Raw genomic sequence first — 115,092 nt, forward strand, 5'->3', positions numbered from 1 at the left:
ATTTGCAACCACAATATAAGTTGGTCACAGGGACAGTAGTACAGCATGAAGAATATAGTCAATGATTCTGTAACATCTTTCTACATTGGTAGATAATAACCACACTAGAGGGGTTGAGGAATTAATCACGTGGGTAACTGCTGAACCACTCTATTGTACATTTGGAACCAACATAAGTTTGTTTATCAATGATACTTAAATTTTAAAAAGGTATCTTTCTCTTATGATTTCTTATATATATTTGAAGATGTAGAATTTACTTCATAAAGATCATATAGAAACATTCATTTTTAATATTTATTTTGTAATAGATGACTTTATTAAAGTCCCCTAGTCACCCTAATAATTCTGTAGTGGATTTTTCCTGGATTTTCTATGTGAATGATCTTTTCATCTCAAGTAATGGTAATTTTATTTATCACCTGTAAGCTAGAACTTGGAGCCAATCAGAGGTAGCAGCAGGCATCCTTATCTTGTTTAATGCAAATGCCTATAGTACTGTTGAGAATAATATTGGCATTTGATAAGATATATCTTTTTTAATAAGTTGATAAAAACTATCTCATTTGACAATTTTTTAAAAATTGGCAGTGGCTGTTGAATTTTATCAAGTGCCTTTTTGCTATCAGCCTTAGTGAACGTAGGCTAACTGCCTCAAAATCTTCATAGTTTAAGAAACTGTTACTCATGTGACCGTTAGGGGCCGATGCCCTTGAGGTGGCCTTCCCACTGATGACTCAAGGACCCACCACTTTCATCTTGTGACACTGCCATCCATCCATAAGGGCTTCAGATTCTTTTGCAGGATTCTCTGCACCCTGCCAGCAGGTGAAGGGAAAGAGTAAACAATTGCACAAGAAAAATGTTATGGATCAGAGTGGGAAATGGCACACCTCATTTCCAGCTACATTCCATTAGCCAGAACTTCAGCACAGATCCATACCTAACTACAAGGGAGGCTGGGAAATGCAATGTAGGTGTAAGGGAGAAGAAAAAGGCTTAGTGAGAAGTCGGCCAGCAAAATTTCAATCTACAAATGTGATGTAGTGAATATATTTCCTGATATAATGCCATTCTTTCATTCTATGAATAAGCCACTTAAGATAAAATTTTGCATCTATATCCACCTGTATTCTTAATGTGTCTCAACCACAAGCATATTTGTAATCAGTAAGATTGAATTTTTATTCACGTTTACTAGCAAACTTCAAAACCATCATCTAATCAGTAAGAAAACAGCAGTTTCTCTTTTTCGTGGAACCAGTTTTGCTGCAAAAAGAGCCTGCTGTTTCAGAGGTGGTGATATTAATTTTTATAAAAATTACATAGCATTTTTTTAACCAAGGAAGTTGACCCAAACTACGTAATATATTTACATCTACAATAACAAGGTTGACATGAGCAACGTGCAGCTAAACTCAACAGCAGTAAAGATGTGATTAAAGCAGCATTTGGCTTTGAAAATCAGCCATAAACCCTCAACAGAGTTTTATGGAATGCTTGTCTTTCAGAAAGACTTAGTACACCCATTGGGATCCAGCTGCTAGGCTATCCATGAAGGACTCTTCCCTAGACTTTCCTTGAAAAACTAGACCAAAAACAGCTTGGAATTGCCATCCGTCATCAAAATCGCAATTTCAGGGCTTCCTTCCTTCTCAGAAATGCACCACTGGTGAGCATTTCCAGTTACTACTGCTGGAAAGTTTTAACATTGCCAAGGCAGACACTGGCACTCTCAGGAAATGAAAGATACAATTTTTTAAAACCACGAAAAGTAACCTGCTGTTACTTTTCTGCATTGAAAGCATAATCTTTATTACCTCATTGCCCACAGCACAAGTCACAAGACTTCAAATCCCAGATGCTGAGAGTTTTAACAGTAGCTCCTGGATCTGTCATATGCAGAAATCAAACCTTCATTAACTCACAGTGGCAGTGAGTCAACAGAGAGAACAGAGAAGAAAAGATTTAAAGGCTAATGCAAATTATCCACAGACACTGGCACCTGGAGCTAAACAGTAGTGGAAAGTTGCACAGTGAGGTTTACAGTGGACATTGCTGAAGGAGAGGCAACACAGAAGCAATATTAAAAGGAGTATGATAGAAGGAAAAGATGCAAGGACTGGCAGGGGTGGATACTATTTAGAAATAAAAATAAGTGCAAACGTGATTGCAAAAATAAATACCTTTTAGTTTCCAAATCTGAGGTTTATATTTTCCACTCCAGAAGGAAAAAGAGGTAAGCCAGGGAAAGATAGCTTAGTATCTCTCCATCTTATTTTCCAGAATGCTAACTAAATTAAAACTGTCTAGCTTGTGGGTTTATTTCCCTGGGGGCCTATTCTAGAATCTAACTCATTGCCCTGTCAGGAAGACATAAATCTGAATATATAGACTCCGAGATTTATCTGGAAAAATTCACCCGCAAATTTTAAGCTCGCCTAGTGGTTTTTTCAGTTCCTGTGAATGACCAGTGGCCTCCATGAAAACCTTCATAAAACAGAACCCTCCAGAGCCTGTAAACTAAGCTGACCACCAGCAAGACCCTTGCTGGCATTTCAGCCTCTTCACTGCCACCTCTGTTAGTGAAGGCTCCAAGTGCAGAACGGCGCACTGTGTTGCTAGAGCTGGCCCTGTTGGCAGGCTGTGGGCAAATAAAAAGTACAGTAAGACAAAACAGGAGGACTGTGTTTCCTCGACTGACAGTCATCACTGCCTCTTTGTCCCTCGTCCTCAGATTCCAGCAGGGCCTTCCAGGCTTACCCAACAGATGCTGAGAGGTCCAAATGTTTTATGAAAGCAAAGATGAAGAAAGGGTGTACAACACGGCCAGCACCAAGGGGAGGTTGCCCCGGGGACTTTGGAGGCAGGGCAGAGTCTGGCTACCTAGACACCCTGAAGAGACTAAGAACAGTATAAAAACCTGTTCTCTCCATTCAGCAAGTATACAGAGTGATTAAGGAGACTGAATCCACACAGGCAAGAGAAAAAGCATTCATAAAAAGGAATGAAATAGATTATATAATTAGGAGTATCCAAGTGCTCCATGACATAACAAATGATATGTCAGGTACTGTCCCAGGTGTTAAGGATATAAAGGGGGAACAAGGGACAAGACCTCTGCTTTCACAGAGCTTATATTCCAGGGTTGAATAAGACAATAAGCAAGTAACTGAATATACAAACAAGATAAATTCAGACAAGGATTAGGATTATGCCAGAATAATATTCAGTGATATTAATTGAAGCATCATTTATAACAGAAACTTGTGTCTGCAAACATGCAACTGGTTATATAATTTATTCCATTATTAGAAATCACGGTATCATACATGTGCACAGTAATCCTATTTGATTCATACTCCAATACTATTGTGTATGTATGTTTGAGGACTAGAAACACATGTACCAAACTATAGACAAGAGCTCTTTTAGAGGAGTGAGATTATGGTGAGGGTTAGGAGCAGGGAAACCTTTCATTTTCCACCTTTGTGCCTTCTATATTGATTGATTTCACAATGAGCATATGCTATTCCCCATTCACCTCCAAAACTGGGAGTTGGTGCTCAAAATGGTAGAAAAAGTAGCCTGTTTTGCAAGCTTTTATTACTTGTTTAATTTGACATTTCAGGTAAATGAAGGCTTACTGCAGTTCAAGATATACAGCAACATGAAGGTAAGCAGCTTTTAGAATTTTATTATCTTCACTCTTATTCTAGAATTTTAAAAATTATCACTCACCAGATAAATATTTCCTTTTTTTCAATTTTGTGAAAGACACAATATGCTTGTTCCTACATGCATAAAATTTCATTCATCCCATGTATCTATTAATGTATGAAATACATAGATGTTTTTACTTCCTACTGTAACTTGGTTTGGAACTTAACTTTGATGAATGATCTGTGCCTTTGGATAGCAATCTTAGAGATATTTGACACGTCTTAGTCCCATGCTAAATTCTAAGTTAAATATTTCAAGATAACTTTGGTCAGCCAAGCATGACTGCAGGCATGCAGACATGAGCAAATCACTAAGGAAAACAATTAAAACCCTTACTTTGGGTATGCAGCTTGGAAACCAGCGGATCTGCTGAACTTATTAACAATGACTCATAACCACATGAGTTAAATATACTGAGGAATTAAATGTTTAGCTCATAGTTTTGGATGTGCTGAGGTCTAGGATGACTGTAACTCCAACATAAAACTGGAACTGAATTACGTATACTGGACTTCATTCCTAACTTCAAGGCCAAAAGTTTGCTAATAATGCACTCTGTTGGGTGCAGGCAGAGGGGAGCCTCCCTGTCTCCCTCTGCCTTCAGTTTTCCAGGACTCTGTCAGACAGGAGGGGAAAATATCTTTGCAGCTGCCTGTGGTGTAACTTGAATTTTTGCTTCTGATGTGAAATCCAAGAATGGAAGAACAAAAGGAGTGCTGGTGACAAGTTATAAGGGGAGCAAAGTCTGTACTTCCTCACCTTCTTATGAACTCCTAAGAAACCCCCAGGCCGATCCTACTTGAACCTGGACTCCCTCCACCAGTGGAAGCAACAAAGGGACACTCGCTGGCACACTGTCATCTTCTCTCAGCACATTCCTGGCCTTGGGGTTCATCCCTCTGCAGTGGGAGTACCCCATGGCCACAGGGTCCTTGCAGCCAGACCCTGTTCTCTAGAAAGGAGCTAATACACTTGCTCAGTCTAAACTATAAATGCTGATGGAGTGTAATCTTCTCAGATAAATGGACAAACCATGGAATTTTCCTCAGTGATAAAAAGAAGCTAACTCCCAAGAGCTGCACTAATGGATGGCTCTCAAAAGGAATGCTCAGTGAAAAAAACCAGATGTGAACACGAAGAGTACCTAGTCTAGAAGTGGGTGAGTGATGAGGCTAGACCTATTAAGGGGTCTGTAGGTTTGCTCAGGCATGTCTAGAGTCTCTCCATAAAATGTGTGGGTCTGTCATCTACTTGGGAGCATTCAAAGTTCTGAGGAAAAAGGATGGTCATCTTTAATATCTGGTGATACGTAACTGTGTCCTCAACCAGAAGCTGTTGGTTCCCACTCAGCACTTGTTCCCCCACCCTTTTTCATTACAGAACCCACTCAAGTAACAATTCTCTTCTACATGGAGTTTCCTCTTGATTTGCCTAAGTCTCTTGTGGCTATCTCCTTTCTCTCCTTAAGGATTATTTTACGGTTGGGTATGTGACCCCTTTCTGGCCAGTGAGATGTAAAAGGGCAGGGGGCTACCAGGAAAGATTCTCTCCCTCTTACCAAAGAGATGCCACAAAAGCTGGTTCTCTTCTTTTCTCAACATTGTTGCACCCAATAGGAGCACCTCGACTGACTGTCTCTTCAGGAGGGATTATGACATGAGGGCAAAGCCAAAACCCTAAGAGTGGCAGAACATAAAGACAGAAAAAAAGAAAAATCTGAATCCTTGATGATGTGGTTGAGCCACTGAATTATCCAACTCTGGAGCAGCCCTCCCTCTGAATTTCATATTAAGAGAGAAGATAAATTTCCTTATTGTTTAAGTCACACTGAGTTGAATTTTCTGTTACTTGCTGTTGAAAATACCTTAGCTGATATAATAATCAGCTCCTTGGGAGTGATGCATTGCTCCAAATACAGTGTCTGCCACATAAAAGATACTTGTTCAGTGTTTGTTGAATTATTATAGGAATGTATATATCAGACCCTCTGATGACCTCAACCAGAGCCTCATTATTCCGTCCAAGGAAGCCTGAATTTGAGCTTGTATACACTGCAAAATAAAAGGACATGGTAGGATTTATGTGGAGTGAGCGCACTTGGGAATCACTGCTGGTTAAGCGTCTGCAGGGTAGCAACAGTAACTATCTGGCTGGAGAAATGTGATTTATGCCTGCAGGGACTCCAAGCTTCAGTACAAAACCCTTGAAAATTCTGCTGTAAAAATTGAGGAATGATGGCAGAGCAAGATAATAAGTGAGAGCTGAAAGACTTTACCAGCCTGAGTTCTGGTGAAGACAAGTGAAACAGTTACTTAGCCTCTAGAACAAAAGGTATAATGCTTTTGTTTTGCCCTGAGTTTCTGTATTCTTTTGTATTCAGAGAAATGCCATTCCATCCAGATTTGCTTTGCATATTGCCACAGAGTGAATTTTGCAGTGAGGGAAATGGCAGTTTCTTTGTTCACACAACCGCCCAGAGCCATGACTTTATGGTCAACACTGAACTATTTCACTCGATCATACCCAATTTTTTTAAAGCAGACTTTATTTTTTAGAGCAGTTTTAAGTTCACAGCAAAACTGAATGGAAATCACAGTGATTTCCCATATACCTCCTCCCACACACATGCACAGCCTCCCCAATGATCACCATGGGGTACATTTGTTATAACTGATGAGCCTACACTGACATATCATTGTTATCTAATGCCAACACTTTGCATTAGGGTTCACTCTTGGTGTTGCACATTCTTTGCATTGACAAATGTATAATGACATGTATCCACCATTACAGTTTCATGCCGAATAGTTTCACTGCCCTATAAACACTACATTCTGTGCTTTTTAAAATTCATCCCTCCTCCACCATTGTTGGCAACCATCGATCTTTCCACTGTCTCCGTAGTTTTGCCTTTTCCAGAATGTGATATAGTTGGAATCATAGTATAATATGTAACTTTTTCAGATTGGCTTCTTCCAGTTAGTAATATGCATTTAAGAGTCCTTCATGTCTTTTCATGGCTTAATAGCTCATTTCTTTTTAGCGCTAAATAATATTCCAATGTCTGGATGTACCACAGTTCATTTACCTATCTACCTACTGAAGGACCTCTTGGTTGCTTCCAAATTTTGGCAATTATAAATAAAGCTGCTATAAACTAAAAAAAAAAGTGTGTTTTTTTGTGTGTCAACATAAGTATTCAGCTGATTTAACTCATGTTAATGCCAAGGAGCATAATTGCTGGATCATATGGCAAGAATATGCTTAGTTTTGCAACAAACTGCCAACATGTCTTCCAAAGTGGCCACACCATTTGCATTCCCACCAGCCATGAATGAGAGTTCCTGTTGCTACACATTCTCATCAGTGTTTGGTGTCAGTGTTCTGTGGCCATTCTAATAGGAATGCCATAGCATCGCACTGTTTTTTAATTTGCAATTCCCTCATGACATGTGATGCAGAGCACCTTTCCATGTGCATATTTGCCATCCATACATCTTTGCTGAGGTATCTGTTCAGGTCTTTGGCCCATTTTTTTAATTGGGTTGTTTTCTTATTGTTGAGCCAAATTTTCAACTTCATTTTGGCGATAGATTTCAGAAAAGATGGATCCTCTTCCCAACCTGGTTCTATCCATCTGTTCCAGATGCTCTAAAATGCATATGAAGCCAAGTCTAGAATTTCAGTTCAATTCAATGCACATTATTTAATATCTATTATGTGACCAACATATATATTGCTTTAAGTATTGTGGAAGATAGAAAAAAAAAGTCAGATACAGTCCCTGCAATCTTGGCAATGGGATAAATGAGATTACAGTAAAGAACATAAAAGTTTACTGCCAAATCTGTGGTATCTCCTCTAAGTACTTGCTATGAAATTCTCTTTAATTATAACTCAAATTTTCCATAATATGTGTGTATTTTAAACTTTCAAATATAAAAAGTTATTTTATGAAAGCTGATGATCAACTGGGAAGGTAGTTTACTGAGAACTTAATCTATAACCTTATAAACTGCACATACATTGTATTTTTGCTGGTGCACTAAACTATAGCAGACAGAATAGAAGAGGGACTGGAACGATGATCCTACACTTCTCTCAAATAGGTAAATTGGTGGAGAAAGTTTGTCACAAGGGCTCATACTTTCTTCTTGGGAGTGGGAAATAAAACCCACATCAGTGGAAATAAAGACCTGTATGGAAACAACCAGCTAGGAAGCTAATGTGTAATAACAGTCATCATAATAGAGCTCTGGCAGCAATCATTAAGAACAATTTGGAGATAAATGAGTAATAATGGAGTATCTGCCAGCGGGCCAGTCCTTCAGGACCCTGACTACTGTAACGAGTCTTGGAAAGGACATAGCATTATGAGAGAGCCTAAGTTTCGTCTGAGGAATTACTAAGCGATAACAAAATGCCTGTGGAATCCTCACCAGAAAATCCAGCTTCTCAGTGACATTTCCCAGACTCACACGAGGCTCCTCAGTAAGTGGGGGCTACAAGTGATGACCCCAGGAGGGAACACAGCACATTCCACTGAGATTAGAATCCCTGGGGAGGCAGGAAGCAAAAATTACAATCAAGACACTGAGGAAGCAGAGAAATCTGTGCAAGCTCCCTGTACTCTTCACAACACACTCATGAAAATGGATCTTCTCAGGAACATTCCATTGCAACCACACTGAGTTGGGGCTACTTCCCTAAAAATAGAGCTGGGTTCTCTGATTAGCCTTTGTGTACTAGAGAGACTACTGGGTACAGGAAGAGAGTATGTGTCATGGGTTAATATGTATGCATGGAACCTTGTGACACATCCTTTGAGCATATGGGTTTACTTCCCCTGGTGCTTTATCCAAAGCCTGGATATCCAGAACGGAAATAACTGAAGGCAGATGGGGTGAACAAATCTAGGGCTTTCCTGTGGTTGGCATGAATGGAGAAATGGTAAGATTATCACTAGGAGGAAGACTGTATTCTGTGGTAGGCACTCCATTGTCTACCCAATGCCCGCCACTTTCCCTTCATCCTGGCTGATAGAACCCACATGTTCACGGTCCTCCAAGCAGCTGTGTCCTTCTGTGAAGACAGTCTCTTTCTAGCCTCATGGGGATAATGTCTCTTGCCAAGTGATTTGTTTTAGGCAACAGGCATTGCAACAATCCTGGCCAATGAGACAGGAAGGAAGGGAGCCAGGAGGCCCCTGGAAGGCATTTTCTTGTTCCTGAAAGGGGACACGTGATAGGTCACTTCATGTTTCTGCCTCTGGAAGAATGCTCATCTATATTAATTTACTCATTTACTAAAATTTACTCTTCAGCATGTGTCCTGAAATCCAAAGTCTACCTGTTGTGAACCAGAAAAGAATGCTTTAGAAATATCGGTGAGCTCAAAAGCACATTCCAATAAAGTTCTAGTCTTTCAAGACGGTGCAGAAATGCAAGGGAAATGGACCAGAAGAAGTAAGGGCTGGGCCTCTAGCTGAATGCTCTGAAGGCGTAGGTCGATGGAGAATCGAGGCGAGGAAACGCATGCTGTGGACCAAGGCTAACGGCAAGGAGATGGGAAGGAGAAGAACAGTGCCAGGGAAAATCAACGAACTGCAAAGCCCAGGAAATCACCAACAATCCAGAGAGGATGTAGTGCCAAAGTCCTGAGCTGAGGCGCAGAACTAACAATCCAAGAAGCAGAAAGACCGATGCGTTCTTGAACAGGGTGGGGTTTCTAATCTTCTACTGCGGACGTTTGCGCTCTGTGGTGATTTCAGCTTCCTCACTGCCCAGGCCTGTGTGCGCATCCGCGAGCATTTGGTCGGAGAGACGCTGAATCCCATCGGCCGGCTGCATCCTGATTGCAGCACAGGCCAGTCTTCTTCCCCGGTTATCGGGCCTCTCCTGGACTTCCTCCTCCTTTTCCCGCCTCTTTCCCAGGGCTCCTTCCCTCTTCTGCCCCGCCTATAAATAATCTGTTTTCAAACTGGTCCAGGCACTTTCAGGGAAAATGTGACATTAAAACTATTATCATAATAAAAATAAGATGTCATTGGGCCTTTTCACTATCATTCTCTCACATTCAGTGATGTCCAGAAGCTACATGATGTATGATTTGGCAACAGATGAATATAGAATAAAATATGAGAATCCAACTGCAAAAAGATTAGCAAAAAGGCAAACTAATGCCATTCTCCTTTTTAATTTGTTTTAGAAAATATAGCTGCTTTTCATGAAAATATGTTACTTATTCTAACATAAAATGGTGCTAGTAATTGCTATTTCTAAATGAATGCATAAGAAATATTTTTTTAAATTTCTCAGTTTCATTTTCTAATGTCTGGTGCCTGTGGTCAGTCCCCCACCAACCCCTTGCCACTCTAATGCTTTAAGACTGTTTCAAGAGAAGGTATCCAATTTCAGATCCCGAGACATGAACCACCTATTAAGCTTAGTTTCAGAGTTTTAGACAATATCAACTCACATCCTATTTCTGGAATGCAATCTGTGCCTTCCAGAATCAACCGCAATTGCCCAATGCAGACTGCCTCCAAGAGGAGGCCTGACGGGACACCACTGCACATTTGACAGTGTGTGCTCCTGCCTGCTCCCTGCCCGGGCGACTGGACTATCATTACGATGCAAACATCTTCCTCAGTGATTGCTTCCATGCAGCAGTTCCTGGAATGCAGCAGATAACTCAGGAAAGTTTATGCCATCCTCTTGAGTACAACAGACCAAGGCTTCTCCCTCCCTTTGGTGACAGCCGTCAGATCTTTGTATCTTGTCTCCTCTTAGCCATCCTGCTCCAATTTTTTAACTGTTCCTTCCTAAGATGATTTCTAAACTCCCTTACCATCATGCGCACTCTACTTAGAAAATTTCCTGTGTTGTATTTGCCAAAATGCCTCTTACAACACGTTGCCTGGATTGAACACTGTACACCAGCAGTGTTCTTAGCCAGGCAAGACAGGTTATGTCTGTCAACTCATTTATTTCTTACTGTTGTTATGATGTCACTAAGATTACCTTGGTTTTAGTCACCATATCATCCTGGCCTTGATAATTGTGAAATGTGGAGCAATACAATGATAATCAGAGAGGAAACGCAGGACTTTGCCTTTGCATATGTGCATGAATATAGGCTAAGGAGGTGTGGTGACTGGGAGATAGTCCTGGAATGTAATATTCTAACCATGACCTTGACATGTCATCAGATACTTAATAAAGGGTTACCAAGAAGCAGAAGTTCCTGAAGACATATTAGATGCTGAGCCTGTGACCTGGCTTTTAGAAGAATTATACTTTAGTGAGAGGGATAGAAAAGACTAGGACATGGGTACAAATCTCCTACCATGCCCAAGGGAACAATCACCTTAAACACTGGGCAAGGGGGTCAAAAGGTAAAACTTCCAGTCATAAAATAAGTAAGTCCTGGGATGAAATGTATAGCATGGTGACTATAGTTAAAAATACCGTATTTTATATTTGACATTTGCTAAGAGAGTAGATCCTCAAAGTTTTTATTACAAGAAAAAAAATTGTCAGTCTTCATGGTGGATGTTAGCTAGAGTTACTGTGTTGATCATTTCATTGTACATTGTACATACATTGTACACCTGCAACTAAGATAAAGTTATGTCAATTACATCTCAACAAAAACAAATGAATAAAAGGCCCATCACAGGACTCTGGTTACCTGATAGAGAGATTTCACAATGAAACCACATGCTCCAGGCATCTCTTACCATGCTGGGTATGGGAGTCAGGTACAACTAGCCACAGCATTTAACCAGTGAATTTAAGATCCAAAAGAAAGTTTGTAAATAGTTGGTTTCAGTAGATGTTTATATCTGTTTAATGGATAAGTGAGAATTTTAATTATTTCCCATTATTCAATTTTAGGTGACTTTCTTCTGTACAACAATTCTTTGGTTTTCATTTAGCAAGTGGCTAATTCAATCCCACCCACTAAACCTATCCACCCTGATCTTTTTCTCAGAAACTACTGCCAAGCAGATCTTTTCCATTTGGCTTTGATGCAAGCAGCTTGAGCTACCTCTTTCAGGTTTGGGTCATCTATCTATTGCAAATCATGCTTCCTATAGAATCCATAAGTAAATTAGGGGGTCAACAGTGTCCACAAAGATAGGAATCATTAGCCAAGAGTTGGGCAGAAAAGGTCACAAAGGGATGTTTCTGATAATACTGTAATACTGATGATTCTGATAACACTGCCAAAGGATCTGATAGTATTGTCAAAGGGTTATTTTCAAGTCATGGTAAAGAACACAGGAAGGGAATTTGCCTAGAATTAATTTAAATTTTCTACATGGTGATTAGCAAGTCTTATAACTGGTAATTTCTATGCCATAACTAACGATGAATTATTCCACTAACTCTTGTTTTTTTCCTTTGGACAGTTCCCCATTTCTTGTTTTGTAAACAGATCTCTTGCCTTCTTTCTCCTTCCTGCCACCAGTCACTTCCCATTTTGTCACTATTTAGTGAAACTGCATTCAGCTTGCTTTGTCATTTGCTATCAACTCTAATCGGTGAGGGAAGAGATTAATATTATTGGTTTGTTTCCATTTCCATTCCAATGACCTGACTTTCTATCAACAAAGCGATCACTTCTATCACTTTCAGAAGGAGCTGGGAGGGAAATAACCAGAAATCATGGCTTAGCTGATTGGGTTGGAGATCTGGAGGGAGACCTGGATACATTTTGTAAACCTAAATGTTTTAAGATGTATGCCAAATATCCTGCTTACTTTGGCTTTCTTTGATCATAAAACAGACAGTTCTTTGTGCCTTGAAAGAGACACACAGGCTGCAAAGAGTCATCCGAACTGCCCAGAAATGTCTTTAATCTTGACCATTTTTCAAACACAGATCTCCATGGTGAACAATTTTCTGAAGAATTCTTACAATGCAGAGTCTGTTCAGAGGATGCTGATTTCAAAAGCTCTGTACACAGAGCATAATGAAGAGAGGAAGAAAGTGCACAGCTTTCAGTAACTTAAGAAAAAGGGAGAAAATTCAATGGGAAATGAAAGACTACCCAATTTGAAGTATGCAGCATGTTAGGATTCAGAAGGGATGACATGTAACTCTTCCAGGTCTAACACAGACCAGCGCTCGCCCTCAAGCACTGCAAAGGATGCCAGCTTCCAGCTGTATAAATTAGCACAAATAAAAAAAGATGCATGAAGAATGTACTTACCATGATTGTAGGAAATGGATTTTCACTCATCTTTCATCAATGATTTAGGGTCTATAATTTCCCATCAACTTTTATTCGCTTAGAACTGTAACAGTTCCGATCATTCATGAAGAGGTAAAGGTGCTGTATACTTAATGTTTATCGTTCAGGATGTGGATAGATTAACCATTTAATACTGATCTGAACAGTCTGGTAATCTAGGTATTTAGGAATGTACATGAAGCCACTGTGTTGTTGAATTTTAGAGCTTACTGTGTGCGCACCTGTGAAGATGAGCCAGCAAAGGAAGGAATTCAGTCCCGGCTGTCAGGACTGATCAGTACTGTTTGCCCTTAAATCCATTCTTCGTGCTTGTCCTGTTCTGCTCTGTATCACAAGGGGCTGACTTCTGCAGGTTGTTTCACAGGCTCTGTTTCAGGCACCCCTAGCATTGTTTGACCAATCAGAGACTGGAAGGTGGAAAGAAGGGGGAAACCGGGGTATTGCCCATTTTCCTTCTCTGGCAGTGGCTTAATCTCTTTCATGGCCCCAGTTCCCAATGGATACACACAATGTGATTCCAGCTTTGGTCACTTCACATTACTCCAGTTTAAGGGTGGTAGCAGCTTTATAGCTTTGGCCAATTTGGGGTTGTTTCACTCTTGCAGTGTCCCGGGTTGGGGTTCTAGCTTTTGTAGTCAATTTCCTAGACCGAATTCATTCTGTTTTAAATACTCAGAATGGTTTCTGTTTCCTAATTGGATCCTGAATGATATAACTGATGTATAAGTTTCACTTGTTGAATCATGGCTTCCTTTAATTTATGGAATCCACTACTTTTTAATAAAAAAATAATAGCTAATATATATACAACACTTTATCAGTACCAGGTAAAAGTACTTAGCAAGTCACTTAAGCAGAAGATAGCTACAGCATTAACCTCTGTTTTCTCTTGGCAGCAGCTGTGCTACATACTCTCAGATATACCCTTAACTAATCCACAATGTTTAACTGGAACTAAATTAATCTGTAATGGCAGAGGGCCTAAGTTTTAGGCCAAGAAAACTCAAGTGCACTCAGGCAGTAAATTCCAGAGGTGGTAGGATAAATGACTTTGCAAGCCCACAGAGGTATACAGGTAAGCATAGTTACTGAAGTGACTCAGACCCATAGTGGGAGTACTTTTGTGATAGTTTCAGGACCTGGGAGACAGGTAATGTGACAGCCCTCTGTATGCTGTAGAGAGCACTTATACATTATCGATTATTTTTGTAATATAGATAATGATATCTGGTTTACTTATCTTACAGTGTAATTTGATTAATTATGTGACTGTGTAGTTGAAAAAAAGGATGATTGTTAATACAGGTTCGCTCTTTGCTGAAAACCCGATATGGACCCCAAATTCACAAAAGAGAGGGACTACCTGAACTCCCTGTCTGACGGCAGCTGCAACTGAGGTAGAAATTGCTATTGGACAGAAGACAGAGTGTCTGTGTCCCTGCTCTCCTCTCCAGCCTCGAGACTGCTGCCACCACAGAGGTCTGGCTCCAGAAAGGGCATTATCTGGGCCCTTGCTCAGCCTTACAGAGAGGCAGTTTCATCTGTGTGGCTGCACTTAGAAGGGTCCCATGCTTGCTGTTTAGCTCAGTTGACACTGTCTTGAAATTCTTCATAATTTTTTAACAAAGAACCCCACATCTTTATTTGCTCTGGCCCAGCAAATTATGTAGCCAGTCCTGGTGTTAGGACCCATTTGGAGTTTTGCTTCTTCTGACAAAAAGGAAATGAAGTTTACCTGTATCAGGCACTGGCCCAGGAGTGCGCATTCCTGCAATTGCCCTGACCTGTTCCCGTGCCAGATGGATCCTTTTCTTTAATATTCATCAGTTGGGCCACTGTAACTTCCTGGGAACTGGTTGGGTCTCTAAAGAGAACCCCGCTGAGTTGAATTTGACCTCAACAGCACTACCGTTCTGCCAGCATCGTCCATGTTGTCCCAGGTGTGGCAAGACTTCAGTCCTGACAGATTCCAGCCAGTGGTGTATAAAGGACCCTACCTGTGGTGGCCTGGCCCCTGAGGATGTTTTCTTACAGAATGTATGAAGGAGAACAGATGAAAGGACAGAGGGGGTTAGAAAAAGACAGTATCAGTGGGAGGCCAAGAATGAGTACTCAAAATGACTTCTACATCTGAATGGTGCTTAACTTCCCTGGGCCTCAGTTTCCTAATCTGTGAATGGGGCAAGTAGAGAAGGTATCAGCCCCCACAGGATTGTCAAGAGGACAAAGAAATTTGTGTAAAAGACTTTGTGTGGTTCCTGGCGCCTAGTGAGTGTTAGCATTTCTTATGAACCATCAGTACTGTCATTTGGGTCACTGGCCTCTGGGAGAATGGGATGACAGCTATGGTTCCTTCCAACTGCCCGCCCAAATTCACCTCCCCCAAAAGAGCTCGCTGACAAAACAATGGTTCCACAACCCTTGAAGGCAGTTCCTGGACCCAGGGAAGACCCGTGCCTCTACAGTGTTCACTTAGGGGGTGCTATCTCCACTCCCGTCCTCCATGCTTCCACCTGTGGCTCCCGGACAACCAGCACCCGGCCTGACCCTGCAGGCGGCCTCTCCTCGCGGTGCGCACGGCCGCGGGAGGGGGCGGGTCCGGCCCACGGCCCGCCCCACGTCGGGCTTGGGGCGGGGGCTCCAGCCTATTAGCGGACGGAAACTCCGGGGTCCGGGGGAGCGGGAGGGAGGCGTGCGGGCGAAAGGCGCGTTGCTGCAGCCTGCGGCGGCCTCGGAGCGCGGCGGGGCTCGGCTCTGATCCCGTCCGCGCCTGGTCTCCTCCTCCTCCCGCGACTCCGCGCGCCATGCGCCCCCAGAGCCCCGCCGCCTGCCCGCCGCGGCTCCTCGGCCTCCTGCTGTGTCTGCTGCTGCAGCTGCGGGCGCCGTCCAGCGCCTCCGAGCTTCCCAAGGGGAAGCAAAAGGCGCTGCTCCGGCAGAGGGAGGTGGTGGACCTGGTGAGCCCGGTGGAGGGGACAAACCGCGGGCGGCACGGGGAGGGCGTTAGTCCGGCTGTTGGGGGAAGGTCTGTACAGCCCCGTGTGTGCGTCTTGCGCGCGCCGGGGTGTCCTGCTTTGTCTGAAGCGACGCGTAAGGAAGGACCTGGGCTATGTGTGTAGTGTAGTTCTGGAACTCACCGGGGTGACCAAAATGATAGGGCCATCGTGCATGGAGATGCGACGTGGGTTGGGTGGGACGCCCCAAAGTACAGGGAGTCGCCCAATAATTTCTTGTCTCTGAGGGAGACCCCGGAAGGATGGAGAAGGTTAGGGCGGCAATAAGAGTAGAATGAGGAGCTTGGGTAGGTTAGACTGTAGGCCTGGGTGCTGTCTGGGAGACGCTGGACTCGCTGACCCCCTGGGTGGGCTTGGACCAAGGCCCTGTAACGTGTCATTTCTTGGGGCGGCTGGTGGCCACGTCTGCTTGCAGGAGAAAACAACCCTCACAAAGCATCCGTCCAGCTCTTTGTAACTTGAAGACTATGAGTCATGTTGGGTCATCTTCCTAGGAAGTACGGGCTGCAATTTACTTTGTTGGACAACCACAGCTGGGTTCAGTGGGTTTAAGGCCAGAAAGGGAAAATGAAGGGGCTCGGGCACTACCCCTCCAAGGACCCGTTTTACTGTGCTCTTTAGACAGATGGGGCAGTGAGTCCTTCCAGACACCTGGGGTCCTCAGCCTGTGGCCACCAGGTAGGAGCATCAGGTCGAGCTAAGGGAGAAGACAGTTTCTAGGAGAGCAAATACATCGTCCAAGTGCTTCTGAAGGGCGAATCTATGGAAAGGTCTGTTTGCTTAAACCTCTTTCCCTCTAAAAGTCAACACATCGAGTGGAAGGCAGAGCAGTTCTCTGTCCTGTGGCAAGAGTGAGCCTTTCACAGCTACCATATTTCTTGGCACATAATAAACTTCAATCCTCATGCCAATCTTATTTGGAGACATTGCAGGACATAAATGGGGGGGTGGGGGTGAGGAATTTTTTAATAAAAAACTCTTAAATTTGTTAATCTGACATTGTAAACTGGTTAATAAACAAAGCTCTCTGGCAGCTAATTCTATGCCAGTTTCAGAAGCCCTGGAAAAAAATTATTGCCATTTCACACTGTACTTTTTTGGTGATGTGCTGTGTAATTTTGTTTCACAAGGCAGAGGATGTGTTCAGAGATACGGTTCTATTTTAAGTGTCTAAATTGTTAAAAACTGTACCAAATTACTTGGATTATGTGCAGTTTGCATTTTATGAATTTGTAATTATGATGCATAGAATGCCCCTTTTCCCTATAAAGCTAGCAATTTTTTTTTCTTGTTCTCCAGGGATTTACGTACCTGTGGTTTCCCACAACTCTAGCCCAACTTGCAAACCTTAGTGTGCAGCCAGGCTCAGGTGCATCCTGCAGATTGGATTTGGTTTGGGTCTGGAGGGGAAAAAAAATTAAGAAGGTTTCAACAGATTCCATAAAGCAACTTCTTTGTACAGGATCTTTCAAAGCGCTCCTTTCAAGCTTCCAGCAAGCTCTGCCCCCTAGTGGCTAATAGAAGAAACAAGGGTTCCTTCCACAGGCGGTTGGTTATTCAACCCCTACCTGGCCTTAGCTAAGCCATGTGCAGGATTCCCATTTTAAAGTGAAAAAAAAGATAAAATAATTGTGGAACTGAATTCAATAAAATTATGTGGCCTCTGAGATGAAGCTTTTAGATAAAAAGCTGAATAAAAATTCTCAACCTTTGCACTATTGACATTTTGGGCTAGGTAATTCTTTGCAGTGGGGACTGTACATCATCGAGTATTTAGCAACATAACATCCTTGGCCTCTGCCTACTAGATGTCAAAACAGTCTCCCCTTCCAACTTGTGACAACCAAAAATGTCTCCAGACATTTGCCAAGTGTCCCCTGCGGGACAAAGTTGTCCCTAATTGAGAACTACTGACATATAGAAAAATAAATTTTTTTATAGCATCTTGCCCTGAGGGGAATAATAGTGAAAAAAGTTAAAGAATACCAGAAGAAGTCTTATTGCTTTTCCCTTACCACTTGAAACCTGTGTCCAAACATTGCATATTTCTGCTGGTGAAAGTCTGAAACAAACCTAAGTTTTTAAAAATATTTTATATGTTAGTGTGTCTTCAAATAGTTTTGCAATTTTGTTAAATACTTTTCTTACTATTTCTCTGGCAATAAATAAAAAAATTAATTTTTTCTTTTTACAACAGGAAAATAGCAGTGTGGAAAGTCATGACAAAAATCATTTATCAAAACAAAGATCAAATTGGGGATGTGAGAAGCAAATTGTTTGGCAGGTATTGGATACATAAAGATCCTTTCTAGGTAGTGTCATTCCTTGACTTTATAATATGACCATGTCTAATCGCAGATGGTGAAGTTAAAAGATAAGCTTTGAAGTTATTTCAGTATATACAAAGAACTTTTTTTTTGGTTCTCAGTGGACAGTATCATACAGAATAATAGTTTAAGTGGATTATATTTGGGGTTTGGAGGGTCCTAATAAATGGACTGATTTAGGGATGGACACAGGAATTAGATAGATGGAGATCAAAATATCACCATTATCACTTATCCAACTACACTGGTGTTTGTGACTTAGGTGTGTTATCTGGCCGGTTTACTAATGCTCTCATCTCCAGGCCTAGACCCTGGTAAGGTCTCAAGGGACTAAGCACACTTGCCCAGGGTCACTGCCTCACATGGGCTTGGGGAAATAATAAGAATGATCATGGCTGACATATGCTGTGCTTACTGTATGCCAGGCATGTTCTAAGTACATTATTATTAAGGTATCAATGATACACAATCTTATGAAGGTTTTACATGAGCAACATTGTGTTTCAACATTCACCATATTATCAAGTCCCCTCACAACCCCATTGCAATCACTGTCCATCAGCGTAGTAAGATACGATAGAGTCATTACTTGTCATGTCTGCTAAGCACATTATTATATATTATCTCACTTAAATCTCATAAATAACAGATCCCACAAGTTAAGAATCTTTATTATACTCCCCGTTTTATAGATGAGGAGACAGGCACTGAAATGTTGAGTAGCTTGCCCTATGTAGTGATGGAGCCAGGATTACAATCCAGAGAATCTGGCTCTAGAATCCATGCTCTTAACTTCTACCTGATACTGCTGATGTTCCTAACCCTAACCCCCATCACCACCTCCCAGAAAAACAGAGAATCCTAGTGAGTAAGAGGTTGGCAGATTACTGCCGCTCTACTGAAGACCAGTAGTCACCTGCAACCAGGTCATATACTCCTTCTCGAGGAGGAGGAGTGAGGTTGGAGACCAGAGGTGTCACCCGCATGATACTTCCTATATAAAAATAGGACAGAGAAGCAGGAGATGTGCATATCGACTTAGAGCTATTACCAGTTTAAGGTAACTGTTAGCTGTTAAGAATATATTTTATAATTATATCTCTACGAATTTAGGGAAGTAATTCAAAAAAAGAAAAAAGCAATGGATGAAAAATTTCATTACAATTATCTTGATAGAAAAAATAAAAATAACCTATGTATTCTAAAATAGTGTCATGTTTACATAAAATGGTAAAAGTGTCATCCTGAAATCCAAATCCCTTTATAACAGGTAAGGTTAAAAGAAAAAAGCCTCATATCAAATCACATTCTGTACAATAAAAATCTGTGCAGCAAAAAGAATAGGAAAGAAATCTCAATTATTTTTGAAATAACTTTAAAAATCAGTTCTTTATACTGACTCATCTAGAACATAGCAAGTGGCATGAAGGGCTCAAAATAAATGGAGTTCTAATCAGATTGAGTCTTTGAATATTAAATGGTGAGATATTTTCCTCCTTTTCCTTTTTCTGCTGTAGTATAATGGAATGTGCTTACAAGGGCCCGTGGGGGTGCCAGGACGAGATGGCAGTCCTGGGGCCAATGGCATTCCTGGTACCCCTGGAATCCCAGGTCGGGATGGATTCAAAGGAGAAAAGGGGGAATGCCTGAGGGAGACCTTTGAAGAGTCCTGGACACCTAATTACAAGCAGTGTTCATGGAGTTCACTGAATTATGGCATCGATCTTGGGAAAATTGCAGTAAGTAATGTCGAAGTTATTTTAAGCAAAATTTAAAGGTTTTCATAGTTGAGTGTTAATTTTAGGTGAGATTTTATTTTATTTTTACTAAAAGACTCCTAAAAATTAAGGAATAGGCACCATGTGACTTTTTAAATTAATGAAAACAATTGATAACCTCTCTAAGTTAATTTTACAAAGGTATTTCTAAGATAAATCACTAAATTATTTTAACCCTAATAATATCTAAAATAACTTACTCTTTTTTTAAAAAAATACAAACAAAAAAAAGTTGTGTCTGTGTTGTATAGTAAGCAACCTTCCAATCTTGTCCTAAAGTGAATTTAAATTTAAATTAGTCAAAGCATTCTGCTGTGGTTCCAGACACAAAGCTGGGATGAAATTTCCAAGAAATTATCACATGATAGGAATATCTAGAAGTGGGAAACCCACTGGTATTTGTCCTTATTCTGGGTGGTAGGCCCAGCTTAAAATTGCTATGCTTAAGAGAAGTGGAATGGACCAGAGATGAACTACAGTAACCATTTAAAATTCTTCTACCAACTATTAGGGGGAAAATTCTCAAAATAGCTTGTCTGGCAGTGCATTTTGATGAATGACTGAGTAATGTTTGCTTCAAAAGTAACTGGTAAATCCACTGGGATGGCATAGAGTTGAAGAAGTTGGTGGTATTTCTAAGTCACTTTCTTCTTTTGTTGACGCACTGTGTGTGTGGTCCTATGCCTACAATATATTATTCCTTGATATTAACCACTACTACCACTAAGCAAATAGAAGAGATTTTATTTTCATAAAACTCTAAAGTTTTAAGAAGCAATCTGTATATTATCCCTGCACCTCATCTCAGCTCTTAAATGTCTACTCTTTGATCTATAAAAATGTTTGAGGCTATCTTAATTTGATTTTCATATGATAGGATTTCCATATAGCTTCCAACTGTAAGCTTTATTACTTTCATATGTGACTTCTTAGAAAGCATTTTGTTAAAATGTTGTCTGTTTTAAATATCTGACATTGATAGATTGGTTACTTATTTATAGTTCATCAAAAGTTGCTGATTCTCTTTAAAAGCTAACCTTTGAATTATTAATATGTTTTTAAGTTCCTTTTAGTAGTGGTCAGAAGAGGTTTGGGAGCCTTCTGCAAATAAAAGTAGTAAGACCAATAGACAGACAATTATTGCAGAGATGAATTAGAAAAAAAACAGGCCCTTATAATTGTGTGTCCTGTAGGTAAAGACTAAAACCTGTACCTGTGCTTTACCCCTGACACTGTTGCTCAAAAAGAAACAGGTCAAGAGAAAAAACACATGGACAGTGCTAGCCTAGAATGTAAGTTCCATGAGGGCAGAGATTCTGTTTTGTTTACTGCTCTATCTGTAGCATCCAGTGCATAGGACGCAGGAAATATTTTTGGAATGAAAAAAAAAAGGGAATATATAGCTTGGTTTGGTCTCAAACACTGAAGACTGTTTTTGGTAAAACTGAAAGATACCTTCAATGGGGTGAATAACTCTAAGAATGTTATAATTTGATTTTCTTCGAGTTCCTAATATCAGAGTCCTTCTTAGATCTAGCAGAGAATCTCTCTCCCTCTATAAAAGTGAAGCTTTTTGAATGTGGTTTGGGAGAAAGGATAGTTAAATAAAATTCACAATACAATTTGAAAGCATCTTCTTCATTTAAACTGCAAATGCTAATTAAACCCTATTTCTGTGTTTGTGATAGGAGTGTACATTTACAAAGATGCGTTCGAACAGCGCTCTAAGAGTTTTGTTTAGTGGCTCACTTCGGTTAAAATGCAGAAATGCGTGCTGTCAGCGTTGGTATTTCACATTCAATGGAGCTGAATGTTCAGGACCTCTTCCCATTGAAGCCATAATTTATTTGGACCAAGGAAGCCCTGAACTGAATTCAACAATTAATATTCATCGCACTTCTTCTGGTATGTAGAAAAGTGGCTTTGCAGAATGTACCTACCTCACATCTTTAGAGACCAGTCATGAGTTTTGAGTCCCCTAGCACATCAGGTCACTAGCCTGTAATAAGGAAACCTGTAGCAAGTTTTCAGTGCATAATTCTCCATCCTGAAATTTCCATTTTAGAATTTCCTGAAATGGATCTTTAGAAAATATACGTGGATGCTTGGGTCCCATCTCTGACCAGCTGAATCAGAACCTGTGGGGGTAAGACTGATACCACCACTATCAACATGTGGCTGCTGGCCATTTTGGGTTTCGTGAGTCATGGCTGGCATCCCATGACAGCATATGCTGGGGAAATCACAAGATGTATATATATCACTAGCTTTGTTTCCCTGATTTCTTGAAGGGATTTCTCACTAATCTTGTATTGAAAAATGGCAGAGGGAAGGGAAGTGATCCCCCCACTGTTAAACAGATGAAACTATATTTCAGCCTTCTTTGGGGACCCGTCAGATACTGAATTCAGCAACTATGATAGCACTCTTATCCCTAAGAAATCAAGGGCATCCCTTCTACATTTTTCCTCAAATTCCCTCAATATCCTCGAGATATAAAGAAGATATTCTTATGCCCAGAGAAGGCCCAGGGAACTCAAGTGTCTTACCCAGGGCAGTAAGAGCAGGTTTAGTGGAGCAGAAAGCAGATCCCTGCCCTCTTGTCTCCCCAGCCCTCTCTTTGATCAGATTAAGCAGCCTCATCACTAAATCCTTAGATATATGTGCTGAAAAGGAAGATGTGCTTTCCATCTAAGCAGCAGTCTCTAATAAGAAAAATCTACATATAAAATTAAAATTTGTTTAGAGAAAGTTATATGTTGATATAAGCAACTTGATTTATATTGTCTTTAAGGTGTATGTGTATTAATATCTTGCTATCATGTAAGCTCTCAGGTGCAGAAACTGACCTATGCATGCATATATTTTATAAATTATTTAACATAGCATTATGCAGCTGTGGTGTGGAAATTTATTTGGTGTGATCAGTTGAGTGGAATGTCAGAAGAAATGTATTATTCATAACAGTTTCTGTATTAAGATGAATTGAAGGTTACCTATATAATCACTTTCCTTTGCACACTGATATTCTTTCTTGAGGGAAAGGAAAGGGGGTGCACTTATAGTTAGCGTATCAGAGGATGAATTACAGCCTTGAATATGCCCTTGGGAATTTGAAAAACATTCGAATGTTTTGTTACTTGAGTCTAGGAGGAAAACAGGTTGAAAGGCCCTAGTGCAACACATTTTAGGTGCTTAATAAGCTGCAGTAACACATCACCACAACAAAAATATTCATTCATTCAAAAAACATTACTTCATTTGTTAAAGACCAGTAAGTGACTATTTGTCGCTGTGTGAGAGTGATACCAGACCTAAGCTTGTCTCATGTCCTATAGGGTGAAGTGAACAAGTTTTAGGCCACAGATGTGAAGACCTCAGGAAAACTGTGCACATTTCTGGACATTCCCACCTGCCATGGTGCTGGGAATACTAGGTTAAGTAGAACCACAGCCATCCTGCTTACTTCTCACAACTTTGAAAGGAGCCTGAACCAGAGTCAGGTCCCTGGGTTTTGAGGGATTTGCCTTAGTTTCATTGATGTGACAGCTAATGGAAGCAGATTGCTTCAGACCTACATCTCTGAGGCTCAGCTGGAATGTACTAACCTACCAAATGGGAAACCTGACCAGTCACATGACATCACCCTGACATTCCTTATATGTCAGGAGTCATTTTCTTACTCTGCCAGCCTCTGGTTCCTTTCCACCCTTACCCAGACATTAAGGAGCTTTTTGCTGTTAAAATGACCACTGAGGGAAACTTTTTTTAATGTAGAAGAACCTTGGTAAGATGGAATGCAAGTTGTATATGAGTATGTGAAAGTTCAGAGAGCTTGAGAGAAGGTGTATTGATAAAGCATAAGAACACAGAGGGAAAGCAGGGGGTTTTGTTTGCTTTTTCACTGTGAGGAAATTTTGTATAAAATGGTATTCCCAGATTGAAGAGCTGGTATAATAATCATGGTAGAGTCTCTTTTAATGTTATAAAAATTCTTCCTTCTACTTGAATACCATCAAGTGTACAAGTAAGTATTGGGAAAGGCGGTCCTTAAAAAATACTTGAATATCAAATCAAAGTCTTGGCTTTTAAAAGTATAGGCCTCCTTTATTTAGTCAAATAAATGGCTGTTTTGTTTTAAGTCATCTCTACCTAAAAAGATTCTGATTTTATGATTGAAGCCTGTAAGAAAACTGTCTGTTAAGCTTATAGCACAAAATGGATAGGTATACATGTTTAACAAATATTTACGTGCTAAGAAAAAGGACTTACCTTTATGAAACCTTTATCAAGTATTAAAATTTTTAATTCAGTGTACATTAAGTAGATTTGTTATCTAGCTTGCTAACATCATAAAATTTAGCTAAAGATTTTTGCTTTTTGTTTGAAAAAAGATGTAACTTTCACCTTTGTTTTGCAGTTGAAGGGCTTTGTGAAGGAATTGGTGCTGGATTAGTGGATATTGCCATCTGGGTTGGTACTTGCTCAGATTACCCAAAAGGAGATGCCTCTACTGGATGGAATTCAGTGTCTCGAATCATCATTGAAGAACTACCAAAATAAACTCTTTAATTTTCATTCCCTACCTCTTTTTTATTTTACCTTTGAATGGTTCATTTTAGTGGCATTTTATATAATTATGTATACATCAGAAAGAAAAACAAAGCTAAATGTGTTTGCTGACCAAAGTGTGATTTCACACAGTTTTTAAATCTAATATTACTTTTACTCACTTTCTTTCAACCAAAAATGGTTTTAGGACTTTGTAACTGATTAGAATATTTTCTTCATGTTACCATTCCCTGAACCTATAACTTGGAATATCCTTGTGGTCTGTATTTTTCCTCTTCTCTTAGTATAGCACGTTTGAAAACGTAAGAGCTGCCAGTCTTTATACAAGTTGTAAATGTCCAGAATTGTTTTATATCTGTGAAATAAAACTTATTTCAAACAACTTTATCTTCAACCCAACTGACACTAAAATTAGAATGTCTAGTACTTTTTAGGTTTATATCTAGTATAAACCTAATTTTATATTTTATTCATTTAATAATTATATATTAAATTTTAGTACATGAACAGTACTATTCCATATTTTGCTGAATACAAAGACAAAGGGATATTTATTTGCTAGGAACTACACTAATACTTTAGGAATTTCATCTTTATTTAACAAAGAGTAAGATGTGAAATCTGGTCCCATTTGCTTACCATTTGGTAGGGAGGATAAGATACTAAAAAAATAATAAAGTTTAATATGTTGATCACCATAAAAGTTGTTGAAGGGGATGGTATAATTCAAAGGAAGATGTATCACTCTGGTTGAGGGGATCAGAAATAATTCACGGTGAAGGAAGTATAGGTGTGACATTGGTGAAGTTAGGTAAATTCTGTCCTGGAACTGCAAGTATCAGTGTGAATTCATAAAGTACTTTATCCTAAAGCTATGAAACAATAACAATGAAATTCCCATCTTTGTTCACTGAAAAGGTCAGAAACTATGACCAGTAATGCCCAGATTGTGATGTTTACAGACCATTTCCTCCTGAAAGGAATAAGGTTCCTTGAGGAAATGGGTAATTTCAGTTCTGGGGCAGAAAATGTACACTACCCCAGGACATCTTGGCAAACCAGAAAACAAGGCAATCAGGAAAGACAAAGGATCCAAGGGCCAACTTGAATTGGTTCCCACTGGCAATGATAGAATTTAAGTATCAAAGATAATAATGGTGACGATTTGAAAGATCAAACATGTTTAAATGCATGAGTTGGTAACATAAAATCTATCAGTCAGCTTAGAAGATGTCAGCAAAGCAACTTACTATGAAATTTGGTGACTAGAAAAAAATAATTTATTCTTTATGTGAACTGTATTTCTGAGTAATCAAGTTGTTGATGAGGGGAAATTTCTTTTTATAGAAGTGTGTTTTGGGGGGCTGTATTTTACAGTAATATATATTGTATAACAAATGAAGAAAGAGTGATGATCCTCTTTCAACCCCTCGTGAATTAAGGGTTCTGGCAATAATCAATGACTGATAATCCAAAAAGAGACAGATCAGACTATGTGCCTCCTAATGGAGTACATACATCACTCAAGAAGTAGTTTTGCCAGGAAACAATCAAAATCTAGATCTGATTTAGCCTCCAGATATAATCATTAAATTTTGGGAAATACAGGGGATAGAAGAACATGTTAATTGACGTAGAGTGGTGATCAGCAAATCCAGACTGGGGGAACTCAAAAGACAACTTGGTTTCTTCAACAAATAAATTGCAAGGAAATAGAAGAAGACAAAAAAAAATAATTAAAGAGACTGAAGGTAATATCAACCCATTACCATGTTTGGACTTTTTTGGATGTGGTGGCAAGGATGGAGGCTATGTACGGATTCAACAGCATGGAATTTCCCTTACCTAAGTTGGCTTGGCTAGAGCTATTGGTGAGTACAGACCAACACTGAGTCCCTAATACGACTCCATTCCCAGGAGGGATGAGCCAGCCACCTAGTTGCAGGCTGACTACATTGGACCTCTTCTATCATGGAGGGGCAGAGATTCCTTCTCATGAAAATAGATATATATCCTGGGTACAGATTTGCCTTCCCTGCCCATATATGCTTCTTGACAGCACTACCATCTTTGCATTCAGAGAATGCCTTATCCACTGTCTTGGCATTTTACACAGCATTGGTTCTGATCAAGAAACTTGATTTCACAGCAAAGAAGTGCAGGCTCATCCCATGGAATTAACTGTTCTTACCACATAGCCATCACCTGGAAGTGGCTGGCCTAAATGAAAGATTAATGGCTTATTGAGGTTTCATTATGGTACCAGTTGAATGACAATATCCTGTAAAAAATAGGGTTCTGTCTTACAGGGTGCAGTATATGCTTTGGATCAAAAAGTGTTAGGTGGTGGCATTCTCTCCTATAGCCAGAATACAAATGGTAGAAGCAGGAGTGGCTTCTCTCACTCTTACACCTAATAACCCATTTGCAGACTTTTTACTTCCTTTCCTGGCACCTTTGAGCTCTGCTGGTTTGGAGATCTTAGTATCCAGGTGGGGAATGCTTCTACCAGGGAACACAATAATGGTTCCATGGAACTGGAAGATGAGACTGTGTATTAATTTTCTATTGGCTGAATAACAAATATGGTGACTTAAAACAACACAAATTTATTTATCTTATGGTTTCTGTGGGTCAAGGGTCTAGGTACAGATTAGCTGAGTTCTCTGCTCAGGTGTCACCAGACTGTAATCAAAGAGTTGGCTGGAGCTGTGAATCTCATCCAAGACTCAGAATCCTCTCAGCTAATGTGGTTGTTAACAGAATTCAATTCCTTTCAGCTCTGTGATTGAAGTCCCTGTTTTCTTGCTGTCAGCTGAGGACTGGTTCTCAGCTCTTAGAGATCACTCTCAGTCCTTGCCACCTGGGCCCTCTTCTCACAATATGGCTGTTTTTCTTCTAGACCAGCAAGAGAACTCTTATGCTTTTAAAAGATTTGCCTCATTAGGTAGGTTGGACCCACTCAGGATAATCTCATTCTGGAGTATAGTCAACTGATTAGGGAACCCTAATCACATCTGCAAAATTCCTTTTGCCATATAGCATGATTTTGGAGGTGAATATCCAATTTTGTTCTTAGGTCCCAACAATGCTCAAGGGGATATTATACAAGGTGTTTATACCAGGGGGCAGGTCTTTCTTAGACTTCTGCCTTCCACCGACTGTCACCTGACCATTTTGCCCTTCTTGTACCAACTGAACCAACAGGTGAAATCTTTTTTACTGTAGTGATTGATCCCAATTACCAAGGGAAATTGTTTGCTGCTATGGTGGAAGCAAGGAAGACTGTGGCTGGAACCCAGGAGAGTTTCTGAGTTTCCTCTTAGTACTTCCATGCCAACAGCAAAGACCAGTGGAAAACTGTAGGAACCAGAAAGAGGCAGAATGATTCAGGATTCACCTTTCAGGAAGGAAGATTTGGATCACTCCACCAGGTAAGGAACCCAGAGCTGTGGGTAAGGAAAATATGCAATGTATAGTTGAAGATAGAAGCTGGAGATAGCAACTATGACCTGTGAACAATTACAGAAACCAGGACTATAACAACTTCATATATTTTCTCTTTGTTATAGGCATGTATTATTTATATATGCCAACCCCTTTCTTCTTTTCTCTCCTTCCCAATTTTACTTTATCTAAAAGTTAGTGGAGGTCAACGTTGCGATGTCATCTTTAATTAAGAGAATATTCAGTGTGACCATGACTGAAGCTGAGGAGTTTAATATAGCCAGCAATGGATTCAATGACTGTAGGGGGTTTTGTCTTCTCATTATGGGAAAAAGTCAAGAAGTTCACTTATCAGGATAGCTGTATCTTGCTAGGCTAAAATACAGTTAGTTGCTTTGTTGTTGTGAGGGAATAGAAATCTGTGTAGAAGGGTGCAGATGGAAGTTGAGTAGTCAAAGGGGTTGACTAAAGGTAGTTAGTTACCAGTTGTGGATAAAATGAAAGTTCCTGTGGCCAGGATTCTCACCTGGCCCTGGTTGGCTAGCTCACTGCACAGGTGTGGGCAATACATTGTTATTGACTCTATATAAAGAGCCCTGCCCAGGGCTGTGGGTGACACGGTGGTATGTCTGCAAGGTTGCAGGAGAGTAGAGAAGAGGCTGGAGTAGTGGCAGCATGGAGGACAGAGACTGGGATGGTTGTGCGGGCAGAGAGGCCCAGAGGCAGAGACTGGCTTGCTGCATGCAGACCCGCTCTGAGTGAATGAGATTTTAGTGATTGACCTGCCACTGTGGAAACAAAGTTGGGTATAACCCTTCTACCCCAAAGACATTCTACTATCATTTTTTTGGTCACACTGAATCCATAGTGAACTTGCCTGGGTTGAAACCCATTGGCAAGACACCAGTTTATTGCTTATCAGCTCCAAATTCATCCTTCAGTACCCACTCTGTACTAAGGGACTGGACTATAAGCATTTCTTCATTAGAATGAGCATATTGAGTAAAGGATACTGGAAGGACATTACAGGAGGAAAGAAGCTTGTCTTTCTGGTTTCAGTGTGCTGGAGTTTGCTTTTTCTTGTTCCTGATGCATGATCTGGCAATGCTGTGTGTGTGCAGACATCTGGTGGTGCTTTGCTTCAGTTGCACACCTGGAATTCATAGTCCAACTACCTTGCAGCTTAGCCCAGGAGGCCTAATCACCTTGCTGCAGACATCTTGAGAGGGACATGTGGTCCTGGCCTCATGCTTTAGCAGTGCCCTAAATTCCCCAAACATGCCCACCCACCAGTCTCAGCTTGCCTGCCTCCTACTGGATTGTTCTTGAGGCCTTTCCAATGTGGAAAAAGCCTGCTTCTGGCTTTGTACCTGGAGAAACATTTCAACTAATTCCCTCTGCAACCTACTCACCAGCCTGGTTGGCCTCTGTCCTACAGCATGATTTTCCTGTGTATCATCACTTGATTCTAAACCAGCTCTGTCCCAGGCAACCCAGCAAACTTTCTCACCATCCAGTGGTCTGCAACCACACCTTCTCCAAAGAGGTCTGGATGTTAGAAGTGGCCCCTCTTCCAGGCTTGTCCTTCCTCTCCCTTAGCCATTGTACTGTTTAGAGTTCTCTTAATGTACTTATTTTACTCTATCATAGCCTGACAATTCTTTAAGCTTCTCCTGGTTAATTTATCATGTGCTTTGTCTCCTGGTTAGACCTTCATTGATAGCGCTATTAGCTGATTGGAGTTTCGGATAAGGAAGTGAGTGTTAGTAGCACTTTCTCTCTTTCTTCTCTTTGGGAATAAACTGCTCACAGAAACCATGCATCCAGCCCCATTTCTCCTTGACTTAAGTTTTGCAAGGGCAGGCTGTAGAACAGTCTTGTTTTGGTGCTGCCTGGGGTGGATGGCTATGGCAGTATGACTCTGAGGCTTGGTATAAGGGAGACTTCTTTTACACAGCTATAAGCCTCTGCCTTATCAGCCTGACTACTAATGAAGACAACATTCCATACTCCACTTACCTCTTGTCTATTTGAATTAGTTTAGAACCTGGGTGGGGAAGAGGTTAATGTGAATCACTTAACAAAAGCAGCTTGTTGCTATTTCTTTTGACTTGAGTGTGAATTGGTTTTATCATTTTCGAGTCTTAAGTAGAATAAGACTTGTAATTAACATATACTGAAATTTAATAACACAATCCTGTAAAATTTAAGTCAGAAAACAGACTAGGACAACTTTCAAATCATCCAACTTCTGTACAGTTAGTCTTTCTACCATAAGCAGATTTTATTTATTTTTTTACTGGTCAGTCTTGTTTTATGTTTTTCATGGTGAGTCCTTCCTCTCCCTTTAATTTTTTGAGTATGAAGGAATAATCTCTTTAATTTTTATGAGTATTAAATAACATAGTGTTTTCCTGTTTAAGATTTTTTAATGTTCTGTAAAACATAATCTATACAACATATGTAAAGGGCCCAAAGTGCTCACTTTTCATATAGGTGATTTTGATTTCCATAGAAACAAGGTTTCACCAACACCATGACAGCTGATGAGAAAGTGACATATAGACCTTAGTGTGCATATCAGATTCTGTATCATTAGGCAACTCTCAGTTCAACAAGAAAACCTAATGAAGGATGGCTTAAAAAATAATTTATTGGTTCACTCAATTGAAAATTACAGAGGTACATGTTGCTAGAGGTGAGAATTGATTAAAAAATCTCATACTATGTGACTTAGGACCTAGTTTCTTTCCTTCAATTTTTAATTGTCATTTCCTCACTGTTGACTCCATTTTGGACAAACTCAGCCCAAGTTATGATCCTAAACTGGCTTTGAGCTCTGAGAATAATGTGAATACTAATTTGTGAAAGAGCAAAGAGAAAATCTATGTCAGTCTATGCAGAAAAAAATGTCTTTAAGAATCACTCTGATTGCCAGCTTAGGTAACTGTGCCAATTCAAACCATTCATTATGAACAGCAATGGCACACTCAGACTGGCTCTGCTAATCAGGGCCTCCTCTGAGGCAGGTGAGGACCATTCCTTTGAAATCAGAGGTGCGAATGGAGGGGGTAGTTTCTGAAAAGAAATTGAGCTACTTCTCCAAGAAGGAAGAAAAATAGATGCTGGGCAGCCAGTAACAGGTATTCCTCACAGGTACTTCCAGGGACTATTTCCTGTTTACTCATTTAAAATGAAATTTAAGACTTTAACCCAAAACTACACATATTTCCTGCATGTTATCTAACACACTTTCATAAAACAGACATGAAGAATAAATAATTTCACAGTATTTTATTTCTAGGAGTACTTTAATAACCACTAGAGATGTTGCTATGAAAGTGGTAATAATACTTTATCTGGTGGATTTTATATTCAGTACAGTGTCCACATTTAAAAAATCCTCTCTGATGACTCATGAACTTAAACATACTTTCAGTTGTTATCCCTTTTTTAGTATGTTTAAAAAACATGGCCTTCTAAAATTGCCAGACCACAAAGCACGTATTGAAACGTAATAGTCTTCTTTTCACAAGGCACGGCATCCACCATTGTCTTGGATCATACTCTACCATATGTTTGATCTGTGGAGCTGAGCTCCAACAAGCTTTTACTTTTTGGGAGTTAGAGGGACCTGTATCTTAATTCTTCAAGAGTTCTGGCTGACAACAATCATAATTTGGTTTTCCCTTTGCCAATTTCCCCAATTCCACCCCTTGACTCCCAGTACTTTTTGCAAGCAAAATTTCTCTACTTTTACCTGCTGAAATCCGAGAGCGAGCCTATAATGAAATGGATACTTAGTTTGCCCCATCTGCTTAGCTGCTTGCAATCTGTCTTCAGTCTCTATGATTTGAATCTGCTTAAAGTTATCATGGCATTAATCTTCATTCTACTGAAATATTTACTTGGTTGATAACCCCTTTTTGAGTTTGTGCTTCTTATCTGATTGGTCTTCCTGTCATCCAAAGATGTAGCCATGTCTATTAGTGACTGTACTTCTCTTTTATCCATCAAATAAAATCGAAACACATTCAGTAAGGCTCTCAGAGTTCTCATCCATTGTTCAGCTCTTTCATTTCTTCCTCTCATTATCACACTGATTGACAGCTCACTGCTTAAGACATGTCACCTGTGCTTTCTTTTGTCTATGGTTCCCTGAAGGTCCCCTTGAAATATCTTCCTTTGAGGCCCAGCTTAAACATATTCCCTCCATGAACCCTGCCAGACAGTCCTGTTCAAGCTGCACTTTTTCCGACCACACTGGTTAATGGCCACTTCTCCAACCTCCTTCTTCCTGGCCACTCCATCCTTGCTCATCCCCTCTAGCCAACTGAATTCCTGCCTTAGGACCTTTGTACTTCCTGTTTTCTCGGCCTCAAATGTGCTTCCTCATTATGGCTTGCTTCCTTCCTTCTGTCAAAATATTTCAAATATCTCTCTTCAGAGAGATCTTTCCTGACACTAACCATCCTTTGTAAGATAGCAACACTATTCCCAACTCTGCTGTCCTTTTATTTGTAGCATTTAGTACCTGAAATTGTATAATGTATGTATTTGTATGTTTTTTGTCACACACTAAAATGAAAAATCCTGAGGGCAGAATTATTATCCAGCTTATTTCCTGTTATACCCTTAATGCTTGGTACCATACCTGGTACATAGCAGGAACTCACTATTTGTTCTTGAATGAGAGGAATGAGTTTTTTGTCTCAGAACTCTTACAGGACTTCGCAGAAATCATCCTACACGTTCTCACTCAAGAACTGCAGTTATTTCATGCTTATTTATTTATTCTGCAAGCTTGTATGCTCTTAGAGGATTTATGTTTTATTAGCTTGGGGGTACCCAGGAAGCACTCAGATACTGGCACTATCTCTAATACTCCAAATATCAACTACAGCTTGTCTTTTCATAAGGGACTATCAGGATTTCATATGAATTAGAGTATAATCCAGAATTTTGAAAAAAGACATCACATTTAATTTACAAAGCATTCCTGTGCATGTTATAAGAGATTATAGTAAATACAATTATGTACTTCTTGTTTCATCTTTATTTTTAAAACAATGCCATTTTCAAAATATAAAAAATAGACCTATTTTCAAAGAACCATTTAAATATGGCTTTGAAACCCACAATATTTTATTTACAGAAGTAGATGAAAGTGCAAAAGCATTCATAGATGTTTATGATAAATAAAAATATTAGTATTATTCAGGCATCCTTTTGCAGCAGGCCTTAATGGATATTTACATCTCATAAAAGTAAAATCAATAAGGGCTATTAATGTAATTTGTATTTAAAACTAAGTATGAGCAACCAATGTAGATTAATCATTTATTTGGGATCTAGACTCATATATCTGAAAACTGAAGTAGGAAGTTAAAGTTTTTAATTTCCATATAGTTTGTCAACAAACATATCCCAGTCATTCCAGTATCTGTATGAAGTGATCTATTAGCAAACTCAGTAAGTGATTCAGAGCCAAATATACTAAATAAGGGCTGACAAAGCTGGATCCTGGTTCAGAATTTATGAATTTAAAAGACATTAAGTACCTATACAAAAACAAAACAACTGGATCCAGGATTACATTTTAAATTATCAAGGAGCCTCTGATAAAAAATTAATGATGGAATGACCACAGATGCCAGGTATTTCCCAAATTAAGAAAAGCACATAACATCTCAAATTTCCAGAGTTAGTGCATTCCAACTGAATTAAGACTAAAGCATAATTACAGTGGATTTTTTCTTAGCAAAATGTCCTGATTCTAAAATGGTCCAAATTGGGGCAACGCCTTTTCTATGAATTCTTAAAGTTTAATCTACCCTTGGAACAGTGATGACATTCTTTTAAGAGGCCATTTTCTTGCTATTGCACAGAGATCAAGTTTAAAGCCAATCCAGGCAAATGTATTCAGAAAAAAAGCATATTTGACTAATCCATTTAGCAAATGTTGCAAATCAACCTCTATTTGAACAAAGAAATGGAGAAATTTGTGAATCTCTCCACTTGATGTCAGTTTTACCACTGTGCTGACGGCAGCCATTTCAGGCAGAGGTAGCCAAGTCCCATACATATGGGGAAGGCAGAAAGCAGAAAAATATTGCAAAGACTGAGCAGTTCTTTGACCTCTAATGATTATTGACCAATTTGAGTTATGAACCATGTTTTTGCGCAGTATTCTTCTGAGTTTTGTATCTCAAATCTAAATAAGTATGTTGCTGCCTTGGGCAGATGTATTGGAATTATTTTCTTCTGGTTTACTTTTTCTTTTCTTGAAGGTCAAGTAGAAAATGTGAGACATTTTCATACACCACAAAGGTAATACAGCAGGCTGGAGTCACTCTAATCAAATTGGGGGCGATTCCTTTGTAAAATCCACCGATGCCTTCTTTCCTTTATAGAGGGAAAAATAGATAATACACTTAATTTCCTATGTAGCTTGCTTGAAGACACAGAAGTTTAACTGACAGAGGGTATGGAGCCAGCAGTCAAACCTCACTGTGATTGAAGTCCATGTTTTCAGTGTCCTGAAGTAATGTGGTTTATGAGCCATTTGCAGGGGCTCACATTTCCTTTGTGGACTGATTGAGGAAAAGAGGGCAGGGACACCTCAAAGCTAAACTGAAAAGTGCTTAGTGATAACCATCTTTCAAATGACCTTCAATGTATGAACATGCAGGAGTATTAACTCATCTAATGCAGGCATTAAAAATCTCAGAGCTTATATAAATGCTAGACAACACTAAATATAGCACACACAAAAATAAAACTTTATTTCTTTAATACCTAGAATACAAATATGGCCTTGGAACTTGTTACTTAGGTTCTCAGTATTTACTGAATTGAACTGTACTTAAACATTCTAAATATTCTTTCCTGGCCTTTTAGAAATAAGGAGAAATATGGGAATGTTTACCTGTAACAGTCCATTCCCATGTTGAGAACAAGCATCTTTCCATACATGGAGACAAGTATTTGCAAAAGTAATGGTGCCAATAGCAGGTGTGGGTTGTTCTTAATTGTATTAAACTAGGTTTTTTTATGACTTATTTTTTTGACTTCTTATATTCAGTGCCATTCAAATATTTTACATCTAAAAAAATTTGTTAATTTGTCAAAGCACTTTCACAGATCTCTTTTGATTTTTATAACCACCTTGTCAGCCTAGATATTCAAATTCTACAAATGAAGAAATCAAGCCTCAGAGAGATTAAGTCCATGGTCCATATGTAGGAAATGGGAAAGCAGGGCCACCAGCCATGTTTTCACCACAGCACACTGGCCTTTGCTATAAGAAATGTCAACTGGCCATAGAAGGAAAAGATGGTGGAAAAAGAGGAGGAAAAGAGAAGTGAGGCAGAAACCTCCTCCCCAAATCACATAAAACAAAAAAACAGAGCAAATACAGCTAATTCTAAAAAGGTGACCTGAAGACTGGAGAACAGACTGCCTACATCCAAGGAAAAGGAGAAGACCTCACAGAAAAGGATAAAGTAGAAAAGCCACAATCCGGTGCAATCTAAGCCCTCCCCACAGCCCAGCCCATAGGCAGGAGGAAGAGAAATGGGGAGGGGAGGGAGTAGAAACCCAGGGCTGCTGAACACCCAGCCCTGGAGATCTGCTGGGAGCATGAACCCACATTACATGGTGTTTTGCAGATAAGTGGGGATGGAAAGCAAAGATGGGCGGAATACTCGGAGAGACTGAGATTCCAGCTGCTTATGGAGAACAGGTATGCACAACCGGATCCCTGGGACAAAAGAAGGGCAGGCAGTTTGAGGACTTCCCAGGAGCAAGAGGGACACTAAAGGGGCAAAGATTACACAGAGCCTGCTGCTCCGGAGAAAGGGCAGGTGAACAAAAACTTCCTGGCATGCTCAGCACAACAGGTTGGGAAATCTCAAGAGCTTCAGACACTCCATCTTCCTGGCTGGCAACGCACCCCCGAGGCCCTGCACTGAGGTATACAGCCTGCCACTCCTTCCTCCTGGCAGGCGCCAGTCCCACACACCTGTAGCCCCTACCATCATGCCAGGCCAGCTGGAGGGTGGCCCCGCCAAGGGAGGTACAGGGGCAGACTACAGAGACTCATCCCTGTGCACATGGCCCACTGCAGCTGGCAGTGGAGGCAGGTGTTACAGCTGGAAAGGCAGGAAAAACCTCCCAGACGAGCTCTTTCCTCCCAGTAGGTGCTGGTTCCAATCGCCTGTGACCCCCGCCATTGCTGCAGGCACATGCAGCTCTAGAGAGTAGAGCTTCTGAGCACTGGAGGGCGTCGCCTATACAAAGTTATTATTCCATAGGAAACTAAAAAAATGAAGCAGCAAAGGATTTGGTCCAAACAAGATTACAAGAAAAAAATGCCAGGAAGAGGGCTTAGTGAAACTGAAATCAACAATCTTCTTAATTAAGATTTCAAAATAACAGTCATAAACATACTCATGGAGCTACAGAAAAATACTCAAGATCTCAAGGAGGACCTCAACAAAGAGATAGAAACTTTAAAAAATACAGTATCTAAAATGAAACATACAATTGAGGGATTTAAAAGTAGATTAGATGAGGTAGAAAAGATGGTAAATGAAATAGAAATTAGAGAACAAGAATACAAAGAAGCTGAGGCACAGAAAGAAGAAAGGATCTCTAGGAATGAAAGAATTTGAGAGAACTGCATGACCAATCCAAACAGAACAATATTTGCATTATAGGGGTACCAACAGAAGAGAGAGAAAAAGGGACAGAAAGTGTCTTTGAGGAGGTAACTGCTGAAAACTTCCCCAATCTGAGGAAGGAGATAGTCTCTCAGGCCATGGAGGTACACAGATCTCCCAACACAAGGGACCCAAGGAAGACAACATCAACACATATACTAATTAAAGTAGCAAAGATCAAGGATAAGGACAGATTATTAAAGCAGCCAGAGAGTGAAAAAAGATCACATACAAAGGAAAACCCATCAGGCTACCATCAGACTTCTCAGCAGAAACTCTACAGGCCAGAAGGGAGTGGCATGATGTACTTAATGTGATGAAATAGAAGGGCCTCCAACCAAGAATGCTCTATTCAGTAAGATTATCATTTAAATTTGAAGGGATTAAACAATTTCCAGATAAGCAAAAGTTGAGAGAATTCACCACCACCAAACCAGCTCTACAGTATTTTGGAGGGACTGCTACAGATGGAAGTGTTCCTAAGGCTAAATAGCTGTCACCAGAGAAAATAAAACCACAATAAAGAAAGTAGACCAATTAATTACTAATCAAACACAAAATTAAATCATCTAACCACAAAGTCAGTCAAGAGATACACAAAGAGTACAGAATATGACACCTAATATATAAAGAGTGAAGGAGGAAGAAAAAGAAGGGAGGGGGAAAAAAAAGATTGTGTTTGAAATAGCATACTAAGTGAGCTAAGCTAGACTGTTAGATAGTAAAGAAGCTACCTGTGAACCTTTTATAACCACAAATCTAAAGCCTGCAATGGCAATAAGTACATATCTACCAATAATCACTTTAAATGTAAATGGACTGAATGCACCAATCAAAAGCCATAGAGTTACAGAATGGATAAAAAAACAAGATCCATCTATGCTGCCTACAAGAGACTCACTTCAAACCCAAAGACAAACACACACTCAAAGTGAAGGGATGGAAAAAGATATTTCATGCAACTAATAGGGAGAAAAAAGCAGGAGTAGCAGTACTTGTATCAGACAAAATAAACTTTAAAACAAAGAAAGTCACAAGAGACAAAGAAGGACATTACATAATGATAAAGGGCTCAGTCCAACAAGAGGATATAACCATTATAAATATCTATGTAACCCAACATAGGAGCAATGACATATGTGAAACAAATACTAACAGAATTAAAGGGAGAAATAAGATGCAATGCATTCATTTGAGCAGACTTCAACACACCACTCACGCCAAAGGACAGATCCACCAGACAGAAAATAAGGAGACAGAGGCACTGAACAACACATAAGAACAGATGGACCTAACAGACATCTACAGAACACTCCACCCAAAAGCAGCAGTATACATATTCTTCTCAAGTGCACTTGTAACGTTTTTCAGAATAGATCACTTACTGGGCCATAAAAAGAACCTCAATAAATTCAAAGATTAAAATTATGTCAACCAGATTCTCAGACTACAAGGTATGAAACTAGAAACAAATTATGCAAAGAAAACAAAAAAGGCCACAAACACATGGAGGCCTAACAATATGCTCCTGAATAATCAATGGATCAATGATCAAATTAAAACAGAGATCAAGCAATGTATGGCGACAAATGAAAACAACTCAACATCCCCAAACCTATGGGATACAGTGAAGGCAGTTCTAAGAGGAAAGTATAGCAATACAGGCTTACCTCAAGAAAGAAGAACAATCCCAAATGAACAGTCTAAACTCACAATTAATGAAACTAGAAAAAGGAAGAATAAATGAGGCCCAAAGTCAGTAGAATGAGGGACATAATAAAGATCAGAATAAAACAATATGAAGAATTAATGAAAGCAGGAGCTGGTTCTTTGAGAAAATAAACAAAATAGATAAATCTCTAGCCAGACTTACCATGAAAAAAAGAGAGTGCATGCACATAAACAGAATCAGAAATGAGAAAGGAAAACTCAAAGAAATATACAGAATTATTAGAGAATACTATGAAAAATCATATGTTAACAAACTGGATAACCTAGAAGGAGACAACTTTCTAGAAAAATACAATCTTCCAAGACTGACCCAGGAAGAAACAGAAAGTCTGAACAGACCAATTATCAGCAAAGAAATTGAATTGGTAATCAAAAGACTACCTAAGAACAAAACTCCTGACCTAGATGGCTTCACTGCTGAATTTTAACAAATATTTAAAGAGCTAATACTAATCCTCCTTAATGTTTTCCAAAGAGTAGAAGAGGAGGGAATACTTCCAAACTCATTCTATGAGGCCAGCATCACTCTATACCAAAACCAGGCCAAGACACCACAAAAAAGAAAATTAGACACCAATATCCCTGATGGACATAGATGCAAAAATCCTCAACAAAATATTAGCAAACTGAATTAAAAAATACATCATGAAGATCATTGTGATCAAATGGGATTTACTCCAGAGATGCAAGGATGGTACAATATTAAAAAATCAATCAACATCATATACCACAAGAAAATGACAACACATGATCATCTCCATAGATGCTGAAAAAGCATTTGACAGAATTCAACATCCATTCACGATAAAAACTCTCAACAAAATGAATGGGTATAGAGGTAAGTACCTCAACATAATAAAGGCCATATATGATAAACCAACAGCCAACATCATATTTAACAGCAAAAAGCTGCAAGCTTTTCCTCTAATATTGGGAATAAGACAAGGATGCCCACACTCCCCACTTTTATTCAACATAGTAATGGAGGTTCTACCATGGCAATCAGATAACACAAAGAAATAAAAGGCATCCAGATTGGTAAGGCAGAGGGGTTAAACTGTCACTGTTTGCAGATGACAAGATATTATACATAGAAAACCCTACAGAATCCATCCCAAAACTATTAGAACTGATAACTGAATTCAGCAAAGTTGCAGGATACAAAATTAATACACAGAAATCTGAGGCATTTCTATATACTAACAGTGAACTAGCAGAAAGAGAAATCAGGACAACTCCATTTACAATTGCATCAAAAAGAATAAAATACCTAGGAATAAACTGAAACAAGAAGGTGATAGACCTATATTCTGAAGACTATAAGACACTGATGAGAGAAATTAAAGAAAAAGCCAATAAATGGAAACACATCCTGTGCTCATAGATAGGAAGAATTAATATTGTCAAAATGGCCATTCTGCCTAAAACAATCTATGAATTCAGTGCAATCCCTATCAAAACACCAATGGCATTCTTCAACGAAGTAGAACATATAGTTCTAAAATTCATATGGAACCACAAAAGACCCCAAATAGCCAAAATAATCCTGAGAAGGAAGAATAATGCTGGGGGGATTATGCTCCCGGACTTCAAGCTCTACTCAAAGCCACAGTAATCAAAACAATTTGGTTCTGGCACAAGAACAGACCCACAGATCAATGGAACAGAACAGAGGGTCCAGATATAAACCACACATATATGGCCAATTAGTAGATGATAAAGGAGCCATAGATATACAATGGGGAAATGATTGACACCCTCTTCAACAGCTGGTGTTGGCAAAACTGGACAGCTACACGTAAGATAATGAAACTGGATTACTGTCCAATTCCATACACAAAAGTAAATTCAAAATGGATCAAAGACCTGAATGTAAGTCATGAAACCATAAAACTCGCAGAAGAAAACATAGGTAAAAATCTCTTGAACATGAGCAACTTTTTCCTGAACACATCTCCTCAGGCAAGGGAAAAGCAAAAATGAACAAATGGGTCTACATCAAACTAAAAAGCTTCTGTACAGCAAAGGACACTATCAGCAGAACAAAAAGTCATCCTACCATATGGGAGAATATATTCATAAATGACTTATCTGACAAGGGGTTATCATCCAAAATATATAAAGAACTCACATGCTCAACACCTAAAAAACAAGTAACCCAATTAAAAATCCGGTAGAGGATCTGGAACAGATACTTCTCCAAAGAAGAAATTCAGATGGCCAACAGACACATGAAAAGATGCTCCACATCGCTAATCATCAGGGAAATGTAAATTAAAACCACAATGATGTATCACCTCACACCAGTTAGGATGGCCAACATCCAAGAGACAAGAAACAACAAATGCTGCTGAGGATGCGGAGAAAGGGGAACCCTCCTACACAATTGGCGGGAATATAAATTAGTTCAACCATTGTGGAAAGCAATATGGAGGTTCCTCAAAAAAACTAAAAATAGAAATACCACTTAACCCAGGAATTTCACTCCTAGGAATTTTCCAGAAAACAAGATTCCTGATTCAAAAAGATACATGCACCCTTGTGTTTATTGCAGCTCTATTGACAATAGCCAAGATATGGAAGCAACCTAAGCATCCATCAGTAGATGAATGGATAAAGAAGATGTGGTACATATATACAATGGAGTAATATTCAGCCATAAGAAGAAAATAAATCCTGTCATTTGTAAGAACATGGATGGAGCTAGAGGGTATTATGTCAGTGAAATATGCCGGGCAGAGAAAGACAAGTATCAGATGTTTTCACTTATTTGTGGAGTATAACAACAAAACAAAACTGAAGGAACAAAACAGCAGCAGACTCACAGACTTGAAGAAGGGACTAGCAGTTACCAAAGGGAAGGATTGGAAAGGTGGGTGGGGAGGGAGGGAGAAGGGAATGACGGGGCACTATAATTAGCACTCACAATGTAGGTAGGTCTCAAGAAAGCAGCACAGCATGGAGAAGACAAGTAATGACTCTGTAGCATCTTACTATGCTGATGGACAGTGACTGCAGTAGCAGGGGTGAGGACTTGACAATAGAGTGAATGTAGAAACCACTATGTTGTTCATGTGAAACCTTCATAAGATTGTTTATCAATGATACTTTAATTAAAAAAAAAACAATGTCAACTGGACAGTTTATGATTTGCCATTTTGGCAAATATGCTCTCACCTCCATGTCTTTGTGATTACATCCAATACACCATTGTAGGACATGTGTTGATCCTGAAGACGAGCTCTCACAACTTGATATGGGTACGTTGCTGCTACAGCAAATATTTTGGATAGTGCTGCAACAGATATATATTCTACTGTGCTCTAAAATGACAATGCAAAACATTTGTTTCTTTAGACAGGATTCCTTTAAAAATATTAAAGTAAAAATTATATAGGAAAACAAACATTTTAGTGGATTTGTAAGTGAAAAATATTGTATCCTTCCTTAACACAAGCTCTGTGCAAATAAGGGGTTCCATTTTTTAACATGTGTGTCATTAGCCTACAAAATATTTAAGTATATATTTAAAAAGTGGCAGACACAGTAATCATCATGATAGAACTACCCACCAAAGTAAATGTGACAAAACTTCTATTAACTTCCCGTAAAAGTAAATGATATCATTAAAAAAAAAAAATCTCCTTACCAACTGGGCTTCTGGTAATCTATTGGTATGCTGGTTGTATTTCAACTTCAACAATTCATATGCCATAAACTGAAGGGCACCATGTGATGTTCCAAGCAGCCCAGGAATGAATCCCTGAAAGGGAGCAATGTAAAAAAAGAAAGAGCTAAACTAAGTAAGTACCCAAGAGAGCACATCTTCCAGGGAGGGGAGTAAGGACTGGGTGACCTCAACGTAAGACTTAATGAAACGGTTACTCAACCAAGTTTTAGACAGTCCTCACACACACCAGTGTCATGATGATACATCTTATGGGAATGAAGATAATCAGCTTAAAGTACAATTTCAATATTGTAAACTAGATTTCAATTTTCATCAAACTATTTTGTGCCTTCATTTGGCTTATTTTTATGACTGATGACAGGTCATTCAGACAGTAGAGCCAAGGGAAATTACAATGGTCAGTAATTCAAAATACACTGATAATAATTCATTACCTTATATAATCCACGTACACCTTCATACTTATATATTTTCACAAGTGTATCAAACATTCCTTTATATTGTCGCTGTGGGGGGTTAACAACACCATCATACTGTAACATAAGGCGAGTTTTTGTTACCCATAATGGATTTGTAATGCAGAGGGTCATGGCTCCTAAAATCAGATTTAAATAAGATTACTCAGTGTACAGGTACTTTCTCACTTATGACAATCCAAATTAAGAACAGTCCATTTATAAAAAGAATGGGGTTTCCCACGGCCTATCCCTCCAACAGTGAGATGTGATCTTAGGTTAAAGGGCAGACATAGTTTGATGTCCTAAAAAGATCTTCAGGGTGATTAGTGAGAGGTAAATTAAATGGGTGATGGAAGTGTGAAACACTTGACCTTTTGGATGGGAAGATAGCAAATATCTGCTGGCCCATAAACTATGGGAATCAGTGTAGAGACCAGAGAGAAATCCTGGGAGGCCACCTCCTGTAAGGAGCTAGAGATGTTGAGGTGTAGGGCAAAGCCTAACCCAGAGGGGCTGAAGATGAGGGGGAAAGGACCAGGAATCCAACATCTTGATCATCAATGCACAGGCATACATATCTCCATCCCAACTTGGCCGTAATCTTCCTCAAATCCATTCAAACTAGCTACTACACTTCAAAAATTAAAGAACTAAGCAATATAACATTATATTCATTATAGAAGGTAATAACTTTGTAAAAAAAAGTTCATCTAGTTAAGTTTCTCACTTGCTGAGTTTCCTAACAATCTTTTATTCAACAATACTCAGTCCTATTCTGATTCAGGTCTCTGCTTAGTGGCTAGGGATTCAAAAATGAGTAAGATTGTTTTTTTAAGGCAAGAACTATCAGTAAACAAGGTATCAAAGGATGAGTTATAAAGACTTATGGGTTCTACTTTGTTTTTCCCTTCTGAATATTATACATACATGAGAAAATTAAGAATACTAAATTGTCTAACTTGAAAACTGAAATTTACTTTAATTGAATAAACACTATACCAAATCATCTTCAACTTAGGGATTCATAACTTTTCCAAATTTTACTTCTCCTTCTGATAAATAAAATTATTGAAATCTATCCAGAGTAATTAATTGGAGTATCTGCTTTCTAAGAAATTTCATGGGATAACTGATTAGTATAGTTAGATGAGCATATTTAAACTCTGGTGTTCAAAGGCAAAAAGACAAAATAAAAAAGTGAAAATCAGATTGGAAGTTGACATGTTACATTTCATACACTGCCTTACCAGCTTCAGCAGCTGAAACAAGGTATTCCATTGCCTCTAAACGTTCAGCTCTTCCTTCTGTCTTATATGATTTGATGCCATTATAACTAAAAGAATTAAACATGAATAATTTAATAAATATTTGAATAGGTGTCATAAAGCAGTAAAGTCTGTTTTAAAATGTGTAACTTAATATAACAGTACCCAAAAGTAAAAGTCAGTGCATAATGTAACTACAAAATTAGAGCTTTTTCAAGAATGGATTTGCTGGAAATGGTTTATTGTAAGATTATGCTGCTCTCCCCACCTAGTGCTAGCAATTACATATGTAAAATATTGTAATCACACACTAGTCAATTATTAAAAACAAGAGACAGGAAAACTGGGAGAGGGAGGTTGTAATGGTGGTATGACTGGGCAGACGAGGCAAAAGAAACAAAAAAAGACACCTAACTAATATGTGCTGAACACCTATGTTCAGGTTCTATGGTTGGCAACTCTGATAGATAAAACACTCAAAGGCTCCTTCCTAACAGACTAACAAGGACCGTAAGCAGCACATGATCATAATAAACACAGGACAGTATTGTAAGAGACTGAGACACTATCACAGAAATCACAGAAGGCTTTGTGTAGGAGGGGACATTGAGCTGGGTATGGAGAGACAGGTACACCTTCAATAAGGAAACATGAGCGTGAGCAAAAGTTAAAATAGCAAGGGTGGATGAGAAGACAAGGAAAACCAAGCCACATTTGAGTGGTAGTCTGATATTTGGGCTTTATCTGGCAGAAAGTAGTGGGCCAGTAAATGTTCCTCAGCAGGGTAGTCATACCAGCTTCTTTCTTCTAACTGCAATTTTTACTTTTCTCTTAGAAGACTTCAACTAAAGAAATCCTTCCAAACTTTATTAATGCCACTGAAACATGAAACAAGTACACTGTTTTATTGTAAGAGTCTCATCACATGGAACTTATATTCTGATGTGTTGTCTTACAGACTCTTCCTTGGAGAACCTACACAACTCTGAAATTCATAATGGGATGGATTTTATGCATACAGTTTCACCCATCTAAGTATATTTTAGAACTGAAAATAAGAAAACATATATCTGAACAATACTAAGGCTGAATTTTATTTTACTTCCACTTAAAAAACACTTTAAGACTGGTTTGGATGCTGCCATAAAACTGTGAGAAACAAAGTAAAATATAGGACACAAAAGAGAAAAAAGCTAATATATCAGGTATTGATGTTTTCCTTAAGGTGCCATCTATCAAAACAAAGAAAGCTCTCTCCACTCATGGATTCAGTTTAAAACATTAGAGGCATGCTCAGGGCAGTACATGTTCCTCCACTGCAGTACAAGGATCTTTGTTCCCAAGCTCTTTTAATAGTCAGCTGAATGTGCCTGCCACTGGCTCTTCCTGGCTTCTTCAGCAAGCACGCAAAAACATCCAATGACACTGGATAGATGACAAGAGAAGGAAATGAATGAGCTCGGAAGGTGATGGAGCAGGTCAAATAAGAGGTAAGAAGGAATGTGCCTCAAACTCTTTCAGCCATGCAATGGCTTTTACTTTACTTTCTGTGCTCAAGAGGGATCTCCTGTGGGATATGTGCTTATGAAGGCCCCAAGATCTGTCCTTTTCTGCTTTTCCAACTTTATTATGTATCAATTATATTTTGGTAAGGCATCTTCCTTAATTCATCTCACAGAAATGGCTTCTGTAAGAGTGTTTTTCCATCTCATCCTTTCACTTTCTTCCTATTAAGAACTTTCTTAAAGACTACTTGCCTTTAATAGCTGACAGAATGGAACAAATAAGCTATTTTGCTCTTTCTGACCCTTCCAATTCAGAGAAACTGATTAAATTACTCATCCTGCCTCATCAACTGATATGTAAAGATCACTAAAAACAAAAATTCCTTTTATTTAATATCATCAACTCTCTTAGATCTACTCACAAGAAAAAGTAGAGTCCCCAGGATAAACCTGCACCCCACACATTTGGGGTTACTCCTTGGTAAAGTCCCCGTAGTCCATCAAGTTTCCAAATGGTAGTCAGGCAATGCAAAATTCCTTTATATTTTGGTCTCAGCTCCAATCCATCATTCACTACAGTAAAGGATACACAAAGTTAGGTGAGAACAAAGTTCTAGCTTTGAGTCAAAATATAAACAGAGATGTCACACACAGTCATATTAAAGAGATATGTAGGCTTTCAACATATATTTGTTCAATTACTGTATCCTGAATATCTTGTTGCCTTTGCAGATACACTGTGCATGTATACATCTCTACCATGTTCTGTCCCAGAAGCCTGACCTTGCCATCTAGCCTCCAGTTTACAGGGGCTGGTGGGAGCCCCTGGCAGGAGATCAGAGGGATGGAAGAACTCATTCAGCTCCCTCCCTACGGGGTTGCTTTGGGTTGATTGCTTTGGGCAAGCTGTGTTCCTGGACTGAAGGTCACAGATCCACTCAAGGTGGCCCTCTCTTAATGACTCTCTCCCCTTATCCTCTGGCCCTTCAGGTGGCAACAGTTCAGACTATTTCTAGACTCAGAATACAACAGTATTCCTTGTGGTTTTCCTCTAAACTATTCCTATCTTTGTAAACAGTCCTTTTAAGCACCCCTCACCCTCCAGAATAATCCTATTTTGAATGTGCCTTCTGTTTCCTACAGGGAAATGGAATGAAAGAGAATGCCAGGTTATAATCTAGATTACATTTTTATGAAATTGGTATTTTACTATATATAGTTTTGTATACTGCTTTTTCCCTCACTCAAGACTATACTGTGAGCATTTCTCCTTGTTAAAAAAAGATTTTGAAAAATGACATGATATTCCATCACCTACAATCATTTCCCTAGTTGACATGTGAATTGTTTCTCTTTTTTTTTTGGCTAATATTAAAAGGTCTCTGGAGAATATTCTGTACAATTTGTACACATTCTTATGTCCTTAAAATTAGTTATTAGAAGGGAAACTAATATGGGTCAAAGGGTATAAATTTAAGGTTACAAATACATACTGAAAATGCCCCCTCAAGAAAGTTTATACAAATGACAGCCCACTAGCCATATACCAGCCTGTCCAGTTCACTATTCCCTTGTCCACTGTACATAATGGAGCCTGGCAAAGAAGAATCACTGTTCACCGTTGCCAAGCAAAGGGGGAAAAGTCAATGTGTTTCATCACTAACTAACTTGACAATGTTACACCATGAAATGAGATTAAAGTACACTAGGCTTTGACAGAAGTTCTGTGTATGTTATCTAACTTCCCTAACCAGCTATAGGATCTTATTCTTCCTGAGCTTCAGCACCTTCATTTATAAAATGGGATATGTATCACCTACCTTACATATTGTTAAGAAGTTTATATAAGTTTAAAAGCAAGGAACAGAGTGACTGGCTTTCAAGAGATGCTTTGCTGTGTACTTCATAATCTTGCTGATACTACTTCCCTTGGATTTTATGTCTCTTAAATTTCTTCAAAGAAACTTTTCATTTTCCTTTCAATAATCAGCTCACAATACAATCTCTCTTTTGAGGCAAAAAACAAAGCAAACCACAAAATACCATCCTTGCTTTTCATAGGCATGACCCAATGATTTTATTGTTTTAAGAAGTTACTTAATCATTGGAATATTAAGGATCTCAGTGATAGGCGCCAATAACCTCTCCTCTATACTTCCTTAATACTATCATCTTACCTACCTTATCATCTAGTTAGAGTCAAATCTTTAATTTTGAAAGATAGTCATTTATACACAGATATTATTTAAAAAAAGAAAAAACACAAGAAAGCTATTTACTGACTCCTTAAAATTGCCAGGCAAAGGGGGAGTATAAACCTAAGTAGGACACAAGACCTGACCCTGATCTTGAGGAAGACATAATCTCAAGGCAAAACAGACCAGCAATCACATTACAAAGCTGTGAGAACTGTGGGAAATGAAGTGCTACTGGAATCTGGAGGCAGTATGAGAAATGCCCTGTGTAGAAGTAACTGGGGAGATACAGTAGGGCGACAGGGAAAGTGAGAGTGAAGACTGATCAGAAATTTGTCTTTGGGAAAAAAGAAGGGTTTATCTCTAGACAAGTGGGACAGCTGTTGTGCATACATGGGAGCACCATAGTGCCTGGCACTGTTTGGGAGAACTTGGAGGATTTGATACAGCTGAAGTGTGTAGCTGGTGGAGGGAAGGGCTGGAAGGAAATTAGGCTAGAAAGAAGGGTAAGGCCTATTATGGACTGAATTGTGGGTCCCCCAGCCCCCAAATTCGTATCTTGAAGCCCTAACTAGCATCTCCCTATTAGTTAAGCAGCCAGAAGAGGTAACTACAATCCCAGCAGCAACTTTCTCACCTTCATTGCTTCTTAATCCATTGTAATCTGATCTGGGCCTCCATGCATTACTGCAAATGCATTAGTTAAAGATGTCCAAATGCACTTGGGGAGTCCTCTCTTTCTTACTAACCCTTTCACAGCCTAACATTGTTTGCCTTCTAACACACTCTTCCTTGGGCTAGTTCCACACTACAGTCTCCTGATTCAAATACAATTTCTTTGGCCATTAAATTTCCTTTGCAGTCTCCTTCTTTTTGGCCCATCCTTTATGTGTTGATTTTTATAGGCAATTTTTCCACATAACAGGGGTCATCTTTCAGTCACTAAGTAGGTTCATTCACCATTCCTTGTGCTATGGTCTCTGCATTTCTAGTACTGATCTCATTCCTAACATTTAGACCCGGCTTCTGTTTTTACATGGCATAAAAGATGTGTTGGTCTGGCTTGAGCTATACTAAGTTACTGGCTTATGGTTTTAAACTAGCAGCATAAGCTGTGGACTCAAACTTCCTGAGTTTGAATCCCAATTCCAACACTTAACTGTATGACCCTGAGTCAGTTACTTGTTTACTCTGTGCCTGAGTTTTCTCATCCATAAAATTGGAAAAATAATAGAACCTAACTATAAAAATTTCAAAGGGTTACATGAGTTGGTACATATAAAGCCCTTAAAATCACACAGCAAGCATTCAGTAACTATTAGTTTTTTTATGCTACTGGGTCTGTTAATACTATATACATACACATTTATTGTGTTATTGATAATTGTATTTTTGATTATTGATAATAAATGTATGATATTCTTGCTACTGGACTCTACATTTTGGTTCCCTGGTTAATTTACAGATTACTACGCTTTCAGGTTATTTAGAAAATTACTATTTTCACACCTCATTCACCACCTTCTTTGTTGGGGTGCTCTCTTTCTGTCACTATCCTTGGTGATTTAAAATTGTATCTTAAAGTTATAAAGGGCCTTAACAATCACCTCATCCAACCTATTCACCCAATATAGGAATATCCTCCAACCTTTACTATCTGACCGCTGAACCACTTCCAGTCATCACCAGTTTCATTTCTGAACACCACCACTTTGCCAGGCAAAATCTGCTTCTCTGTAATTTCCACCCAACCTCTGTCCATCCTTTAGATCAACCCACAGTAGACAGCTCCCTTTCCAACAGGGCAGTTCTCTACCAGGTACTTAAGTTCCTCCATGCCAAGCTAAGCTAGTTCCTCCAGTTATTTTTCACATGAAATGATTTCTAATCTTTCTACTGCTCTGGACACCTTTGAGTTCCAATTAGTACCTGAACCTATTGAAATATTCCAGGTTTGGTTTAATGGTACATTCAAGACTAAGACCATCTATTACTAGTATTATAATTTAAGGTCTTAAATTTTATGAAAGCATAAAAACTGCAGCACTAATACTGATGGCCAATCAGCTATTCTGATTTCAGTTATTCATCTTCCTAAACTTTCCTCCTTTCCACCACTATTTCACAGCCACACTTTATTATTTATTATTACACACCGTATTATTACAAAGTCCTGCTTCAACTCCTAGATCTTTACTTTTGTCCTCCCATACAATCTCAGTCACCTTATCTGTCACCTCATCCCCACTGGTCTCCTACTGCTCTCCCCATCTCATCCAGATTAGCAATCTCCTTAGGTACCAAGAATTCTCTTTCTTCAGGAATGGTCTGCTTCACAGCAGTGTCTTAAGCTCTGCTAGTAAACCACACTATTCCTCAAAACTTGATTTTTCAACTGTCACCTCTTCTGCTCCTAGACAAAACACGGGAGTCACCAAGTCATGAAGACCTGTACCTGCAGCCAAGTCCCAAATTCTTTCCTTCATGTTCAGGCTACTGTGGAATTACACTAGGGATTCCTAGAGGTAGTATGGTAAGTGGCTAAGAGCCAGAGAGTTCAAAAGTTGGACTGCCGGGATTCAAATCTCAAACTTGTGACTTGAGCAAATCAACTTCTATTATCCTTACCTATAGAATAGGGATAATAAATTCACAGGGTTGTTCACAGAAGTATTTAAGATAATGCATGTAAAGCTCTTAGTTCATTGCCTTGCTCCTAGTAAATTCTCAGGGGATGTTACTTATCATAATTTTTATTTGTGCTTTCCTCATAAACTCCATGGAAATGATATGCTTTTGTGAGTTTTCTTCTAGGGAATAATTTTCACAGTTACTCATTCATAAAATGGCTTCTTGCCTCCTCTCTAGCTGTCAAAATATTAGTCCTTTTATGGGGAAACCTCAAGATGTAATAACTTGTACGGATACAGATAGCTATGACAATCAGCAATCTGTAATTTTGTTGATACTTTACTCATATTTTGACATTTGAATTTACTATATTTTGGCCTTGATTTTATGTTGTCCAGAATTATCTTTTATATGACTAAGTATCAAGCCTACAATTAGACGGTAAGTTCCCTGAGGGCAAGAACTTTTTCTTTAGGTTCTTCTGTATTCCATACAGCAGTCTACAAATATTAAGAGAACAATATACTATCAAGTGAAGAGAATTAATCTGATTCCTTAAGAAAACCACGTATACAGATCTAATTTTCAAGGCAGAACCTGTAGTAAGAAAACTGAAATACTGGAAAATAGCTCCTAAGTAGAATTATCAAAGGCCTTCTTTGAAACTACCTTTTCCAGAAGTTAGTGCTGAGCTTAACTCTAAAGTATATTATTAATTTCAATATACTTAATTCACTGAACTCAACGTACTTGGTTCAATAAACCTAAATAAAAAGCAAAATCATATTTGGATTCTAGCTATTCTTTCACAGGACCTTGTACCACACGAAAAACGCCAAAAAAGAAAAACCTTCACGAGAATCCTACCCCAAATCCATTCTCAGCCACTTGAAGATTACGCCCAACCCGAAGCTTTTCCTTGCATCTTCCTCTCAGCCGCTGCCAAACACATGGACAAACCACAATGTCAAAGCATTTCTAAGTGTGAATGATGTAACAACCCCCTTTTTATTTTGCAAATCAGGCTTTGAGCCCCACATTCTACATCAATGAGAACTTTTCTCATACTTTTCTATCCATTCTCTCCATCTCAGTCTTGGGAAACGGGGAGACGGCGGCCAAACCGGTTCACTCAAAGCCAGTTCTAGGTGAGCTCGGGCAGAGAGCATCTTCAACGCTCGCTTGGCAGTACGGAACAAGCAAGGGAGACCACGGCCTCCTTTTCCCTCTTCACCACACATTCTGGGGTGACAAGAAGAAGAAGGAGCCCAGGATCTAAGCGGGCTCTTACCGGCGAAGCGGATCTTCACGAGATCGAGCGGATGCAGCGCGAGGTTGGACAGGACCCCGCCGCTCACGCCTGCTACCAGGGTCTCGTACCGGACGTGGCGGAATATCGTGCTCCATGTCGACGACCCGGACGCTGACTGGCCCTGGCCTGTCATAGTTTCGGGCCCCGGTGATACCACGCCCAGAGCCCCGGAGGTGGGACGAGATGCGGTGGTCGCCACCGTGGCAACGGTCGCTGCCCTGGAGCGGGAGCCCTCTTCCGGGACTCAGACGCCAGGGCGCGGTAACCAAGCCATGAGACCCTAGAGCCGAGCGCGTGTGAAAAGGTCACAGCCCCGCGTCACGCCGACAGAGAACGCGAAGGGACGGGGAGCCTGCCTGGGCCGAGTCCCCGCCCCGCCCACGGCTGCTCCGGTTGGGGCAGAAGAAGGTGAATGGGAGAGCATAGCAGAGGAACCGCCCCCTCACAAACTTTGTCCGCAAAACTACGGAGCGCCGCAGGGTCCAGCTGGCTTCCACTCCGTGGAAGTCACATAACAGGAAGTAGGCTAAAAGAAGCGGAAATAGCGCGTGCCGGAGCAGGGTGGCGGAAGACCGGAAGCGAGAAGGTTGTGGAGTCTGGGAGAACTAGCAAGATGAAGGTGAAGATGCTGAGCCGGAACCCGGACAAGTATGTCCGCGAAACCAAGTTGGACTTACAGAGAGGTGAGACAAGTTAGCAGGGAGTACCCCAGCCGTGGGTGTGGCTTCGGCTTCCGCCGAGTAAAGTTGAGACGAGACTGGCGCTCCAGTCTCGTTTTCCGTTTTCCCCTTTCCCTTTCCCCGAGGCCGACTTTGTGCGGACGAGGTGGTTGTGGGACTGCGTAGCAGGTAACTTTTTCTCAGTTCCTTCTTAAAGAACTTTCTCTAGTGGAAAAGAGGAAAGTTATATGGGGGGAATTCTTCCGTCTCCCGCTTCCAGCTGTTGCTCTCTGTTCGCAGGAAAGTGGGAACTTAGATGAGCCAAACTCGTGGATTCAAGGATTTTACAAAGAGGCTTCTCTACATCTTCCTGCTGCTCTGACTTTTAACCACTTACTACTTAAAATTGCTCGCTAATGGATGTGGGAAGAGACAAAAGTGAAAGTTAAAGCCATCAGTTTTCTGAACTCTTGTGGAGAAATTTGATGGGGGAATGACTAAACTGAAGTCAGTGAGTCTTACTTATCCCTACTGGTCCATTTCCCCTTTAACATGCTGACTACTTAAGAACTATATATTATGACAGCTCAATATTTAAATGACAAGGGGACCAACCATGAGTAAACAGACTGTTCTCAATGAAGAGAATAACAGGTACAAAGGCCTTAAGGCAGAAATAAACTTAAGGCCTAAGGGAAGGGCCATGTCATCGGAGTTTGAGTAAGGGATAAGCCGTAAAAGATGAGGATGGAGCAGTATTTCAGTATTTTGATTGAGTAATAGAGATTGTCAACATCTCTACTTCTTGAACCTGTGGCCCCCATTTTCTTCTTTAGTTTCACCAGTCATTAGTGTTCTGCAGGGAGCTTACATTGACGCTTTACAATCTGGGTGCATTTCAAGCATTTTCTTTCAGGTCTCCCATGGCACACACCATATCGAAATTTAGCTTCTCTGAAAAGTGATTTTTCCATACTTAGCCCCTGTGGGTCCTCGCTTCTACATTTAAGCATTCTTCTATGTTTCTATCATATTTTTATATTAATAACAATGTTTTTCTCTCATTGCTTCATGATTATTATTTTGATTATCAGTCTTTTGCATCCGACTGAGCTTTCAGAGTAGGAAAGAATTGTAGTTGTTCCTATTTCTACTGTGTTTAGACAGTACCTGGCACGTGGTCGTTGCTTTATACATGTCTGTATGAGGGGGTGAGTTGTGTCACTGGCTCTTCATAGACTCTCAATGATAGGTTATTAGTCATCTGATCTTGTTGTTCAGGCTCTTATTTTCTATAACATCTTCCAATTTCTTTATACTCTTTGATGTAATAGCAAAGTGGAAAAACAGAGTATTGGAGCTCTTTAAAGCATAATATAAGGATGATATTTGTTATCTTCTGTTACTCTTTCAGTCTTTTCTTGTTTAGGTATAATTTCCTTCAGGTAATACTTGAGCATTCTGATTCATAGACTCTGGGGTGGGCATCAGAGAATCTGTATTTTGAAAACTCCCTTGCTAAGTCTGACACAGCTGGTTAACATACAGATGTATGAGAACAGTTTACCTAAATGTACACCAAAAGTTTGTTAGCTCTGATATCCTAGTGCTTGCTTGTGGCATATGGCAGGTGCTCCATATATGTATATTGTTGATGGAATATGAACTTAGAGGTAGGTATGATCATGGTTATTTGAAAAACTTTTTAGAGATTTAAGCTGAATATTTTTAAGGGATGTGTAAGGTTTAGTTAGATAGGTTAGGAAGAAAGTTGCAGTACATTCCTGGTGGAAAAAATGAGTTTTGCAAGGACTCAAGAGTGGGAAAGTATAAGGCAGTTTTAGGTGACAGTGAGTAAACCAATTTGGCTGGAGCTGAGTTTCAGAAAGTACTTGAAGTCAAAGAGGTAGGATGGGGCCAGATTGAGAAAGACCAGAACGGAGCTTGAACTTAATTCTGTTGGTCACAGGTCCCTAAAATGGATGTACTGGGCTGTCCATTGCAGAGTGGAAGAAACAATACTTCAATGTACATTTCTTAAAAGCAAATCAATATTTATTTATATAATACTTGCACTGACACTGGCACCCTCATTTTAGCTATATGTTAAGTAGTCACATCTTGGATACTTCCGTATCCCAAGGAAAGGCTGGAGAGTTGACTAAATGTGTGCTTGTTTCTACCTTCAGAATATTTTTCAGCATCTGACAGTTTACATTTATTGGGGTTTATATTTTAAATAATAGAATCTTTATAATAATTTATTAAGTGTTGGGGGCCCATGAAAATCTTCTGTGGAGGGCCTTGGTAATATCATGATAAAGCTTTTAGAAGAGTTATGGAACATTATGATGAATTAAGCATTTCTTAAGTTTGCTGAATTTTTCTGTGGCTGTGAATACTAGGTAGGAGTTTTTTTTTTTAAGTCAGATGATATACTTCAAGGCCCATTTTAATGAGTGATGAGAGATTGCTTTCAAAAAATCTTATTCTGTGGAGGCATCATTTTGAAAATATATATTTGGAAATGTTTCCATCATTTAAAAAATTTTGTATTAAAAATCGTCATTTAAAAAATGTCATCTATAAAAATTCATTTTTACCTACATGAAAAATTGTTAAACAGCATGATCTATCTTGTTGAGTATTTTTTAAACTGTTAAAATTATTAAAACAAATGTTGTAAGAACTGCTATTGACATCAGAATAAATGGATATTTTCTAGACATATTTCAGAAATAATCTTTGCAAAACTGGTCAGTGGGGCTGAAAATAAAATATACTAAATAAATGTAGCCAACTATGGATGTCTTTCTTTTGGATCTGCTTGTCTTTGTGACATATGTATAGGCAGTCCGCACTTTGCACAGTACCATATTAACTAAACCAGTCCTGGTCTTTGACATGTTCATAGTGACTGAAGTCACATCTGTTACCACAAAAATATACAAAACAAGAATTCGTTCCGGAATGTCTGTGCTCCCAATAACAATACCATGCAAAACTGAGTTCTGTCTGTTAATCTTTTTCAACTACGGTGGCGGTTACAACCAAACACTGAAATGAACAAAGTCAAAACCTTTTAATCACTCTATCATAGTGTTAAATTGAGATTTTTCTCTTTAAAAACAAGGATCTTTAATTGTCAGTTCTTGTTATATATGTATGTATGTTACCAGGAAGAAAGCTGCTCAAAAACTCTCTTATGAATGGGGTACAAAATTAAGAGTTTGAAGACTACCCACAACAGGGAGCCTTTGAAAGGTTTTGAGCATGAGAGTGACAAGTAAAAAGCTACGTTTTAGGGTGAGTAGTGTGATAGTATAAACTTCCACCAAATAAAGTAGGGCTATTACAGTAGTCCCAAATATAAAGTAATAAGGGCCAAAACTAAATTGCTTGAGGTAGGAAAAGAAAGAGGAGAATAAATGAGAAGTATTTCAAAGAGAGCATAAGCTGGACTTTATGTTTTGCATTGGGGAATGTGGAAGATTGAATACATAAGAATGACCAATGTTTGAGCTTCATTGAATGTTGACTATATACCAGTAACAGGGAGTCAGAAAGAAAAGAGCATGGTGAAGCTGTGGGCTAAGAATATGCATTTATTTCTAGACATTGAGGGGTTTCAGATGTAGAGGCTTAGAATTCTTTCCTATCCGTAATTATTACCTGAAATAACATGTTTGGCAGCATAACATAATAATTAAGAACATGGATGCTGGAACTAGACTGCCTTGGTTTGAATCCAGGCTCTATCATTTTATAGGCAAGTTACCTCTCTGTGCCTCAGTTTCCCCATCTATAAAAGTGAGGTGTAGTAATAGAATTTAACAAATAAAGAATATAGTGGAAGTCTGTCTATGAAAGCTTACAACTTAGTTGAAGACTGTAGTAGGACATGTAAAAGGAAAAGCTTGTGTGTATACATACGGCCTAATTATTTTGCAAGATGTGTGTATTCCATGATTTTCTGGTAATTTTGGAAAGGTTTCTGGATAAAAGGTGGCCTACTTTTGTATTCTCATAGTGCTAGGCACAGAGCAGTATCCCTAACAAAGGCTTATGAATAACGAATGATTACCTTAGGAGGACCACAGGAAATATTAAATATGAATCATTTTATTAAGAGAAATCATTCTTATTTCAGTTCCAAGAAACTATGATCCGACCTTACATCCTTTTGAGGTCCCACGAGAATACATGAGAGCTTTAAATGCTACCAAACTGGAACGGGTATTTGCAAAACCATTCCTTGCTTCCCTGGATGGTCACCGAGATGGAGTCAATTGCTTGGCAAAGCATCCAAAGAGCCTGGCTACTGTCCTCTCTGGGGCATGTGATGGAGAGGCAAGTATCACTCTAAATGTTGATAATTTTAAACAAACACTAGCAATGTTACAAATGTTCTTCCTTTAGTTTTGAATTACTGTAGGTTTTAATTGGTTTGATTTCATTTTTCTACATCCTATTTTAATTCTCAAGACTAAATTCTGTTTGAATTATTAACTTCAGTTAGCTTCTTAGCTGAACTCAAGAAATTAAAAATGTAGCTTAAGGCTCAATTTGACAGTAAATAATAAAGCATGTTTACAATAAAGATACTTAAGTGTGAGTTTTTTTCCACAGAGGATGTTATTAAATATTCAACAGTTAATTATTTCCCATTCTGGCAAGGAAAGAAAGCTTTGAAACACTTCAAACTAGAGTCAGAAGAGTATTTATATTTAACAGATAGAATTTTCTGCTTGTTGATATACTTATCCATACACATTGCATTATTTTAATTTACAGGATTTTGTTTTTAGAAATTTTTCCTTGAATGTAGTATTCCTGTACCTGAAACATTTTATATTTATAGTTCACTGAGATTTCTTGGTATGCTTTACAATAGGTTAGAATTTGGAACTTGACTAAACGAAAATGTATCCGTACAATACAAGCACATGAAGGTTTTGTACGAGGAATATGTACTCGCTTTTGTGGGACTTCTTTTTTTACGGTAAGTAAATGAAGTTAAGTCATTAAGTCTTTTCAGCATGTCAGACTGGTATAAATGAATATTTTCTGAGTTCATTTATGTGTTCCAAGGCCCCTTTGGAGTTTGGCAATGGAAAATAACTTACTAAACCTGTATGTTATCTGGCCTTCCCTACTTAATGTATTATCGAATAAATAGTCTTTAGAACACTGAAAAGTGGGATTAATGCAAGATGAGGCTGGAAGATAATTTGGTTTACTCAGGAAGATTTTAAGAGGAATGAGTAATTTGTATTTTGTCAGAAAGATTAGCATCATTGAAGGATTTGTGTATGTGTGTTAAGTATGGTAACATAAAATCTGCCATTTTAACCATTTTTAAGTGTACATTTCTGTGTCATTAAGTACATTTACATCATTGTGTAGCCATTACCACTGTCCATCTCCAGAACGTTTTTATCTTCCCAAACTGAAACTTTGTGCCCATTAAACAATAACTCCTCATTCTTCCCTGTCCCCAGCCCTTGGTAACTGCTGTCCTTCTTCCTGTTCCTATGTATTTGATTATTCCAGGTACCTCATATAAGTGGAATCATACAATATTTGCCTTTTTGTGTCTGATTTATTTAACCTAGCATAATGTCCTCAGGATTCATCCATTTTAGCATGTGTCAGTATTTCTTTTCCTTCTTAAGGATGAATAATATTCCATTGTATGCATATACCACGTTTTGTTTATCTATTCATCCATCAGTGGACATTTGGGTTATTCCCACCTTTTGGCTTTTGTGAATAATCTGCTGTGAACATTGGTGTACTGATACCTGTTCAAATTCATTGAAAGTTTTTTTAACAGGGGAATGAAAATCTTAGATGAGCTTTTGACGGCAGTAAGTGATCCTGTTTGGAGGCTGTTCTAATCTGAGTAGGCAGTAATAAGAGTCAACACTGGGGAGTTGAAAACACTAGAGCATGGTTGTTTAGAAAGATTTTGGAGAGAGGCATGACAACTGAGGGGTACCTAGGAAAGTGGTGGTTCCTGTTACAGAAATGGAGATACCAGGAATGTCAGAGAGTGGGAATGGGGAGGATATGGTGTGGTGAACTGGACTGCTATTGGGCTACTCAAGTGATGATGTCTGTAAGACCTTTACAGATGCAGGTCTGGAACTCAGAAGGGAAGTCAGAGATAAACTTGATGTCAATACAGAAATAATGATTAAAGCCATGGTATGGAATCCTTGGGGATAGCGAGGGGGAAAATAGAAATACAGAAATGTTGGGGAAATTGCCTTGGGAAATGCCCACCTCTAGGAAGTGGGAAAACTTGGAGTAGCTGGAAAGCTAGACGAGTCTGTAAACTAGCTTAATGTCCCAGGAGGAGGTGATAGTTGGTTGTGTGAACTGCTACAAAAGATGATGAGAATGAAGACTGAGAAAAATATTTTAGGATTGTAGACCTGTAAAAAAAAATAGAAAATTTATGTTATTCCGCTCTTTTAGTTCTAACATTGTTAGCACTTAGGTGTGTCTTTTCAGATGTTTTACCCTGTATATACATTTTGTGTATATGTAACACTGATCAAATTTGTATATCTTCCCAATTTTTTATTTAGTGGTGTTTTTTCTTTTAAAGAACAGGTTGAGTAGCATGCTGGGTGCAAAAGCCAGATTGCAAGGTAATAGTAAAGGAAAGAGATGACTTCTGGGAAACCTGACAGCTACTTTTAAATATTTGAAAGATTGCCAAGTGAGAGGATATGGACTTACTTATTGGTACATACAGGAACATTAGGAATAGGTATTAATGCTAAAAGATTGGGTTTGGTATAAGGAAAAACTTATTTGCTGCCCCAAATCAAACTAGGCTGCTTTCCATAGTGTGCAGTTGCTTTTCACTAGAAGGGTGCAGGCAAGCATTGTGACCCTGTGTACTATATGTTGTGGAAGAAATTGGTGGGAATTGGAGCAGATTGCAATAAACTTCTTCAGTTGCTTGTTCCTCTGGGTATATTGATTAGTTTAATATCCCAGCCACAGGATTTACTGGTTAGGGGGGTTTTTTATGCTTAAAATGAATAAAGGTTGAAGATGTTGCGTATTCACCCTTCATTTCTCCCTTCAGGTATTTTAAAGTATGTTTGGTTGGTTACAGATAAGACATATATAAAAAGTACTTGCTGGCATTTTAGCACTTAATGTTTGAAAAAATGTTTACAGTATTGTAAAAGATATACTTACTTACCTAAATTTCATAGTATCTACTGTGTCTCAGTTTGTGGTACCAAGAGGTTCTTCTTTGGCTTGCTTAAAATAAGATATTCTAGCCAGGTGCATATTCTTGTTTAGGTCCTCATTTCTACACATGTTGTTATCCTTTCTCAGGATTAAGAATTGATGGTCTCCTAAGGCTTGTACTCAATAGACTGTATAGAACAGTTTACTCATTTACAAGGGAGTTTAAGTCTTGAACTTGCAGATAGTACTTACCAGAAACTTGATTGGAAAAAACAGTCTTCAGGGAGGGCATTCTTAGTGACATTTTATCCTGGCTTCACAAATGCTAAAAATTCCACTGGGTTGAGCTAGTTCAGCCAAGTACTAGGTAACATCTTACTGACTCCCAGAAGAATTAAGTTTCCAGAATTGAATTTTGGTATGATGCCAGTAGCTTAGGTTCAGAGTTGTAAATAAGGTACTTTTTTTAAAGTACTTTTTGTCTATTACAAGCATGTTGTTGAGGATTCTCTTAGCATCCTTGACAAAAGAAATTCCTGTCTGACTCTAATGCCAAGAACTTCTCCCTTAATCATTTGTATATTCTAGTATCATGGGGACTGTGAATTGTTTTGCAGGAAAAATTTTCCTTTTATGAATTTGCTGCAAGAATAGAGCTAAATTCACACTCTTCCCATAGATAAATACATATACCTTGGTTAAATTTTTATTTAAAAAGTGGATGTAGATTGTATATAACATAGAGATCTAACAAATATACCCTGTAATTCTACTTTGAGTCAAAACTCATGGTTTGCTATATATACAGTTGTTTGCCACATGTGTGATAGTTTTTAACCCCTGACCAGGATATATTACGTGTTATGTTTTGCAGCTTATCTCACCTAATGTCTTGATAATAACTGCCACATACCCAAGTCTAAATTATCATAGTTTGCTGCTTTGCCTTGCCTTGCATTGGGTTAAAGTGCCAATAGTTCTATCCACCAGTGCTTTCTCACCATCCGTGAAACTCATTGAAAAAGCAGCTCAGTGAAAAGGCAGACGATGTCTTTATTAACTTGATAAAAATAATTTTGAACTCATGGACCACTGAAAAATTCTCTGAGTCTTTTAGATGTCTGTGTTCACAGTTTGAAAACCATCGATTTAATAGTTTCTGGAGTTTTGCGTCATGCAAAGAAGGTTGTTACCTATGCCAAGATTATAAAAATACATTCTTTAAAGCATTTTTTGTTTTTATTTCATTTTTTACATTTAAAACTCTCTAGAATTTTATTTTTATGTCAGGCATCATATTGGTTCAAACTTCTTAAATGACTAACCTGATAGCACAATACCCTTATATTATAATTGATATTTCCCTCCTTAATTTGAATTGGCATCCTTTTTACAATATGCATTTTTTGTCATATTTTTTACCTTATTTTTTCTGCTTTTGTTCTACTTTGCTCTACTCACACTGTTATACTGTTTTTTTAAATTGAAGTATAGTTGATGTATAATCCTAGATTTCAGATATACAACACAGTGTTGAGCAGTTATACATATCAAAATCTCACCCTCACTATATAGTTAGACTATCTCTCAGCATAGGAAGATGTGACAGAATCATTGGCTATATTCTTCATGCTGCACTACTGTCCTGTGACTAATTTATATTATGATTGAGAATTTGCACACTGTACTTTATGTACTTTATGTATTTGCCATGAATCTTTACTATACAAGATGGGATATAAATGCAGCAGTAAATACAATGCTGGAAGGATATGGTATGTGTTATTCTTCAAACTGGGGATGTTTATAATTTAATGTATGTGTTGGCAAATTTACAGTTCATAACTGTTGTTCATTATCATCATTGTCATAAATATTTATAGGTTGGTGATGACAAAACTGTGAAGCAGTGGAAAATGGATGGACCAGGCTATGGAGAAGAGGAAGAACCATTGCATACAATATTAGGAAAGGTACAAAAATAACCTGACCCATACTTCACCTATTAAAATTCTTCCCTTTTACTTAAAATTATTTCGTAATTTTAATCTCTAGAAAAAGAGAATGTAAATAAGAAATTAGAAACTTTAGATTGCAATAATTGACCTATATTAAGCAATATTTAATGCAGTTAAATCCCTTTGCAGCTAAAGAATATGAATATTTTTGATGTTCATTGTAGTAGGGTTCAATTTTGGTTTTTAGCCAGATGATGCAGTAAAACATTTCCTATTGCAAGCCATGGGAGGAAATCTGTAAGGTAAAAGGTCAGAAAAAATAATGCTTGAGTTTCTGTCTGATTTACATCATCATAGATCTTAGACAAAGTAACTGAAAGAACCTTTAGGATTGAAGAGATGTAATAATATGCTTTTTATATAAATCTCATTTACATGTCTTACATTATTCTGCAAGTCAGATGATGTGGTTTAGTTATATCTTAAGTATAATTCACATCATTTACATTTTGGTATTAAGTGAACTAAAATTAGATATAATCTTTAAAATATGCATTTTAAAAATCACTTTGTCATTTCAGTATTATGGTTAGTATATATTTAGGTTTTGCTTTTCAGGTTTCAAGACGTTCTAAATGTCTTACAAGGATGTGGAGATGGGATATAAGTATGAGATGAAAATAATTTGCAGGGGGCAAAAAATTAGTAATTCCTAAAACAAAATTGGTTTCATTATTGTAAATGTTTTCTCTAGGCTTTAAATATATTTAGTCTTAATACTACCTCTGGTAATGGGCGTTAATTCTTTTTTTTTTTTTTAATTTTTTATTAAGGTATGATTGATATACACTCTTATGAAGGTTTCACATAAAAAACAATGTGGTTACTACATTTACCCATATTATCAAGTCCCCAGCCATACCCCAATGCAGTCACTGTCCATCAGTGCAGCAAGATGAGCATTAATTCTTTTTTTTTTTAGTGACTTTTTAAAAAAAATTTTATTTTGGTATCATTAATCTACAATTACATGAAGGACATTATGTTTACCAGACTCCCCCCTTCACCAAGTCCCCCCCACATCCCCGTTCACAGTCACTGTCCATCAACATAGTAAGATGCTGTAAAATCACTACTTGTCTTCTCTGTGTTGCACAGCCCTCCCCGTGCCCTCCCCCACACTATACATGCTAATCGTAAGAGCATTAATTCTTATTCTGGGAAAAGTTTATAGGATTTCACTTTATGAATAGAATATAATTAGGTGCCTGCAGATGCTAAGAGTTCTTAAAGGCTGACAGTTTTTGGCTAAATATTTCCCTTTAATCTGCTTTGCAAACATTTTTTTATTATACAGTACAAAGACAAACTTTAATTGAATTTCAAATAGATCAGTTACATATTTTAAGTGAATAATAAGTTCATGAGATTTTAGTGCTTTAAATAATAATTGATGTCCACCTTTTCAATTTTATTCTTCCTAAATTTTAATCCAGTTGTTTCTGTCCTGGGAATCAGTACTTCATGTGTTAAATGTGAAACTGAGCCTTTTAGAAATTACCTTTGCATTTCATTAATTGGTTCTAAGATCCTTCAGTACCAATGATGATTTAGAAATTAGTTCAGTGATAGGTATTCAAACTTAATTAAATATATCCCATGTTAACATTTTTCTTTATTCCTAGAATATGTGATAAGTTACATCACTCTGTATGGTACTGTTTTATCTTTTAAACAAGGGCTTCAAAGAAATATCTTTATGAACAAAGATTTCTTTAAAAAAGAGTATAAATAAATATATTTAAAATATTGTTCTGTAGATTTGAAGTATTAATGAAAAGATCTCCCTATAATAATAACTTCTTTGCTTTTAAAGACAGTATATACAGGAATTGATCATCACTGGAAAGAAGCTGTTTTTGTCACATGTGGACAGCAAGTAGACATTTGGGATGAACAAAGAACCAGTCCTATCTGTTCAATGACCTGGGGATTTGACAGTATAAGTAGTGTTAAATTTAACCCAATTGAGGTAATGTTCTTTTCTGAAAAATGTCCTGCTCATTGTTTCCTTATTACTTAATAATTTCATCTCTGTTTAGGAAACTTTTGAATGTGTGATACATGAATTTTCTGAATTTTAATGGTATTCTAACATTTGGTCAATTTTCCAGATTGTATCTGAGTTCTGATAGCTTTGGTCAGAATCTCTGTGTGTTCTCCCATAGTTTAATCCTAGATACCAGTGTTAAGCACCATTAGAAGAGGGTCTGTGCATGTGATAATGGGGGTGGAATTGAAGAAAATACTGCTTTGTGAAACTTAGTTTTATTCATGTGTTCAATACCTATGTTCCACAGATTGTATCATAGTACCTTTAGGAAAATGTTCATTGTTCTTAACTCTCAGAGGTCAGAAGATGGAGCATTGAGCATGTTTTCACTAATTATTTATAAGTGACAGAGGCACCAATGCTTCATAATAATACGCATGATATATTTTACTGCATGATAATTAGTTACAGATATATTTTTCTTTGTTCAGAAGTCTGAGTTGTGATTCTAATTCCTTCCAGGTCTAAGGGAAGTGTTGGAGATTAACTACTACTTACTGTTTGTTCAGGTCCAAACTCAGGAAGGGAGGCTGCCTTGAAGACTCCAGACCTTTCCCTGAGCTTTTTCTGAATATATACCAATTGATCAACTCATTGTCCAAAAGACTCAGTAGTGATTCCTTTTCCTGCAGAGAAAAGGAAATTGCTGCATGTATAAGTGATTTTAGAAGTTATCAGGAGATGATAATGTTAGATGGTATAAGAGAAAATACTGATATGCAAGTTTAACACTCTCAGACCAAAGCTGATAAAAGAGGAAAGAAAAGTTAAGACACAGTGGCAGGGTATAAAAATTGTTTGTGTGATGTATTGAAACACTGGGTGCTGTAGTGTGAAGTGAACTTAGCCTTGTGGTGCTGCTGAGAAGTCAGTCAGAGGACACCCTTCCTGCTCCCAGAACATAGTTACACACTTCTGGGTGGGCCTACAAGGTCTAGAGCAGAAGTTGGCAAACAATGCTCCATGTGCCTACTGCCTGTTTTGTAAATATTTCTATTAGGATACAGCCATACCCTTTTGCTTATATAGTGTTTGTGGCTTCCTTTGTACTACAGTGGTAGACCTTATGGCCCATAAAGTGTACAATACTAACTGCATCCCTTTATAGAAAAAGTTTTCTGAACCCTGGTCTAGAGTATCTATTTCTACTAGATCTCATTCATGCCATCCTGCATCTCCCTTCCCTGTGTTCTCTTTGGCATGAAGAGATATGGCATGAAGGGGCAGGCCAAGGTGACACTAGGCAGAAGCAGGCTGTAAACATAAGTGACTTGTGGGAACATTTTATGTCCTATTTGCTGTACAGTTAAGTTAGAACTACATTTCCTGCCAGCATGCCTTTGCATTGACCTTGTACAAGTCACACTTTTTCTTCTATATCTGTTTCTTTATTTTTAAAATGAGACTAATTATATCTTCCAGTGTACTTCATAGGTTTGTTGTGAGTGTAAAATGTGATAATATATGTGAATATTTTAAAAAGATGTTACCCAAATTTAAGATGGTGATGTTATTACTAGTAAAAAAAAAAAAACAGATACTGATTCTTATTTCTCTGAGGGATTAACAAGATCTTTTGCTTCTCTCTTTTGATGAACATCTGTGTCACAAGAGCTGGTGGCCAGTTCCAAAATCTGAACTATTATTAACTAATCATGAAATTAATATTCTGATATCAATTTCAATAAAATTAATAATAAAAGTGATGACCTAGTGACCATGTTTTTCAAACTCTCCTGTATAACAACTCTGTTGTGTTTTTTTTTCTTCAACCTGTTTGAATTGAGTGGCAAAAACAAGTGGTGTGGATGTCTTGACTTGCTAGGAAGGGCATGTTGCTGTGAACAATGGAGTGTGTTTGTCTCCTCTAATCATTAATTCATTTTCTGATAAAATTTTTAAACTTAGAATTCTGATAAAATCAAAAGTTTATGCTAAGCATTGCCACATTTTACAATGTGGAAGTTGGCTTTTGGTCTAGGTAGAATTTTGTGCTTTGCTCAGATTAAAGCCTTTATTTCTAGAAATGGAGCCCGGTCAGACCTTGAGGTGACATAGTGAAAAACCAAGAAAGGTAGAGAGGAGTCATTAACTCAGGTAAAGATAGGAAGTGATTTAACAAGGAGGATTTTGGAAAGGACTGAGAAGAGATCATGATTGTATCATTAGCTGTATGATTTTTTTATTTTTATGTGCACACATGTAGTTGGCCATACAACTATTTAGTAAATAACTCTTCTTGTTACTTCTATGCTTGCAATAGGAAGTAGTAGTAGGCAGAAACCAAGTCTTGCACCAGGAATCAGAAGTGAGGAGAAATGGTGCTATAAATGATGGGATTCTGGGTTCCACTCATATGTAGAGGGTTTATTTTCACTTAAAGCCAGGGGTTGTGTGTGTACCTTTCACATTTATAACTGACTTACAAATAAATATTTGAAACATTGTAAACAATGGGACAAAGGACAGGCTTAGTTTATACAGAGGTTAATTTACTAATAAAGGAATTATTTAACTACTAATAAAGCAGTAACTTACATAATTAGGAAATATTGCCATATAGATAATAACTTTTAAATAACATTTCCTAATACTGCCCTTTTGCAGTAAAATTGACATATTCCCACACTGCAATGTATATTGGTATAACTCTTTGGAAAACAATTAACCCTGAATATCAAAAGGCATAAAATTGTTCATACTTTTTAATTCAGTAATGCTGCTTCTGAAATTTAATCCTTGAAAAAGAGGAGCTAAATGTAAGAACATGTTTATTGACATGTTATTTATAATACTGAAAACAAGAAAAAACAGGTCTGAGTTGAAGAATGGATAATTAAAAATGTTCTGTTATAAAATAGAACACAGAATATCTGTATACTGTCATCACTGGCATCTAAAGGACATGCATGGGGATTTAACAATGAAAATAGGTTGCTGAGATTATAAGTGATTCATTGTACCCTCTTAAAATGGCTTTTAATGTTACAACTTTGTATCTTAAACATTAAGGTTAATTAAATCATTTGTTCATTGAGTGGACATGCTTTGCTGCCAAGCTTGGCTTTTAACTGGGATTGTTTTACTTACTGTTTAGACATTTCTCTTGGGAAGTTGTGCTTCTGATAGGAATATAGTACTCTATGATATGAGACAAGCTACTCCTCTGAAAAAGGTGAGTTTCAATTTGTTGTTTTCTTGTTAGTGCTTTCCTCTGTAAACTGAATGTCTGAAAATATAAAAAATATTTCAGAATTAAAAAAATTTTTTCATGAAAATGTTCTTAGAACCCAAAGTGATTATAGTGGCATTCTCTTAGCTCCCTCTTGCTTTTTAAAGACCCTTAAATTTCCACCAGGTACTGTATCCTAGTAGTCTCTATATCTACTGTAATGCCAGTAAATTTCAGGCATCTAGTTGGTGCTTATTAATTGAAAACTCTTAAGCATTGCATCTCATTACTTAAGGCCCCATGAGTATCATATGAGTCTTATTTATTCCAGAAAGTTTGTAACTAATTCACATAACGTGTTTTATTTGTTCAGTTGCTTGCTGATGGGTCTTAATTGACGTTTTGTTTAGACAAGCACTGTCCTGTTCAAGGTGACAGATTTCTCAACAGTTCTAAGGCATTCATTCCAGGGCTTAGGTAACAAAGCAATCATGCTGACTCTCAAGAGGGAGAGAAATAATTGTCAGTAGAGAGAGGAGTAAAAGGATATAAAGTTGATTTCAAGTGTTAGAATTGTGAGCATACAGGAAGGGCTAGTCACATTCATGTGCTATGAGTCCATTGACCTAGCCCATGTGTAAAAGAATACTTTGAATATTCTTACTGTTCCTAAATCATTTTTATAATATGGAATAAATTCAGAAATACTCACAGTAAGTATATATTCACTGAAGTTTAAACTCAATAAATAAGAAAATCTTTCCAAAGTACTGCTTTAATAATATCATTCATTTTTGTGATACAGTGGGAAGATCCTACATAAATTTTGGTGTTTGACTTTAATTAGGTAACACTATGTGTTTCTTCTATAAAAAGATGATATTAATAACCACTTTGCAGCACATTGGTGAGAATAAAACATATTTTAGGCATTTAGCAGAATGCTAATACAAATTACTGAAGGACAGTAGTTTCTATCCTTTTTCACCCCTTCATTCTCAATTTTTAATGTTGCTCCATTACTTTTTAGGTTGAAGAAAAGAACTATAGCTTGCTTGTCAAGGCCTTCCAAAATCTAGCTCCAATTTGTATTCCATTGATTTGTTTCAGTCAATAAGGCAACATTTAAGTAGGGTTTGTCATATACAGGTTACCTTGTGAATGCAAGGATGCTATTTTCTATTATTTCTTTGTTCTGTCTACTAAACTCTCAATGTTTCTTCTCTTTCCTGTCCTCTAAGTGCAGTAGTTCTCAATCAGGGGTTGTACTCCCTCACCATGTATATTGTTGGAAGTGCCGGGGGGACGGGGGGCATTTTCGAGACCGCTACTGGCATTTAGTGGGCAGGCACCTGAGGCTAAACATCCTACAGTGGACAGTCACACACAATAAAAGATTATCCTACCCAAAAAGCCAGTAGTGTTACTGTTGAGAAAAGCTATAATGTACTGGTCCTTCGCAGGTCAGCTAAAATAAATCATGCTTGTCTTTTGTTGCCCCTAATTTGATACTTAATCATTTATTGCTTCTTTGTTTCCATTTTAACTTTTCTTAAATGTGTCCTGACTAAATTAAGAGCTTTTGAGGTGAAGGGACCACTTATTAAGCATTTTTATATTTTTCAATATTTACCATTGTGCGTATGTATTCAGGAAATAATTATATTGATTGATTTCTTTTCCTTTTGCACCAAGATAAGTTCTGTGCATGTAATAGGTGTTTACTAAATATTTGCTTCAATCAGTGAAAAAAGAAGGAAAGAAAATGAAGTGGGAAATGTATCCATTGTAGAAGGAATTAATTTCATGGTAATGAGTTAGCATATGCTTCCTTTTTCAGGTCATCTTAAATATGAGAACAAATACGATTTGTTGGAACCCTATGGAAGCTTTCATTTTTACTGCAGCAAATGAAGATTACAAGTAAATTTTCCTCTTTTTAAAACTTAGTTCTGTCAGAAATGGCTCAGTTGTATGTCTTACTAGTAAAATATATTTTCCCAGATACTGTTCTTTCATACATGTTAAAAAACTGTCACTGCTTTTACTGAAAACAAAGTGAAACCAAACATGTTTCCTCAAGTTGGATAAGAGCTTCTTAGAGAAGTATTCTCAGTTTTCAAAATTATATAGGACCAGGGGCAGTAAACTATGATATATGGACCAAATCCTGTCTGCTGCCTGTTTTGGTAAAAAAGTTTTATTGGAGTATAGCCATATTCATTTATGTATTGAAAGTGGCTGCTTTGGTGCTATAATGCCTGAATTAGGTAGTTGCTGTAGAGACCATATGGCCCACAAAGCTGAAAATGTCTGTTATCTGGTTTTTTATAGAAAAGGTTTGCTGATTTCTCATGTATAACATAAATAATGACTGAAGCATACATGTTTTATTGAAAACTAAAAATATCTGCCCACAAAATTTGTAGCTCTTCAGGTAGCTGATGCTCATGCAAGTCATGTTATCAGCTATTACTGTAGTTAGACAAAAGGAAAAATATAGTTTCAATTTTTACAGTAATATTTGCAGATATGTTATTTGGTGACTCCATGTAAAGGTGACTTAGCAGCCTTGTGTTCTTGACCTAGATAGAATTTTATGATTCCTTTAAAACTTAAAGCATTTCACACTGGCTGTCTTAATCTTTTTAGTATCCCTTTAGGGGTAGGACATGTATGTTATCTCCTTTTTACATGAAGTTATTGAAGCCAGGAATTTAATGTCCTAGTGAAGAAAGAGTACCTTTACTCATCTTTTTTTATCCATAGCATTTATTATTGTGTATGCATATGATGGATTTTTAATACATGTTTTTGTGAAAAGGCGGTTTGTCATTGGTTTGAACTTTAAATCTTATGTATTTAAGTTTTGTGTTCTCTCTACTGCTATTATTTACAACAGCATAAATGAGCTCAGAACCAGGATTTATTGCATGATGTTTTAGTGTACCAACTAAAAACATCCCTTATGCCTTCCTATAGTAAAAAGCAGCTCAGGTGAGCTCTCATTAACAATACCAAACCAAACTAATAGAATCCCTTTTAGCTTTTATTGACATATTGATATTAAATGGCCTTGTTCCAGTTAAAAGCAATAAAACGAAGTCCTGCTGACCAATATTAAGGTTTCTAAAGTTTGTTCTAATTAGCTATTTTGGCAAGATACCTTTTTTCAGAGCATTCCTGAATATCCAGTTGCTTACCTTGGGAGGAATTCTATAGGCATCTGAAACAAAGAGCACATCCCTTGTAAGAAGTGACTGTGAAAGTGCTGTAATTGTTCTTTCTTGGAGGTGATCTTACTGTGGTATCCTTTTTTTGTATTTTTAATATTTTCTTTCTTTTATTACCCTTTAAACCGTCTAATCATTCTGAATTAGAAACCCAAGTTCAAATCTAGACCCAATCAGTAACTTCTGTAGAAATTTGGACAAGGCATGTAAACTAACTCTGTGGCATTAGTTCCATGATCTGTAAGATAAAAGAGTTGGAATAGTTGATCCCTAAAGGATCCTATAACTCAAAAGTTTATTTATGTAAACATTTTCTATCCAAATGGGGTGATTTTCTTGGAATTTGAGTAAATTCTTAACCTTTTGTGTAGAAAATAAAGCAGAATTTACTAAAACAGGATGTACTAAAACACTGTTCTAGATTGGGGATGTAAAGCAGTTGTCAACTCAGAAATTGAACCTCAAAGATCAGTATGACTTTGGCTGACAATCTTGTGGTATGTTAGAAGATTTTAAAAAGGAACAGTGACTTGTCTCTGAATGGGAATATCCTGGTATTTGGGAAATTAGCATCAATGACTTTTCATTTGAAGTGCTAGGTTATTTAAAATATTTTATTTTGAAGTAATTTTAGGCTTACTGAAAAGTGGCAAAAATAGTACCTGTCAGCCAATTTCCTCTAATGTTAACATCTTACATAACCATAGTTCAATTAGCAAAACCAAGAAATTAGCATTGATACAATACTATTAACTAAGCTGCAGACTGTCTTCCATCACCAGTTTTCCACTTGTGTTCTTTTTCTGTGTTAGGATCCCACAGTGCATTTAACTGCCGTGTTTCCTTAGCCTGCTCAGTCTGTGACTTTCCTGCAGACTTCCCTTGTCTTTCACGACCTTAGTACTTTTGAAAAGGGCTTCCTAACTTGTTAATTATTTTGTAGACCACCTTTACTTTGGGCTCACCTGGTATTTTCTCATTATTAGATTGAGGTTATTCATTTTTTGCAAAAATATTACAAAACTGATGTGCCCTTTTTCGTTCATCAAATCAGGTACATGATGTCAATGTTGTCTTATTACTAGTGACATTAACCTTGATCACTTATTTAAGGAGGTGTCTGCCAAGTTTATCTACTGTTAAGTGACGATTTTTCCTTTTGTAAAATATGTATGTTTGAGGAGATACTTTAAAATTATGTAGGTATCTGTTTATCCTCAAACTTTTGCTCAACGATCTTCACATCTTGAAGTGTTTTGATGTTGGGAACTTGGTCACAGTAGCCCTGTTTCACTGTTGCCCATTGTCCACATTAGCTAATTTTGAAGCACTGTTCTTTTAGCTGTCATTAAGAATTCTGAAACCTTGAAAATCACAAAGTCATTGTTTTTACCAGGTGTGCACAAAGTATAGTTTTTCTAATTCTAGTACACCCTTTGAAAAAGCCATGCTCAGTCATATATCACTGATAGGAGTATAAATTAGTGCAACTTTGTTGGCAGTGGTTTGTCAACTCAGAAGCCTTAAAAATGCTCATGCTTTTGGATTTAATAATCCTACTTGTGGAAATCTGTCTGGATTTGGTTCAATCTGTCCCATTCAGTTAAAGATTGAATGTCAAAAATTCAAATATTATAATTTCATTTAAGAATTATTTATAACAGTTGGAGACTTTTTATTAATTTTAAGTTTACTTAAATTAAAAAATAAATTATTAATTATTTTAACTCATATTTGAATATGCACCATGAAATTTTCAAAGTTTACTTAATGGATAAATACAATATGCTACATGAAAAATAAGAATACAAGGCTTTATATGTTGTTATCAATTTTATTTAAAATATATATTAGAAAAGATGAGAAATAATTACACAGAGCTGACTTTCTCTGGGTGATGGAATTGGAGGGTAAGTTTTACATTCTTTGTACATTTTTGAAATTTCCACATTTTTCTACCATGAGATGTTTTATAAAGGATGAAAGTGTGTAAGTATAATTTTGAGTGTAATAAAAACTCAGTGTTTTTCCCTATCCTTTACCTGCTGTGTAAAGAATTGAGTTGTATATTTAGATGTGCATTATTTAGCTAACAGTCTTAATTTCACTAGGGTTGCTTAGTATTATATATGCCTCTTTATAGAAACTTGTATCAGTTAATTTAAAATCCTTTTACAGCTTGTATACTTTCGATATGCGTGCCCTGGACACTCCCGTAATGGTACATATGGACCATGTCTCTGCAGTGCTTGATGTGGATTATTCTCCCACTGGGAAGGAGTTTGTGTCTGCTAGTTTTGATAAATCTATTCGAATATTTCCTGTGGACAAAAGTAGAAGCAGGTATGTGACTACCAATAAATCATTTGTTTGATTTTTCCTTGTCTTGATCATATTTCACATATATTATATATTTATGTATGTATATATTAATCTTCTGAAAGGTGGTTTGTTTATGTGTATATGATGGGGCTCATAACCCTAGGTATTGTGACTTGGGTACCAACTTCACTTAGTAGGTAGATGCCCTGGAATGATGAAGAGGTGAGAGGTATGAGTATTCAGCTGTCCTATACTCTGTGTGTCTCATTCTATAAGCATATTGAGTGTAAGTTTTTAAGACATGTTATTTGGTACAGCTTGGCCTCCTACTACAGGTTGTATGTTATGGATGTTATATATGTTTATACATCTATAATGTATTATATATTGTCATATTGAGGTAGTTTAGAAAACAATGGCATTTTAAGGTTTTCGAAGGTAGTTTTGACTGTTCTTGAGTTTTTGCTTTACATGTTGACTTTAAAACCAAACTCTTGTGCTAAGATGCAGCCTGTTGCATAGTATGCTGTGGTTTGCAGAGTGCTTCTCATACACATTCTTGTTGTTCCTTAGTAATGCCTTATACGTGTTCCTGGAAGCATATTCAAAGCAAATCCAAGTTAGAGGAGATTTCACTGTAAAGTAATGATAACTAACAGATTATGGTGGTATCGCTCATGCTTGAATATATGACCACCTCCATTTTAATACAAGAATATTGACATATTAAAATTTTGAAAGAAAGTGAATATTCTTTCTAAATTACCATATAATTAATAATTGTACAGTATATGCATGCATATACCTACATACATATACTTGATGGAGTGGCCTCCTCTTGCTTGATGGAATGAAAGTTCAGTGGGGAGAAGATAGATGGACTTAGTGAAAGACGGCAGAATGACTAGAGATAGTAGAAAAGAAGGAGAAAAATGAGTAGAATGAGGGAAAAGGAAGAACAGAGAACTTGGAGAGGGTGGGAGGTGATGATCTGTGCTAGAGGGCAACTGAGGAGATGTTAAAGCCATTTACCCAGCTTCATAAAAATTGACGGTAGCAGACACTTTTCTGGGACCATTCCTTTACCTAAAAAAAATCTAGAGAACATTTAATTTGGTGGTGTAACTACAACAGGGTGGAGAAATCTCACCATTGTAGTGCAATGAGAATTTTGATCATTGCTTTTAATGATAACTAGCTTCTATAGTGCTGAACTTTCTGAATCTGCTGAAGAAATGATGGTTTTTTTCAAAGGCATATCATGTCCTCCTCCTCCTCCCATCTTTCTGTTCCAGCAGGGTCAGGACTAGGGTGCATCTAAGTAAGGTGCCTGGGTGCGGATTTCAAGGAGTTACTCATTCTCAGGGTGGTTCAGGTCCATCCCTACACCTGCACTGCCCTGAGAGCAAGTGCCATCCAAGTTTACATGGTGGGCACCTCACTTGCTTCACCCTTGTCCCAGCCCTGTGCAGAGATAAAATGTCTTTCAGATGGTGCCTCCTGCTGGCTCCTCTGCACCTTTTTTTGTCATAGCCATTCTGCTTGTCTAACTCTTTGGTGTTTTTACTTATAATAGTTGCATCTTTCTCCCCTGTAATTTATGGAAGCCATATTGGTTTCCTAAACCTTCTTGTATCATCGATTTCCAGCAGATAATTATCATCATCACTGTGTATATGATTTAAAAGGTGCTTGAGGTAAAAGTACAGACTGGAGCATACTGGTTGATAACTTTGATTTTCATTCCATCGTGTCTGTTGTAGAACTTCTGGTGTTGGTTCCTATATAGCTATTGCTTCCTTTGCAACTACCTTGATATTCTCCAAACTGTCATGAGTGGTTTGTTGGGATTTTTCAGTCAGGACCAAGGCAAGCCTAATAGTTTCCATTCTTCTCACATCTTTGGGAAATAATAAGAATCTAGGGATTGTGGCTCCCCATCATTTTCTTTGCACCAAAAGCTCCAAAGGTAGTAGGACAATAGTTTTCTAACTTAATACAAGAGCAGACACAAAGAATGGGAAAAAGAACTAAGAAAGAGTAAGACAAATCGGAATGTTTAGGTACCTGTGATTGCAAGGGCCCAGCAGCTGAGAGCAGTCTGGATTATTCTAAAGCCATTGTGAGCAACTCCATTCAGGTCTAGCTAAAAAGCTCAAGTTACTCCAAATTGTATGAAGTATGGAGTTCTTAAGCCCTGTTTCCAGGGAATTACCTTGTGGTGTCATTTGGAGCTTTTGAAATCAGTCTTAATATGTGTTACTTCTGTTGGTATGTAGCTTTGTAAGTGGATTTCCTCTGACCTTTGTCATCATCTGCTCGAAAGCTAGTTCTTGTTTGTTTCTATGCTCTGCTCTATTTTCCTGTCATTACAAACATTAAATAACACAGGCAGTGCTTTGAGTAATCTACTTTAAAAACAGTTTCCTTTGAAAGACCTTCAAATGGTTAAAGCATATTTTTTAAGTAAATCTTGAGTAGATTATTAAAAACTACAGTTACGTCAATATTTGAAGTTCAGCTTCTTTTGGGATTTTATTCACTGTTTACTAGCAAACAAGTAAATCAGTTGTATTCACATGAAATAGCTTATTTTGACTGTGTTAAAGAACTTAAGTTTTTAACATGTGTCTATCTCCTAATAGTACAATTTTTAGTGAGCTTTGTAAATCTGTCGTATGTACCAGCATAAACAGATCTAGAAGATAAGAACTCTGCATAGGTGATCATTAGAAGGATTCTAAGTTGGTTAAGTAATCTTTGGATTTGACTAGTCTAATACACAAACAGGTTATTTTTAGTGATTACCAAAGCCTGATTGAATTTTCTAACACTTAAATCAATTATGTTGCTGTGGGGAAAAAAGAGCCTTATAAGTAGAGATTATAAGGTTAAGATTTTAAGTATAAGATCATAAAGGTAGAGATTATAAGAAATGAATCTTGTAAAAGCAGAGCACTGAGAGAAATGAAAGTAGTCTGTGTCTACTACTTTTGATTTTAATAGGATGTTCTTTCTAACCATCCTCTCCCTTTTGAAATAAATTTCTTAGTATTTATCTCACATGTTCATTCAAGAGGTCAAAATGAATCTGTTAGAAGCAGTGTGAAGAACTGGCTTTGTGAGCATGTCTCAGTTTTGTTTATAGGCATGAATTCTGTTTGATTTGGTCGTCACATATGGGTTTTCTTTTTTCACTGGGTAGAGTATACAGAGCTTGTTTCCTTTTTCTCAAGTAGTCTGCATTTCGAGTCATTTAATCCAGAAATGGAATATTTATTTGTTCAGAATTCTCACCTTATTAGTGTTTCTGACCTTGTCTTTTACTTTTTAATGCTTTTCTTAACACTTCCCAATATAGTGTCTTCTGTGAATTTTCTTACCATGTTTCACAGTGTTTCCAAATAAGTATGACGTCTTATCTCTCCATTTATTAAATGAGTCTTACCTCAGCTCATCAAACACTTTAGAGCCCTTCTTTTCACACATGTAAGTCATCAACTCTCACTTCAGTTAATTAAGCTTTTTAAACATTTTGACCAAAACAAAAATCAGACATTAGGATAAGCATGTCAGGATGTGCTCTTTGAATGCCACTGCACTTATTTTATTTTCCAGTAAAATGGAAAAAAAAAAGTGTGACTGCTGACCTGAATTGCTTTTGCTTGGGGTGGGGTGGAGGGGGATGGGGTGAGGTGTGGAGGTAGGCATTCATTTTATTGTTCCAAAATTACTCCAGCTTCAGCATACTTTATTTGTATTATATGCCTTAAGTTATTTTGTGAACTTTTCTGGGTGTCTAGTTTTATTTGTGTGTGTTTTTATTAGATTGTAATTTCTCTGAGGATAGGATATATTTTTTAAAATTTCCCAGAACTTAGCATAGAACCTTACCAGTGTGGATCATTAAAAATACATTAAAATTAATTTCTTAGGACTGAAAAATGATATCCTGATACTTTGTAGTCAGTGGAGTTAAAGAAACACTGTACCCAAATCCTAAGGATCTTAACTTAATTCCTTTTCTGTAGGGAAGTCTATCACACAAAGAGAATGCAGCATGTTATCTGTGTAAAATGGACTTCTGACAACAAGTACATTATGTGTGGATCTGATGAAATGAACATTCGTCTTTGGAAAGCTAATGCTTCTGAAAAATTGGGTGTGGTAAGAGATCCCATTTTCTTTCATTGACATAAAACTAGGCTCTAATTTTATTGGGTACCATTATATTAAAGAGAATTTATTTGAAGTACTTGAGGTATTTTGATCAAGTTGATACAGCTGTGATAAAAAGAAATGAGCAACAAAACGACAAAGCTGTTTTGAAATTTACTTTTTTCATTTCAGAGGCACGTTCAGAGGTCTTTGTTAATTCAGATGTTTGATAATATTTGAGCCTTCTTGATTCTTTGTGTTTTCCTTGAGGCAGGGAGAGAACATGTTTGGACTAGGGTCTTAGAACTTAGAATGTTCCTTCTGTTAAAAGAATAGTAATCAGGCAGATCAAAGACTGCAAGGCCCTCTGAGTTCTTTTAATATCAAAGACATAGTGAAACCCTTAACTTTAAAAAAAACAGAACTTCAGGATTTAAAAAAGATTCAATGAAAATATAACAAATGTTATCATTGGCTAGCTTCCTTGGGATTGTGGGGTTATGGTTTTTGTTCTTGATGTTTTTCTAACTGTCTCATGTTCTCTCTAAGAAAATTCAGAATGTTTATATCAGAAACAAATATTCAGTATAAAAAGGAAAGGTTAAATAAGAGTTATTTTCTGTTTAGCCCAGCAAGAAAATCAAGATAGGATACACAGTAATTAAAGTCAGTTCTATTTTGGGTTTTAATCATTGGTAAATAATACATGATACCTAGGTTTCAACTTATCATTAAATGTTCCTCCAAATTGTATCACCATTGTGGAATTGAACACATTTTCTTTTCTGTTTCAGTAATTTGTACAGAAAAATAATTTGAGTGATTAATTTAGGTGCTTTTTCTTTTACTTATGCCCAGGAAAGGTTCAGGTTAGTGATCCACATGTCCCACCTGCTTAGCACTGTTTTTCACTTGGTGGCATCTGTCTGCTTTTCAGGCGTGCTACCTGAAAGGAAACGTAGCGCTCACAGAGCCGGTGATTTTGATACAACCTTGTAAAGGGTAGACTTACATTGGCAATATTGGTTGGTGTCATAAAAGTTTGGTTTTTTGGGGAGAAGATGCTTCTTAGCTTTATTTTACTGAAGCAAAACAAAGAACTCACCATTCATTGAAATACCAAAATGTATTTTTTTAGCTCACATCACGAGAAAAAGCAGCCAATGATTATAACCAGAAGTTGAAGGAGAAATTTCAATATCATCCTCATATAAAACGTATTGCTCGTCATCGACATCTACCAAAATCCATCTACAGCCAGATTCAGGAACAGCGCATCATGAAAGAAGCTCGTCGACGAAAGTATGTTTGGGGGCATCTGACTCAATCTCAGTACTGTTTCTTTACTGGTCCCCCTCTCATCTCACCAAAAAACAAACAAACCTGTCTTTCAAGGGAATAGCTGATGTGCTGTCATACATTCCAGATGTTTTTGAAGATTTCTCTGGGCTTCTTTTTCTTTTTCCTGACAGAAGGGAAAGTAGTGATCATCTGAGACTGTGAGAATTTCCATAACCTATTTTCCGGGTTATGTTTAAAGGGCAACTAATGAAAATTATATAAAAATAAGAAAACACTTCTCAAACTAAAAGCTACTGTAAATAATTTTTTTAATGACTTTTAATGTAGCTGGAATGAAGAGGTTATTTCGTATTTTACAACTTAAAGCAAAGAACTCATAGTGCACATTTTGTAAATTTTGTATATGTGCTTCATCATAAACGTTTTGAGTCTAAAGCGAAGCTCCCACAGCCATATCCCCTGTGGAATATTCTCTTTGGGGAAGGATGCTGTTATGTAATGAGAGAAAAAGTGGAAGTTAACAAAAACTGAAAACTTTTCAGTAGGTTGTTTTCCACAGAAAGGAAAGGCTTTGTGATTTTTCTGAGAAAATTTTCTTTGGTTAAGATGGTTTTTCATAATCTTTCATCTTCCTTATATTTTGTATATTTTGTTTATTTCTAGGGAAGTGAATCGTCTCAAACACAGCAAGCCTGGATCTGTGTCCATTGTGCCAGAGAAGAAGAAACACATAGTGGCGGTTGTGAAATAATATTTGGTATTCCTACCAGTCCTGATGTATAATAATTAATTACATTTTGATTTGCAAACTCTACAAATAAAAGTACTGGCACTAGTATAATAACAAACAATTCAATTATGTGTGTAAAGCTTTATTGTTGCTCATTTTAGCTATCCTGAAAAATTTTCTTTAAAGGTGGCCTGGTTTATAAGACTGTCCAACATTTTGTCCTTGATTTGCTTTCTTATTTCACTGAAGAATATTGTATTAACAAACTAATTTATTTTTTGCTGTTAGAAATCACAGATATACTTTTGTTCTCATCTATTGTTACAGGCCCTGTACATTTGAATTTACATTTAAGACCAAACATCTATTTTGTTACCTTAATATTACTTTGGGTAATTATTGCAATGATTCTTCCTATGATTCCACATGACATATAGAAGAATTATGCCAGAACTTTAAAAAATTACATTTATTTTGTGTGCTTTATGTTTGGATTTTTGAGACTAAAGATGATCAGCCTACATTTATATAACTTCTATAAATTTCAAGTTACAGTCGAGTCAAGATAATAAAACATCCTTTTTCCTCAGCATTGTAACTTCGATCCATTTCTACTAAATAATTTCAACTATCTATTCAACAATAAATAGTTCTGTGTGACATAGGTTGGGTTTTTGTTTCTTTTTAATCATCAGCTTAGTAAACTCTAGTGTAAACATATAAGCCCACATTTTAGGAAATTATAAATAAATAGATTTTAAAAATCCAAAGAAAACTAATGTTGTTTAAGAATACATATGTTTGTAGTAAAAATACAAAGAAATGCACAGGAATGGTAAAGATCAAAATCTGGAGATGGGGAGGAGGATGCAGTCAGGGTGGGATAAACAAGAGACTGTAGATCTTCTGGTAAGGTTCATTTCTTTCTTTTTTATTAAAGTATTGATATACAGTGTTATGGTGGTTTCACATAGCTCAGTGGTTCAGCATTCACCCATATTATCAAACCCTCATCCCCTCCATTGCAGTCACTATCAATGTAATAAAATGTTGTAGAGTCATTAATTGTCTTCTCCGTCCTGTGCTACCATCCCTGTGACCTATCTATAGTATGATTGTGAATTGTAGTGCCCTGTAAGGTTCATTTCTTAAGCTGTATATTAATTCTATGATTTTTAATCCTTTCTTGGATATCTTGAATTTTAAAAATATTTTTCTTAAGGCTGACAAGAGATCAATCATCTACCTTTTAATCCTTATGATCTATTGTGGGCATAAAGTTACTTGATTTTCAGCAAACCAAGTTCTCTTGTGCACATACACTGCAGTTAGTTTGAGTGTGGTATCAAAGAAAATATGCAGATGTTGATGCATAAATATGACCTTCTGTATCAGTTTGAGTCCTTCAGGAAGCAGATGCCTAAGTGGGATTACGCGTGCAAAAGAGGTGCTAGAGTGATCTGTCTGTAAAGAACTAAGAGGAGGGAGCAGGAGTAAGTAGGGAGATCCATGCATCTGTACTGTAGGCTTGATACCTGTGACAGGAGAGCAGGAAGAATGGGAGACTGGTAAGAAGAGCCTCTCAGATTGTAGGGTAGTTCTAAAAGGGTTAGGCAAGGCCCATGGGGTGTCCTCAAGCCACAGTTACTTACCAAAGGAGTCCCATGATGTACAAGAGTGGGCCATCACCAGTACCCTCACTGTGCTCAGTCAGTGTCAGGGAGCAGCCCTGGGGAAGCATGGTCTTTCAGTGAATGTGGCAGTGAATCCAGAGGGGTGACAGGGAGGACCTTCGGCTAGGACTCGACCAGCTCTACTCCCGGCAGCCTGTTGTCTTGAAAGAATTCTGAGCAGAGCATTTCTGTAGCTGTACCGCTTGCCCTACACAGATCTACTTCTTGCAGGTTTGGAGAGCAACTCCTTGATTCCCACGTTCGCCTCTCAAAAGAGGGAGTTTGGTTGTATAATCATCTGCTGTCACTAAACAGCCACAACTAGTACTCATCTCTGTCTTCCATCATTCATTTAAGATATTCATCCACAGCCATCATCTTAGCAGGTCTTGTTGGCTTACCTAATGGTGTGATCCAAACCTTCATTTCTGAGTGTTCTGAACCCTTGGTAATCATACCCTCTTCAGGCTAGAGTTTACTCCATATATCCATTCACAGTTAAAGTGGATCAAGAGAATACCAGCAGGCCCCCAAGGGATTGCCTGAGTTCTACATATATTTCTCCATCCCCTAATTCCTGTTGATCAAAGTCAATTACTCCTGCCAGGATAGTGACAGTTTCTGGACTACTGGTCCCTAGATGTAAGTCCAAAGTACAGCTTATAGTTCAGTAGGACTTTTGCTGTATTCCCTAGCAAGAGTGTGCCCTCTGTGGCCAATACTTCCAACCCTGCAGAGCCCTAGAAATGGGAAGTAGCATCCTCCAGTGGGTCACTGGGGTGATCTAATGAGAGCCACTCCTTTTTCCCCCTTGGTTCTTAGACCCATATAAAGGTTTGTGATTTAATGCATATGCTATATCCTGAAGGATGCTACTCCATCCTTTTCAGCATATTGTATCTGAGCTGGTCTTTACATTGTGTCATTAATAGGCCTTTCTAGTGATCTATGGGACTATGTATTTCTGGATTACATATATGTGATAATGACCAGTGGGTCCTATCTCTGGGCACATTCTCTCACCCTTGCTGTGAGGTAGGACCCCAGATAAACACTGTTGCGTGGGATTCACACCTATGAGTTAGGCATTCCATTAACGCCAAGGTAGTGATGCTGGCTGAGGCTTTATGACTCTGGGATCTGGAAATACCTGATAGATGGGTATCCTTGTGATAATGAATTGCCAGCCCTTCTGGAACCAAAGGTATCCAGTGTCAAGTTGACACCAAGTGATTTGTTCTTCTCAAGGAATAATGTCACGTTGGGGAGCAGCGTTGGTATCTTGCTGACTGGTTGGACAGCCAGAGACATGATAGTTGTATGAGCTTTGGTAAGTGGGAATTCATCGGTTGAGCCCATTCGTAGCCTCTGTCTCTGCCTCTGCCATAGGCCATTCCATCCCTGTGCCCATTTTGCCTCTTCCAGACTGGCTACGATGAACTGATGGAGTCATTTAGTCTGTAGTAGCTCAGTGCCTTCATGTTGGAGATTTCTGGTAGACATTAAGTGTTATACAAAAACATTTGCTATCTGCCCATTCCCTCACGTTCAGACCTCTAACTCAGAACTTGTCTGCTCTTCTGTCCCTTTTCCTTCCACACCCTGACCAAAGAGCCAGCCATTAACCACTGTCCAGGAATCTCAGCTAAGGCCACTTCTACATAAAATGATGACCATGTATATTGTTCATAGATCTGCCTGTTGGGAAGATTTTCCTTTACCACTTTCAGGGCCACTGCTTTTTGGGTCTGCAATGCAGCCATGGTCCCTTTGTGTCTTGCACCCATACATTGAGCCAAGCTGACCCATCAGTAAACTGAGCCTGGGCATTACCCTCCTCCAGCTGGTTTCCCGCCCTCCCTATGTGGCTGTAGGTACAAGTAGGAGGAATAGCTGTGATGCAACCGTGCTGGGTGACATGGAGGTCTGTGCTACCTGTGCATATAGCCGCCTTGTCCCTCTGGTCCTGCTTGAGCCCAGTCTCAGATGTACTGTTTTTGTCTTCTGATAGACTGCTGTTGAATTCATACAACTTTATGTCTTGGTGGTTCTGACTCAGCTTATAAGGGACACAATACTTGGTGCTCATGGTCAAGCATTCTGGATCTACCAGAGCTCAGTAACATGCTACTTCTCAAAAGTTGTACTTCTCCACTGCAGATCGCATGGCCTTGCTTTGTAATCATATGGTCTTGTGTTGTGATTCTTTCACTGGGATTGCCATAAACTCCATCATACATTGCATGTTTTCCCACACTGCACTGAGCTTCATGTGCCATAAGATCTGCTGAGTCACGACCCAAGCTTCAGGGCTGGTTGTACCACAGCCTAGACCTGATCTGGGCCCCTCTGAGGTCTGGTAGCTTTCTGTGTTACCCAGCATAGAGCCAGAGCTGCAAGTGTTCTGTGAGATATGTTGCTGGCAGAACTCAGGGTCTGCCAGGCACAGTGCCGCCTTCCAATGCAGCAGTTACACTTTGGCAGAGAGAACATGGCATGCCCCTTACTGCTGGACCCCTAAAAAGTCACTAATGTCACAGATGGCTGAACCTTTATAGGATTAATTTCTCACCCTCTTGACCACTTGAGTCTTGCCAAGGCTTCCAGAGTAGCAGCCATCTCTTGCTTCTCCCATCCAATCAGCAGGAAATCACTAAAGTTGATGCACAAATGTGATGTTCTGTGGGCTGTCCATTCAGTCCAGATCTCTTTGGACTTATGAGAGAATGCGGGACAGCTAACAGCCTAAGGCAAGATTAAATGCATATTTTTGGTCTATGTGAATGTGTTCCATTTCTGAGCCTTTTTTCTAACCGGAATAGAGAATAATTCTGCCAAATCAATAGCTGCATAACCACATACCCGAGGCCCAGCAATGTATTTGCTCTAGCAACAATACGATGTCCAGCATGGCAGCTGAGGTCAGCACTGCTCCTTTCAATGGCAGTGGCCTACATTACAGTCATTCTCCAGGATCCATCTGGTTTGTCCAGAGGTCAGATCGGCAAATTAAATAGAGACATCAGACAGATCACACCTGCTCTTCTTCCCTCTCCACATAATATCTTTTAGATCCTTAATGGTGGCACTAATCTCCCCTATTCTACCCACCCCGAGTGCAGTATTGTCTTGGATCTACTGTCTTGTTTGGGGGCATAAGGTAGGATTTAAGAGGTTTTTATTTGTTTTTTCTATCACAGCTCTTACAATAGGTCAAGGACACAGTGTGGTGGTCACTCTGACCATATCATCCCCAATTATGCACTTGGGAACTGAAGGAATGACACCTGGGTAGGTGCATGGACCAGTTGATCTAATATAAATTAGACTTCCGATAAATCTCTGTTCATTAAACAACCCCCATAAGCTGCCATTCTAACACGAGTCATGATAATTCATCAGGTCTTTGGGAATAAAATATCAAATCAGACCCTGCATCCAATAAGCCTTGAAATGCCTGGTATTCCCCTTTCTCCAATGCACAGTTACCTGAGTAAAGGCCAGAGGTCCTTTAGAAGAACCACTGTAGTGTGTACTAGGAACTTTGCAAGGTCCTTCCTCTGTGGACACAGCCACCTCTTCACTCAGTGGTTCCAGATAAGAAAATTGGCTCAGGTCTGGTCACTGAGCAAGAGATTGTGCTTTTTATTTTGACTACATTTGCCCTCCTTCTTCATTCTTGCCTCTTTCTGGTTGGTAGATGTTAACGAGTATTCTCATTGGATACCCATTTATTTTGCATCAAAGACACGAAGCTTTAACTGTTTCCACAACTCCCTGCAGATTAAGGCTATTTGGCTGCCCCTCCAACCTTGCTGATCCTTATTGTCTCCTGGTTTGTAATGGTTAAGCACCACCACCTGACCTTTATTACAGGCGCATGTTTAGGGGAAGGGCATGATCACCATGGATTTCAAGGAGCCCAGCTCTGTGACCACCTCCCCTGCTATCAGTTCTGGCCTATGAGGAGAACCAGCGCTGAGCTTCTTGGTGATGCTGGTTCTCCTCTCACCGGCACATTCCTGTTGGCCTTAGTGAGTGGTGTGTCTTCTAGGCTTTCTCATGGAACACAATCTGGTAGTCTTCTGGCCTTAACATAATACATCCATCCAGCTTGCCAACTTCTCTCAGCTCTTTATTTCTTCTCTACAGGCTGCCAGGGGAACCTAGACATTTCTACTTTGCTCAACGTTGGCCATCACATTCTCCGGGTTTCCAAGAGCCACCCTAACAGTAAGTTTGCCCCATTCCGGAGGGTGTCTGCCAGGATGTTAGATCCCATGACATATGAAAGCAGCCCCAGTATAGTTTTTTATATTGGAATCTAACTTTTCAGTGCTATGTTCCTGCCCCCTGGATCAATCCCAGCACACTCCCCCAGCTCCTACCTGTCTGTATACACTAGCTAATTCTTGCAGTGCCTTTGGTATATAATCTATTTCTTCTCTTGTGAGGCTCAACGTATCCCCAGCCAAGAAATGCTGGAAGGTAAGCGTAGTTATTGGCCTGGCAAGCCCAAACTGCAGACGGGGAGAGCTCCACACCTGCTGCTTTGCAGGGGAGAAGCCTCTGTGGTACCTTCCCAAATGGGAGAAGTACTAGCACTTATTAGGAAGGGGTGACCACTTCTAGGCGTTCAAGGTTTGCAGTGCCTAAATCCTTGGAACATCCTTGGAGATTGCATACTTCAAAGTCCTGTTTTCCCTCCCAGAGCTTTGTCCTTAGCAAAATAGACTTACATTGAGCATTTAATTGTCTCAGGAATTCTGCAATTTTCATCAAATCCCTTGTCTGCTCTTCAGTTTTATCTACACTTTGACTGCAGGAGGTAAGGGCTTCTTTGTGAGCAAATGAAGACTCTGGTCTCTGGTCCTTAGCCTCAGTTTCTCATTATTCCTCCTTATGGCACCAGTACAAGTTAATATGCACGTTGTCCCTATAGACATTGTGCCCATCATAGCTTTCAAATGCTTGCAAGATTCATCACACCTGCAAAGGTAGTTTCCTCCATCAGGACAATTTCCTAGGTCATTACCATCGAAATCGTCAGTAATTGGGCCACTCAGGATTGGGCCAGGCAGTGAGCGAGCTTGTTTGCAAACTCTACCATATTGCTTTTCTCTTGAACCACTCCTATTACCACTTGGGTCTGTTCATTTTCTCTGAAAAAGACACCAAAACAGGGTTAGACAGACAAGAGATGTATCGGAGGGAACTGCCTGCAAAGAAATAATGGGGAGGGAGCAGTAGTTAGGGAGAGCCTTCCCACTGTACTGTAGGCTTGACACCTGTGACAGGAGAGAGGGAAAGAAGGGGGATGGGGTAGGAAGAGGCTCAGGCTGCGGGCAGTCCTAGGAAAGCTTTTGAGCCGATGGGGAGTCCTTGAGCAAAGTTGCCTATTAAAGTCTGATCCCTCAGGAATGGGCCAGAACTAAGACTCCTGCTGTTCTCAGTCTTTGGCTGGAAACAGCTGAGGACAGTGTAGCCTTGGCAGAGCCCGGTAGTAGATCCAGGGGGCTGCAGCTGGGGTTCTTAACTTTCCTCTCCACTGCCAGTTCTCTTGAAGGAGATCTGACTGGCACACTTCCATGGCCTCCACAGCTTCCCACTGTCATACCCATGGTCATGATTTAATATCTGTATTTCTTTATAGGAAATCTCAGATTATTTAATAAGTACAGTAATTTTTTATTTGTCCTGAACTTTATGTAAGTGAAAGTGCTTTTCATTTTCACAGTGCTATTTAAATATTGGTCTTAAGTGATATTAACTTAATATTGTTTTTAAGTGGGATTAAATATCATGGAATTGGAAGTGACTATGACAGAGAAAGGAGCCAAATGCAACATTTAGCTCTTGGCAGGTAATGGGTGCTCATTAAATGTTTTTTAACATAAAATAAAACCCTGACTTAGGTTCCTGGTAAAATATACTGATGACTTTAATTATGTATTTTCATGACAGAAGGCCTTTTCTCTGAATTCCTTGGCCCTGCATAAACTAAAAATGCAGAATGTTCCTGTAAGGAGTGCCTTCATAAAATACATTTTTTTCCAAAATATCAAAAAAATATATTGTCCACATGCTTGGATCAAAGCATGTGACTCAGTTTTTTGATGGTGCTAATATAAAAAAATTACTTGAGAAAATAAAAAGTTGATTAAATTCAAGCCATTGAGCTTTGTATCATAACTGGTTAAATTCACCGTTATGAAAATATTCTAGCTATTTTTTCATTTATACCACACCTTAATTTTCTTTTTCTTTATTGAAAATATAGTTGATACACAATATTATATTGGTTCCGATGTGCAACATAGTGATTGGATTATATACATTAGAAAATGCGCACCATGGTAAGTGTAATTACTTGCTGTCATCCTACAAATATATTACAATATTATTGATGACAGTCCCTATGCTGCACTTTTAACCCCTATGACTTATTTTTTTATAATTGGCAGTTTGTACCTCATTATCCCCTTCACCTTTTTTATGCATCTTTCCACCACCTTCCCCTATGGCAACCACCAGTTTATTCTCTGTGTTTGTGAGTCTGTTTCTATTTTATTTGTTTGTTGTTTATTATGTTTTTTAGATTTCACATACAAATGAAATCATACAATATTTGTCTTTTTCTGTTTGACTTATTCATTTAGCATAAGTCCTTCCAGGTCCATCCATATAGTCACAAATGGCAAGATTTCATTCTTTTAAATGCCTGAGTAATATTCCTTTGTGTGTGTGTATGTGTGTATAGAGAGAGAGAGAGAAATTGTGTACCACATCTTCTTTATCCATTCATTTATCAATGGGCACTTAGTTTGCTTCTGTATCTTGGCTATTATAAATAATGCTGCAATAAACTTATTGCACATATCTTTTTCACATATACACACATCTTTTTCACATATCTTTTTCAATTGGTGATTTTGGTTTGTTTTTGTTTTTGGTAAATACCCAGAAGTGGAATATCTGGGTTTTATTGTAGTTTGACTTTCAATTTTTTGAGGAATTTCATACTGCTTTCCATAGTGACTGTACCAATATACATTCCTACCAATGGTGTACTAGTGATCCCTTTTCTCCACATCCTTGCCAACACTTCTTACTTCTTGTCTTTTTTGATACTAGCCATTCTAACTGGTGTGAGATGATATCTCACTGTGGTTTTTTTATTTGCATTTCTTCAATGAATGGTGATATTAAACATCTTTTTATGTGTCTGTTGGCCATCTGTAATCTTCTTTGGGAAAATGTCTATTCAGGTACCTCTGCCCATTTTTTACATTGCATTTTTTTTTTTGGTGTTGAGTTTCATATATTTTGGATATTAGCCCTTTATTTGATGTATCATTTGCAATATATTCTCCCAGTTAGTATGTTGCCTTTTCTTTTCGTTGATAGTTTCCTTTGCTGTACAGAAGCTTTTCAGTTGGATGTATCACCACTTCTTTATTTTTGCTTTGGTTTCTCTTGCCTGGGGAGATGTACCTAGAAAAAAAATTGGTAATGCTGATGTTCAGGAGTTTACTGCCTATGTTTTCTATTAGGAGTTTCATAATTAGGTCTTTAATTCATTTTGAGTTTATTTTTGTGTATGGAGTAAGAGAGTAGTCTAGTTTCATTCTTTTGCACGTGGCAGTCCAGTTTTCCCAACACTGTTCATTAGAGGCTGTCCTTTCCCCATTATATATTGTTGCCTCCTTTTTCATATATTAATTGACCAAAGTGTTTATTTCTGGACTCTCTATTCTGTTCCATTGATCTATGTGTCAATTTTTGTGCCAGTACCGTACTGGTTTTGGTTACTGTAGTTTTGTAGTATGGTTTGACTTTGGGATGCATGATTCTTCTAGCTTTATTCTTTCTCAAGATTGCTTTGACTGCGTGGGGTCTTTTGTGATTCCATACAAATTTTAGGATTTTTTTGCTCTGGTTCTATGAAAAATGTTATTGGTATTTGGACAGAGATAGCACTGAATCCATAGATTGCTTTGGATAGTATGGCCATTTTAATAATAATTAATTCTTCCAATCCATGAGCATGGAATATCTTTCCATTTATTTGACTACACCTCAGTTTGAATCAACTAATTAAAATAATTGATTCAAATCATGAAAATGTATCCATCCACACAAATGCAGTTAAATATTTAAAGTTAGACTAAATGAATGTTACAAAATACCTTCCTGATACTACTGTTTTGTTGAAGAATAATCACTACAACTGAAGCAGAAACCAGCCATAATTCTTAAGGGATAGGGGATAAAAGCACATAGATCAGATCATACAATTAAAAAACAAAGCCCCAGTTTTCCCCTTTGCTTAATTTCCTTTTAACCATGGTATGTTTCTGCCTTTATTTTACAAATATAAAGGAGGACCACAGATTTTATTATTTTATTAAAGGAGATAGGCAAGGGTTTTCAATTATGGAAAAACACTATTCCAGGATTCTGGCCTATCCACAAACCATCTGACCACTTTTGAAAGCTTAGATATTTGCCATTACCATTTTTACTTAAGGGGAATGTCATGGGAAATGATGGAAGGTGAATGGTCAGAGTTTACCATCATATATGATGACTGAGTTCTCAACTTGAAATCAAACAAAGATGTCAATTAAATGAACCTACAGGATAAACATGAGCCCCTTTTTTTGAGATCAACAGACATATAATAGTTTCAGGTGTAAAACATAATGATCAGATACTTGTATATATTGTGAAATGAATATCAATAAATCTAGTTAACATTCCATCACCATCTAGAAACGATTCTCTTTTCTTGTAATAAGAACTTTTAAGATCTCTCTTAGTAACTTTAAAATATACAATACAGTATTATTAACTATAGGCACCATGCTATATTATATCCCAAGACTTAATTTATTTTATAACTGAAAGTTTGTACCATTTGACACCTGTCCCCAACCCTTGCCTCTGACAACTCTCAGTGTGCTATCTATATCTATGAATTTTGGTTGTAAATCATTTTTTGTTTGTATGTTTCTTAGATTCTACATATGAGATAATTTGTCTTTTTCTTATGTCACTTAGCATAATGACCTGTAGTATAAGCCCTGACAGTTGGCTTTTCTTTTTGTAATGTAAGTGCCTGACTTAAGCTTTGATTGTCAAGGCATCTACTTCAAAGATGGCTATTTCCAACACACATATTGCCAGTTGCAAGACTACATAAAAAGTCAGGCTGCACCTCTACCCCTACTCTACTCCTTTGTTTTAGAGATCTTGGTTGATTTCCGTAACTATTTGGGCCACCTGTTTTTCTTTTCCCCCACTTTAAATTCTCTCTCTTGTGTTTTAAATTCATTGATAAAGAGTGAGCATGCAAACCCTAGGCTCTCACCCTTCCAGGGAAAGCAGAACCCCAGGCCTGCATGCTCTCTGTTTTTCTCTCTACCAGTAACCTTACTATGTGGCCCCAGGTGTGTCAGGCAATTTCTAGGTTCTATACATAAAAACCTTGTTTCTTTCAAAGTTTCCTGATGGTTACTGCTGAGGGTGTCTTGGAGTCATAATAAAGCCACAAAGGCTCATTCAGGCACACCGTATGCCCTCGAGGTCCATCTATGTTGTGACAAATGACAAGATTTCTTTATTTTTTTTATCCTTTCATCTGTTGATGGACAGTAGGGTTACCTTCCATGTCTTGATTATGACTATTGTGAATAATGCTGCAGTGAACATGAAACTGCAGATATTTCTTGGAGATCCTGATTTCAATGCCTTTGGATATATACCCAAGAAGCGAGATTGCTAGATCATATGGTAGTTTTATCTTTAATTTTTTGAGTAATCTCTATACTGCTTTCCTAATAATTGCACTAATTGACATACCCACCAGAAGTGTACAAGGGTTCCCTTTTCTTCACATCCTTGTCAACACTTATCATTTTTTTTCATAATAGACATCATTAAAAGTGTGACATGATATCTTATTGTGCTTCTGATTTGCATTTCCCTGATGACTGGTGATGTTGGCTTTTTCATGTAACCATTACCCATCTGTATATCTTCTGTGGAAAAATGTGTATTCAGATCCTCTGCCATTTTTTAATTGGATTATTTGGGGTTTTTTGCTATTGGATTGTATGAGTTCTTTATATATTTTGGCTATTAACTCCTTAACCAATGTATGATTTGCAAATATTTTCTCTTATCAGTAGGTTGCCTTTTCGTTTTGTAGATGGTTTCCCTTGTAGCACAGAAGCTTTTAAGCTTGGTATAGTCCCACATATTTCTTTATGCTTTTGTTGCCTTTGCTTTTGTGTCAGATCCAAAAATTATCGAGATCGATTTCAAGAAGATTACCCCCAATGTTTTCTTCTAGGAGTTTTATGGTTTCAGGTCTTATGTTCAATTCTTTAGTCCATTTTGAGGTAATGTTTTTGTATGGTGTAACATAGGGCTCCAGTTTTATTCTTTTGCATGTGATTGTTCAGTTTTCCCAACACCACTTATTAAAGAAACTGTCCTTTTCCCATTGTATATTCTTGGATCCTTTGTCATATATTAATTGACATAAATGTGTGGGTTTATTTCTGGGCTCTTTATTCTGTTCTATTGATCTGTGTGTCTGTTTTTACACCAGTACCACACTGTTTTGATTATTGTAGCTTTGTAGTATAGTATGCAATCAGGAAGCATGATGCCTCCAGCCTTGTTCTTCTTTCTCAAGATCACTTTCAGAGTTTTTTTTGGTTCCATACAAATTTTAGGATTGTTTGTCCTATTTTTGTGAAAAATGCCATTGGAATTTCAATAGGAATTGCATTAAATCTATAAATTGCTTTGGGTAATATAGACATTTTAACAATATTAATTATTCCAGTCCATAAGTATTGAACATCTTTCCATTTATTTGTGTTTCTTCAATTTCTTTAATCATTGTCTTAAAGTTTTTAATTTGCAGGTCTTTCACCTCATTGGTTAAATTTATTCCCAGGTATTTTATTCTTTTTGATGCAATTGTAAATGGAATTTTTCTCAGTTTCTCTTTCTGATAGTTCATTATTAGTGTATAGAAATGCAACTGATTTCTGTGTTTTATTTTATATTCTGCAACTTTACTGAATTCATTTATTTTAACAGTTTTTTGGTGGAGTCTTTAGGGTTTTTTATATGTATTATGTCATTTAACTTAAAAAAACAGTAAAATGATGTTTAAAAAAGAGAGAACACTTGGCACATAATTTCAAATATCAGGAAGGAGAATCACTTCTGAAATGAGTCTTATTCCTCTAGCACTGAAGAGATCAATAAAAAACTTACTTTTTTTTTTCTTAAAAATGTTTAAGAATAATCAGGATTCATAGCTCCTATTTACCTGGGAACACAGCATTTTATCTTTAATCCCATGGTTCTCCACTGGGGGTAGTTTTATCCCCCTGTGGACATTTGACAATATCTGAAGACATTTTTTATTTTTATGATTGAGTGGGGTTCAGGGGTTGTTGATGGCATCTAGTGGGTAAAAGCCAGGGAGTTATGCTGCTATATGTTCTACAGTGTATAGGACAGTGACCCCATAACAAAGAACTATCAGTCCAATATGTCAGTTGCCATTGTTGAGAAACCCTGCTTTAGTCAAATTTAGTCATTATTTAGGGAAATAACAAGAGTCTTTTTATTTAAAATCAGAATTTAGAAGTGCAAATTTTAAACAGCGTATAATTAATATAGGAAAAAAGATCTGTGTAGAAAAGCTTTTTTCATTATCTAGCAATATCTTACCCTTACAAGCAATAAGAATGAGCCTAACAGGAAAGAGCATATGTCCCTTATAGCTTCCCCTTGAGTAATCATTTCCATCACTGAGGCCAACTTTCAAGTGATTTGCAAAGTTCAGTAGAATGGAAGTTTACTTAATCATTTTTTTTTTCTTTCACTACTTTACTCTGATCTTTCTCTTTTGCTGTTTTTCCTGCTCATGTTTTGGCTGATCTAAAATCTGGCTGCACCTTAGCCCAGTGAACATCAGTGTTCATAACACCTAAAAACGGAGACAACCATAGTGTGGTGCTGGGCACTGCTGACTTGAAGGGCAGAGTCAACTGCTGAGTCACAACTACCTCCTGCTTCAACCTGTGGTTTCCATAGTGATTCTCAGTGAATTGCACTCTGCAGAACCTGACTGATTAAGGACATGAGCAATTTCCTGTAAGTCAAGCCTTTTATTAATCTAGAAATGATAACATGATTTTGACCATTTTGAAATGTAACTTTGCCAGTCAAAATCTTCTAGAATAAAATGCACAGATACGTTTTGAAAGTGAGGTTGTTAGGGTAGAACCCTAAGGAAGCAAGGAAGGATGATGGTGATATGAAAGAAAAGTTGTGTCAAATGCCTTGTTATTAAGTCTTACCACTCAATCCTGCAATGACCCTTACCTTTGATGGAACCAGAGAAAGCGTATTGTGTTCAACCAATTTTTTTTATCATCCCCACTCATCTTATTTTCAGAGAAAATGAGGGGAAAACAACAATAGATTTCCCCCCACCTGTTACCCATTTAGTGATGTGGACATAAAACAGTTTTTGTCTTTCTCTCCGTTCCCTTTGCCCCTTCCATCCTTTCTTCCTCCTCCTTTCTTTCCTCCATTTCTTCCTTCCTTCCTCTCCTTCACTTTCTTCTTTATATTCTATAATTTTACAATTATAGAACAAATTTAAGGAGATTTTAAAAAATTGATATGGTACCTAGGTACTAGGAAAACTTAAGGACTACTTCATGGTCAAAAAGGGACAGTCAGAAAATCAGGCATCTTAAGTCTTTAGAAAACATTCATGGTCAGCTTATAAGTTTGAGCAATGAATCCAAAACCCTGGTGATTATACAGGGCCTTAAAGCCCCATAATAGAAGGTACTAAATAAGTATTTGGTTATTCAGCCAAAGAGATTTAAAAACATACAATGGATCAGGCTTTTCTAGTTTTTTAGTGTATGACACTTGTTTAGTGCTAGTGGTGAATACATTTAAGAGTAAACTTTAAGTTTGCTTTGATCCCTCATTTTGAAGTTACTGAATAGCTATGGTGAAACCAGGGGCCAAGAATTTATTGAGTGGATGGATGCTTTATTGAATGAGCATTCTTCCACGTAGTCAACATTTATTTGGTCTGAGCTATGGATGTGTGTTTTAAGTCAGCTTCATGCCTGGGTCTCACTGTAGGCAGTCTCCAAAAATGAAATCATTTTGCTCTAACTCCCAAATTCATCTCTTTCTGCATTATCTATACCTGAATGGCACCTTATCCACAAAGATACCCAAACAGAAACCTGGAAATAAGGAAGCAAATTTTATTATGAATAATAGTAGTGATCATACCAATAGCTGCTAATGTATATTGAACACCCACGACACTGTACATTCTATGCATACATTTAATTTAAATTATCATAAAACCCCAAAAGGAAGGCCCTGTTATAATCCATATTTAGTCTCTGTACTTTGCACTTAATCTATAAAAGATTCTGAAATGAACTCAGTCTCAAAGGATGCAGACATGAAAACAAACAATTTCAGTACATATGATGCCTTCTCAGGATCCTATAGCAGCACCAAGAGGAGAAACCTAACTTCCTGCAGGGTGAGGAAGAAACCCTCCAGAGGTGAATGATGTTCATGAAATGCCAGCTGGTTCTGGCATACTGCATGGCTGAGTGAAAAAAACAGTAGGAATGTTTTTAAGATAAATCTGCATTCCCTCATTTAGATGCGTTTCTATTACTGAAAGAGACTGTTGCAGCAGTGCTCGTATCAGAAACTTACTATCCTAGGTCAAGTAACACAGAAGGTTTGGGCTAATATTCTCCAGAGACATAAAGAGTTATAGGATAACGTTTATCAGGTACTAAAAATTAGTAGATCAGAGAGCACAAAAAATACATTTAGGGGTCTTAGGCCTGGGGCCAGAGGGTGAGTGTTAGGCAAAGATGAATGTTGGTGTGAGAAGTGGAGCCACTGAGCCAGAGCAGGGTGTGGATCCTGGTAGACAGCCACGACAAGATCAGCCAGCAGCAACACAAACAGGCTCCCAGCAGGTGCGCACGCAGATGCCCACGCATCCGCGAAGGAGTGGAGAACAGACTGACGGCAACAAAACGGAAACACATCTCTTCTGATCTTTGTCCAATAATACATCCAACCAAAGGAGCAAACCAGGTTTACTTTTAAGGGCCAGCTTTAAAAATACGCCTCAGTGACTTTGTGATTCCTGTCTTGCCCCCACTAAATAAAACATCTCTTTACTGCAACTAAACATGAAGATTAAAAATATAATGATTGGTTGAGTTGATACATTGATTTAAACACTGTAGCTTTATTGTAGATTGGAATCATTTTGTTGCAAGGAACATTTTCCTCAAGGCAATTCAAGAAGTGTGTGGGGAGGAGTGCCCCAGAAGCCCTGGGCCAGGAACCCCAGTAAAGCTAAGCCAGACAGCTGGGGCTCTGGAGCTGGGCGCTGGAGAACCACAAGAAAGGAAGCTCCTTCTGCACTGGCATAGTGAAGTCTTACCCAGCTGCCTCTTCTGCTTATAATGTCTACTCTTGCATAACTTGAGCTATTTCTGTCCTCAAACAGCTACCCCAACCCGACTCAACATGACTTTTCAGTTCCAGTGCCTGGTCAACTGGCTACTTACTGCTATGTCATTCAGCTTCAGTGTCCCAGAAAGGAAAACCCCATAGCTGGTACCAGCTACTTGAAGGCAGAGTCCCTTGGGGCAGAGCTGCTCAGAGGCACTGGCTAGCAGGTCTGCCCTTGACCACTTGTATAGCATGGGCTAGAGGTTGGATGTCTTCAGAATGTAGGTACTGAGCACCTAAAATGATTAGTACATCCCACTTAATCATCTAAATAAATAGCAACATCCTGTCAGTACTTTGATAGAGACATGGAAGTGTAGAAAATAGGAAGGACTTGGGAGTCCAAAGTAGGGGACAAGTTGCTCCTAAATTGAGAAAAGGGCATAAAAAGAAGAAGCTGATTTCAACCTTAACTCATTTTGACTGCCTCTGTGTTCCTAGCTCTTCAACCCCAGGTCTCCTGAAGCTCACCCACTTCGGATGTGAACACCCTCCCAGGGTTAGTCTTGCCTCTTTTGCTCTTAATTGGGGTAGGAATTATAAGGGCTTTGGGCTTGGAACTCAGTTAGGCTCCCTACACCCCAAGGGTCTCTCCAGATCTGGGTGTACATCCCAGTTGCCATCCTTTCTCCATGTGGCTCCACTCTGAGCCTCTGAGTAGTGCCATGGAACCCTAACTAGTTCTCACCAAATTGGATTCTGCATGGCTGGATCCTTCTAGCCCAGGCCCTGATTACTGGCATAATGGAAACTGGAAGTGCCTTGTCTGCTTCCTAAACTTTGCTCCTCAGGAACCCTCCCCTGTGCTCAGAGACCAAGCACTGATGAGTTCCGCCTAGTCCTGCTAAACCCCAGCGAGGCAGAGAGCACGGCAGCCACTACCAGTAGCTGCGGCCCCTGTTTTGCCAAGCCAGAGCTTCTTTGTTGTTGCTGAGGTCCCAGCATGCCTTTCACCCCAGAAAAACACAAATTTTGCTGACTTCATAATTACCTCAAAGGGAATTTTATCTTCACCTTAGCAAGAATAAAATAGAAGATCTGTGCTGAGGTGTTGCTGCCCTGCTAACACGTTCAGGAAGTCTTGCTTTGCATGATTTATGAAGCTTATTGTTGGCTTTAACACCTTGAACTTTGCTATGAAGAAACTTATTTCCCTGAGGATTCCTTAATCAAAACATCACAACACTAAATTTGTGAAAAAGATCCCTAAAGAAATTAGACTTGGTTGGGTTTGGTATAATGGTAATACGTGTTCCTCAAAACGATTGTTTTCAATATTTGTTATTTTCACTTAAAGATTCATGTGGGCTTACATGTGTTATCACAGTACATAGAATGCCAGATAAAAAAGTTTCAAGGTCAAATATAACAACTAAGTAACTAGAACAAATATATTTGGGTCTAGTTTCAATTCTGTAAGGGAATAGGTCAGAAAATTAATTTATACAAAGCAATCTTGTTAATTAGATTCTTTACATGTGAAATGTGAAGCTTTGAATAGCATTATCTATTCTGATTTATAATTAATGAGCTCAATTTCTGTTGTAACAAAGAAATTTCCTATTCATCAGGGACATTCAAATCGCTATCATTCACTTTTATTTTTATTTTTTTAATTTTGGTATAACTAATATACAATCACTTGAGCAACATTGTGGTTTCTAGATTCCCCCCTTCTCAAGTCCCCACCACATACCCCATTACAGTCACTGTCCATCATCATAGTAAGATGCTATAGAGTGACTATTTGTCTTCTCTGTGCTATACTGCCTTCCCCGTGACCCACCCCCCTACATTATATGTGTTAATCGTAATGCCTCTTATTCCCCTTCTCCCTCCCTAGTTCCTTTCCTTTGGTAACCGTTAGTCATTCTTGGGTTCTGTGAGTCTGCTACTGTTTTGTTCCTTCAGTTTTTGCTTTGTTCTTATGCTCCACAGATGAGTGAAATCATTTGGTACTTCTTTCTCCACCTGGCTTATTTCACTGAGCATAATACCCTCTAGCTCCATCCATATTGTTGCAAATGGTAGGATTTGTTTTCTTCTTATGGCTGAATATTATTCCATTGTGTATATGTACCACATCTTCCTTATCCATTCATCTACTGATAGACACTTAGGTTGCTTCCATTTCTTGGCTATTGTAAATAGTGCTGCGATAAACATAGGGGTGCATATGTCTTTTTGAAACTGGGACTATCATTCATTTTATAGAGAAAAAATGTGAAATATTTCCTAGAGGAAATGTATTTTTAAAAATAATTTTATTAATCAAGTTTTGCTTCAATTGGAATACATAAGGTAGAAGAAATTAATTCCTCCAAATCTACTTATAATTCATAATAACCAGTGATGCCTATAAGTGTGTATCTATAGGCAAAACACTTTTTTTCTATGAGACTCAGTCATGTCATATGTAAAATTGGTATATTAAGGTGGGTAACTATACCTTCATAGGGCAGGTGGCGGGTGTCTAAGGAGACAATGCCACCCTGTAGGCAAATAGCAATTTTGACAAAGGTGCTTGCCTCAAGGTCTAAGAATCAAAGTCAATGTTTGCTATGCTTCAGAAGATTGGAGACTGACGAGAATTAGGCTGGGGGTGGATTAATGATTGTGCATTGAGCATTAACTCCCCCATACAGAATTTTATTGTTGTTAACAACCATTTGATCAATAAATATGAGAGATGCCCTCTCAAAAAAAAAAAAAAGGAATCAAAGTCAAGGGTAGACCTAAGTGGTTGTTATTTGTGTTGGTTAGTGGGAGTAACTCTTGGGCAGAGTTCCTTTGCTGCCTGTAAAAACATTTCTGAAACCCTTGGATGAAATTCTACCCCTTCATTAAAATAACACTTCAGTAAATTATCTTAAACAGCATGCAGTGTTCATTTGTCCTTTTTGTGGCTGCACAGTATCTAATTTGATGGGACTGCATTATGTGACTCTTGCAAGTGAAGGAACCAGATATTTCCTTTCCCCATTCATTTATGGACAAAGCCAGTTGGATGCTTCTTTCTGTCCAGCACTTTGAATCTGGAGTTAATGAAGCTGGTATGCAGGGACAGTCCCAATTTACTCACGGAGGTGCATCCTGCAGCAGCCGAGGGCAGCAGTGGCAGTCACGTCCATTCCTGCAAACAGACCAAAATTCCCAAACAGACCGTTCCTGCAGCGGGACTTTGGCCAGCTTCCTGCTCCCAGCCTTCCCTGGCTTCTGTCAAACTTCCAGCTTTGGACTCCAGCCTTCCAATCCAATCTGTCATTTATCCTATACTTTTCCAACAAATTCGTTTTTTGCTGAAGTTAGCAATAGTCAGTTTCTCTTTGCTTTCAAGAACAAGTATATAGCTTTTGGCCAAATAATTCATTAGGAAATTAGCTTTTGGTAGTTACATTAGAAAGGATTCTAATTTATAACTTTCCTTCAGTAAATCTTGCCTTTCTGAGAATTATTTTTCTTTAAAAAACAGTTGAATCGAACTCTACAAAGCCCTATATAATCCTCATCTGGGTATCTTGAATATGAACTGCCTCCACTACTGGTTTTGATTTTTCTCTTATTGGGGCTGTACATTTCCCACTCTCTTTTCCTTTGTAATCCTGTCTTGCGCTTTTCAAAAGCATATTCTCTCTTCTCTTAATCCCTGCGCCACCCCACATTCCTGTCACTGATCCACTGGTTATCCCCAGTTGGTCAAGGAAGGGGGATTCCTTAGAGAGAAGGAACATGAAGGAAGGGGAACCGCGGTGAGCATCTAGGAAGGGAGAAGGGGCAGGAAGGAAATTCCCATCACGTTTCTACTTTAGTCAACTCCACGTTCTACAGTTCCTGCTCCACTCTCAGGGTGGAGAATTGAGGAGGGGGTAATGGTAGAAGAGGAAAGAAAACCTTGTCGCTACTTCCCATCCTCAGCTTCTTATTTTCAACTAGATTGCAAGGGACTTTGTGTTGTTTACTGTTGATTTCTCGGTACATAAACAGAACCTATTATAGATGTTTGAGTTACTTGAATAAATGTGATGAATCTCTTCAATGTGATTTACATAGATTGCTTTTCTAGCTATATTAAGGTTAAAATCTTATGAGCTAGTTTGGGAACTTATCCACAATTTATAACTTGTTGTACTGGAAATTATATTCTAAGAATCCCACAGTGGTCTTACAGATAAATTTTTGCAGGGCAATTCCAGGTGGGTCAGGAACTGCCCTTCCAGTGGAAGAGCACTAGTGCTGGCAGTGATGACTTAGTAAGTAAAGGGGACTTCAGCCCAAAGTTGATTTGAGTTGATAAAGAAAATATTAATGCGATCTTAATATATGAATTGACTAATGATATTCTCCATTTAAAAATATTTCCTCCATTTACAGCATCTTACTACGCTGATGGACAGTGACTGTGAAGGGGTATGTGGGGGGGGGCTTAGTGAAGGGGAGAGCCTAGTAAACATAATGTCTTTCATGTAATTGTAGATTAATGATACCAAAAAAAAAAAAACAATAAAATTCTGTATAGGGGGAAAAAAAATTGCTCCAATTCTGTCTTCAGCAGTAAATCTGTACCAGACAGCTAAAGTGAATTAGTAAAAAAGAAGTGTCTCCTGAGCTCGAAGACAGCCCGCACGCACCAAGACTCCTCCCCGTGTAGTCCTAGCCATCAAGGATGCCTTCTCCTCCACTTGCCGTACGGTTTTCCTGCATCCCACCCCTGGGCTTCTACTTGCTCTGCAACATGCTAGCATTGTTAAACTAATTAGTTTGATAATTACCCAAACACTCGATTTCTATCTTGGAATGTCCTTGGCTCCTCCCAGTTTTCCACCAGTCATCAAGTCCTAAGTACATCCTAATTACCTTTGAATTTTCCCTCTCTTTTTTTTTTTTTGCTTGGGTAATCTGCACCTCATCATTTGTTTTTATAATTATTAAAGTATCATTGATATACGGTCTTAGGAAGGTTTCCCATGAACAACATTGTGTTTTAAACATTTATCCACATTATCAAGTCCTTACCCCCACCATTGCAGTCACTGTCCATCAGTGTAGTAAGATGCTACAGAGTCATTACTTGTCTTCTCCATGTTGTACTGCCTTCCACATGATTTACCTCTATTGTGTTATGAATTATAGTGCTCCTTAATCCCCTCTTCCTCACCACTTGCCCTCCCACACCCCTCCCCTGGACAACTACATCTATTGATGGACGCTTAGGTTGCTTCCATATTTTGACTATTGTGAAGAGTGCATCGATAAATGTAGGGGTGCATATGTCTTTTAGCATCAGGGATCTTGGTTATTTTTTTGGGTAAATTCCTAGGAGTGAAATTCCTGGGTCAAATGGTATTTCTGTTTTTAGTTTTAGAGGAACCTCTGTATTGCTTTCCACAATGGTTGAACTAATTTACATTCCCACCAGCAGTGTAGGGAAAAGAGAAAGGGAAAAGTTCCCCTTTCTTCACATCCTCTCCAGCATTTATTTTGTGTCTTTTGGATGTTGGCCACCCTAACTGGTGTGAAGTGATATCTCACTGTAGTTTTCATTTGCATTTCTCTGGTAATTAACAATGTGGTGCATCTTTTCATGTGCCTGTTGGCCATCTGAATTTCTTCTTTGGTGAAATGTCTGTTCAGATCCTCTGCCTATTTTTAAATGGGATTATTTGTTTTTTGGGTGTTAAGGCGTGTGAGTTCTTTATATATTTTGGATATTAACCCCTTATTGGATAAGTCATTTACAAATATATTCTCCCATATTGTAGGATGCTTTTTTGTTCTGCTGATGGTGTCCTTTGCTGTACTGAATCTTTTTAATTTTATGTGGTTACATTTGTTCATTTTTTATTTTGTTTCCTTGCCCGAGGAGATGTGTTCAGGAAAAATTTGCTCATGTTTATATGCAAGAGATTTTTTTTTTTGAGAGGGCATCTCTCATATTTATTGATCAAATGGTTGTTAACAACAATAAAATTCAGTATAGGGGGGTCAATGCTCAATGTACAATCATTAATCCATCTCAAGTCTAATTCTCGTCAGTCTCCAATCTTCTGAAGCATAACGAACAAGTTCTTACATGGTGAATGAATTCTTACATAGTGAGTAAATTCTTACATGGTGAACAGTACAAGGGCATTCATCACAGAAACTTTCGGTTTTGATCACGCATTATGACCTATAAACAATCAGGTCAAATATGAATATTCGTTTGATTTTTGTACTTGATTTATATGTTGATCCCACATTTCTCCCTTTATTATTATTATTATTTTTATTTTTAATAAAATGCTGAAGTGATAGGTAGATGCAAGATAAAGGTAGAAAACATAGTTTAGTGCTGTAAGAGGGCAAATGTAGATGATCAGATGATCAGGTGTGTGCCTATGGACTAAGTATTAATCCAGGCTAGACAAGGACAGTAAGACATCCACGGATGCAGAAGATTTCTCTCAAAGCAGGGGGGATGAGGTTCTGAGCCTCACCTCTGTTGATCCCCAAATTCTCACCTGATGGCCCCCCTGCGACTGTGCCTGTCTTAGGTTGTTCCTCCCTTATGCAAGATATTTTTGCCTATGTTTTTTTCTATGAGTTTTATGGTTTCATGACTTACATTCAGGTCTTTGATCCATTTCGAGTTTACTTTTGTGTCTGGGGTTAGACAATACTCCAGTTTCATTCTCTTACATGTAGTTGTCCAGTTTTGCCAACACCATTTGTTGAGAAAGCTGTCTTTTCCCCATTGTATATTCATGGCTCCTTTATTGTATATTAATTGGCTATACATGTGCAGGTTTATCTATTCTGTTCTGTTGATCTATGGGTTTTCCCTCTCCTCTTAATCCCCACTGCCAGCACCCTAATCTAGCCCGCCATCAAATCTCACTCAGACTACAACAATAGGCTCCTACTGGGTCTTTTTACATAAATCTCTCCCTCATCTAACTTGTTCTCTAAATCTTTTTAAAAAGCAAATTTCACCATGACTTGCTTATATTTAAAAGCCTTTCAGTAACTTACTGTTACCATTAGAGAAAAGCCCAGAGTCTCAATGTGGTTTACAAGGTTCTGCATGTAACACCACATAGATGTTCTCTCCATAACAACAGCCTTCCATTTCATGTCACACTCCTCCCATCTCTGTGCAACCAACTGGACTTCTCTCAGTTCCATAACCACATTGTGCTTTCTCCTGACTCAAGACGTCCACAGATTGTTCCCTCTGCTCTCATGGGTTGTCCCAAATTCTTGAGGTCTTCTCAAACATAATTTCCTCTGAGAATACTTTCCTGACCCTACATGGCAGGTAGGGCCTTGTTATGTGATCCCAGAGCACTTCTCTGCCAACTGTGAGCTCTAAGAAGACATGAACCATGCCTGTTTATCCTTGGGTGTATTCCCAACTCTCTGACCTCTGTACTTTGTCATATCTCCCCAAACTCTCTTTTCCCTGTACCCTAGGAGTAGATGTTATTTATTTCATTCTTTTCTCATTTCAAACTCTCTCTCAGAGGCCCGGGTGTCAATGAGAGGTCTCTAGTCAACCTATGTCAAAAAGCAATTTTAGAGAGAAAGAGTGATAGAGTAGCTCATGGCCCTTCAAATTAGACTGTTTGGGTTCAAATGTTGACTGCTAGTCACAAAGAGTGTAACCCTGGGTGAATTACTCAACTTCTAGCCTTATCTGAGTTTCCTCGTCTGTAAAGGGGTAGTAATACTTATTTTAAAGGACTGTTGGTAGGATTAAATGAAATAATATATGTTAAACATTTAGAACAGTGCCTGGAATACAATACATGTTATGCAAGTATTTGCTATTATAATTTCTTGAACACTTGGTCTGTGTCACATTAGACTAGCAAAGTTAACCCTGTGAGAGTAGGGCTTATGTTGGTATTTATTTTGTTTTTTCAATGATTAACAGTGCCTAGCACTAAGTAGTTGTATGTTAAATACTTGTAGCACAAAAATCAAGGAAGACTGAATGAATGGTCATCGTTTGTTAGATATCATAATGCAGAATAGGAGAGAAGACACCTAACCTTTGTTGAACAATTTCCACAACCCTGCTCTCCTTATCTGAGAATGGTGGTAATAATATCTTCTTTACAGGACTGTTTTAAGATTTCAGTGACAATAAATTATGTAAAATATTTATCCTGATACCCCGCACACTAAGTTCATTAATTATTGGCTATTATTACTCCCCAAGCCTGGAAGCAAGTAGGTCCAACTCCTCTTTCTCTGGGTCCCAATATTGGTTTTCAGTTCTGCCTCTTTGTCTGTTGCCCTGTATTAAGGCATTTGTGACAAGATATTTTTCTGTTTTTTAAATTTCTGATTGCTGTCTTATAAAATCTCTATGAAAGGTCAGAAGACTCTGCCTTCAATATTAGCCAACATTTTTCTCTGTCCATCCCTGCGGATATTGAGAAGATAAACTAAAGTGATTAGAATGTACTTTCCAAATATAAAACATGATAGTATATAAGTTTGCCAAAGGGGATTAATAACCATATATCTGCAGAACTTTACAAAGCCTTTGTCTATCTCTCAAATTTAATGTCTAAGATTGTAGATGTGATAGAAATCTGTAAATAGCATGTAAAAGCAAATTTATTGAAGCCTAGGATAACTGCATTACTGGCTATATCCATTGTGTTCTTTCTTCAGATGCTGTGATAAATGAAAAAAAAAGGTTGCCATAGAAATAGTTAAACTATGCCCTTTGGCAGATTAGAAAGCCATTTCAAACTAGGAGAAGATAACATATTTTGCCTTTAAGTGATATTTACAGGTTATTTCTATCACCATTGCAACCCAAGTTATTAAAGCTCAAGTGATAAAACTATAAACATTTTACTTTATGAAGACTTTTGCTCTTCTGGTAAAACTTATTTTAACATTTATATACAAACCTTAAAGCTGCTATGTTTTTACCTTGGAAAATGTATTTTTTTAACTTCTTCCCCCTAAGATATTATAAAAGTCTTCCTTGAAATCTATTCTGCCACAAAGTTGGCTTCATTTTCTTTGAAGCTCATTTTTTTATTTTTGAATCATTTGTCAGAGGCAATATGTAGTATTGCAAAAGATGCATCAGCACAGGAAATGCTTATGAAACATGGAAAACCCATTTAATAACTCATAGTAAGTGTAAGCAGAAAGATTTGTGGATGGTAATATTCAGATCCTTATGTGGTCATTTAATCTGTTCTTCAAAATTCAGAAAGTAATTACAAATCCACAGTTAGGAAAATCTGCCAGCTGATGCAAGCATTTGCTGCAGGGACAAAATTTGTCAAGGTTAAGCTTATTTTGCCTCGCTGGGTAAGATAGGTTGTGTGGATAACAAAGAGTAAGCTGAATTTTTCTTTTTCTTTTTTTGTAAATTGAATGAAATTTATGTCATTGTAAATCGGACCACCATTCCCTGAAATATTGCTATAAAAATCTATTTTTCAGGTGTGATAACTTAAAAAGATTTGTATTTCCTAGGAAAATAATAATTTCCCTCTTTACCTGGCATTAGGGATTTAGTCATGACCTTCCTTTGCCCATGCCAACGTTTGGATAATTGCTTCCTTCCCCTATGCTGGTGGCAACTATTTATACTGGGGTATGTGTGTGTATGTATGTGTGTGTGTGTGTGTATGTAAGTGTATGTGTTTAATTGGGCATTTAAAGGGAGGAAGAATCGTAGAAAAAAGGTACTTGCCAAATAATCTGAACTTCAAACCAATATCCCTTAAATTTCTAAATTTGGGTTATTTAGCTTGTCTCCCATCTTCCTCTCATCTCCAGTTCTGAATGGATTTCCCTTAAATGTAGTAAAACCAAATGAGTCAATATGCATGAAGATTTTTTAGGACCTGGAAGGGAAGGCCACAGATCATTTAAGGTAGAATATCAGTTTTGTTTTTGGTGAAGTAAAAAGTTAAGCATGACTTTATTTTGTATAAAATCATATATTTATATTATGTATAAAATCAAAATTATTTTATTTGTCTAAGAATCTCTAATATTTGTAATAAGGAAAAGCATAGCAGTAAAAGTTGACTAGCCTAAAACCCATTCCCCATCTTCTCCATTCCCCAATCATCCACTAGAGGGCTGGAAATGCTGAATATTATCTTTTTCCTCCCTTACAGTTAGGGGTGACCATGTGCATCTGTTTGGCCAATATGGCATAAGCAGAAGTCTACTGTTAGGTTTCTGGGAGTTTCTCTTTCTAATGAAGGGATAGATGTGTTTGGTGCTACCCCTTTCTCCCTCCCTCCCTCTCACTCCCCCCTTCTTTATGCGTAAATGAGAATGTGATGTCTGGTACTGCGGTGGCCACATTATGAACATGAGTCCAAAGTATGAGGCTAAGAATGGTGGGATGAAAAGGTAGAAAAGGCCTGGGTCTTTGACAGCATCATTCAGGAGATTCCACCTCCTGTTTCCTAGCTTCTACTTATGAGACAGATAATTCCCTGTTGGTTTAAACCACTATTAGTTTTATTTTCTGTATATTACAGCCAAGAAAACATCCTAACTGATTTAAGACTTGATTTGGGTTTCAGTCTGAAAACCACCCCCAATCCCAAAGGGTAAGTATTACTTTCCATTTTGTTTCTTGTCTATTTTAGGTGAGCTTGTAGTTATCTGTAGTAATCATTGTAAGTTTTTTTTTAATTGAGTAAGTAAACTGGACCTGTCCAAATGGTGTAAGAGAGGTGATAATTAGTGTTAGGCAAACATTAGCATGTTTTCAAGGTGTGCATATAACATAGTTCAAGAATCATTCTTAGGATACTGATAACTTTTAACTAGTTTGGGAAATGAGGTCAATTACAGACCAGGAAGGAGAATATTTAATGTTAATCTCTTTTATTCAGAGTTTCTCATGGCTCATATCAAGGCATTTTCTGTGGAAGTTAAAGAAACTGACTTCCATAAAGTAGAAGATATACCTTCCTTTTCTACCACAATTCTGTATCTCCAGGAATAGAACATACTCTCCTGGCAAACTCACTTGTTTTTAGTTGAATCATGTATGACTCTTCTAAAGCACTTCCTGTGGTCCTAATTAGTACTCCACAGAATGGCACATGCACTTCTATAGTACTAAGCTGTCAGCTGCAGTACCATGTACTATCAGCTTCATCATCTGATACCATCAAGTTCCCAATGGTCTCCCAGTCACTTCAGATAGCCAGTCATGTTCAAGTTAATGTCACTTGTTCTGAACCAATTCTCCATCAGTTATGGGGAAACAAAGCTATCAGCTAAACTTTGAGCATTCACACTCATAAAAAGGATCCTCCTGAAATGATAGTTTTTTATGATTTTTGGAAAATTATTTCAATTCAGTGGGCTATACCCATCATCAAAAGTCATGGATATAACAATGTTGCATTCTGTTGATTCTGGCTTTAATTTGCATGTCAGATGATTCAATAATGATCAACTTCTTTTTGTTTTAAATTGAAATTAAATTCACAAAACATAAAATTAACCAATTTAAAGCGTACAGTTCAGTGGCATATGGTGTATTCACAATATTGTGTAACCACAACCTCTATCAAGTTCCAAAACAGTTTTATCTCCCCAAAAGACAACCCATACCAATTAAGCTGTCAAGCACCATTCTCCCCCTCCAGCCAGGACAACCACCAATCCGCTCTTTTGTCTTTATGAACCTCCCTATTCTGGACATTTCATATAAATGGAGCCATACAATATGTGACTTTCTATGCCTGGCCTTTTTCACTTAGCATAAAGTTATTGAGATTTATCCATATCATAGCATGTACCAGTACTTTTTTATTTCTTCTTATGGCTGAATAATATTCCACTGTATTCATACATCACATTTTATTTATCCATTTATCCATGGATGAATGTTTGAGTTTACACCTTTGGGCTATTGTGAACAGTGCTGCAATAGACATTTATGGACGAGTATTTGTTTGAGTACCTGTTTTAAATTCTGTTGGCTAAGTACCTAGGAGTGAAATTGCTGGGTCACATTGTACTTTTATTTTAGCTTTTGGAGGAACCACCACACCGTTTTCCACAGCAGCAGCACCATTTTAGGTACTCATCAGCAATGTACAAGAGTCATAATTTGTTCACATCCTTACTGACACTTGTTGCTTTCCTTTTGTTTTTTATTATAGCCATCCTTGTGGGTGTAAAGTGGTTTCTCATTGAGGTTTTGACTTGCATTTCCCTAATGACTAATGATGTTGAGCATCCCTTTATATGCTTGTTGTTCATTGCATGTTTTCTTTGAAAAAAAGTATGTACAAATTCTTTTCCCATTTTAAAATTGGATTTTTTGTCTTACTATTGTTGAGTTGAAGAGTTCTTTATATATTTTGGGTACATCTCCCCTCTTGGTTGTATGATTTGAAAATATTCTTACCATTTACATGGGTTGTCTTTTCAGTTTTTTGATATGTCCCTTGATGCACAAAAGTTTTTGTGATGAAGTCCAATTTATCTATCTTCTTCTCTTATTGCCTGTGGTTTTGGTGTCATATCTAAGAATCCATTGCCAAATCCAAGGACATGAAGATTTATCACTGTTTTCTTCTTAGAGTTTTCAATCATCAGATGTTTCTGCGAAGTTAGCACAGCCTAACTGCTGAAAAGTAAAAAAGGAATGAAGTTTATGTAATAACCTGCTCCAGGGAGAGCTTACCTAATGCTAAAGACTTTTTGTTTCAATACTGTATAATTAGAGGTTGGTCCTGGATTCTGTTACCTAGACATCACATTGTCCTCTTAGCATCTAATTAATGGGGATTGTTAACTGATGAGCTGAGTGAGAAAAAGACAATTTAATAGGAAGGTTAGCATAGCCCTTAGAAGACAGGCAGATGGTTTGGGGACAACATGCCAGGCTTCTTCCAAATGAAGCTTGCCTATCACACAAATCCATTTCATTTCTTGACTCCATTAGTGAATATCTTTCATTGAATATCAAGGCAGAGCCCACCAGTAAGATGCTAGACACAGCTTTGAAATGAATAGCAGGATGTCCTCATAATGCTCTCCAACAAGTGCCACCAGCCTTGGGAATGCTGGACTAGAGATTCAGTGTGTCTTCAATACCTATTGTACTTACTAAGGTTTCAAGGAAAGAGAGGACAGCATCTGACCGATCTGTGTCCCAAATAGGAATGATTTGCTTGGTAGATTCTTCACAGATTTTTAGCTTTGCATGTTGAGAAATTATTATTTTTTATTTCTCACAAAATTGTTAAAGTTTAGAGGGAATTTATTCACTTAACTTACAAGCTGCTTTAAAAGTTAGGATGCCAGTTTCAGAACTTACAGAATTTATATCTACCCAGAGATCAACATTGACTATTTGCTTGAACTTCCCTCTCTTAGTGGTAAGTCCACTTGGGAAAACAGATTCTTGGTGCTGCATGTTGGTAGAAATACAGTAAAAGTGCAGGCAATGGTTCTAGGAAGTTCTCCTGCCTGTCTCCATGCAGTCTGAGGACACTCATATGTGGATATTAGCTGATTTTCCCCAAAGAGGTTCTGTCGTTTAACAGGTACTGCTCTTTGGTAAGTTGTAGCCTGGCCAAAAATATGTTCAGAGTGTCTGGGAACATATTTCATCTACATCTCTGCCTGTAGCTCCTTCCATACTAGAGGTCTTGCTCTACAATTAACCTAAAGCCCTCTTGCCAAATGGCTACCCTTCTGGCTTACACTTTGAGTAGTCCAGTAGATTCAATCACTTAAAAGTAAGCCTCTGAATGACCCAAGTAGGAGGAAGTTAACTGTTTAATTTTCTCATGCTTTTTTCTCTCAAAAAGTAAGAAAGAGCCTGAAAAAAAAGTGAGGGATCTGTGTATCACCAGTAATATATATAATGATTTCAGCTGTCACACAGATGGAAAGCTTTTATCTTTAAGATTACACTTATGTTAATGTGTATTAGAAAAAGATCTAACTAGTTTATCAGACTCATGATATCATAGATACTCTTGCCTGGGATGAAGTTAAAGTGTGACAAAAATTCAATTAGAATTGTTTTTAAAGAAGAACATTAAATAGATAAACAGATTAAACAGATAGGTGGTATGAGAATATAGCAAAGATGATAAAGGTAGTACCCAAAGACCAAAATTTGGCAAACACTGAATTTGTTTAACTTATATGAGGTAACAAAGTGTTAGCAGCAATAATGCAATATATCCTGATAGCTGATTTAATATATCCAACTAATCACATTCCATTCCCTGTCTTCTGCTTTGACTAGTAGTAGATGCTTACTCCTTGATTGCCTGACATTACAACGCATCAACTTTCTTTGAGAAAAAAATTGCTTACTAATGCAAGCTCTATGTGGGACCTCTCCCAATTTTCCTTTTCATTCAAGCATTCAGATTCAGCATTTATCTATAAATGCATTCCCTTGCGATTATGCCTCATCCTAACTTCCTCTTATCAGTAGGTCAGCCTTGCCGTCCTCCCTGTCTTTCTTTCTGCTCACCCACTCCTGAGCTGTATCTCTCTTGAAACTTTCATTTAGCAATTTATTTTCCTATCTGGCACTAAACGTACAGTATTTTCCTCAGCCATGACATTCCTATCCACTCCTCTTCCTATTTCTTTCTGCCTACTGCAACACTTGGTGAAAATAATGATAATAAAACTAGTTAGATGTAATTACTGGCTATTTTAATAAAATTAAGTGTAGCTTGCTTCTGTTCTATTCTAGGTATACTAACTAAATAATTGACATTGGTCCTCTGAAGACGATGTGTCCTTCCATCTGGGTACATCGGATAAAACTAATAATATAGCTTGCTCTCCTGCCTTCCTTTCTTTAGGTCTGAGGCCGACTTCCAGTCTTCCTTCTGTTCTGACAGCACAACAAGATTCTGAGGCTCTGGCACTCCTGCTGTGTAGGCCACAGCTTTCTGAGACCCAGCGACTTTCTTAACTGGGCTAAAGACAATGGTTCCACTGGAGACATGTTTATAAACTACTTAAAAAGTGAATCATTTCTGCAGATGCAGTATTATCCAAGTTTTATTAGTTTTAATATAAGAAGCTAATCTTCCCTTGATCTCATCCCCAAATTTTGGAGCTATATCCCATTTGGAAATGTAATGAGTTACTGTATCCTTCCATGTGATTCCTCAGCATCTCAACATCCAGGCCCTAGTCTATCCTCGGATAGGGCCTTCCTATCTTAAACAGGTCCCCAAATGTCTAGTGATCTTTGTTGACAGGTTTTTTAGATTAAAACTTGTAACTAAAAAAAGATAACCATTTCCAGTGGATGTATGGATTTAAAAGTATGGTACTCCTGTCCACATGGAGGTAAAAATAATGGAAATGTAAATAGGCTTTGTGTTGTTTAATGAGGGATAGGGTGAAGGATCTGGAAGTACTGGAGCATAACTGTGAGAGAAAAAGACGGACAAATGAAATGTAGAAGTTACTTAAAGAGGCACTTGGGGAAAGTTTCAGATGCATGGGAAACTAGAGCGGGGATAGGAGGTGGTAAGGATGCTAGAAGAGTCTAGTGGGAGAAATACATTGGCTGTATACAGATTATTTAGGAAAGGCTTGAGAAGAGGAAGCAGCAGCTTAAATCACTTCAACTGAATAGACAGAAAGGATCTTGAGATGAGAAATTTGATAGGATGGAATCTAAATAGAACTGTTCAAGCAGCATCTGGAGGTTGCAGAGAGAAAGCTGTCTTCAACTGGGACCAAGGACAGTATATGGTGGCTAGAACTGAGCTGAATGACCAACTCACCTGGGTGAATTTTGAGAAGCAATCTGGTAAAATTTTGGTTTAATGAGTTAGGAATCATCAAGGTGGTTTAAGAAGCCAGACTCTGTTCCTGTCACACCGGATAATTTGTTTCCTGAAACATCCTCACTGCAGAACAGTCATGTTGAAACCTAAGTGACTGACTGACAGGGTTGAGATAAGAAGACCCAGAGAGGAGAGGAAACTAGAAACCAAAAATTAATAAATAAATAAAAGGAAAGGCTACGGTCCATATGGCAGGTGGTGTTGGATATACAAAAAACATATTATATTATTATCCCAAGGTATAAAAAAGGATTATTTTGGGGTATGAGACCTTTCTAGTACCCTTAAAATCCTGCCATGTCTAGTATTAAGAATGAACTGAGGTGGGTCAAAATGCACTTAAAAAATACACACTGAATCTAATGTATAATTGATGCAAAAGTGGAATATTTTTAGATACATTTTCTTTCAAATTAAATTTTTCCTGTGTCAGAAGCTAAACCAAAGAAACACATGGCCAAGTTCTTGATTCTTTATCTTTCTACCACAACTGCTCCATTCTTCCCTACAGGTAAAGGTTTATTGTCATTTAGGTTTCAATGATATGTTTTTGATTGCTTATGATTCATATTACTTTTAAATTATTTGTTTCTAATGTGATAAAACTCTAAACACATTTTTCTTCCCAATACCAAAGACCTATTCTATTTTAAAATAGTTTTTTATTGTTGTTGTTTTTTGGCTTGTTTTTAAAATAAAGCTGCTAATTGAAGCTAGTGGTTATCATAAGCAGCACAAAATTTTGATTTGGAGTTGTGGAAAAGATTTAGAATTTTACTAAAATGAAGAGACTTGGTGGAAGAATCAGACCTCTCGGTGAAAAAAGGAAAACAGGGCATCTGACATTGCGCTATCTCAGAAGTGGGAGGCTGGTATCAAGTGTCAGGAATAGATGGCACCTGGCTCAGGGACAGCCACCAACCAGATAAGATAAGCTTGGGGATACTCTCCTGGGCACTTTCCTTCGTGCCCTATCCCCATCCACTGCCATGGGATAAAAACTCAGGGCACATTTGGAGAAGGGCAGAAAAAGCTGATCCATATTGCAGATAATAAAATGAGAATTTACTAAACATACACCTGGCACCAAACACGTAGGTAGAATTTGACATTTGCACATGCAAGCCTGAGGGGACAGGTAGAATGGGTAGGGGTGATGGATAAGGCTTTTTTTCAAGAGGGAACAGTCACATAAAAAGCCACACTGTGTCTTCTCTACTTTCTGAGTCTTGACTTCACACTGCTTCTTCTACATCGTCCTATCAGGATATTAACAACTGCCAAGTCTGATGTAGGAAATTACCGCAAAGGAGTGACACTATGGTTGATACCTAAAACCCTTCTTCTCCAAGGCAAATTAAGTGAGAATTCATTCCCCCTCCTGGCTTCTCCACCTTCCTTCCCAAATGCAACACATATGTGTGCATGATACTCAGGGTGTTTGTAGTCCTCTGTGACTTTTTTACCCCACTAACATGTCCTTGACATTCATCTGTAAATGCTTCCTGTCCCTGTGGAAATGGCCCTCTTCATATTCTCTCCACTACATGGATACTGAAGACCTATCAGAACACACTCGGTGGATATTCTTGGAGAAGAGCCTGCAGGTGGGTGTGATCTCTCCTTGGGACTGCAGCTTCCAGGAACTCAACTCTTACTAGTCCACACACACCCTTTAGTAATTCCTTAACAAATTAGCTGTACTCTTCTTACCTGCTGCTTTGGCACCTGGAGTTTCTTCCTCCTGAGCTCTGCCACAAGTGAGCCAGTGTTCCCGATCTATGTCTCCATGGAAGTTTCTGTCTTTCCTTGGATTTCAATGTACTTTGTTGCCCTGTGATAGTAGCTCTGTGATGGATTTAAGAAAAGGTATGATTATGTTGATTATCTTGGTTTTTTTTCTTTTTATTATGGGGGAAACAATATTCTTTCCAGCTCTCTATGTTCTAGATGGAAGTGGCATTATTTCTACTCCTTAATATATTTGATTTGGGCTGATGGCAGGAAAAGCATGCAGATATTTCTAAGAAGTAGTTACAAATGTGAAACACAAAGCATGAAAATTCAGGTGTCATCAGTAGATATGATCACCAAACCTTACAGAATAGATGATATTTTAGGGGAAGAATAAACTGGAAAGAAAAGAGCTGTTGGTTGGAGACACAGAATGAAGTCATTAACTTATTGTAAAAAGGATAATGTTTGTGTATTAAGTGAGTGATGAGAAGTGGATGGTTGAACAAAGCAGTAATTATACTTTCCTGGTAGCCTGCTGTCATTCCAGTTTTATATCTGATTTCCTGCTATCTGTGCCTTTTAGTGAAGCAGAACTGTTCCTCGAGAATCATCTGAAGGGTTTTCCCTTCTTTTTCTCTCAGCTAGTTAATATTGATACATTCTAGCTTTGTTAGAAAAGAAAGAAATCACTATTTCTTTCATTTTTTTCCTTCAAATTCTTTTAATTATTTAAAGTGGTGCTGCTCCAAATAGCTAAAGACTAATTTTAAATACCAAATGGTGATTCCTTCATTTTCTCTGCCACAGCCACATCTCAGCCCAAGGGCTCAGGATGGCAGCAGCATGAGGTTAATCCTGGAATCACAGGCTGCTTGCTTGAAAACTATGTGGCTGCTCATCTCTCCTTGGTAGGGAGCTCCCACTAATTGCATATACAGAATGACACATGAGAATTAGGCTTTCTATTTAGGAGTTAGGTACTTTGAGCAAAATTAAGCATGGTGTAGGTAGAGTGGGTTAGGGTGAAATGAACCCCGCTCTGACAAAGTCCTAAAAATACACACATTCTGATAACAAAGTTGTATACACCCTCAAGAACAAGGTAAATCACCAGACATCTGAGGTGTCCTACTAGTTTTATGATAAAATCAGCATAGTATTATAATTAAAGTAATTAAGGCTATGGTCTTTGAGTTTAAATCCCAGCTGTATCACCCACTAGCTGTGGACCCTTGAAAAGTTACTTGGTCCCCCAGGTTTCAGTTTCTGCTAATGTTATATAGGAGTTAATAATCACAGCTAAAGTGTGCCAAGCATATGCTATGTACATAGTGTTTATTAAGTTATTTTTATTTTTTATTTTGGGTGCATAAAATTCTTTAGAACAACGAAGTATATGCTTATGTCTTATTTGTTTCAGATTTAACAAATTGGGAGAAGGGTCAAAAGAAAATGTTCAGAATTCAGCATGGAAAAGGATGGAAAACACAGAAAAGAAAGAAAATGATAAATGGGACACAGTGAATAGGTTTGATACATAGCTGGAGTCCCAGGAGAAGAGAGAATGGGGAGAAGCTTATTATTTGCCAGACACTGCTCTAAGTGCTTTCCCGATATAACTTATTTAATCCTTATTAAAAACTCTATGAGGTAGGTACTCTGCTTGCCACACTGATTTTACAGATGAGGAAACCGAGGCACTGATAAGTTAAGAAACTTGCCCAAGGTCACTTGGCTTATAAATGATAGAACTCGGATGTAAAGCCAAGCAGTCAGGCTTCGCAGTCCACATCCTAAACCAGTCCTATTGTGAGGACTTTAAATATATTAACTCAATGTGATTACCAAAAGCTCCATGAGGTGAGTGCTATCATGATCCTTATTCAGTGGGTGAGAGAGGTTAGGTGATTTTCCTATTATACAGCTAGCTAATGGTAGAGCCGGCATACAATCCCAGACAAGCCTAGCTCTAAAGCCTGGTCAGAATCATTATATATGTAAATCTTATATATAAAATTAATATAACAATTTTTCCTTTCAGGGACTGTGTCTCCTTCAGGAATGTATAATGAGAATTAAAAGGGACCCTGTATTTCAGCACTTAGCCTTGCACACACTCAGATGGCAGTGCGGCTGTTGTTAGTGTTACTACGACTGCTGCTTATGCTCTGATGGTTCGTGGCTCCCTAAGAGCAGGAGTAGCATTGCAGTGAGGTAGGAATAGCAGGAATGCACAGGACACTACCTGAAATATGTGACCCTTGCTCTCTTGCTCTCTTCCTAAGATGCGGATCTTTGCTGGAGAATCCTTGTATCCCTGTTCACTTAACCTCATTGCCTAACTGCAATACAGCGGATGACTAGACACCAGAAAACTTGTAAGGAAAGAGAAAGGGCCTTAAATCTTTTGCTGGAAGTTTTAAAATTTAATAGAATTCGAATGTACCTGAACTGCGGGCTAGGTGGCACAGTGCACACGTCACTCTTCCCAAACGATGCTAAAGCATTTACGGCAGTGGGAGCTTTTTTATAAGTTCACGCTGTGCCAAGTACTTGTCTAAGTGTATATGTGTTAATTTAAGTATTCCTCAGAAGAGCCTTATGAAGTGAGTGCTATTATTCTGCTCATTTCACAGGCGAGGCCCAGTGCCCAAGGCCACACAGTTAGTAAACCGTACAATTGGGACTTGAACCTAGTTGGGCTCCAGAATCCACACTTTTACTTCCCT

At 38.1% G+C, this 115,092-nt stretch overlaps 3 protein-coding genes across 4 annotated transcripts; 2 read left to right on the plus strand and 1 right to left on the minus strand.

Annotated features, from left to right (window-relative positions):
- Nucleotides 1–15,646: 15,646 nt before the first annotated feature.
- On the plus strand, nucleotides 15,647–25,054 carry CTHRC1 (collagen triple helix repeat containing 1). Of its 2 annotated transcripts, XM_036995626.2 has the most exons (5): nucleotides 15,647–15,938; nucleotides 18,193–18,279; nucleotides 19,840–20,061; nucleotides 21,789–22,005; nucleotides 24,521–25,054. In XM_036995626.2, exons 1-5 carry the CDS (start codon nucleotides 15,789–15,791, stop codon nucleotides 24,661–24,663), a joined length of 819 nt encoding a protein of 272 aa, XP_036851521.1. In that variant the 5' UTR covers nucleotides 15,647–15,788; the 3' UTR covers nucleotides 24,664–25,054. The 2 variants fall into 2 exon arrangements, with proteins under 2 accessions (XP_036851521.1, XP_017500052.1); XM_017644563.3 differs by lacking the exon at nucleotides 18,193–18,279 and having other exon boundaries at nucleotides 15,651–15,938; nucleotides 24,521–24,678.
- A 6,344-nt stretch (nucleotides 25,055–31,398) lies between these two features.
- On the minus strand, nucleotides 31,399–52,000 carry SLC25A32 (solute carrier family 25 member 32). The gene is made up of 7 exons (XM_073229920.1): nucleotides 51,610–52,000; nucleotides 45,915–46,065; nucleotides 43,970–44,055; nucleotides 42,699–42,859; nucleotides 42,223–42,336; nucleotides 41,751–41,896; nucleotides 31,399–34,524 (listed from the first exon to the last, which is right to left on the minus strand). Exons 1-7 carry the CDS (start codon nucleotides 51,761–51,763, stop codon nucleotides 34,389–34,391), a joined length of 948 nt encoding a protein of 315 aa, XP_073086021.1. The 5' UTR covers nucleotides 51,764–52,000; the 3' UTR covers nucleotides 31,399–34,388.
- A 155-nt stretch (nucleotides 52,001–52,155) lies between these two features.
- On the plus strand, nucleotides 52,156–79,159 carry DCAF13 (DDB1 and CUL4 associated factor 13). Its single transcript, XM_036995612.2, has 11 exons — nucleotides 52,156–52,313; nucleotides 56,440–56,639; nucleotides 57,184–57,291; nucleotides 61,391–61,480; nucleotides 63,342–63,497; nucleotides 66,676–66,753; nucleotides 68,591–68,673; nucleotides 72,162–72,326; nucleotides 76,337–76,472; nucleotides 77,602–77,765; nucleotides 78,429–79,159. The coding sequence occupies exons 1-11, from the start codon at nucleotides 52,244–52,246 to the stop codon at nucleotides 78,514–78,516; spliced, it is 1,338 nt and encodes a 445-aa protein (XP_036851507.2). The 5' UTR covers nucleotides 52,156–52,243; the 3' UTR covers nucleotides 78,517–79,159.
- Nucleotides 79,160–115,092: the final 35,933 nt, after the last annotated feature.

Source organism: Manis javanica, chromosome 2, assembly GCF_040802235.1.
Source record: "Manis javanica isolate MJ-LG chromosome 2, MJ_LKY, whole genome shotgun sequence".
Taxonomy (NCBI): domain Eukaryota; kingdom Metazoa; phylum Chordata; class Mammalia; order Pholidota; family Manidae; genus Manis; species Manis javanica.

Coding starts and splice junctions, on each gene's coding strand:
- CTHRC1 (XM_036995626.2), top strand. CDS start 15,789: ATGCGCCCCCAGAGCCCCGCCGCCTGCCCGCCGCGGCTCCTCGGCCTC. Junction 20,062..21,788: donor TCGATCTTGGGAAAATTGCA/GTAAGTAATGTC, acceptor TGTTTGTGATAG/GAGTGTACATTTACAAAGAT. Junction 22,006..24,520: donor TATTCATCGCACTTCTTCTG/GTATGTAGAAAA, acceptor TTTGTTTTGCAG/TTGAAGGGCTTTGTGAAGGA.
- SLC25A32 (XM_073229920.1), bottom strand. CDS start 51,763: ATGACAGGCCAGGGCCAGTCAGCGTCCGGGTCGTCGACATGGAGCACG. Junction 42,337..42,698: donor GTGTACGTGGATTATATAAG/GTAATGAATTAT, acceptor GCTCCCTTTCAG/GGATTCATTCCTGGGCTGCT. Junction 34,525..41,750: donor GTAATCACAAAGACATGGAG/GTGAGAGCATAT, acceptor CCCTCTATAAAG/GAAAGAAGGCATCGGTGGAT.
- DCAF13 (XM_036995612.2), top strand. CDS start 52,244: ATGAAGGTGAAGATGCTGAGCCGGAACCCGGACAAGTATGTCCGCGAA. Junction 57,292..61,390: donor GTGGGACTTCTTTTTTTACG/GTAAGTAAATGA, acceptor AAATATTTATAG/GTTGGTGATGACAAAACTGT. Junction 77,766..78,428: donor AAAGAAGCTCGTCGACGAAA/GTATGTTTGGGG, acceptor GTTTATTTCTAG/GGAAGTGAATCGTCTCAAAC.